Below are 104,101 nucleotides of genomic sequence, written 5' to 3'. Positions count from 1 at the left end.
ACCCTTCTTTTTTTCATGTTATTATACATTCTTTTTAAATAATGGAATTTATATTTTTGAAAAAAACATGTAGGGGGTGGATCAGCTTTAATGTTGCAGATTTAATGTTGCAGATAGATTGTCGCTTCCATCAATGGAAGTTGTCAACATAATTTCCAATCCCCTATATTTTGGGGGGTAAATATATATATATATATATATATATATATATATATATATATATATATATATATATATATATATATTTATATATACAGTTGAAGTCAGAAGTGTGCATACACTTAGGTGAGAGTCATTAAAACTCGTTTTTCAACCACTCCACAAATTTCGTGTTAGCAAACTGCAGTTTTGGCAAGTCGGTTAGGACATCTACTTTGTGCATGACACAAGTCATTTTTCCAACAATTGTTTACAGACAGATTATTTCACTTATAATTACTGTTTTGGAAAATTCCAGAAAATTATGTCTTTAGAAGCTTCTGATAGGTTAATTGACATAATTTGAGTCAATTGGAGATGTACCTGTGGATGTATTTCAAGGCCTACCTTCAAACTCAGTGCCTCTTTGCTTGACATCATGGGACAATCAAAAGAAATCAGCCAATACCTCAGAAAAAAAATTGTAGACCTCCGCAAGACTGGTTCATTCTTGGGAGCAATTTCCAAATGCCTGAAGATACCACGTTTATCTGTACAAACAATAGTACGCAAGTATAAACACCATGGGACCACGCAGCAGTCATACCAGTCAGGAAGGAGACGCATTCTGTCTCCTAGAGATCAACGTACTTTGGTGCGAAAAGTGCAAATCAATCCCAGAACAAAGCAAAGGACCTTGTGAAGATGCTATGGGAAACAGGTACAAAAGTATCTATATCCACAGTAAAACGAGCCATATATCAACATAACCTGAAAGGTGCTCAGCAAGGAAGAAGCCACTGCTCAAAAAACGCCATAAAAAAGACAGACTACTGTTTGCAACTGCACATGGGAACAAAGATTGTACTTTTTGGAGAAATGTCCTCTGGTCTGATGAAACAAAAATAGAACTGTTTGGAGTGGCTATCACAAAGCCCTGACCTCAATCCTATAGAAAATTTGTCGGCAGAACTGAAAAAGCGTGAGCGAGCTATGAGGCCTACAAACCTTACTCAGTTACACCAGCCCTGTCAGGAGGAATGGGCCAAAATTCACCCAACTTATTGTGGGAAGCTTGTGGAAGGCTACCCGAAACGTTTGACCCAAGTTAAACAATTTAAAGGCAATGATACCAAATACTAATTGAATGTATATAAACCTCTGATCCAATGGGAATGTGATGAAATAAATAAAAGCTGAAATAATTTATTCTCTCTGCTATTATTCTGACATTTCACATTCTTAAAATATCGTGGTGATCCCAACTGACCTAAGACACAGAATTTTTACTTGGATTAAATGTCAGGAATTGTGAAAAACTGAGTTTAAATGTATTTGGCTAAGGTGTATGTAAACTTCCGACTTCAACTGTACATACACATACCCACATATTTAAATATAAATATGCATACATATACACATACAAATAGATACGTACAAATACACATCCCCTACCGTTCAAAACTTTGGGGTCACTTGGAAATGTCCTTGTTTTTTAAAGAAAATAAAAAAAATTGTCCATTAAAATAGCCTCAAATTGATCAGAAATACAGTGTAGACATTGTTAATGTTGTAAATGACTATTGTAGCTGGAAACGGCAGATTTATTAATGGAATAGCTACATGGGCGTTCAGAGGCCCATTATCAGCAACCATCACTCCTGTGTTCCAATGGCACGTTGTGTAAACTAATCCAAGTTTATCATTTTAAAAGGCTAATTGATCTAATGACCCTTTTGCAATTATGTTAGCACAGCTGAAAATGGTTGTCCTGATTAAAGAGGCATTAAAACTCGCCTTTTTTAGACCAGTTGAGTATCTGGAGCATCAGCATTTGTGGGTTCAAATACAGGCTCAAAATGGCTAGAAACATAGAACTTTATTTTGAAACTCGTCAGTCTATTCTTGTTCTGAGAAATGAAGGCTATTCCATGCGAGAAATTGTCAAGAAACTGAAGATCTCGTACAACGCTGTGTACTACTCCCTTCACAGAACAGAGCAAACTGGCTCTAACCAGAATAGAAAGAGGAGTGGGAGGCCCCAGAGAACACCTGAGCAAGAGGACAAATACATTAGAGTGTCTAGTTTAAAAACAGACGCCTCACAAGTCCTCAACTGGCAGCTTCATGAAATAGTACCCGCAAAACACCAGTCTCAACATCAACAGTGAAGAGGCGACACCAGGATGCTGATGTTTAGAGGTTTAAACCTCACTCTTTTGTTTGGGTTACATCCCTGTGTATTTTATATATGTGTTTGTTTTGGGCTTTGTCTCCCTGACTTTTTTCATGACATGTTGTATTTTGGGTGGAGTAATAAAACCATATATTACGTATTCCTGCGCCTGTCTGTAACGATCTGGGTGTAGTGGGTGCGAAGTCAGGCGCAGGAAGCAGAGAGTTCAGGGGAGTGCTATTTAATGCACTAACGGCGAACATAAGCCATCCCACGAAACACAGGGCAGGGCGCACACAAACCAAATGCCCCAAACACGGGGACTTAAGTTAAACAGTCCAGCAAAACCCCACGAAATGGGAAACACGTAAAACTCATTCGTGCACACAAGTCACACAAAACAATCGGGCAGGCGGGACTTCTGGTAATTATAGCCCAACTAATCAGCCTAAACACAACACAGGTGAAACCAATCAACAGAAAGGGGGAAAAGGATAGGTGGCAGCTAGTAGGCCAGTGACGACGACCGCCGAGCGCCACCCGAACAGGAAGGGGAGCCACCTTCGGTAGGAGCCTACACCGGCCTCGAAGGCGACCCGGAGGGCGAGGCGCAGGACGATCCGGGTGGAGGCGATGGAAATCCCTCAACAGTGACAGGTCCAAGATGTCCCCCACCGGTACCCAGCACCTCTCCTCCAGGCCGTACCCCTCCCAGTCCACGAGGTACTACAGGCCCCTCACCCAGCGTATCGAGTCCAGAATGGCACGTATCGTGTATGCCGGGGACCCCTCGATGTCCAGAGGAGGCGGAGGGACCTCCGTTAACTTGGCTTTCGAAAACCTTAGAAAGACAGGGTAGGATAGATATAGGTCTGTAGCAGTTTGGGTCTAGAGTGTCACCCCCTTTGAAGAGGGGGATGACCGCGGCAGCTTTCCAATCTTTGGGAATCTCAGACGATACGAAAAAGAGGTTGAACAGGCTAGTAATAGGGGTTGCAACAATTTGGCAGATCATTTTAGAAAGAGAGGGTCCAGATTGTCTAGCCCGGCTGATTTGTAGGGATCCAGATTTTGCAGCTCTTTCAGAACATCAGCTATCTGAATTTGGGTAAAGAAGAAATGGTGGGGGCTTTGGAGGGTTTCTGTGGAGGGTGCCGGGCAGTTGACCGAGATAGGGGTAGCCAAGTGAAAAGCATGGCCAGCCGTAGAGAAATGCTTATTGAAATTCTCAAGTACAGTGGATTTATCGGTGGTGACAGTGTTTCCTAGCCTCAGAGCAGTGGGCAGCTGGGAGAAGGTGCTCTTATTCTCCATGGACTTTACAGTGTCCCAGAACTTTTTTGAGTTAGTACTACAGGATGCAAATTTCTGTTTGAAAAAGCTTGCCTTAGCTTTTCTAACTGCCTGTGTATATTTGTTCCTAACTTCCCTGAAAAGTTGCATATCACGGGGGCTATTCGATGCTAATGCAGAACGCCACAGGATGTTTTTGTGCTGGTCAAGGGCAGACAGGTCTGGAGTGAACCAAGGACTATATCTATCCCTAGTTCTACATTTTTTGAGAGGGGCATGCTTATTTAAGATGGTGAGGAAGGCACTTTTAAACTATAGCCAGGCATCATCTACTGACGGGATGAGGTCAATGTCATTCCACGATACCCAGGCCAGGTCGATTAGAAAGGCCTGCTCGCAGAAGGTCGTTCGATCACAGACCCATTACGGACGCAGGCAATGAGGCAGTGATCGCTGAGATCTTGATTGAAAACAGCAGAGGTGTATTTGGAGGGCAAATTAGTTAGGATGACATCTATGAGGGTGCCTGTGTTTACTGATTTGGGGTTGTGCCTGGTAGGTTCATTGACAATTTGTGTGAGATTGAGGGCATCAAGCTTAGTTTGTAGGATGGCCAGGGTGTTAAACATCTCCCAGTTTAGGTCATCTAGTAGCACAAACTCAGAAGATAGATGGGGGGCAATCATATGGTATCGAGGGCACAGCTGGGGGCAGAGGGAGGTCTATAGGAAGGGGCAACAGTGAGAGACTTGTTTCTGGAAAGGTGCATTTTTAGAAGTAGAAGCTCAAATTGTTTGGGTACAGACTTAGATAGTAATACAGAACTCTGCAGGCAGTTTGGCAGTTCTATCTTGGCGGAAAACGTTATGGTTAGTGATGGAGATTTCAGGGTTTTCTGTGGTTTCCTAAGCCAGGATTCAGACACGGCTAAGACATCTGGGTTGGCAGTGTGCTAAAGCAGTGAGTAAAACAAACTTAGGGAGTAGGCTTCGAATGTTAACATGCATGAAACCAAGCCTTTTACGTTTACAGAAGTCAACAAATGAGAGCACCTGGGGTTTGGGAGTGAAGCTAGGCACTGCTGGACCTGGATTAACCTCCACATCACCAGCGGAAAAGAGGAGAAGTAGGATAAGGGTATGGCTAAAGGCTATACGAACTTGCCGTCTAGCACGTTCGGAACAGAGAGTAAATGGAGCAGGTTTCTGGGCACGATAGCATAGATTCAAGGCATAGTGTACAGACAAAGGTAAGGTAGGATGTGAGTACATTGGAGGTAAACCTAGGCATTGAGTAATGATGAGAGAGATATAGTCTCTAGAGATGTTTAAACCAGGTGATGTCATCGCACATGTAGGAGGTGGAACAACATGGTTGGTTAAGGCATATTGAGCAGGGCTAGAGGCTCTACAGTCAAACAAAGACAAAGGTAAGGTAGGATGTGAGTACATTGGAGGTAAACCTAGGCATTGAGTAATGATGAGAGAGATATAGTCTCTAGAGATGTTTAAACCAGGTGATGTCATCGCACATGTAGGAGGTGGAACAACATGGTTGGTTAAGGCATATTGAGCAGGGCTAGAGGCTCTACAGCTCTACAGTGAAATAAGACAGTAATCACTAACCAGGACAGTAATGGATGAGGCATATTGATATTGCGTAGCCAAGTGAACATATGGGTCCAGTGAGTGGTTGGGCTGGGGACACGACGATTCAGACAGTTAGCCGGCCGGTGCTAACAAGCTAACAGCTAGTAGACCAGGGCAAGCTAGCAGTTAGCAGGCCGGGTTAGCAGGGGCTAGCAGTTACAGACAGGGCAGGCAAGCTAGCAGGCCGGGGCCGGCAAGCTAGCATTTAGTAGACCGGGGTAAACTAGCAGTTAGCTGGCCGGGTTAGCAAGCAAGCAGTTAGCAGGGGGTACCATTTTTTTTTTTTTTAACTAGGCAAGTCAGTTAAGAACAAATTCTTATTTTCAATGACGGCCTAGGAACAGCCTGTTCAGGGGCAGAACAACAGATTTGTACCTTAGACCAGTCAGATAGACCAGTCGTGGAATTAGTAGGGTTCCAAGTAGCTCTAGGTAGCTAGCAGGCCTAGCTGGTTAGCATAATGGGCCTTCAGCGGGCGTGGCACCTGAGGTTTCTGATTATGTCGGTATTCCAGTCGTAGGGGATCTGTGGGGTTCCATGCCAATACCGGCTGTAGAAGTGGTCCAGATATTGTAGCCCTGGAGTATGCTTCAGTGGTAGCACAGGAGCCCTGGCCGGGCTAGCTTCAAGCTAATTGGTGCTTGCTCTGGGATGGAAATGCTAGCCAGGAGTAGTCATCCGGGATTGCGGTTAACTAGTTGTGAAGATCCAGATGAAAATGTTCAGTTTGCGGTAGGAATCCGGGGATAATAATAATAGGTCCGTTATGCTCTGGTTAGAGTCACATTGTTCGAACTGGCGAGAGCTTTCCGAGCTGAAGGTTAGCTGATGACCGCTGGCAATGGTTTGCTGACTGATATCTGGTAGTTAGCTGGCTAGCTTCAGTTGAGGGATTCCAGAGCCAAAGTAAATATAAATACTTTTGGAAAAAAAGTAGATCCACGCTACATTGGGTGAGGCGGGTTGCAGGAGAGTATTTAGATGTTGAGGTTTAGCAAAATATTTTAAAAGATATGCGAAGAAAAATATGTAAAATTATATATACAAGGGACACGACAGGACAAAGACGTCTGACTGCTACGCCATCTTGGATAACAACAATGGTGCCTAGGAGCCTTACTCTGGGCGCACACCGAACAGGAAGAGACATAGAACCTAACGTCCCTAGCCAAGGTGGGCCACCAATACTTCCCCCTGAGACCCCGCACTGTCCTCGCCACACCAGGATGACCCGAAGAGGGTAGGGTGTGAGCCCACCGATTCAGTTGATCACGAACACCAAGCGGCACGTACTTGCGACCAGTCGGACACTGAGGAGGCGCAGGTTCCACCCGTAACGCCCACTCGTCCACCTCCCATACCACTGGTGCCACCAGCCTAGAGGCTGGAAGGATGGGATTAGGATCTGTGGGCCGATCCTCTGTGTCATGGAGACGAGACAGTGCGTCGGCCTTCGTGTTCAGGGAGCCTGGTCTATAAGACAGGGTGAACCTGAATCGGGTGAAAAACATGGCCCACCTTGCCTGACGCGGATTCAGTCTCCTAATTGCCCGGATATACTCCAGATTCTGGTGGTCGGTCCAGAGGAGAAAAGGGTGCCTAGACCCCTCAAGCCAGTGTCTCCACACCCTCAGGGCCTTTACCACAGCTGACAACACCTCCCCCACATCATAGTTACACTCCACCGGACTGAGTTTCCTCGAAAAGAAAGCGCAGGGGCGGAGTTTCGATGGCGTACCCGAGCGCTGTGATAGCACGGCACCCACCCCAGCCTCGGACGGGTCCACCTCCACTATGAATGCTAAAGAGGTGTCCGGGTGCGCCAACACGGGGGCATCTGTGAACAGCACCTTCAACCTATTGAAGGCTCTGTCAGCCTCGGCCAACCCCTCCCCCTTCAGCCTTCAGCAGTGAGGTAATGGGGGCCGCTACCCGCTACGTTTTATGGACACAGTTTATTTGAATATTTATGAAATGCATATTGTTATATTTGGTAGCACCTGTTTGTTTTTCCTTCACGTGGAACGGATGTGGGTGTGGCTAGGTCTACATAAGCGTGCTAATTTAAAAACCTCACAAAAGCTCTGACGAAGGCCGTGAGGCCAATAAGTAAAGCTTATTTAAGATCAGTGATACGATCAAGAGCAGTGTGCGGGTTCCTTCCTCTTTTTTCCTCATCTTATCCTCCTGTTGCCATGCACCTGCAAAAAAAGATAGCTCAGATGTGTGAGTGCCTTTTGAATTTTGAATTTGACTTTACAAACAACAAGAAGGCTTAATTGGAGTATTCTGTATACATCTGGCCCTTCCTTGGACACTATGCTAACTAACCTCCAAACGAGCTTCAATGCCATACAACACTCCTTCCGTGGCCTCCAACTGCTTTTAAATGCTAGTAAAACCAAATGCATGCTTTTCAAACGTTCGCTGCCCACACCCGCCCACCCGACTAGCATCACCACTCTGGACGGTTCCGACCTAGAATATGTGGACAACTATAAATACCTAGGTATCTGGTTAGACTGTAAACTCTCCTTCCAGACTCATATTAAACATCTCCAATCCAAAATTAAATCTAGAATCGGCTCTCTATTTCGCAACAAAGCCTCCTTCACTCACGTTGCAAATCTTACCCTAGTAAAACTGACTATCCTACCGATCCTCGACTTCGGTGATGTCATCTACAAAATAGCTTCCAGTACTCTACTCAGCAAACTGGATGCAGTCTATCACAGTGCCATCCATTTTGTTACCAAATCACCTTATACCACCCACTACTGCGACCCGTATGCTCTAGTCGGCTGGCCCTCGCTACATATTTGTCGCCAGACCCACTGGCTCCAGGTCCTCTATAAGTCTATGCTTGGTAAAGCTCCGCCTTATCTCAGTTCACTGGTCATGATAACAACACCCCACCCGTAGCACACGTTCCAGCAGGTACAGTGGGGCAAAAAAGTATTTAGTCAGCCACCAATTGTGCAAGTTCTCCCACTTAAAAATATGAGAGAGGCCTGTAATTTTCATCATAGGTACACTTCAATTATGACAGACAGAATGAGAAAAAAAATCCAGAAAATCACATTGTAGGATTATTTAATGAATTTCTTTGCAAATTATGGTGGAAAATAAGTATTTGGTCAATAACAAAAGTTTATCTCAATACTTTGTTATATAACCTTTGTTGGCAATGACAGAGGTTAAACATTTTCTGTAAGTTATCACAAGGTTTTCACACACTGTTGCTGGTATTTTGGCCCATTCCTGCATGCAGATATCCTATAGAGCAGTGATGTTTTGGGACTGTTGCTGGGCAACACGGACTTTCAACTCCCTCCAAAGATTTTCTATGGGGTTGAGATCTGGAGACTGGCTAGGCCACTCCGGGACCTTGAAATGCTTCTTACGAAGCCACTCCTTCGTTGCCCGGGTGGTGTGTTTGGGATCATTGTCATGCTGAAAGACCCAGCCACGTTTCATCTTCAATGCCCTTGCTGATGGAAGGAGGTTTTCACTCAAAATCTCACGATACATGGCCCCATTCATTCTTTCCTTTACACAGATCAGTCGTCCTGGTCCCTTTGCAGAAAAACAGCCCCAAAGCATGATGTTTCCACCCCCATGCTTCACAGTAGGTATGGTGTTCTTTGGATGCAACTCAGCATTCTTTGTCCTCCAAACACGACGAGTTGAGTTTTTACCAAAAAGTTATATTTTGGTTTCATCTGACCATATGACATTCTCCCAATCTTCTTCTGGATCATCCAAATGCTCTCTAGCAAACTTCAGACGGGCCTGGACTGGACTGGCTTAAGCAGGGGGACACGTCTGGCACTGCAGGATTTGAGTCCCTGGCGGCGTAGTGTGTTACTGATGGTAGGCTTTGTTACTTTGGTCCCAGCTCTCTGCAGGTCATTCACTAGGTCCCCCCGTGTGGTTCTGGGATTTTTGCTCACCGTTCTTGTGATCATTTTGACCCCACGAGGTGAGATCTTGCATGGAGCCCCAGATCGAGGGAGATTATCAGTGGTCTTGTATGTCTTCCATTTCCTAATAATTGCTCCCACAGTTGATTTCTTCAAACCAAGCTGCTTACCTATTGCAGATTCAGTCTTCCCAGCCTGGTGCAGGTCTACAATTTTGTTTCTGGTGTCCTTTGACAGCTCTTTGGTCTTGGCCATAGTGGAGTTTGGAGTGTGACTGTTTGAGGTTGTGGACAGGTGTCTTTTATACTGATAACAAGTTCAAACTTTAATACAGGTGCCATTAATACAGGTAACGAGTGGAGGACAGAGGAGCCTCTTAAAGAAGAAGTTACAGGTCTGTGAGAGCCAGAAATCTTGCTTGTTTGTAGGTGACCAAATACTTATTTTACACCATAATTTGCAAATGAATTCATTAAAAATCCTACAATGTGATTTTCTGGATTTTTTTTCTCAGTTTGTCTGTCATAGTTGAAGTGTACCTATGATGAAAATTACAGGCCTCTCTCATCTTTTTAAGTGGGAGAACTTGCACAATTGGTGGCTGACTAAATACTTTTTTGCCCCACTGTAATTCATCAACACTCTGGATAACATGAAAACGGCCTAACCAGCTCTGCCAGAGTTAAATGGTCAGAGTGGGGTGTTCTCTCATTATGTGTCTGGAAGTAGCTAGCCAATGTTAGCCAGTTAGCTTCGGTGCTTGACTGTCATTGTGAGGTCAGAGCTTTTGGAACAACCCTACTTATTGGCCAGCGGGTCCAGTGTGCACTCTGAACGCAGAACGCTCTGAATTTACAGACAATCTGACAGCACAGTTGCAGTCACCAACGCTCTGGATAACATATCAGCCTACCCAGCTTCGCTAGGGCGAGTAATGTTCAGTGAGCTGTTCTCTCTCTCTTAGATGTCTGGATGTAGCCGGCAAGTTAGTATAGAACACACGGATCAACCCTTGAAGAGATGGGTGCCCACGACGCTAGGCTCTCCAGACGGTGGTGCGGTCTGCCCAACGCATTACCAGGGGAAAACTACCCGCCCTCCAGGACACCTACAGTACCCAATGTCACAGGAAGGCCAAAAAGATCATCAAGGACATCAACCACCTGAGCCACTGCCTGTTCACCCCGCTATCATCCAGAAGGCGAGGTCATGTGTTTATATTGTTTTCTAAAATATTCTATGGTATCTCATTCACCTATAATGCTTACATATCTTGCATTACTCATCTCATATGCATATACTGTTGTATATACTATTTTACTGTATCTTAGTCCATTCCGCTCTGACATTGCTCGTCCATATGTATATAGTCTTAATTCACCTCACCTTCTGGGGTGGCAGTTAGCCTAGTGGTTTATGCGTTGGGCCAGTAACCGAAAGGTTGCTAGATTGAATCCCAGAGCTGACAAGGTAAAAAAATCTGTCGTTCTGCCCATGAACAAGTCAGTTAACCCACTGTTCCCCGGTAGGCCATCATTGTAAATAAGAATTTGTTCTTAACTGACTTGCCTAGTTAAATAAATAAATAAAATGTCCTATTTAGATTTGTGTGTATTGGGTATACGTTGTAATTTGTTAGATATTACTGCACTGTCGGAGCTAGAAGCACAGGCATTTCCCTACACCCACAATAATATCTGCTAATCAGGTGTATGTGACCAATACAATTTGATTTGATTAATACACAGTGGACGGAGCTAGCTAGCATAACTGAGGCGAATTGCCAAAATGCCCGTAGAAGTCCAAATAAACCCTTACAATACATGTTAACATGGTTTTACAGCTTAGAACAAGTTATTTTCCCAAAATATATCAAAATACAAGGGACAGCCTGGCGCACAATACATACCTCAAGAAATTGTCAATTAAACTAAAGGATGTAACCACAGAACTGCAGTACCACATTACGCCAGTAGATGTCACTTAACACACGAATAGCATGAAAAACAAATAATTATGGAGAAAGTCAGTCAACAGGGACATTTCTAACCCTGTTACACCCATCCACACTGAATTTCAGCAACAGTTTACAACCATAGGGTAAAGGGTACATCACTTGTTAACTCGTAGGTCTCCATAGACTGAATTGACAACATCTGACGTATCCATGATGAAGGATGAAGTGGAAAGATAGCTGGCCTAACTCTCCAACCAACTAGTGGTTGAAGGATGCCTTCCTACAACCCACACAACCTATTCATACTGTGTACTACTGACCCTGATCAATAAAATAAAGTGCAAAAGTAAAAAGAAAACTGGGATCTTTACTGAAAGATTGTAACTACAAACTGTTGCTTTGCCTAATCTTTGAACTGCTTGAACGTTAAGCTTAGTGTCACTGAGAATGTCTTGTCTAGATATACTGTGTATCAATCTGTTAACAGGTCTGACAATGCAACCAACATATGGGTCCTGACTTGTGTAACTGCACTACAATGCTCAGTATGAGTGTCAGAGATCCAGTGAACAGACAAGCCTTTGTAACTGTTCACTGGATCTCTTCGGAGTATCTTTTGAGTCTTGAGAAACCAGAGGTGCTGAAGCCCCACTGAGTTCTTCTCAATCATCTCTTCCACTTGGTAGCTGTGTTATCCATTCTCGAGTTCTTCCATCAGGCTCCGGATCAGGTAAGGAATTACAGTGCCTTGCGAAAGTATTCGGCCCCCTTGAACTTTGCGACCTTTTGCCACATTTCAGGCTTCAAACATAAAGATATAAAACTTTATTTTTTTGTGAAGAATCAACAACAAGTGGGACACAATCATGAAGTGGAACGACATTTATTGGATATTTCAAACTTTTTTAACAAATCAAAAACTGAAAAATTGGGCGTGCAAAATTATTCAGCCCCCTTAAGTTAATACTTTGTAGCGCCACCTTTTGCTGCGATTACAGCTGTAAGTCGCTTGGGGTATGTCTCTATCAGTTTTGCACATCGAGAGACTGACATTTTTTCCCATTCCTCCTTGCAAAACAGCTCGAGCTCAGTGAGGTTGGATGGAGAGCATTTGTGAACAGCAGTTTTCAGTTCTTTCCACAGATTCTCGATTGGATTCAGGTCTGGACTTTGACTTGGCCATTCTAACACCTGGATATGTTTATTTTTTAACCATTCCATTGTAGATTTTGCTTTATGTTTTGGATCATTGTCTTGTTGGAAGACAAATCTCCGTCCCAGTCTCAGGTCTTTTGCAGACTCCATCAGGTTTTCTTCCAGAATGGTCCTGTATTTGGCTCCATCCATCTTCCCATCAATTTTAACCATCTTCCCTGTCCCTGCTGAAGAAAAGCAGGCCCAAACCATGATGCTGCCACCACCATGTTTGACAGTGGGGATGGTGTGTTCAGGGTGATGAGCTGTGTTGCTTTTACGCCAAACATAACATTTTGCATTGTTGCCAAAAAGTTCAATTTTGGTTTCATCTGACCAGAGCACCTTCTTCCACATGTTTGGTGTGTCTCCCAGGTGGCTTGTGGCAAACTTTAAACACTTTTTATGGATATCTTTAAGAAATGGCTTTCTTCTTGCCACTCTTCCATAAAGGCCAGATTTGTGCAATATACGACTGATTGTTGTCCTATGGACAGAGTCTCCCACCTCAGCTGTAGATCTCTGCAGTTCATCCAGAGTGATCATGGGCCTCTTGGCTGCATCTCTGATCAGTCTTCTCCTTGTATGAGCTGAAAGTTTAGAGGGACGGCCAGGTCTTGGTAGATTTGCAGTGGTCTGATATTCCTTCCATTTCAATATTATCGCTTGCACAGTGCTCCTTGGGATGTTTAAAGCTTAGGAAATATTTTTGTATCCAAATCCGGCTTTAAACTTCTTCACAACAGTATCTCGGACCTGCCTGGTGTGTTCCTTGTTCTTCATGATGCTCTCTGCGCTTTTAACGGACCTCTGAGACTATCACAGTGCAGGTGCATTTATACGGAGACTTGATTACACACAGGTGGATTGTATTTATCATCATTAGTCATTTAGGTCAACATTGGATCATTCAGAGATCCTCACTGAACTTCTGGAGAGAGTTTGCTGCACTGAAAGTAAAGGGGCTGAATCATTTTGCACGCCCAATTTTTCAGTTTTTGATTTGTTAAAAAAGTTTGAAATATCCAATAAATGTCGTTCCACTTCAGGATTGTGTCCCACTTGTTGTTGATTCTTCACAAAAAAATACAGTTTTATATCTTTATGTTTGAAGCCTGAAATGTGGCAAAAGGTCGCAAAGTTCAAGGGGGCCGAATACTTTCGCAAGGCACTGTATCTCTCCCTCTTTCAGGAATGGAATTCACTCTCTCCTCCACAGGTAACTGGTCACAGCTGGGTCGATCAGGATTTTTCTGAAGAGCACATCTACTGGCAGATAAGGGGTCCTTCCGTACATTGGTTCTTCCTGTGAAAGTTGCATCATACTGCAGCACACCTTGCGTGTGTTGGTCTATGTAGCCTAATGTAGGCTACTCTACTTTCTGTAACGTCAACATTTGTTCATAACAATTTACTTGATAGCAAGATAAAATGTCGCTCTCAAAAAGTATCAAGAAGAAAGGTGGATAATGAAAATCGAAATTTCAGAGAAGAATGTACAGAGAGATATGCTTTCATCTCTCCATCTTTTCCCAATGCCAAGCCAGAGTGTCTTATTTGCAATGAAAATATTGCTGTTTGCAAATAATTCAATCTCAGACTAATTATGAATCTAGCATAGAACTTTTAGTGGCCTTCCTGCCCCATATACAGGCCTGACGCAGAAACATTGAATCGTTAACTGCAAGCTGCACACACAACTTTTTTTGCGGACATATTCTAACTTAAACGGGTTAAATCTGCAGTTACAAGGAGGGAAACAGTCACGGACAAGGTGGAGAAATTTGAGGCCTTTACTAGGAAGCTTGAGTTGTTCAATTTGGACTTGTCATCTGAAAGGCTACTGTACTTCAGCACACTGAAGAAAGAGGGACCAGGCATTGTCACAGAGGTGATGGAAGATTTCATCAAGCAGCTGAGGGACAACTTACCCACCAGATTTGAAGACTGCAGCATGCCCAAGGATATCATTGTGTTGTACATGATCCTCTCACAGTCCGCCCAGGTGGAGAATTCTCCTCCCATGCTAAGAAAACGATACCCTCGCTAGGTGAGGTTTTTAAAATGTAAATATAAACTTTATTTAACAAAATGCCTCCAGCTGCACATTACTACTGTAAATAAAAACACAGAATGTCTAAGGGGCTTTTATATAATTATAATGCAGGGTTAATAATAATAATACTTTTCCCCCTTCCACTTGTTAAAGTTTTTTCTATCAATTGTATATTTGAGTTTAACCACAATGTTTGTTGTATTATTTGTTGTATGAGGTCTTGAGTTAGAAATGGAACACTTTAGAGTACTTAAGCATCGAATACATTGCAAATTGGGGGATTTTCACACCTGGCTATGAACAGTCTATTGTCCTGCTAATAGGTAACATTGTTTGCATGGATGGGCAACACCTGCTACACTCCCCTACGAAAACCTGTTTTCAAAATGCCTCCAGCTGTCCATCACTTCTGTAAATAAAAACACAGCATCTTGTTTACATTCTTTATTGTAACCGCAATGTCACAAATCATTTGTATCTACCGTTCCAATTACTTTTAGAATTTGGGATTTACAAATGTGCGCTGTGAGAATATCTAATAATAATAATCATTTTGTAAATAAGGATGCATTATGAAAGGAAAATGACATGCGGAAGAGACAGTGGTAATGTTTCCTTTTAGAGTCTATAATACTGTACATGGCATCCAGGTCATTTTTGTTTCTCTCAGAATAACAACCTTAGTATAACAACAGTTTTAGTAAGTAATATGCTACAGTCCAGTTACAGCTTGTTCTGATCAAATAGAACAAATAAATAAAAATGTTTCCATTGTTTATTTAGTGGCACCACAAATGTTAATTCATATTTACAAAACAATTTACCTAACAAAACACATTACAAAATTGTTTTGTTTTTATTTAAATAGGCAAGTCAGTTAAGAAGAAATTCTTATTTACAATGACGGCCTACCCTGGCAAAACCCAGATGATGCTGGGCCAATTGTGCACCGCCATATAGGACTCCCGAATCACAGTCGGATGTGATACAGCCTGGATTCGAACCAGGGACTATAGTCTCTTACACTGAGATGCGTTACGTTAGACCGCCTCGCCACTAGGGAACCATTACCAATATACTGTATATTGTCCTGCTAACTGTTCTGCAGTTTCGACCCAATGATTCGTCTGACAAACAAAGACATTTGCGTCCTGCAGGCCCAGGCATGGATCAAAGCTGGAGAGTATTTGTATCTTTATTTTATTAAAGAAAGCATAAAGATGTTGATGAAGAAACCACATTTGCCTCGGGATCCATCCCAGTTGGTACTCTACGGAACCATGCATTTTTTCTCTGCAGCCTGTTGTTGTCCACTGATCTCCACGGATGGTTGTCGGCATGGTTGTATGCACTGCAAAAACACATTCACGTTTTTAGTACACAATTAGCAATTCTATTACACAGTATGCCTGCACATTGATAGGCTATATAAAACCTTTTTTAAAGAAAATGCACTGAAACCAAAATACCTTTAGTTTTGGTGATCCTCTCAGCTCCTGCTCATAATGGGTGGATGAATGGTTAACAATGTATTGAATGAATGTATTAATTAGTCATTTACCATTCTTGGATGGGAAATGTTGTTCGCAGAGCTCACAATCCCATTTTCAAGTCCTTGTTTAAAAAAATAACGATATTTTGGAGATTTAGTTTTCAAATAACCTAAAGTCAGCGGTTGTAATCTGAATAAAGGAAAAAAGTTGATTGTCCTGCCAATAGCCCATACTAGAAATGTTGTTTGCAGAATTCACAGCCTGCAATGCTTGTTTTCTCTCCCTGTTTTATCAAAATACTAAAATACTACTAATTGTATTTATTTATTTATATTTCACCTTTATTTAACCAGGTAGGCTAGTTGAGAACAAGTTTTAATTTACAACTGCGACCTGGCCAAGATCAAGCAAAGCAGTGTGACAAAAACAACAACACAGAGTTACACATGGAATAAACAAACATTCAGTCAATAATAAAATAGAGAAAGGCTATATACAGTGTGTGCAAATGAGGTAGGATAAGGGGGGTGAGGCAATAAATAGGTCATCGTGGCGAAATTATTACAGTATGGTAAATTAGACACGGGGGTGGTAGATGTGCAGAAGATGAGTGTGCAAGTAGTGGTACTGGGGTTCAAAGGAACAAAATAAATAAAATAAATAAAATATGGTGATTGGTAGTTGGATGGGCTATTTACAGATTGGCTATGTACAGGTGCAGTGATCTGCTCTGACAGCTGGTGCTTAAAACTAGTGAGGGAGATATGAGTCTCCAGCTTCAGTGATTTTTGCAGTTCGTTCCAGTCATTGGCAGCAGAGAACTGGAAGGAAAGGCGGACGAAGGAGGAATTGGCTTTGGGGGTGACCAGTGAAATATACCTTCTGGAGCGCGTGCTGCAGATGGGTGCTGCTATGGTGACCAGTGAGCTGAGATAAGTCGGGGCTTAACCTAGCAATGACTTATAGATGACCTGGAGCCAGTGGGTTTGGCGACGAGTATGAAGCGAGGGCCAGCCAATGAGAGCATACAAGTCACAGTGGTGGGTAGTATATGGGGCATTGGTGACAAAATGGATTGCACTGTGATAGACTGCATCCAATTTGCTGAGTAGAGTGTTGGAGGCTATTTTGTAAATGAAATCGCCGAAGTCAAGGATCGGTAGGATAGTCAGTTTTACAAGGGTATGTTTAGCAGCACGAGTGAAGGATGCTTTGTTACGAAATAGGATGCCGATTCTAGATTTAATTTTGGATTGAAGATGCTTAATGTGAGTCTGCAAGGAGAGTTTACAGTCTAACCAGACACCTAGGTATTTATAGTCGTCTACATATTCTAAGTCAGAACCGTCCAGAGTAGTGATGCTGGACGGCCGGGCAGGTGTGGGCAGCGATCGGTTGAAGAGCATGCATTTAGTTTTGCTTGCATTTAAGAGCAGTTGGAGGCCACGGAAGGAGAGTTGTATGGCATTGAAGCTCATCTGGATGTTAGTTAACACAGTGTCCAAAAAAGGGCCAGAAGTATACAGAATGGTGTCGTCTGCGTAGAGGTGGATCAGAGAATCACCAGCAGCAAGAGTGACATTATTGATGTATAAAGAGAAAAGAGTCGGCCCGAGGATTGAGACCTGTGGCACCCCCATAGAGACTGCCAGAGGTCCGGACAACAGGCCCTCCGATTTGACACACTGAACTCTGTCTGAGAAGTAGTTGGTGAACCAAGGGAGGCAGTCATTTGAGAAAACAAAGCTGTTGAGTCTGCCGACAAGAATGTGGTGATTGACAGAGTCGAAAGCCTTGGCCAGGTCGATGAATACAGCTGCACAGTATTGTCTAGTATCGATGGCGGTTATGATGTCGTTTAGTACCTTGACCGTGGCTGAGGTGCACCCATGATCAGCTCGGAAACCGGATTGCATAGCGGAGAAGGTACAGTGGGATATGAAATGGTCCGTGATCTGTTTGTTCATTTGGCTTTCGAAGACCTTAGAAAGGCAGGGTAGGATAGATGTAGGTCTGTAGCAGTTTGGGTCTAGAGTGTCTCTCCCTTTGAAGAGGGGGATGACCGTGGCAGATTTTCAATCTTTGGGGGATCTCAGACGATACGAAAGAGAGGTTGAACAAGCTAGTTATAGGGGTTGCAACAATTTCGGCTGATAATTTTAGGAAGAGAGGGTACAGAATGTCTAGCCCTGCTGATTTGTAGGGGTCCAGATTTTGCAGCTCTTTCAGAACATCAGCTATCTGGATTTGGGTGAAGGAGAAATGGGGAGGCTTGGGCAAGTTGCAGTGAGGGATGCAGGGCTGTTAACCGGGGTAGGGGTAGCCAGGTGGAAAGCAAGGCCAGCTGTAGAAAAATGCCTATTGAAATTCTCAATTATCGCAGATTTATTGGTGGTGACATTGTTTCCTAGACTTAATGCAGTGGGCAGCTGGGAGGAGGTGCTGTTATCCTCCATGGACTACAGTGTCCCAGAACATTTTGGAGTTAGTGCTACAGGATGCAAATTTCTGTTTGAAAAGCTAGCCTTAGCTTTCCTAACTGCCTGTGTATATTGGTTCTTAACTTCCCTGAAAGTTGCATATCGTGGGGGCTATTCGATGCTAATGCAGTACGCCACAGGATGTTTTTGTTCTGGTCAAGGGCAGTCAGGTCTGGAGTGAACCAAGGGCAATATCTGTCCCTGGTTCAACATTATTTGAATGGGGTATGTTTATTTAAGATGGTGAGGAAATAACTTTTAAAGAATAACCAGCCATCCTCTACTGACGGAATGAGGTCAATATCATTCCAGGATACCAAGGCCAGGTCGATTAGAAAGGCCTGCTTGCTGAAGTGTTTTAGGGAGCGTTTGACAGTGATGAGGGGTGGTCGCTTGACCTTGATCGCTGAGATCCTGGTTGAAGACAGCAGAGGTGTATTTGGAGGGCAGGTTGGTTAGGATGATATCTATGAGGGTGCCCGTTTTTACAGATTTGGGGTTGTTCCTGGTGGGTTCATTGATAATTTGTGTGAGATTGAGAGCATAAAACTTAGATTGTAGGATGGGGCCGGGGTGTTAAGCATGTCCCAGTTTAGATCACCTAACAGCACGAGCTCTGAAGATAGATGGGGGCAATGAATTCGCATATGGTGTCCAAGGCTCAGCTGGGGGCAGAGAGTGGTCTATAGAAAGCGGCAACGGTAAGAGACTTGTTTCTGGAGAGGTGGATTTTTAAAAGTAGAAGCTCAAATAGTTTGGGCACAGACCTGGATAGTTAGACAGAACTCTGCAGGCAATCCCTGCAGTAGATTGCAACTCCGCCCCCTTTGGCAGTTCTATCTTGTTGGAAAATTTCATAGTTAGGGATGGAAATTTCAGGGTTTTGGTGGTCTTCCTAAACCAGGATTCAGACACGGCTAGGACATCCGGGTTGGCAGAGTGTTCTAGGGCAGTGTTTCCTTACCTTTGATGAACTTCATCAGAATGCAGTCCTAGAAATCCCAGGTCCACAATAAATGCTTGATTTGTTCGAAAATGTCCGTTATTTATGTCCAATTCGCTACTTTGGTTAGTGCGTTTGGTAAACAATTCCAAAGTCACAAAGCGCGTCCACTATAACGTGACGAAATGTCCAAAAGTTCCGTAACAGTCAGTAGAAACATGTCAAACGATGTACTGAATCAATCTTTAGAATGTTGTTTACATATATCTTGAATAACGTTCCAACCAGAGAATTAGAATTACTTCAGATGAGCGGTGGAACGCAAGTCCTTCCCCCGTGAACGCGCCTGGTGAAAGCATGGTCCACTCATGGCTGTGGTGACTATTTCCTGTGTCAATCGACCCCCCTTCACATTAGTGCCATCAGACAAAGTTATGTTGACTGCTGACATCTAGTGGAAGGCATAGGAAGTGAAAACTCATCCATATCTGGCTGTAATTTCAATGAGACCTTGGTTGAAAATCTGCCACCTCCAGAAAAAATACAGGAAGTGGAATTTCTCAGGTTTTTGCCTGCTAAATGAGTTCTGTTATACTCACATACATAATTCAAACAATTTTAGAAACTTCAGAGTGTTTTCTATCCAATACTAATAATAATAATATGCAAATATTAGCAACTATGACTGAGGAGCAGGCTGTTTGATATGGGCAACTTTCATCCAAGCTACTCAATACTGCCCCTGCAGCCATAAAAAGTTAATGGCGACGAAGGAGATGGCGGCTGTGTTTTTTGGGGTTATTTGTAACTTAATTTGTACATAATGTTTCTGTCACAGTGTCTTATGTTCGAAAATAACTTATTGATATCAGGGCAGTGATTTACTCACCCCGTTCTGAAGGAATTCCTCTTCTTCAATGAGTCGGACGGGAAGTATTTACTCCAAACACCCGACAAGGCCCTCATCCCCGTCAACGTACAATTAATCAATATTAAAATAGACAAACTACGAGCACGTATATCCTACCAACGGGACATTCAAAACTGTAATATCTTATGTATATGAAATGTATACAATGTACAATGTATACGAAATGCTTCAGTCTGGTTTTAGACCCCATCATAGCACTGAGACGGCACTTGTGAAGGTGGTAAATGACATTTTAATGGCATCGGACCGAGGCTCTGCATCTGTCCTCGTGCTCCTAGACCTTAGTGCTGCTTTTGATACCATCGATCACCACATTCTTTTGGAGAGATTGGAAACCCAAATTGGTCTACACGGACAAGTTCTGGCCTGGTTTAGATCTTATCTGTCGGAAAGATATAAGTTTGTCTCTGTGAATGGTTTGTCCTCTGACAAATCAACTGTAAATTTCGGTGTTCCTCAAGGTTCCGTTTTAGGACCACTATTGTTTTCACTATATATTTTACCTCTTGGTGATGTTATTCGAAAACATAATGTTAACTTTCACTGCTATGCGGATGACACACAGCTGTACATCTCAATTAAACATGGTGAAGCCCCAAAATTGCCCTTGCTAGAAGAATGTGTTTCAGACATAAGGAAGTGGATGGCTGCAAACTTTCTACTTTTAAACTCGGACAAAACAGAGATGCTTGTTCTAGGTCCCAAGAAACAAAGAGATCTTCTGTTGAATCTGACAATTAATCTTAATGGTTGTACAGTCGTCTCAAATAAAACTGTGAAGGACCTCGGCGTTACTCTGGACCCTGATCTCTCTTTTGAAGAACATACAGTGCCTTGCGAAAGTATTCGGCCCCCTTGAACTTTGCGACCTTTTGCCACATTTCAGGCTTCAAACATAAAGATATAAAACTGTATTTTTTTGTGAAGAATCAACAACAAGTGGGACACAATCATGAAGTGGAACGACATTTATTGGATATTTCAAACTTTTTTAACAAATCAAAAACTGAAAAATTGGGCGTGCAAAATTATTCAGCCCCTTTACTTTCAGTGCAGCAAACTCTCTCCAGAAGTTCAGTGAGGATCTATGAATGATCCAATGTTGACCTAAATGACTAATGATGATAAATACAATCCACCTGTGTGTAATCAAGTCTCCGTATAAATGCACCTGCACTGTGATAGTCTCAGAGGTCCGTCAAAAGCGCAGAGAGCATCATGAAGAACAAGGAACACACCAGGCAGGTCCGAGATACTGTTGTGAAGAAGTTTAAAGTCGGATTTGGATACAAAAAGATTTCCCAAGCTTTAAACATCCCAAGGAGCACTGTGCAAGCGATAATATTGAAATGGAAGGAGTATCAGACCACTGCAAATCTACCAAGACCTGGCCGTCCCTCTAAACTTTCAGCTCATACAAGGAGAAGACTGATCAGAGATGCAGCCAAGAGGCCCATGATCACTCTGGATGAACTGCAGAGATCTACAGCTGAGGTGGGAGACTCTGTCCATAGGACAACAATCAGTCGTATATTGCACAAATCTGGCCTTTATGGAAGAGTGGCAAGAAGAAAGCCATTTCTTAAAGATATCCATAAAAAGTGTCGTTTAAAGTTTGCCACAAGCCACCTGGGAGACACACCAAACATGTGGAAGAAGGTGCTCTGGTCAGATGAAACCAAAATTGAACTTTTTGGCAACAATGCAAAACGTTATGTTTGGCGTAAAAGCAACACAGCTCATCACCCTGAACACACCATCCCCACTGTCAAACATGGTGGTGGCAGCATCATGGTTTGGGCCTGCTTTTCTTCAGCAGGGACAGGGAAGATGGTTCAAATTGATGGGAAGATAGATGGAGCCAAATACAGGACCATTCTGGAAGAAAACCTGATGGAGTCTGCAAAAGACCTGAGACTGGGACGGAGATTTGTCTTCCAACAAGACAATGATCCAAAACATAAAGCAAAATCTACAATGGAATGGTTCAAAAATAAACATATCCAGGTGTTAGAATGGCCAAGTCAAAGTCCAGACCTGAATCCAATCGAGAATCTGTGGAAAGAACTGAAAACTGCTGTTCACAAATGCTCTCCATCCAACCTCACTGAGCTCGAGCTGTTTTGCAAGGAGGAATGGGAAAAAAATTCAGTCTCTCGATGTGCAAAACTGATAGAGACATACCCCAAGCGACTTACAGCTGTAATCGAGGCAAAAGGTGGCGCTACAGAGTATTAACTTAAGGGGGCTGAATAATTTTGCACGCCCAATTTTTCAGTTTTTGATTTGTTAAAAAAGTTTGAAATATCCAATAAATGTCGTTCCACTTCATGATTGTGTCCCACTTGTTGTTGATTCTTCACAAAAAAAGACAGTTTTATATCTTTATGTATGAAGCCTGAAATGTGGCAAAAGGTCGCAAAGTTCAAGGGGGCCGAATACTTTCGCAAGGCACTGTATCAAGACCATTTCAAGGACAGCTTTTTTCCATCTACGTAACATTGCAAAAATCAGAAACTTTCTGTCCAAAAATGATGCAGAAAAATTAATCCATGCTTTTGTCACTTCTAGGTTAGACTACTGCAATGCTCTACTTTCCGGCTACCCGGATAAAGCACTAAATAAACTTCCGTTAGTGCTAAATACGGCTGCTAGAATCCTGACTAGAACCAAAAAATTTGATCATATTACTCCAGTGCTAGCCTCTCTACACTGGCTTCCTGTCAAAGCAAGGGCTGATTTCAAGGTTTTACTGCTAACCTACAAAGCATTACATGGGCTTGCTCCTACCTATCTCTCTGATTTGGTCCTGCCGTACATACCTACACGTACGCTACGGTCACAAGACGCAGGCCTCCTAACTGTCCCTAGAATTTTTAAGCAAACAGCTGGAGGCAGGGCTTTCTCCTATAGAGCTCCATTTTTATGGAACGGTCTGCCTACCCATGTCAGAGACGCAAACTCGGTCTCAACCTTTAAGTCTCTACTGAAGACTCATCTCTTCAGTGGGTCATATGATTGAGTGTAGTCTGGCCCAGGAGTGGGAGGCTCTGGAGCAACGAACCGCCCTTGCTGTCTTTGCCTGGCCGGTTCCCCTCTTTCCACTGGGATTCTCTGCCTCTAACCCTATTACAGGGGCTGAGTCACTGGCTTTACTGGGGCTCTCTCATGCCGTCCCTGGAGGGGGTGCGTCACCTGAGTGGGTTGAGTCACTGATGTGGTCATCCTGTCTGGGTTGGTGCCCCCCCCCCCCCCCCCCTTGGGTTGTGCCGTGGCGGAGGTCTTTGTGGGCTATACTCAGCCTTGTCTCAGGATGGTAAGTTGGTAGTTGAAGATATCCCTCTAGTGGTGTGGGGGCTGTGCTTTGGCAAAGTGGGTGGGGTTATATCCTTCCTGTTTGGCCCTGTCCAGGGGTGTCCTCGGAGTGGGCCACAGTGTCTCCTGACCCCTCCTGTCTCAGCCTCCAGTATTTATGCTGCAGTAGTTTATGTGTCGGGGGGCTAGGGTCAGTTTGTTATATCTGGAGTACTTCTCCTGTCCTATTTGGTGTCCTGTGTGAATCTAAGTGTGCGTTCTCTAATTCTCTCCTTCTCTCTTTCTCTCTCTCGGAGGACCTGAGCCCTAGGACCATGCCCCAGGACTACCTGACATGATGACTCCTTGCTGTCCCCAGTCCACCTGGCTGTGCTGCTGCTCCAGTTTCAACTGTTCTGCCTTATTATTATTCGACCATGCTGGTCATTTATGAACATTTGAACATCTTGGCCATGTTCTGTTATAATCTCCACCCGGCACAGCCAGAAGAGGACTGGCCATCCCACATATGCTCTCTCTAATTCTCTCTTTCTTTCTCTCTCTCGGAGGACCTGAGCCCTAGGACCATGCCCCAGGAATACCTGACATGATGACTCCTTGCTGTCCCCAGTCCACCTGACTGTGCTGCTGCTCCAGTTTCAACTATTCTGCCTTATTATTATTCGACCATGTTGGTCATTTATGAACATTTGAACATCTTGACCATGTTTTGTTATAATCTCCACCCGGCACAGCCAGAAGAGGACTGGCCACCCCACATAGCCTGGTTCCTCTCTAGGTTTCTTCCTAGGTTTTGGCCTTTCTAGGGAGTTTTTCCTAGCCACCGTGCTTCTACACCTGCATTGCTTGCTGTTTGGGGTTTTAGGCTGGGTTTCTGTACAGCACTTTGAGATATCAGCTGATGTATGAAGGGCTATATAAATAAATTTGATTTGATTTGATTTATGTTTCACCGAGTCATGGCTGAACAACAACATGATTAACATACAGTTGGCAGGTTTTATGCTTTTTCAGCAGGAGAGAACAGCGGCCTCTGGTAACACAAGGGGCGGCGGACTATGTATATTTGTAAACAATAGCTGGTGCACAAAATCTAAGGAAATCTCAGAGTTTTTGTTCGCCTGAGGTAGAGTATCTAAGTTGTAGACCACATTATTTAACAAGAGAGTTTACATCTATATTTTTCGTAGCTGTCTATATACCACCGGAGACCGATGCTGGCACTAAGACCGTACTCAATGAGCTGTATACAGCCATAAGCAAACAGGAAAACGCTCATCAAGACGCGGAGCTGCTAGTGGCGGGGACTTTAATGCAGGGAAACTCAAATCAGCTTGCCCTAATTTCTTTCAGCATGTTAAATGTGCAACAAGAGGGAAAAAAACTCTAGACCACCTTGACTCCACACACAGAGACAGATACAAAGCTCTCCCTCGCACTCTATTTGTCAAATCTGACCATAATTCTATCCTCCTGATTCCTGCTTACAAGCAAAAACTAAAGCAGGAAGCACCAGTGACTCGGTCAATAAGAAAGTGGTCAGATGAAGCAGATGCTAAACTACAGGACTATTTTGCTAGCACAGACTGGAATATGTTTAGGGATTCTTTCAATGGCATTGAGGAGTACACCGCATAAGTCACTGGCTTCATCAATAAGTGCATCGATGACATCGTCCCCACAGTGACCGTACGTACATACACCAACCAGAAGCCATGGATTACAGGCAACATCTGCACTGAGCTCAAGGGTAGAACTGCTGCTTTCAAGGAGCGGGACAATAACCCGGAAGCTTATCAAAAATCCCGCTATGCCCTCCGATGAACCATCAAACAGGCAAAAGCGTCAATACAAGACTAAGATTGAATTGTACTAAACTGGCTCCGACACTAGTCGGATGTGGCAGGGCTTGCAAACTATTACGGACTACAAAGGGAAGCACAGCCGAGCTGCCCGGTGACACGACCTACCAGACAAGCAAAATTGCTTCTATGCTCGCTTCGAGGCAAGTAACAATGAAACATGCATGACAGCACCAGCTGTTCCTGGCGACTGTGTGATCACTCTCTCTGTAGCCGATGTAAGACCTTTAAACAGGTCAACATTCACAAGGCCGCAGGGCCAGACGGATAACCAGGACGTGTACTACGAGCATGCGCTGACCAACTGGACAGTATCTTCACTGACATTATCAACCTGTCCCTGACTGAGTCTGTAATACCACCACAGTCCCTGTGCCCAATAGCACTAAGGTAACCTGCCTAAATGACTACCGACCCATAGCACTCACGTCTGTAGCTATGAAATGCTTTGAAAGGCTGGTCATGGCTCACCTCAACACCATTATCCCAGAAACCCTAGACCCAATCCAATTTGCATACTGCCCCAACAGATCCACAGATAATGCAATCTCTATTGCACTCAACACTTCCCTTTCCCACCTGGACAAAAGGAACACCTACAGTTGAAGTTTACATACACCTTAGCCAAATACATTTAAACTCAGTTTTTCACAATTCCTGACATTTCATTCTAGTAATAATTCCCTGTCTTAGGTCAGTTAGGATCACCACTTTATTTTATGAATATTAAATGTCAGAATAATAGTAAAGAAAATTATTTATTTTGAATTTATTTATTTAATCACATTCCCAGTGGGTCAGAGGTTTATAGACAACTCAATTAGCATTTGGTAGCATTACCATTAAATTGTTTAACTTGGGTCAAACATTTAGGGTAGCCTTCCACAAACTTCCCACAATAAGTTGGGTGGATTTTGGCCCATTCCTCCTGACAGAGCTGGTGTAACGGAGTCAGGTTTGTAGGCCTCCTTGCTCGCACACGCTTTTTCAATTCTGCCCAAAAATGTTATATGCGATTGAGGTCAGGGTTTTGTGATGGCCACTCCAATACCTTGACTTTGTTGTCCTTAAGCCATTTTGCAACAAATTTGGAAGTATGCTTGGGGTCATTGTTAATTTGGAAGACCCATTTGCAACCAAGCTTTAACATCCTGACTGATGTCTTGAGATGTTGCTTCAATATATCCACATAATTTTCCTCCCTCATGAAGCCATCTATTTTGTGAAGTGCAGCAAAGCACACCCACAAAATTATGCTGCCACCCCCGTGATTCACAGTTGGGATGGTTTTCTTTGCCTTGCAAGCCTCCCCCTTTTTCCTCCAAACATAACAATGGTCATTATGGCCAAACAGTTCTATTTTTGTTTCATCAGACCAGAGGACTTTGCTCCAAAAAGTATGTGCAGTTGCAAACCATAGTCTGGTTTCTTTATGGCGGTTTTTGAGCAGTGGCTTCTTCCTTGCTGAGCGGCCTTTCAGGTTATGTCGATATAGGACTCGTTTTACTGTGAATATAGATACTTTTTTACGTGTTTCCTCCAGCATCTTCACAGAAGCGTCTAAAGCCATGACATAATTTTCTGAAATTTTCAAAGCTATTTAAAAGACACAGTCAATTTAGTGTATGTAAACTTCCGACTTCAACTGTATATGTTCCTAATAAAAAAATTGCTTAGAAAACCAACTGTCAGACAATAGATACAACTACTGGAGAAAGACACAGACATACCTTTTACTTTTGTAGACTAAGGTACTGTCAGGGCTCTAAAGTGCGATCATTTTGTACCATACTGTACGTCCAAGTACTTGTTTAGTTAGTATACTGTATATTCAGTCCCCAGGTTTAATTGTTACCACATCTGCATATAGGTTAGACAGAGAAAGAGATTCATTCAAGTTGATTCAAACATGTATATTATTTTCCCAATAGATTGGAACAGCTCAGATTGGTTTCTGTTACATTAGATATGCACTGACTACATGAATTCTACAAAAATAAATGACATGTTTCCAATTTTAACTAAAGAAAAGATTGACAAATGTTCACAAAAAGATAACAATTTAAATGTTTCGGAGTGGGTACTGTTCCCCCTACTCATTACTAAAATACATAAAGGTAACAAATTATCTACTGAACAGTGAGCACGAACCAACATCGAATAAGGCTATAATAGCTAGCTACATTCCATGATTTTCACTGTGCAAAATACTTTATCCAGATGCTGGCAGAAGACGACTTCAATCAATAAGTACAGTTTACAGATGACATATAATAGAGCTTTTTGAGTATTTCAACTGCCCATTAGGGCCAGTTCGTTGAGTGCTGCACATTCTTTAAACACACTGACGTATTTAAGGCAAGCATTTACACCATGTATGTCTTTTGTTGTTACATATAGATCGATATACATGAAAAGGTTTGCAAAATTCCGGTAATTTGCCCAAAATTGCTAGGTTTTCTGGATTTCTCAGTTGGAGAATTCCCGGAATCAGGAGGGAATAAGCAGGAAATCCTGGGAATTTTGGGAAAGTTACTGGAATTTTGCAAATTGCAACCCTAAACAGGAAAAAACTGGTGCTGAAGATTACACAACAAAATGGAATGTCAGTCTACTGCAATAATGCTTAATGATACAGATTTTGGACAGTGGATATTAGCATTCTCAAAGATTTCTTGCCTTTCATGTTCTAACAATTAAAAGACAAAATATAGATTTGTTTTCCCTGAAAATAAAACTACCAGTATGTCAACATATTAATTTGAACAGAACTGTGTTGATTTTGAAAAGTAAAGGCATACTCAAAAGGGAAAAACCTTGAAATTCCCCCAGTTCTTGAGAGAGAGAAAGACAGGGTGATGCCCATAATGCGTTGTTGCCACAGAAAAGGGATTGTACTTGAACAGATGGTTATATGGAGGAGTGTTGACAAAATAAATATCTCCTGAGGTCTTGCTGCTCTGCTCTCAGCATTGCAAAATAATACACCCTGGACCATCAATGACATTCAGATATAATATACTTCCTGGTCTTTAAAATAAAATAGATTTTCAAAAGCCATACACTTATTGTAGAAAGTAAACCAGTTGTTTCAGTCTGTGTTTGAATACATCTCCTCTACTCCAGGAACCCTGAGTTGTGGACTTGTTTCTCTTCATTGTACATTCTAGCTCTGGCCCAGGGCATTGCGTGTGGCTTGCAGATGTAGAAGTCTCAGCATCAGCAAGCTGCATGTAACCAGAGCTACATACCTTCATTCGTGAGCAGCACAATGGCCCATTGTCAGATGAAGTACCTCAGTGCTGATCATTGGAGTCTATTTCAGTGGTTTCAGGTCTGACTTCACTGACCATGGCCGGGGCTGAGACTAGCTCTAGCTCAGTAACGTCTGTCACAATTAGCTGCTGGCCCCAGATTCTGACCCACCCTGGTTATTCGGAGACTGCGATTGGTTGCTGGCCTCCACTTGTGAGCCAGCCCGTTTTTTCGGAGACTGAGATTGGCCTGGGAGCAAGACCTCGACGGTGAAGCTGATGCGTTTGGACTGGAAGATACTGTAGGTGTTGTCGAACCGCAGCACATCTGAAGAAGAAAGAAAACAACATGGATGTCGCCTAAATCAAGTCCTACACCTTTACTCCGGCCCTTGTCCTCTTTGTGTGCTTGTATGCAAGGCCTGGTTCTTAATTGCCCAGTTTCTAGACCTGAGTGGAACCTGGGTCTAGCTTTATAACATGCACCCACCTTGCTAGTTATTTGCTGACCGTTCCTATGCTTGTTTGGTGACAATTTTCCCACGACCAAGCTTACATCCGCAATCGGTAGACAGTTGTCGGTTGCGTCTCTGTGCAGTGCCCAAGTAAGAATTCAATCTAATTGATATCTGATACCCCCCTCCAAATCAAAATCAAACATGGATTCCATGTTGTGTTCTCACTTTGCACGCACACGTCTGTGTTTCACACCTTTTTGTCTAGCTAATCAGCCTTGCAGACAGGAAGCAGACAAGAAGTAGAATAGAGTGTGTGCGCACAAACATTGGTTTTGATTTTGAGGTGGGGTGGTAGTATCTTACAATTTGAATAAATTATTTCCTGGACAACACTTGGTGATGCAAACAACGCATTCCATTATCAGAACGATCCACTGACCACGGATATACCCTCAGAAGTAGGAAAAGCGTCACCCAACAGGCAAAGACACGGGTCTGTAGAGTAGTCACACTGTGGGCTAGTGTTATACTGGTAGGCCGAGATCCAATCTCTGTCTAGTACCACTGGACTAGGTTCTTATGTGCCCCTACCCAAGTCTTCATGTGTCATTGTACCTCTGTTCTAGCCCACTGTAGGGCTTTTCACACTACTGAGACTAATCAAACCAAGCATTAAAGTTGCTGGAACCATGAAAAAAAGGCAATGTGAAAAGAAAATACCCAAGCCAGCACAGTTTGGTTTGGTTTGGGATGGCACGATAGTGTGAAAGGGGTATAAAGTATAGAAATTGCTTATGTGTACTCACAGACCCCAGGCTCGCTGCAGGTGAGAGAGCCGTCTTCGGGCACCAGGTGTGCGTTGTATCTCTGGCTGGGAACCACCTCCTGCATCTGCCCTGCATTCTGCCTCTCTCCTATCTTCCCCTTCATAAACACCCCAAAGCCGATGTCTGCCCCATCACTAGAAAACTGCCACCTGCATGGGGGGAGATATTACATTACATTATATAATTATATATCCCAACACACCCGCATAGAATTGTTCCGAGAGCCGATCCGTGACCCGCCAAATAACATTAATTTATTTCATCGTTTTTATGACTATTCATTGGCTATGACAAGTCATAGGCTATTATTCCCCTCCCTGCATGAATTAATGTATATGCATGTCTAATCAACAACTATGCCATGAAACCATGCCAGAATGACATGATACATTTTTTTACAATGAGATGTGGCACATTGACAACTAAAATTGCTCTGAAAAAGGGTCTTCTCATTAGCCTTCTTACCTGATGAAAGCCTATAGCCGACATAATAAAACAATACCTTTACATTCAATATTGTTTAGATAGTAAAACTGTTTAATTGAAAATCATATAAACAATTCCCAGAATTGAATATAGGATGCAAAACTACATTTAATTAGTAGGCTATAACCTAGGCATGCTCAAACTTTCACCAGCGCACCGGTTTAAACTTGATATAGCCAGCGTTATGGTCTAAATCAGAGGTTCTTAAACCTTTCAGCATGGGACCCAAATGAGAAATTCTGTGTTTTCCTGGGACCCAAGCTTAGCAAAATATGCAACTATACATAAATATTGGTATATTTCATTGCCCTTATGCCTAAAACAAATGCAATATAGACAAAAACAAATAACAATGAAATTAAATATCCATATACATATATATTAATGTTTAATTTTCCTCCTTTAAAAACACTCTTACATATCTGTCTAGGTTGGAACTGTTTGCTGTTAAAATACAATAAATAATTTTCATTCTGAACTGGAATAAACTGATTGATCACATCACACATATGAATAACAGAACACACACACAGGCTTTTTGATAGTGCAACTCTAAGTATCAGTACAGATGAACAATGATCAGGCCTACTGTACATCTTGCTGTAGAAATTATTGTTGAAAGAAAGTTTAGGTTGGAACTGTTGCTGTTAAAATACAATACATATTTTTATTTTGAACTGGAATAAACTGATTGATCACATCACACAGATGTAGACCAGAAAACACACACACACAGTCCTATTGAGAGCATGCCTATTCTGGGCTCCGTTCTTGACAGTGCAATACTGAGGTCATGCTCAACCTTGAAACTGTTTCTGTACTTGTTTTAAGTATGTCAGAGTTGAGAAACCTGACTCGCATAGGTATGTGGTGACAAACTGGACCAGAACATCTACTGCTTTCTCAGTCAGGCAGGAGACAGCTGTGTTTGCCTCAAAAAGCATCTTGCTTCATTCAGTTTATTCCAGTTAAGAATAAAAAAAATATGATTGTATTTTAACAGCAACAGTTGCAACAGAGACCAGTTTTCAACAATCATACACAATCATATACATTTATACAGTAAGATGTACAGTAAGATGTACAGTAGGCCTGATCATTTTTCATCTTCATTTGTACTGTTACTAGGGTTGCACTATCAGTAGCTAGCTTGCTTTGGCAAATGATAGCTATTAGCTGTGTACAAGGCCAGGGGATTGTTTGAAAGATAAACTCACATCTACTACTATGAAAGTTAGTTAGTGCTCCCTTATTTATACTTATCATCATCACCTGTTATAAAATGACAACAATGCCTTGCTAGCTGACTTATTTTTCCACTGTCGTAGCACTGTTTCCTGAAGCATGCTACCCTGTTCTGAAAGAACTCCCTTGGTTTACCATCATGCTGTGGATGTTTGGTCAGGACGTGTCGTTTCATTACTAAGCACTTCCCCGCACAAAACACATTGTGGGCGCTCTTCGTTATAAATTTCTATGAAAGAGAAACGCTCTCTGTATATGCGTTTCATGACAATTGAGCTCAGTCAGAACTTGCGGCTAGCATGAATCCATTTGATGACAGCGGTGAGTGATGGAGAGTGAGAATGACGAGTCAGTGGCAGACAGCGCATGAACGACAGCGCTGCATCGCCTGTGTCGCGGAGTAATCTTCAAGAAAACTGCAGAAAAAAAGATCAGGTAAACCGCGAAGCACACGGGCATCTCACTCTCACTCTAACGCAGCTGCCAAACTGAGCAGAGACCGCTGCTAAGCAGAGAGCGCACTTGGCCAAATCAATTCTAGTAATTAATGAAATAATTAGAAATTGACTCTGACACATCGCGATCCACCATTAACAGGTCCGCGACCCGACCCATAATTTAAGAAAGGCTGCAAATGAATGCCTGGGGTAGCTTAATAGTTAACTGATAATAAACTAAATTAGCCTATCGTAAACAAATACCTACGTTGGCCATTTTCACATGAGCTAAGCTAGCCAGGGAAAGTACACTTGGCAAAGTATTCTCGTGTGGGAGGACGAAACATACATTTCAGCACCACACAAATAATGGACAGTTCCCTGATCCACAGCGTGGTAGCTTATATGTCTGCCTCATCGCTCACAGAATGGAATTCGCAACACAATGCAACACAAGTCCTGGGTCTGTAAACCATTTTTTTTATTGATTTAAAATGTTTCGATCCGGATTATAATTGTTCTGAATCGCGAGCCGACCCGTGGGTTGAAAGAACGTTTTCATTTCACCCACCAACTGACATTTTTCCGGGTCAACCACAGGGAACCGTGGGTATCGGACTCGATGCAGGGCCACCCTGCACTGGAGTTAAGGAGGGTAATAAAGAGATTGAGAGAGAGAGGAAAATAAAGGTGGAGGGAGGTAAGGGAGGCCGAGATAGAACAGGACCAGTAGTGGGGTTACAGAGAGGTAAGACAGAGAAAGAGGGAGGGATAGAAAGAAAGAAATAGCGGTAGTATAATCGGTCCACTCACCTGAGCACACAGCCAGGGAAGAGGATCTCATATTCTAGCTGCTGTGAGGAGCCACGGCTGACTGTTAGACACTGTTCATAGTCCACCTTCACTGACTCACGAACATAGTAGGACGTAGGCACTGTCCCAGCATAGTGGATCTTGAATACACACATATATATAGACAGAGTAAGAGGATGGATGTTGTGGGGTTACAGTGGCTTGTGAAAGTATTCACCCCCCTTGGGGGGGGGGGGGGGGGGGGGGGGTGTATCATTTGATTTACACAGCACTTTGAAGATGCAATTTTTTATTTTTTATTATGAATCAAACAAGAAATAAGACAAATAAAACTGAAAACTTGAGTGTGCATAACTATTCACCACCCCAAAGTCAATACTTTGTAGAGCCACCTTTTGCAGCAATTACAGCTGTAATTCTCTTTGGGTATGTCTCTATAAGCTTGGCACAACTAGCCACAGGGATTTCTGCCCATTCTTCAAGGCAAAACTGCTCCAGCTCCTTCAATTTGGATGGGTTTCGCTGGTGTACAGCAATCTTTAAGTCATACCACAGATTCTCAATTGGATTGAGGTCTGGGCTTTGACTAGGCCATTCCGATACATTTAAATGTTTCCCCTTAAATCACTCAAGTGTTGGTTTAGCAGTATACTTAGGGTTATTGTCCTGCTGGAAGGTGAACCTCTGTCCCAGTCTCAAATTTCTGGAAGACTGAAACAGGTTTCCCTTAAGAATTTCCCTGTATTTAGCACCATTCATCATTCCTTCAATTCTGACTAGTAGTTACCTAGTCCCTGTTGATGAAAAACATCCCCACAGCATGATGCTGCCACCACCATGCTTCACTGTGAAATGGTGTTCTCGGGGTGATGAGAGGTGCATAGCGTTTTCCTTGATGGCCAAAAAAATCAATTTTTGTCTCAATCTGACCAGAGTACCTTGTTCCATATGTTTGGGGAGTCTCCCACGTGCCTTTTTAAGCAATGGATCTTTTTCTGGACACTCTTCCATAAAGCCCAGCTCTTAGTGGTGCTATGGACAGATCCTCCAATCTCCACTGTGGAGCTTTGCAGCTCCTTCAGGGTTATCTTTGGTCTCTTTGTTGCCTCTCTGACTAATGCCCTCCTTGCCTGGCCTGTGAGTTTTGGTGGGCGGCCCTCTATTGGCAGGTTTGTTGTGGTGCCATATTCTTTCCATTTTTTAATAATGGATTTAATGGTGCTCCATGGGATGTTCAAAGTTTCTGTATTTTTTATAACCCAACCCTGATCTATACTTCTCCACAACTTTGTCCCTGACCTGTTTGGAGAGCTCCTTGTTCTTCATGGTGCCGCTTGCTTGGTGGTGTTGCACACTCTGGGGCCTTTCAGAACAGGTATATATATATATATATATATATATATATATATATATATATATATATACACACATATATTAATACACACGTATACTGAGATCATGTGACACTTAAATCAAGTTCACCTATGTGCAATCTAACTAATTATGTGACTTCTGAAGGTAATTGGTTGCACCAGATCTTATTTAGGGGCTTCATAGCAAAGGGGGTGAATACATATGCACGCACCACTTTTCCATAAAACATTTTTCTTTTTTGAAACAAGTAATTTCATTTCACTTCACCAATTTTGACTGTTTTGTGCATGTCCGTTACATAAAATCCAAATAAAAATCTATTTAAATTACAGGTTGTATTTGGTGAATACTTTTGCAAGGTACTGTAGCTGATAAAAATGCTATGAAAGTCAGCAGGACCTTTTTTTAGGGAAGAACTTACGAGGAAATAAAAAAGAAAGCTTAACTTTCTACAACTATGAATCTGCTGCGGTTACATGTTTTATCATAGCCTTTTTGCTGAGAAACTTTCAGCTGAGAAATAAAAGTCCAGAGTATCAGCCTCAGAGTTTAATTTTGTAATTTATTTGCTATAATAACAAGACCAACAATTTTCTTTAGACCCCCTTACTGGCTAATGATCTCATCTTCCTAAACAGTCTGAGCCCTCAGCTCAAGAAAACCAAGGATTTGAGAAATACTGACACACCAAACACAGACGGAAGTTAAAAATGCTGCTTGCAGCAGTAATTGAGAATCACCGGGGGGCAATAAGGGGTGATGTATTCCATTTCTGAGTGAAGGGAGAGAGAGATGGGATGGTTCACCTCAACCATAAGCAGAGGGCAATTAGCATTGGTCCACAGTCAAATCACACAAGACCATTCATTACATGTCTAGCATAACACAGCAAGCCATGGGAAATGTTGAGCTGAGGACAGCTGCAGACACAAACAGGACCTTGATCCAAATGCATTTGTGGCACTGTCAGCGGTAAAGGTGTTAAAAATGATCTTTAAAACTTGACTGACTGTTGCATAATCTGCCTGTAGTGTACACACAGACCCAGTTTGATCTCCCTCTACAGCAAATAAGCTATAAATGTCGGATGAAACAGATCATTTTTTAATGTAATATCTACAGAGGCCCATTATCAGCAACCATCACTCCTGTGTTCCAATGTGTAGGCTAATCCAAGTTTATCGTTTTAAAAGGCTAATTGATCATTAGAAAACCCTTTTGCAATTATGTTAGCCCAGCTGAAAACTGTTGTGCTGATTAAAAAAGCAATAAAACTGGCATTCTTTAGACTAGTTGTGTATCTGGAGCATCAGTATTTGTAGAACTTTCTTCTGAAACTCGTCAGTCTATTCTGGTTCGGAGAAATTAAGGTTATTCCTCTAGCGCCTCTTCAACCTCAGGAGGCTGAAGAAATTTGGCTTGTCACCAAAACTCCTGACAAACTTTTACAGATACACAATCGAGAGCATCCTGTCGGGCCGTATCACAGCTTGTACGGAACTGCACCGCCCTCAACCGCAAGGCTCTCCAGAGGGTCTGCACAACGCATCACCGGGGGCAAACTACCTGCCCTCCATGACACCTACAGCACCCGATGTCACAGGAAGGCCATAAAGATCATCAAGGACACCAACCACCCGAGCCACTGCATGTTCACAACGCTACCATCCAGAAGGCGAGGTCAGTACAGGTGCATCAAAGCTGGGACCGAGAGACAGAAGCTGTTTTTCAATCCCAAGCCCATCAGACTGCTAAACAGCAATCACTAACTCAGAGAGGCTGCTACCTACATTGAGACCCAATCACTGGCCACTTTCATAAATGGATCACTAGTCACTTTAAACAATGGCACTTTAAATAATGCCACTAAACTCATATCACATGTATATACTGTATTTTATACCTTCTACTGCACCTTGCCTATGCCGCTCGGCCATCGCTCATCCATATACTTACAGTTGAAGTCGGAAGTTTATATACACCTTAGCCAAATACATTTAAACTCAGATTTTCCACAATTCCTGACATTAAATACTAGTAAAATGTCCTGTCAGTTAGGATCACCACTATATTTTAAGAATGTGACATGTCAGAATAATAGTAGAGATAATGATTTCTTTCAGCTTTTATTTCTTTCATCACATTCCCAGTGGGTCAGAACTTTACATACACTCAATTAGTATTTGGTAGCGTTGCTTTTAAATTGTTTAACTTGGGTCAAACGTAGCCTTTCACAAGCTTCCCACAATAAGTTGGGTGAATTTTGGCCCATTCCTCCTGACACAGCTGGTGTAATGGAGCCAGGTGTGTAGGCCTCCTTGCTCGCACACACTTTTTTCAGCTCTGCCCACACATTATATATAGGATTGAGGTCAGGGCTTTGTGATGGCTATTCCAATGCCTTGACTTTGTTGTCCTTAAGCTATTTTGCCACAACTTAGGAAGTATGCTTGTGGTCATTGTCCATTTGGAGACTCATTTGCGACCAAGCTTTAACTTCTACTGATGTCTTGAGATGTTGCTTCAATCTATCCATATAATTATCATTCCTCCTGATGCCATCTATTTTGTGAAGTGCACCAGTCCCTCCTGCAACAAAGCACCCCCACAACGATGCTGCCACCCCCGTGCTTCACAGTTGGGATGGTGTTCTTCGGCTTGCAAGCCTCCCCCTTTTTCTGCCAAACATAATGATGGTCATTATGGCCAAACAGTTTCATCAGACCAGAGGACATTTCTCCAAAAAGTACAATCTTTGTCCTTATGTGCAGTTGCAAACTGTAGTCTTTTTTTTAATGGCGTTTTGGAGCAGTGGCTTCTTCCTTGCTGAGCACCTTTCAGGTTATGTCGATATAGGACTCGTTTTACTGTGGATATAGATACTTTTGTGCCTGTTTCCTCCAGCATCTTGACAAGGTCCTTTGCTGTTGTTCTGGGATTGATTTGCACTTTTTGCACCAAAGTACATTCATCTCTAGAAGACAGAACGTGTCTCCTTCCTGAACGGTATGACGGCTGCGTGGTCCCATGGTGTTTATACTTGCGTACTACTGTTTGAAAATTGCTCCCAATGATGAACAAGACTTGTGGAGGTCTACAATTTTTTTCCTGAGGTCTTGGCTCATCTCTTTTGTTTTTTCCATGATGTCAAGCAAAGAGGCACTGGGTTTGAAGGTAGGCCTTGAAATACAATAACCTGTCTGTAAACAATTGTTGGAAAAATTACTTGTGTCATGCACAAAGTAGATATCCTAACCGAGTTTGTTAACAATACATTTGTGGAGTGGTTGAAAAATGAGTTTTAATGACTCAAACCTAAGTGTGTGTAAACTTCCGACTTCAACTGTATACAATGAGTGTACAAAACATAAGGAACACAGGAGTTTTGCCCGCAGAACAGCCTCAATTCATCAGGGCATGGACTCTACAAGGTGTCAAAAGCATTTCACAGGAATGCTGGCCAATGTTGACTCCAATGCTTCCCACAGTTGTGTCAAGTTGGCTGGGTGTCCTTTGGGTGGTGGACCACACACACAGGAAACTGTTGAGAGTGAAAAACCCAGCAGCATTGCAGTTCTTGACAAATCGACACTGGCACCTACTACCATACCCCATTCAAAGGCACCTACATCTTTTGTCTTGCCCATTCACCCTCTGAATAGTACACAATTCATAGCTCAATTGTCTCAAGGCTTGAAAATCCTTCTTTAACCCATCTCCTCCCTTTCATCTACACTGATTGAAGTGGATTTAACATGTGACATCAATAAGGGAGCATAACCTTCACCTGAATTCACCTGGTCAGTCTATGTCACAGAAAGAGCAGGTGTTCCTAATGTTTTGTGCACTCAGTGTATATTCAAAGTTTTGTCACAGACTGTATTTAACACCAAGGATTTTTTTTACAATGAAATTGGTCCCAACTCCCAACTGTTCACCGTGTACCCTAAATCAGGTAGTCACATTCTTTCATATGATGTGGGAGTGCCCTGCTGCAGTTAAATGCTTCTGGCAAAAAAGTTACACAATTGATTTTGAAGTGCATGAATGTAAATATTCAATGCTTTCCATCTACTATGTTACTTAACGATGATAGCTCCTTGAATCTCTTAATCAATCAGAGATGATTACCGTTGGCAGGTGACACTGCCACAAAAAAAGTTGTTGGCTCATAGATGGCAATCACCTCACTCTCTCCCAGTTCACCAGTGGATACAGTTACTATTAGAAGTTGTAACATTAGAAATATCAACAGGGAGAATGAATGGTGCTAGTCAGGGAACAATTGAGGCCTGGACAAATATACTTGAATCTGTAAATAATAACCTAAGCTAAAGCCCAACATATAGAAATAAACTATCTACAGTGCCTTGCGAAAGTATTCGGCCCCCTTGAACTTTGCGACCTTTTGCCACATTTCAGGCTTCAAACATAAAGATATAAAACTGTATTTTTTTGTGAAGAATCAACAACAAGTGGGACACAATCATGAAGTGGAACGACATTTATTGGATATTTCAAACTTTTTTAACAAATCAAAAACTGAAAAATTGGGCGCGCAAAATTATTCAGCCCCCTTAAGTTAATACTTTGTAGCGACACCTTTTGCTGCGATTACAGCTGTAAGTCGCTTGGGGTATGTCTCTATCAGTTTTGCACATCGAGAGACTGACATTTTTTCCCATTCCTCCTTGCAAAACAGCTCGAGCCCAGTGAGGTTGGATGGAGAGCATTTGTGAACAGCAGTTTTCAGTTCTTTCCACAGATTCTCGATTGGATTCAGGTCTGGACTTTGACTTCTAACACCTGGACATGTTTATTTTTGAACCATTCCATTGTAGATTTTGCTTTATGTTTTAGATCATTGTCTTGTTTGAAGACAAATCTCCGTCCCAGTCTCAGGTCTTTTGCAGACTCCATCAGGTTTTCTTCCAGAATGGTCCTGTATTTGGCTCCATCCATCTTCCCATCAATTTTAACCATCTTCCCTGTCCCTGCTGAAGAAAAGCAGGCCCAAACCATGATGTTGCCACCACCATGTTTGACAGTGGGGATGATGTGTTCAGCTGTGTTGCTTTTACGCCAAACATAACGTTTTGCATTGTTGCCAAAAAGTTCAATTTTGGTTTCATCTGACCAGAGCACCTTCTTCCACATGCTTGGTGTGTCTCCCAGGTGGCTTGTGGCAAACTTTAAACAACACTTTTTATGGATATCTTTAAGAAATGGCTTTCTTCTTGCCACTCTTCCATAAAGGACAGATTTGTGCAATATACGACTGATTGTTGTCCTATGGACAGAGTCTCCCACCTCAGCTGTAGATCTCTGCAGTTCATCCAGAGTGATCATGGGCCTCTTGGCTGCATCTCTGATCAGTCTTCTCCTTGTATGACCTGAAAGTTTAGAGGGACGGCCAGGTCTTGGTAGATGTGCAGTGGTCTGATACTCCTTCCATTTCAATATTATCGCTTGCACAGTGCTCCTTGGGATGTTTAAAGCTTGGGAAATCTTTTTGTATCCAAATCCGGCTTTAAACTTCTTCACAACAGTATCTCGGACCTGCCTGGTGTGTTCCTTGTTCTTCATGATGCTCTCTGCGCTTTTAACGAACCTCTGAGACTATCACAGTGCAGGTGCATTTATACGGAGACTTGATTACACACAGGTGGATTGTATTTATCATCATTAGTCATTTAGGTCAACATTGGATCATTCAGAGATCCTCACTGAACTTCTGGAGAGAGTTTGCTGCACTGAAAGTAAAGGGGCTGAATAATTTTGCACGCCCAATTTTTCAGTTTTTGATTTGTTAAAAAAGTTTGAAATATCCAATAAATGTCGTTCCACTTCATGATTGTGTCCCACTTGTTGTTGATTCTTCACAAAAAAATACAGTTTTATATCTTTATGTTTGAAGCCTGAAATGTGGCAAAAGGTCGCAAAGTTCAAGGGGGCCGAATACTTTCGCAAGGCACTGCATAAAGTCCAACAAATACACACATACAAATATACACACTACATGACCAAAAGTACGTGGACACCTGCTCGTCAATCATTATTATTATTATTCCATTATTCCAAAATCCTGGGCATTATTATGGAGTTGGTCCCCTCTTTGCTGCTATAACAGCCTCCACTCTTCTGGGAAGGCTTTCCACTAGATGTTGGAACATTGTGGCAGGGATTTGCTTCAATTCAGCCACAAGAGCATTAGTGATGTCGGGCACTGATGTTGGGCGATTAGGCCTGGCTCGCAATTCATCCCAAAGGTGTTCGATGGAGTTGAGGTCAGGGCTCTTTGTAGGCCAGGCAAGTTCTTCCACACCAATCTCGACAAACCATTTCTGTATGGACCTCACTTCGTGCACGGGGAGCATTGTCATGCTGAAAAGGGCCTTCCCCAAACTGATGACAAAAAGTTATAAGCACAGACTTGTCTAGAATGTCATTGTATGCTGTAGCGTAAACATTTCCCTTAACTGGAACAAAGGGGCCTAGCCCGAACCATGAAAAACAGCCCCAGACCATTATTCCTCATCCACCAAACTTTACAGCTGGCACTATGCATTCGGGCAGGTAGCGTTCTCCTGGCATCCGCCAAACCCAGATTGTTCGTGGGACTGCCAGATGGTGAAGTGTGATTCAGAACTCCAGAAAATGTGTCCACTGCTCCAGAGTCCAATGGGGACGAGCTATACACCACTCTAGCCGACGCTTGGCATTGCGCATGGTGAACTTAGGCTTATGTGCGGCTGATCGGCCATGGCTACCCATTTCACGAAGCTCCCGAAGAACAGTTATTGCGCTGACATTGCTTCCAGAGGAAGTTTGGAACTTGGTAGTGAGTGTTGCAACCGAGTTAATATTGTGAGTAATATTTCATAGAGTTAAAGAAACAATTGTAAAGTTTAAAAAAAAAGTTTGTTCATGGGCATGGTGGTTACGCAAATTCATGGGGGGAAAAGAGAGACCAGTCATATACTGGAGTAAATGGTTGGGCTCCCGAGAGGCACAGCGGTCTAAGACACTGCATCTCAGTGCAAGAGGTGTCATTACAGCCCTTGGTTCAAATCCAGGTTGTATCCCATAGGGTGGCGAATTGGCCTAGGGTCATCCGGGTTTGGCCGAGGTAAGCCGTCATTGTAAATAAGAATTTGTTCTTAACTGACTTGCCTAGTTACATTAAAAAAATTGTTAGACTTGGCAAGAGGAATGCCGTCGTGTCTAAGTGCAGTGCAGGCGAGAGAACACTGCTTTGATTACAATGGGCCAAAATTAGACCTGTCTTGATTTAGTGAATATTAATCTTAAAATAGTAGACATTAATGAGTGTGAAGCAAATAGTGAATATCCAATGGATATTGGTTATAGTATATACAGTAAAGATTGGGGTGGATTAAAACACAAGTGATTCAAATAGTGGAGGACAGTAGCCTCTCTGTAAACAGAAATTATCATGTTTTGTTTCGTCTGTAATTAAAACTGTGTTGCTGATTAAGATTTAGCATAGTGAAAACTAACGAAATTTAAATTTTCTCTTCCAGGATAAGGTAGGGTGTTCATATCTCTCCCTTTGAAATATTTCCGAGGCTTGGGAGAGCAGTTAGTGAAATTCTGCACTTCTATTAAGTATAAAGTTACCTGGATCCGGCCGTAAAAGGAGGTCACAATTAAGTAAGGTCTGGCCATTTGTTTGTTTTTGCCCAACGTTTTACCACGCACAACATATTATTTGGTTTTAGTTGGTATTTCACTAGTTAGAAAGGATGCACCTTAAAGGGCACACAAAGAACATTTTCTAGAGTGGTTCGTCCTTTAAAAGTTGCAGCGTACTGCGGCATAGGTTGCATGGTGCCGCAGAATTCTATGGCACGTTATTTAAATGCCAAACACTAGTATCATTAATGCTAGTTAGTGCAAGTTTGACCACCAGAGGGCATCTTTGAGAAGCATTTGATAGCCTTCAATAGCGGCTGTACTAGAGAATTTTAAACCTTGTTTTGTAAGAACATAGTATATGGGACTCATTTTATGAAATTTTGCTTAATTAATTTTATTAATATTATGGTGTTTCTATTCCAAGAAAAATGAAAAACCTTCTGGGTTTCTGTTAGGATGGAACGAAAAATATGGATGGAATGTGACGGTCTACAGTCAGTAGGCTACAGTACTGGGCTATGTAGCTAAAGAATCCCTGTGTCGTGCATTGAAGATTAAACGTGGCTGGGTCTTTCAGCATGACAATGATCCCAAACACACCGCCCGGGCAACGAAGGAGTGGCTTCGTAAGAAGCATTTCAAGGTCCTGGAGTGGCCTAGCCAGTCTCCAGATCTCAACCCCATAGAAAATCTTTGGAGGGAGTTGAAAGTCCGTGTTGCCCAGCAACAGCCCCAAAACATAACTGCTCTAGAGGAGATCTGCATGGAGGAATGGGCCAAAATACCAGCAACAGTGTGTGAAAACCTTGTGAAGACTTACAGAAAATGTTTGACCTCTGTCATTGCCAACAAAGGGTATATAACAAAGTATTGAGATAAACTTTTGTTTTTGACCAAATACTTAATTTTCCACCATAATTTGCAAATAAATAAATAAAAATCCTACAATGTGATTTTCTGGAATTTCTTTTCTCATTTTGTCTGTCATAGTTGAAGTGTACCTATGATTAAAATTACAGGCCTCTCATCTTTTTAAGTGGGAGAACTTGCACAATTGGTGGCTGACTAAATACTTTTTTGCCCCACTGTAAGTGGCCTAGCAGTAGTAATGAGTGTGTTATGGTTTAGATGGAATGATCTATGTGCAAACGTATTTGTGGCCGGAGGCAAAGTACAATGATGGCCTGTCTCAGAGACAGAATGTTCCCATAAGGGAGATAGGAGTCATATGATAGCGCTTATACCATAGATTGTGAACTATTGCCCTATAATACTGTCTTCTAGCTTTCATGATATTTACTTGAGTAGGAATGGGTCGCTTATTCTCAAATAGCTGTTTGTTTATGAGTCCAGGTAATTAACAATGGACTGAGGCAAAGTGCAATAATGTATACTATTGATAAGAAGACCGGGAGATGTGTGGAGGAGTACGAAAGGTTCTGGACTCGGGATGGGAGGATAACACCACCTGCCTAGACACAGAGATTCATTGTACATCCTAGACAAATGGGGGGGGGGGGGGGGGGGGGGCTTGTCTGGGGAAACAGAGGGCCAAAGTGAGGATGACATCGCGTGGGAACACCTCCTGTAAAACCTGCAGCCTGATGGGGGAAGTCTGGGTACAAGCATGAGGAGGTATTTTGAGCCTTAATTTTTGTGGACCCCAGCAGAACAGTATCCAAAGGTACAGTTTTTGCCATATATGATTATGCATAGCTTAACTCATTACTAACACTTGTCATATATTGTGTTTTCTTCTTAAGTCTTTTGCTTTCAATCTCTTAGGAACCGGAAGGAGGAAGAGAAAGTCAAAATCTCCAGCTGAAATGTCATTATCAGTTGTACAACAGGAGGGGTAATGGCAGACAGGGGGGAGTAAAAGTGTGCATAGTGTGAATATAGGTTTGAGGACAGGGCTTTATGCCATGAAAGCAGATGACATAGTCAGAGGCCATAAGTCTCTGAGGTGTAAACATCCAAATCAACTGAGAATATGAATCTTGTTTTCTTTTCTGTTTATTTCTAAGTCTTTTTTTTTTTTTTACCTTTATTTTACTAGGCAAGTCAGTTAAGAACAAATTCTTATTTTCAATGACGGCCTAGGAACAGCGGGTTAACTGCCTGTTCAGGGGCAGAACGACAGATTTGTACCTTGTCAGCTCGGGGATATGAACTTGCAACCTTTCGGTTACTAGTCCAACGCTATAACCACTAGGCTACCCTAATTGTTGAACAGTATGGAGATACTATTAAAAAAAGAGGGACTATTGGATTGTAGCTTGAAATATACTTATTCCTGTTACCATAATATAACTTATCGATTATTTGACATGTATAAGGAATGTATATGTTGGGGTCAATGAAGGGTGGATAAGAATTTGTTGTATGGAAATTTACTGAGTGAGACAAGGGGGAAGTGCAGAAAGTTCATTTTTTGTTCGTAAGGAGGGAGGCAAAGGGCAACAGTCTAGTTAGTCTCTGATAAGGCAGACCGGCTGTGGAACAAGGGACGAGGAGTGAGGAATTCGACTCGAGGTCAAGTCAACAGATGAAGTAAGAAGAAACCTTGGGGAGGGGGGCCCACCACAATGACTCTCCTACTACAGTCCTACCTCATATACATACACTTCCACACCCACGAAGGTTCTAGCATCAGGCAGGGCCATGACTACCCCAGTGAGAGGAACCAATAAGTTCCTGCCTAGCAACAGAGATGTATTGGCTGTCTAGATGTGTAAGGAGTTGACCCTGCCTAGTAGGAGGTTATATGTGCTTGTGTAATCATACCTTGTCTTTGCAGCTGTATGACCCAGTGGGTAAATAAACTTGGGTTTGAGCTTTTTCTAGTCGTCCGTTTGAGTTTTTCTCTGTTTGTTCAGAACCTAACAGATGGCATCTGACCAAATTACGCAATAATTTAGTTCTGGGTTAACCGAGATTACCAACTAAGTCCCTGATCTAAACACTCCATAGAACCCCATAGGATAGCTACTAATGATAAAAGCTGAAGTTCCTGTTCAATCCTGTGTTGAATGACTAAATTACTCAGTTGAGTAAAATGGAATCATGAAGTTAGGGAGAATTTCAGTCCGTGGAATCTTAGTCTTCCGGAAGATTTCAAAAGTTCATTTCCTGGGTCTCATTTGGGATGACAAAGACCTGTCCTTCTACTCCTCCTGCTCCTCTCCAGGTTAGGAAGACATCTCTACCTATGTATCTACAGAGACATCAGAGCAAGGGTCAGTTTCCTAGGTAAGAACATTTCAAATGCATCTAGGCTCAACTGTCATGGCATTTATTGGCAGGTAGATGACTACAGAGCCATTGAGAGGTTGTAGCTGGCTGGCAGCAAGGTCATTTGTGGCAAGGCAGAATTGAACTGAAGGGCAAAAATAAGCAGATCCATGATATATCCATGCGGCATTGTCTTCGAAAAATACCCAATCAGCAGACTAACTGTTGAAGCAGACTCTAAGGAAGCCATCTGGAACTCCTATAACATCTCAATGACGAGAAGGAATAAAAAAGACTTGAGACTCATTGTGAATTGTTTCATGGTGATATATAGCCCACAAACTCAATGTATCACACATACAAAGTCCAACAGTCTGACAGAGAATCCTCATCTAATTCCACTGGCCCCACTAGTAGCAGGATGTATCTTAGGAACGTTATTAGCCCTGCCTGCAGCATCTTGTGGTTGCAGGCAGCAAAGCAAAGCTGCTCTCATCTCACAGCATGGCTTCAATATTGCAGCATGTTGAGTCCTTCCTACTGCAAAAGCCCTTAGGCAGGTGTGGAGCAACTAGTAATAGGTGGCACTGCAAGCCCTAAATGTTGTCGCCATGTATAATTAAATTTTTATCCTAAATCTACTGAAGAGCAGCTATGACTACAGCATTGGACATCTCTCGTCTCATTTCGGGGGGGGAAGCAACCCACCTCCTGGTGGTGTGAGCTCACCTTGGTCCTACAGCGAGAGTCCCCGTCCGGGTCGGTGAGTTTCCCTCCGTACGCAGCAGGAAGCTGCTCTGGGTCTATGTAGTTCAGCAACACCTCCTGCCAGTTGGCTGCAGAACAGACAGGTAAAGAGAGAGAGACTGATATTGCCATTTTACGTTTGAGTTATTTAGCAGACGCTCTTATCCAGAGCGACTTACAGTGAGTGCATTCATTACCTTTACTGACCTGAAGGGTTAAGCTGGGTAGAGTTAGAGACGATGCAACCATATACTGTATGTATTCACAGCGTATGGAATGTTCCTACTGTAATAGAAATGCCATGCATAGAGCTGACATGATTCAGCATTCTGGACCAGTATATTTTTATGGGAACATTCAAATGGAAATACGGAAGTGTCTTACCACCCAGGACAATGATCTTGTTGCGGGTGATCTCACTAAGGAAGTGCTTGACGAGGTTGTAGGCCACGGGGAAGAGCTTGGGGGCTAAGGAGTGGGAAAAGAGAGAACAAGTGTGATACAATGCTGTCTAAATAAGGTTTGAGAAATGTGAGACACACAACATAAGTAAGTTTACTACTGTCACGCCCTGACCGTAGATTGCTTTCTATGTTTCTATTTTTAGTTTGGTCAGGGTGTGATATGGGTGGGTTTTCTATGTTTGTATTTCTATGTGTTTGGCCTGGTATGGTTCCCAATCAGAGGCAGCTGTCAATCGTTGTCTCTGATTGAGAACCATACTTAGGCAGCCTGGTTTCGCCCTTGAGTTGTGGGTAGTTTGTTTTCTGTTTTGTCTGTATCACCTGACAGAACTGTTTCGTTCTCGTTATTCTGTTTAGTGTTCAGTTTTGATTAAATTTACAACATGAACACTTACCACGCTGCGTTTTGGTCTACTCCTTCTTCCACCTACGACGATCGTTACAACTACTGGGATACTAAGGGGTAACATCTCCCTCTGGAATCCTTAATTGGTGAAATTGCCACCTCCGTTTGGGATATTACAACAACAAAGAATTTACTGCAAACAATGATGATGGTTCTTTTCCCTCGGACATCATTGCACGCGTAGTAAAACAGCAGAATATGTACTAAATTTTTTTATAAATACTGCCGGAAGTTCCTCTTCTCCGTTTCATCAACAAAACCAAAATAATAACAAAGGTGGTGGGGCAAACAGTGGCTCTGTTTCTGCAAATGCGGTTTCGATGTTTAAAGAGTTGTGTCCATTATTCATGGTTTCTTTAGGATCTATCTTTTTCAAATGTACAAAGAAACGATAGCATGGTTGGTCTTCTCCAGATCATTTCTCCACATCCAAATATAATAGATTGATATGACGAAAAAGTGGTGGTGAAACTTACCTTTAATGACAAATAGTCTCTTGAGGCCCTCAGGGTAGTTGTCCTCAAACATGGTCAGGATCTGTAAGGATACAACACTTTGATCAGACAGTATCATCTCAGATCACCCTCTCCCCCTATGGATTCAACAGAACTCTGTGTGTGTGTGTGTGTGTGTGTGTGTGTGTGTGTGTTGTCATGACGTTGGCCTCTTTGGGTATAGCAACCCCATCCCCCTCTCCCTGCCTCCCCCTTGCCTCCTCCAACTAGGCTGCTGTGGTCAGAGGTAGTAAATTGCTGAAAGGATCTCCTCATGGACACATAGTAGAGAGAGAGTAAACTTTCATGGAGGACAAAGGAAATCCTTTCACCTCACAGAACTTGAGGTACGAACAAATTTCATGTTCCAGGGAGAGTATATAAGATCGGTGAAGAATCTAGCTACGAATTGGTCCGTTTGTCACAACTTGGGAAAGCTCATGGGAGACTGTGTAGCCTCAGTACCGTAACGCTGTTTGTATAATAGCCTCAGATAAGAGGTTTACATCTAATTGTTGTATAAGATGAATGAGTGCGTATGATACTGTTTGTATAATTGTGTAATATGATTCTGGACTGTTTAATGAAGAAAAATACAATTCCCTTTTGATTTGAACTAAATCAGGGGACCGCCCCTGAGCCCAGTTAGGGTCAGACATCCTGGGACAGCCTTTTCTGCCTTTCCCAATAAAAACCCCACTCGGGTTTTCGATCAGCAGACCGAGCTTACCTCAATTACGAGATGGCTTAAGGTTGCAGACCATGTTTTTCTCCATTAGGAGGGGAACAAAGGTTGTAGACCATTGCTGAATCTTTTAACCATACCACGTGGTTAAACTCTTAAGACTATCGATACCAACAGAATAAGAAAAAGTCTTTGATATTGATTACTAGTCTGCAGCTAGGAATTCGGCATCATTGAACGCGAAGAACGACAACCACCGAAACATCCATTCTATAACGAATGTCACTCTGAACAATCACCTCTAACCACAACCGAGAGAGAGAGGGAGAGAGACAGACAATTCTACAAAAGAAATGAACTTTTCACCAGTGATCAAGACGACACAGAGCGTAAATATATATATTGATTGCAATTGTTCCCGACTGAGTGAGCGTTCATGTGCAAAGGATTAGCATTTCAATTGTTATAGTTATCACTTTGTAGTGACTTCTTAGTCGACCCCCACTTCCCCTTTTATCTAACAAGCCGCCATGCCGGTTTAGCCCACTAGGGCGCATATTCCTGCATTTCTGTGAATTATTTAGTTAGTAATAAATAAATGATTTAAGACAATTGATGTATGGATGACTCATAGTGAAGACTGGGTTCGTGCAGATAACCAACAATTTACGACATTTGGAATGAGATTAACGTGAGGTAAAGTAAATAATTCATTCATTCAAAAACTAATTGATCAGATAAAATATCTGAAAAGTTATTTTAGGAAATGATAACTTTGTAATCTGAACATTTTTCTTTGGTGCCCCGACTTCCTAATTAATTAGTTACGTGAATAATCAGTTGATCGCGTAGTAACTAATTACAGAGAATCTTTGATAAAAACTATCAGTCTTCAGTTCATGATAGTAAAGACACAACATTTAGTATACCTCTCCGTAAGTCTCGATGGCAGGCTTCCACAAATGTTTGAGACCCAGACCCTCACAGTCATAGATCATAGTGATGGCTTCCACATGCCTCCCGAGCTGGAGGAGAGAGTGAGACAGATGGAGATGGAGAGACAAAGAGAGAGGGCGGAAAAGAGAGAGAGTGATGAGAAGGAAGGCAGAAAACAGAGTGAGAAAGTGGAAGGGAGAGGAAAAGTGTTAATAAATGTACACTACATGACCAAAAGTACGTGGACAAAAAAAGATGTTGGCTCTTAGATGGCAATCACCTCACTCTCTCCCAATTCACCAGTGGATACAGTTACTATTAGAAGGTATAACATTGGAAACATCGACAGTGAATGGTGCTAGTCAAGGAACAACTGAGCCTAGACAAATATACTTGACTCTAAAGGATAACCTAAGCTAAAGCCCAACAGATACAAATAAACAATATATTAATCCCAACAAATACAAACATAAAACAAATATATATATACAGTTGAAGTCAGAAGTCAGATTATTTCACTTGTAATTCACTGTATCACAATTCCAGTGGGTCAGACGTTTACAAATACTAAGTTGACTGTGCCTTTAAACAGCTTGGAAAATTCCAGAAAAGGATGTCATGGCTTTAGAAGCTTCTGATAGGCTAATTGACATCATTTGAGTCAATTGGAGGTGTACCTGTGGATGTATTTCAAGACCTACCTTCAAACTCAGTGCCTCTTTGCTTTGACATCATGGGAAAAACAAAAGAGATGAGCCAAGAACTCCGAAAAAACATTGTGGACCTCCACAAGTCTGGATCATCCTTGGGAGCAATTTCCAAACGCCTGAAGGTACCATGTTCATCTGTACAAACAATAGCATGCAAGTATAAACACCGTGGGACCACGCAGCCATCATACCGCTAAGGAAGAAGACGCATTCTGTCTCCTAGAGATATATACTTTGGTGTGAATAGAGCAAATCAATCCCAGAACAACAACAAAGGGCCTTGGGAAGATGCTGGAGGAAACTGGTACAAAAGTATCTATATCGACATAACCTGAAAGGCCGCTCAGCAAGGAAGAAGCCACTGGTCCAAAACCACCATAAAAAAGCCAGACTACAGTTTGCAACTGCACATGGGGACAAAGATCGTACTTTTTGGAGAAATGTCCTCTGGTCTGATGAAACAAAAATAGAGCTGTTTGGCCATAATGACAATCGTTATATTTGGAAGAAAAAGGGGGAGGCTTGCAAGCCGAAGAGTACCATCCCAACCGAGAAGCACAGGGGTGGCAGCATCATGTTGTGGGGGTGCTTTGCTGCAGGAGGGACTGGTGCACTTCACAAAATAGATGGCATCATGAGGAAGTAAAATTATGTGGATATATTGAAGCAGCATCTCATCAGTCAGGAAGTTAGAGCTTGGTCGCAAATGGGTCTTCCAAATGGACAATGACCCCAAGCATACTTCCAAAGTTGTGGCAAAATGGCTTAAGGACAGCCCTGACCTCAATCCTATAGAAAGCAAGCAAGGAGGTCAACATACCTGTCTCAGTTACACCAGCTCTGTCAGGAGGAATGTTCCAAAATTCTCCCAACTTATTGTGGGAAGCTTGTGGAAGGCGACCCAAAACGTTTGACCTAAGTTAAACAATTTAAAGACAATGCTACCAAATACTAATTGAGTGTATGTAAACGTCTGACCCACTGGGAATGTGATGAAAGAAATAAAAGCTGAAATAAATCATTCTCTATACTATTATTCTGACATTCCAAATTCTTAAAATAAGGTGGTGATCCTAACTGACCTAAGACAGGGAATGTTTACTAAGATTAAATGTCAGGAATGGTGAAAAACTGAGTTGAAATGTAAAACCCTTTTGCTATTATGTTAGCACAGCTGAAAACTGTTGTAGTGATTAAAGAAGCAATAAAACTAGCCATCTTCAGACTAGTTCAGTATCTGGAGCATCAGCATTTGTGGGTTTGATTACAGGCTCAAAATGGCCAGAAACAAATAACTTTCTTCTACTTGTTCTGAGAAATGAAGGCTATTCCATGTGAGAAATTGCCAAGAAACTGAAGATCTTGTTCAACGCTATGTACTACTCCCTTCGGAACATTGCAAACTGGCTCTAATCAGAATAGAAAGAGGAATGGGAGGCCCCAGTGCACAACTGAGCAAGAGGACAAGTACATTAGAGTGTCTAGTTTGAGAAACAGACGCCTCACAAGTTATCAACTGGCAGCTTCATTAAATAGTACCCGCAAAACACCAGTCTCAACATCAACAGTGAAGAGGCGACTCCAGGGTGCTGGCCTTCTAGGCAGAGTTGCAAAGAAAAAGCCATATATCAAATGTTTTGTGCACGGGGAGCATTGTCATGCTGAAAAGGGCCTTCCCCAAACTGATGGCACAAAGATATAAGCACAGACTTGTCTAGAATGTCATTGTATGCTGTAGCGTAAAAAAATCCCTTAACTGGAACAAAGGGGCCTAGCCCGAACCATGACAAACAGCCCCAGACCATTATTACTCCTCCACCAAACTTTACAGTTGGCACTATGCATTCAGACAGGTACCGTTCTCCTGGCATCCGCCAAACCCAGATTTGTCCATCTGACTGCCAGATGGTGAAGCATTATTCATCACTCCAGAGAACGTGTTTCCACTGCTCCAGAGTCCAATGGCGGCGAGCTTTACACCACTCCAGCCGCTGCTTGGCATTGCGCATGGTGATCCTATGCTTGTGTGTGGCTGCTCAGCCATGAAAACCCATTTCATAAAGCTCCCTACAAACAGTTATTGTGCTGACGTTGCTTCCAGAGGCAGTTTGGAACTCGGTAGTGAGTGTTGCAAAAGAGGACAGACAATTTTTATGAGTTACGTGCTTCAGCACTCGGCGGCCCCGTTCTGTGAGCTTGTGTAGCCTACCACTTCACGGCCGAGCCGTTGTTGCTCCAAGACGTTTCCACTTCACAATAACAGCACTTACAGTTGACCGGGGCAGCTCTAGCAGGGAAGAAATTTGACAAACTCACGTGTTGTAAAGGAGCCATCCTATGACGGTGCCACGTTGAAAGTCACTGAGCTCTTCAGTAAGGCCACTGTACTGTCAATGTTTGTCTATGGAGATTGCATGACTGTGTGCTCGATTTTACACACCTGTAAGTAATGGGTGTGGCTGAAATAGCCTAATTGTCTATATATAGTGAATGTCAGATCTGTGACCATAGGTAGGGTATTCAACAAGGATGACAAAGATTCTACATGAACACTTCATTAGTGGTATAGAATCTCAGTAAGGTTGGTGCCAGGGGGTTTTCCTGGTCTTGTCAAACATACTGTATATTCATGTAAAACTCCTGACAACATTTATTTAAATGGGAATCCCCATTCTAATAATTATATTTATATGAATGAAACCTCCTCATACCCTCTCAGACTGCAGGTCACACTCCTTCTGCAGCATCTCACAGTCTCTGATCTTAGACTTGATGAAGTCCTGTTTAGAGGCAGACAGGAAGAGGCCCTTGGGGTCCACAGGGCCGATGACATCCCACCAGATGGGGCTTCCCTCCCGGTCGAACCCGCACATCCCACCAGACAGGTACTTCTCAATAACCTGGACACAAATGCAATGGAAACACACTATTAACACCATGGTAACAGACTAATAACATGGCACTATCAAATTTAAACTATTTCAGTATTTAGGCCTATTTGATATTTTAATAATAATAAATAAAATAATAAATAAAAGATTAAAACATTTATACTCTGCTAATAGGTCAATTGAATAAGTGTAATAACAGACTGTCATACCTCTGGAGGCTGCCATTCTGTGGTGATTGTGTCTGCTTTCATGTGTTTCCTGAAGTCAAGGTGCTGGAAATAAAGCATGACAGAACATGAATGGCTCCAATAGTTTTACATGTAATGGATTGAAATATCTCTCTCTCTCTCACGCACACAAACACTCTGTTTGTGTCAGGAGAACAGTGACTATAGTGAGTTAAGTGGATCAGTAGGTTTAGACTGCCAGTGTGACAATAACCTGCATAAATACCCCATCAGCATAAAGGGGATAATACACTACACACTTCAGGAAATGATAGAGCTGAGCGATTAACTGACCTTTCGTCATTTAAGGGGTTATTAAACAACTAATTGACCGTCATTGGTTCAATTACTTGAATTCCATTTAGTTATGTTTTTTTGCGAGTCCATTGCTCCATTTCTCTAGAGAAAAATGGATCCATTCACGAGAAAAATCAAGTCAAGGCAGATGTGGGACACTGGGCTGAAGGGACTTGTAGTTTTCATTAGTATGAGTCTGCAGAAATGTGGTAATGAACTACAATGACCACATTCCTTTGTGAAAGTTTTTTTCTGGTTCAGACAGATGGATCAGAGAGGAAGAGGCAAAGGGAGAAGCTTTATTCTTGACAAATTCTATCTAAAATAAGCACAATGCAATTCTATGGGCTTATTTTGGAACTAAGCTTGTTGCCTTCCTTCCTGCCTTTGGGACAACGACTCCCATTGTTAGCGTGGAGACATGAGCATCTCGTCATTATATACAGATCTCTGGACGGATAGACTTTTACGTCTGCTAAATTAGGTAAAATAAACAGACTGCATGAGGGTGGAATGTACACAACAAACAATGAGAGGGACGGAGAAAGTTCGCGAAAGTATGCCTTATCTACTTTGAAGAACTAGTCAAATTAAACAGGAGCAAAAAAAGAAATGTCCCTTTTTCAGGACCCTGTCTTTCAAAGATAATTCGTAAAAATCCAAATAACTTCACAGATATTAATTGTAAAGGGTTTAAACACTGTTTCCCATGCTTATTAAATGAACCATGAACAATTAATGAACATGCACCTGTGGAACGGTCGTTATGACACCAACAGCTTACAGAAGGTAGGCAATTAAGGTCACAGGACAGTAAAGAGGCCTTTCTACGGACTCTGAAAAACACCAAAAGAAAGATGCCCAGGGTCCCTGCTCATCTGCGTGAACATGCCTTAGGCATGATGCAAGGAGGCATGAGGACTGCAGATGTGGCCAGGGCAATAAATTGCAATGTCCGTACTGTGAGACGCCTAAGACAGCGCTACAGGGAGACAGGACGGACAGCTGATCGTCCTCGCAGTGGCAGACCACGTGTAACAACACCTGCACAGGATCGGTACATCTGAACATCACACCTGCGGGACAGGTACAGGATGGCAACAACAACTGCCCAAGTTACACCAGGAATGCACAATCCCTCCATCAGTGCTCAGACTGTCCGCAATAGGCTGAGAGAGGCTGGACTGAGGGCTTGTAGGCCTGCTGGTCCTCACCAGACATCACCGTCAACAACGTCCCCTATGGGCACAAACCCATCGTCGCTGGACCAGACAGGACTGGCAAAAAGTGCTCTTCACTGAAGAGTTGCGGTTTTGTCTCACCAGGGGTGATGGTCTGACTCGCGTTTAACGTCGAAGGAATGAGCTTTACACCGAGGCCGGTACTCTGGAGCGGGATCAATTTGGAGGTGGAGGGTCCGTCATGGTCTGGGGCGGTGTGTCACAGCATCATCGGACTAAGCTTGTTGTCATTGCAGGCAATCTCAACGCTGTGCGTCACAGGGAAGACATTCTCCTCCCTCATGTGGTACCCTCCCTGCAGGCTCATCCTGACATGACCCACCAGCATGACAATACCACCAGCCATACTGCTCGTTCTGTGCGTGATTTCCTGCAAGACAGGAATGTCTGTGTTCTGCCATGGCCAGCGAAGAGCCCGGATCTCAATCCCATTGAACACGTCTGGGACCTGTTGGATCGGAGGGGGAGGGCTAGTGCCATTCCCTGCAGGTGCCTTGGAGGAAGAGTGGGGGAACATCTCACAGCAAGAACTGGCAAATCTGGTGCAGTCCACAAGGAGGAGATGCACTGCAGTAATTAATGCAGCTGGTGGCCACACCAGATACTGACTGTTACTTTTTATTTTGACCCCCCTTTGTTCAGGGACACATTATTCCATTTATGTTAGTCACATGTATGTGGAACTTGTTCAGTTTTAGTCTCAGTTGTTGAATCTTGTTATGTTCATCCAAAATTGTACAGATGTTAAGTTTGCTGAAAATAAACACAGTTGACAGTAAGAGGACATTTCTTTTTTTTCTTAGTTTATTTTGTCAGACAGCTCTGCAGCTTACTTAGGCAGGTTAGCTAAATAGGATGACTAAAGACAGTACAGTATGGGGAGCACATAACGATAGAGGACCTGGCTAGATGGATGGTTGACTACAAGGCTACTACCTGAGCAGAGATAAGATTATTACTTTAAGGAATGAAAAATAATAAAGTCATCAAATAAAAATAAAGTAATATACACAACTGAAAAATTTCCAATATTTTGGCAATTGAATGCTCACTATTGTTGGCTTTGAAATTTACATTAAAAAGCTCTAAAATCATTGTAACATCATTATTTTCATCACACATTTTTTTTCATAATTGAAAGCCGTGATATTTTTTTAATAATCAAAACGAAACTGAACCAACCTCAAAAAGCAGTAATCACTCAGAACTAAGAAATGGGCCGGGGCTTCTGAACCCGGCATACAGCACTACTCTGGGCCTGTATTTTCAGAGTAAGAGTGCTGACATCAGTTCCTGACATCAGCCTTTTCGATTATTACAGTTGATAAAATAAACTTATACAGTGCCTTCAGAAAGTATTCATACCCCTTAACTTTTCCCAGATTTTGTTGTGTTACAGCCTGAAAATGTATTGAAAAAGAAATACAGAATAATCTAATTTACATACACTACCGGTCAAAAGTTTTAGAACACCTAATCATTCAAGAGTTTTTCTTTATTTTTACTATATTCTACATTGTAGAATAATAGAAAACATAAAAACTATAAAATAACACATATGGAATCATGTAGTAACCAAAACAGTGTTAAACAAATCAAAATATATTTTATATTTGAGATTCTTCAAATAGCCACCCTTTGCCTTGATGACAGCTTTGCACACTCTTGTCACTCTCTCAACCAGCTTCACCTGGAATGCTTTTCCAACAGTCTTGAAGGAGTTCCCACATATGCTGAGCACTTGTTGGCTGCTTTTCCTTCCCTCTGCGATCCGACTCATCCCAAACTATCTCAATTTGGTTGAGGTCAGGGGATTGTGGAGGCCAGATCATCTGATGCAGCATGGCGTATCACTGCAGAATGCGGTAGTAGTGATGCTGGTTAAGTGTGCCTTGAATTCTAAATAAATCACAGACAGTGTCACCAGAAAAGCACCCCCACACCATAACACCTCATCCATGCTTTACGGTGGGAAATACACATGCGGAGATAATCCGTTAACCCACACCACGTCTTACAAAGACACGGTGGTTGGAACCTGTCATCCAGGCAAAGGGGGGCTATTTGAAGAATCTCAAATATAAAATATATTTTGATTTGTTTAACACTTTTTTGGTTACTACATGATTCCATATGTGTTATTTCATAGTTTTGATGTCTCCACTATTATTCTACAATGTAGAAAATAGTAAAAATATAGAAAGTCCCTTAAATGAGTAGGTGTTCTAAAACTTAGTGTTAGTATTCACATCCTTGAGTCAGCACTTTTTGGCACCAATTATAGCTGTGACTCTTTCTGGGTAAGTCTCTAAGAGCTTTACACACCTGGATTGGGCAACATTTGCCGATTATTCTTGTCAAAATTCTTCAAGCACTCTCAAATTGGTTGTTGATCATTGCTAGACAACCATTTTAGGTTATTGTCCTGCTGAAAGGTGAATTCATCTCCCAGTGTCTGGTGGAAAGCAGACTGAACCAGTTTTTTTCTCTAGTATTTTGCCTGTGCTTAGCTCCATTATGCCTATTTTTTTATTCTGAAAAACTCCCTAAGTCCTTAACAATTACAAGCATACCCATAACATGATGCTGCCACCAATATGGAAAATATGGAGAGTGGTACTCAGTAATGTGTTGTATTGGATTTTCCCCAAACATAACACTTTGTATTCAGGAAAAAAAGGTTGACGACTCCTGCTTGTTTTACATTTGTATGCATGAGGCATGATAATGTCTGCTCTGTAACAATAAAAATGCAATATATTGAGTTCAAAAGCATGAACAATTTTTAAAATGCTATTCATATTATGCCTAAAACTGACTAAATGTAATTTATCATTTGTATGATCATCATTTGTATGGGGTATGTTGTGCCATTGGCTCAACTTGGCCAAATGGCACAATTTACCCCAAAGAAAGCATTATGACTAAATTTGCCCACACAGCTACAAGGATGCATTTTCATATTAGGTTTAGGACCTCATGCTATATTTAGGAGCCCAACTGAAGTATAAAACAGTCTTAAACCAATCTACTTGGTTTAGATATTAGCATCATGAAACATATAACACAACAAATGAATTGGACTTTGTGAAAATCCATTTTTTGGACCTAACTTGCTTACCACTTCTATGTGGTTTCTTCCTTCACAGATGCCATTAAATTATGACCTCCTCCTAATTTGGTCACGTGATTAATGTTGTGTTTCCTAGAAACAAGGGGTGGCTCAATTAGCCCTTTGGCATTAATTACCCCACTCTCCACTACAGTAGCATTCGTGGCTTGGCAAAGGTGTTTAATCAAATTAATGTGATGGATGTATTTCAGTTTTTTAAGCAACACTTTCATGTGACGCAATCCCCTCTTTGAAAGTGCCTGTATTGTATTGTGGTTAGGCTACATTCCTGATATTTCCCACATGCTTTTCCCCACAGTATTTCAGATTACTGGCTAGATAAGCCATTGGTCACACCAGGGGTACTCTAATGGCAGCAATGAAAATATACAACAGAACTAGTCATATATGTTTCAATAGCAACATAGGAAAGGAGAAGGGGAGTGTTAGCCTACCTTTCGAAGCATGGCTTCTGACTTATTGACATTGAAGTTCCTGGCTGTGAGGGGAGAGAAAAGGAGAGAGAGAAGAGAGAAGAAATGGAAAGAGAGAGAGAGAGAGAGAGAGAGAGAGAGGGTGTGAATAATATCCATGGCGCCATGGTTATAGATCAGAGCTGACAGTGATTTTGTGTTTGTGTGTATGCTGTTATTTAACATGTAAAGGACATTCTATTTGAGAAACACAGAGCATTTTGGTCCTCCACAACTAACATTATAAACATGAACATTAGATAACTAACCACAAGCAAACAAGCAGGAAATGACCCCAAGTCCCCTTTTCATTCATAAGAAGAGTCTTCAGTTTTACATCTGACCGGTGAGACACTGGCTGCGTCCCAAATTGGCACTCTTTTCAGTCAGCCATGTGACTGTGCAATTTTTATTTCATCTCCCTCTATAAATCTGGACATGACTAATTTCTTCCTCACTCCGGGTGTCAGTAAATGAGCAGGGTAGGGCTGGTGGTATCACCATAACAACAGACTGTAGCTAGCCTCCATTAGGGCTCTTTATGGAGATTAAGAGCAGCCAGTCGCCTGACTGAGAGGCTTTCTTCCACTGTGTGTCAACACCTTACATCAGACTTCCCATGTATAGTAGCAGCCACCCTACGGTACTGACCCAGAAGGGTGAGAGGACACCATAAGCAGCTTATCTAATACTCTAATAGCTAAGGTGATTAAGTGGCCAGCTGACAGCAGTGGTCAGTCAGTGGCTCTGTCCCAAAACCCCCCTCCTATTATAGACCAGATTTGCCCTAACGACCAAGGGGTAGCTTGCTACTCAATGTAATAAAGTAATGGCTTTTCAAATAAGTTACCTTACAAAGTTATGTTGGCTGACAATTTGTTAGTTACGCTGTCCTTAAAAAATTCACCCAAGGCTGAAAAACAGCTTAAGAACGATGGCTAAACTGGAACAGCAAATTGATGGAATCAAACAATCGCAGGGCCTGTTTTGACTGGAGTGATGCTTAGAATTCCATAAAAAAATGTAACCCTTTTTATTTTCCCACTACAGTCTGTTCATAGGACGAAACTGGAAAAAAACCAACTTGTGTAGAAAGTAAACATCCGTAACCTCAATGCTGTCAACTGTGCTAATGTCTGCGTAATGAAAAAGTAGGGAAAAAATAAAAACTTCTGACTATTTCTGGTCTAGCGTCGCTGCCCAGACTTACATAATTACATAGAGGAGATTTTGCTGATTAAAACGGTGCCCATGTAACAGTTTTGCTTGCGCCACTCTCCTCGCCCCTACCTGGGCTCGAATCAGGGACCCTCTGCACACATCAACAACAACCAGCCTCGAAGCATCATTACCCATCGCTCCACAAAAGCCACAGCCTTGCAGAGCAAGGGTTACAACAACTTCAAGGTCTCAGAGCGAGTGATGTCACCGATTGAAACGCTATTAGCGCGTATCCCGCTAACTAGCTAGCCATTTCACACCGGTTACACATAGGCTTCATTAATGTCATTCAGACTTGAATTTGATACAACAACTATGATAGCTGAGGTTCATAGATTGGAATAAATATTAGTTCAGAACCTAACGTTTTAGGGTCCATTCACAGATCAGCTACACACTGTAGCTAGCTACACATCCATAGGCATACAGTTATTTGTATCCTCCACTACACAATAAGCAAATAAATAGTTAGCTATGTTACTTCAGATGCATTGCAAGGCAAGCATACACAATTGTACATTCAATTTGCAGTAAATGCTTTAGCTAGGTAGATTCTTTACATCTACTGTTTCACAAGACGGGCAGCCTCTTTTGCTGGTTTTCTCAAGAGTCCCTAAAACATTAAACAACACAAATTTCAAATTCATTCTCCTAACACTGGCTAATGCTAGCTAGTCAGATAACTTGCAAAATAGCAATTTTTGTCAATTAACTTCATGACAAAAAAATATGCACAAACGTTTGTCTCTACATTAACTAACATATTCCTATCAATTGTACATTTTTTGCTTGACTCGTTATGATGTTACAACAACTTACATTTGGTTCCACCGTAATGTTGTCAGCCATCTTTGTTAAAGAACGCCACCAGGCACGGGTGGCTCGGGTCAAAATCCGTCATTGGAACCACTCGATATCATTGGTCATATAAAAACCTTGGGACCCAATTGCATAATGAGTGCTCTGACTCCCCCTTGTTGTGGTCTGGAGCAATGGTAGGGGTCAAAATCATCTTGTGAGGTTAAAGGCACTGAGCCTTTTTCTAAATGTTTTATAAGTTGGAGAACACATTGGGGGGGGGGGGGGGGGGTCTTAGACCATTCCTCCATACAGAATCCTTCTAGATGCTTGATATCTACACTTATGGACAGCCCTCTTCAATTCAAACCACAATTTCTTTATGGACTTTGGATGTGTGCTTGGGGTTATTGTCTTACTGGAAGATCCACTTGCGGCCAACTTTCAGTCTTCTGTCAGGGGCAACTAGGTTTTTGGATAAAATATCCTGGTACTGGGTAAAGTTCATGATGCTGTTGACCTTAACAAGGGTCCCAGGACCAGAGAAAGCTAAATATCCATATAGCATCAAAGATCCACCACCATATTTTACAATAGGTACAGGGTTATTTACGACACATGCATTCTCATTTTGATGCCAAACCCACCACGTGTGCATACGACAACTGCACTGCACTGCCCGGGCATGGCAACAGCACCACCCGCAACCGCAGGGCTCTCCAGAGGGTGGACAACTACAGGACAACTACAGCACCCGATGTCACAGGAAGGCCAAAAAGATCATCAAGGACATCAACCACCCGAGCTATAGCCTGTTCACCACGCTATCATCCAAAAACAGCCTCTGTCTCAAGGTCCTCAGGCTGTTAAATAGCCATCACTAGCCGGCTACCACATGGTTACTCAACCCTGCACCTTAGAGGCTGCTGCCCTATGTACATAGACATAGAATCACTGGTCACTTTAATAATGGAACACTAGCCACTTTAATAATGTTTATATACTGTTTTACTAATTTCACATGTACAGTGGGGCAAAAAAGTATTTAGTCAGCCACCAATTGTGCAAGTTCTCCCACTTAAAAAGATGAGAGGCCTGTAATTTTCATCATAAGTACACTTCAACAATGACAGACAAAATGAGAAAAAAAATCCAGAAAATCACATTGTAGGATTTTTAATGTATTTATTTGCAAATTATGGTGGAAAATAAGTATTTGGTCACCTACAAACAAGCAAGATTTCTGGCTCACATAGACCTGTAACTTCTTCTTTAAGAGGCTCCTCTGTCCTCCACTCGTTTCCTGTATTAAATGGCACCTGTTTGAACTTGTTATCAGTATAAAAGACACCTGTCCACAACCTCAAACAGTCACACTCCAAACTCCACTATGGCCAAGACCAAGATCTCACCCCGTGGAGTCAAAATGATCACAAGAAGCAAAAATCCCAGAACCACACGGGGGGACCTAGTGAATGACCTGCAGAGCTGGGACCAAAGTAACAAAGCCTAGCAACACACTACACCGCCAGGGACTCAAATCCTGCAGTGCCAGACGTGTCCCCCTGCTTAAGCCAGTACATGTCCAGGCCCGTCTGAAGTTTGCTAGAGAGCATTTGGATGATCCAGAAGAAGATTGGGAGAATGCCATATGGTCAGATGAAACCAAAATATAACTTTTTGGTAAAAACTCAACTCGTCATGTTTGGAGGACAAAGAATGCTGAGTTGCATCCAAAGAACATCATACCTACTGTGAAGCATGGGGGTGGAAACATCATGCTTTGGGGCTGTTTTTCTGCAAAGGGACCAGGATGACTGATCCGTGTAAAGGAAAGAATGAATGGGGCCATGTATTGTGAGATTTTGAGTGAAAACCTCCTTCCATCAGCAAGGGCATTGAAGATGAAACGTGGCTGGGTCTTTCAGCATGACAATGATCCCAAATACACTGCCCGGGCAACGAAGGAGTGGCTTCCTAAGAAGCATTTCAAGGTCCTGGAGTGGCCTAGCCAGTCTCCAGATCTCAACCCCATAGAAAATCTTTGGAGGGAGTTGAAAGTCCGTGTTGCCCAGCAACAGCCCCAAAACATCACTGCTCTAGAGGAGATCTTCATGGAGGAATGGGCCAAAATACCAGCAACAGTGTGTGAAAACCTTGTGAAGACTTACAGAAAACGTTTAACCTCTGTCATTGCCAACAAAGGGTATATAACAAAGTATTGAGATAAACTTTTGTTATTGACCAAATACTTATTTTCCACCATAATTTGCAAATAAATTCATAAAAAATCCTACAATGTGATTTTCTGGATTTTTTTTCTTCTCACTTTGTCTGTCATAGTTGAAGTGTACCTATGATGAAAATTACAAGCCTCTCTCATCTTTTTAAGTGGGAGAACTTGCACAATTGGTGGCTGACTAAGTACTTTTTTGCCCCACTGTATATACTGTATTCTAGTCAATGACACTCCGACATTGCTCATCCTAATATTTATATATTTCTTATTAATTATATTCCTTACTTTTAGATTTGATCTGTATCGTTGTGAATTGTTAGATACTACTGGAGCTAAGAACACAAGCGTTCCGCTACACCAGCAATGACATCTGCTAAATATGTATTTGTGACCAATACAATTTGATTTGAATAGAAAGAGTCCTATTTTCATGTCATCCAAAAATATGTAAATGCCTTGAGTTTGCTAAACGGCACTGGCCCTTGAATTGGAACCGGTGCTTTGGTCAGATGACATGAAAATAGAGCCTTCACTAGTCTTGGGCGCTTGTATATAATAACACCAAGCACACATATACACATATAAAAATCCACAAAGACATTGTTAATTGGCCAGAAAATCAAAATTTTGCAACGGCCATCTCAGTCTCCGGAATTGAAAACCTGTGGTTTAAATTGAAGAGGACAGTCCATATGCACAGGATTCTGTATGGAGAAATGGTCTAAGATCCCTCCCAATGTGTTCTCCAACTCATAAAACATTTTAGAAAAAGGCTCAGTGCCGTTATCCTCGCAAGATGAGGTATTGAAAGGTATTGAAAACAGGGATGTCAATGATTTTGACAAAAATAGTATTACTTGTTAAACAAAATATCTTCCTCTGAGCAATTGTATTAGTATAAAATAATATAATTTCACAAAAAAATGTAATATACAATTTAGCTCAGTATTTGGAATTATATATTTAATACAGTAATTTTTTGCTCATCTTTATCAATGGTGTCAATAACTTCGGAACCCACTGTACATGTGTCACAATAGTAATAATATTACTTGTATTCTTTTTTTAAACGAGCACCTTATGTACTGTATACGCACCAAAACCATGTTGGTTTGATAAGTCGCATTAAATCACTCATATCGATTAGGGGCGAAAATCAGGTTGTATGCGCTGCTAAAACTAACACAACTAAAAAACCACACAGAAATTGGAAATATTGTTACCATCACTGGTTAGAGGACAACTTACTAAAGACAGTCAGCTACATTTTTGAGTGGTGCATTTTGATTTGGGGGGTCGCCAAAATGAAACGCAACACTAATTTGTCAATTATTAATATTGATATTGCGTTGAAATCAATAGAACAAGATGGGTGGAGTCAGTTTGCACATCCTGTTCAAACTAACACTACTGAAAAAACACACAGAATCTGGGAATAAAATGTATATCACCGCTTAGAGGGCACCTTGTAGAAGACAGCCAGCTACATTTTGGATTGTTGCATTTTGTTTCAAGTGGGTTGCCAACGCGGAAAGTTCAACGCAACACTATTTTGTTATTCACTTATATCGATATCACATTGAAATCAATAGAGAGAGGGCAAACATTTGGGTTGTATGCGCTGTTTAAACTAACACTATTCAAAGGACACTGAATCTGAGAATATTGTTTTACATCAGTGGTTAGAAGATTGCTGAAGGAAGTGGTCAATATTTTGGAATCTCAGATGGAGATTCTGAGAGGCTGTTGAAATGGGGAAGGAACAAATCAGTTGCTTTGTTATTTAACATCACGACCCGACATAGGATATCAACACTGACTAGGGCTGGCTGTTAGTTGAGAGATGATTTGATTCTCAAATCTGTGTATTGGTGTGAGGCCAGCGACATTTATAGAGACCACCCCGATTTCTACGTGCCATTTGAGTTCAAAAATGACAGGAAGACTTCGAAGTCCTGCAACCCCCAGCATGTATGACAAAATCAACAGTACAAAACCAAATATATTGATCTGTTTTAAGCATTTCATCTTGTGTCATCGTGGTGACTATAAACTTTTCTACTAACATCACCAATCTGAGGTAAAAAGGATGTCCAAATCCTCCCAAACCGATATGGTCAAAACATGAGCTTGTGTAATGTAGTGACACATACTGTCCACATCAAGGAAAGTAGTGTAAAATAAACGTATTAAATATGGCCAAAATAATTCTATATTTTAATTTAGGACAATAGTAAATTTAGCAAACTCACAGATTTGTACAATAATCACATATATTTCCCACTAGTTTAACCATTTAAGAGTAAAAAAAAAAAGTGTTATGCACAATTTAACCGGGAGCTCAAGAAAGAGTTCCCATAGTGACTGTGCAGCAGCCCATTCATTCACCCTCTCTACACTGAGAGGATGGTTGCCAAATAGCATATTCCGAATTGTCCTTATACTAGGCCCTGATCTGGCTAAGCCATAGGGCTGTGGGCTACACTAGTTAAATTAGCAGACAAGATTTGCTTAGAATTCCGTGGCATTATTGTATAGTATTTTATTGTATGAAGAATACAATAAACATAGCTAAATAAAATAGAAAGGATATTTTCTCAAAGGATGTCCGAGGAAAGTCTGTGTTAACAAAGAAACCGGCCCTCCTATATGCTTAATTTAGTGTTATTTACACTACATTAGGTGTGATACAAATGTTAGGCTATATGTTTAGATTTTTATTACATTCTAAGGCTGCATGATGCGACTTTGAAAAAAGTTGCATGAAAAACATGAGTTCTGCTTCTTGTGCAGGCTGCACACACTTCATCAGTCTCGCATTCACAATTTGACAAGTACTTGATAATATTCTCACCCATTAGACTATTCTTAATTTAATCTGGTCTTCAAATATAGTCTATGGGTGAAATTCTTTTTGATTTAGAATGGCCCACAAAAAAAAAAAAACGTTATAACGTTATAGCCTGCACTTGAATAGTGAATGGAGGTTACGTGCAGTTACGTTTTTAATATGCAAGCATAGGCAGCACATCCATAAGGCTAGGGAAAGCTTTTCCTAAAATAAATTGAATTATATTTCTGAAATTATATAGCGTTATTAGCCTACTCCTGTCTATACAAAAATAAATAAAATAATTAAAAATAGGATACTAAAGCATGATTTGGCCACAGAGGATCATTAGCTCATTTAAAAAAAAAATGTTTTATTGTGGATGGTTTTAAATTGTATTGCCTACAGTCAGAAGGAAAAGCAGCGCTCGCAATTTGGGTAGATTATTGTTGAGTTGCAAATGTCTGTTATTGCTGTAAAGAAAATTCAATGAAAAGACTAATCTGTCTTTAAGTTATCAAAATTCTCAATTTAATTGAGCAAACAACAGTATAGCCTATCTTATTGGCACCAGCGGAGATCATCTGTAATATCCCCAGTGAGTGCGAACTGCGCAAATTCACTATTTATAATTGTTGGGTCAGTGCTACTAGTTTTTTTTACAATCATTTTGTCCACCAGTTTAGATGGACGTCATATTCTATTTGCATCTCCCCTTTTCGTAGGCCTATTATATGAGCATTGTTGTTTTTATTTATCTGTTTGTCAGTGTCAGCAGTCGGCTACCCTGTAATTTGTCGTATTAAAAATCAAATCAAATGCAATTTTATTTGTCACATACACATGGTTAGCAGATGTTAATGCGAGTGTAGCGAAATGCTTGTAGCGAGGGTAGCGAAATGCTTGTGATTCTGCTAATGTCTCCAGCCATATAAAGTATAGTAGAATTACATGAAATGTGTTTATAAAAGACCCATTTTTTTTCCATGCGAAGAAAGAAGAAACATATCGGAATTAGCCTAGGCCTTCTCTATGCTATCGTTGCTCAGCCATGCAGTGAACAGTCTTTTTTTGCGAACAGTGATTGAGTTATATTTATACCCAAAATTATGACTATTCAATCTACTCATCACATTACGAATAATAGGCAATCTTACATAAGTTTGCAAATGTGATGATGCATGGAATGCTTTCTTATAAAGGTGCATTTTTATGGCGAAAATGTGCCTTCCCAAACTTGAAACTCACCCGCCTTTGTATGCCATGTTGTAAAGTGGATTATTGTGCTTAATTTAAGAATTTAACAACATTAAGAATTGAGTAATAAATATAGCAGCACAAGAAAGCTCGGATCCTCTTTTAAATAGTGGCCAGTCAAAACTCTGTTTTCACATGCGATTGTGCATTGACACATCTTTCAATGTGCTCTCTAACCATGTTCCAGGGGCCCTAGGTCTATATGTTACATTTGGAGTTATTTGGACACTTTAGTTGTGATACAAACCTTATCAAAACATAGGCCTATGGGCTAGGTTACATGATGTGTGCGACTATGACTAGAAAAAGTTGCGCAAAAATATGTATGTGCTGTTTCTTGCCTTACTTCACATGCTGGGCATCATTCACAAGTGATAATACATAATTCACAAGTGATAATATTGTCACCCATCAGACTGTTCTTAATTTAATCTGGTCTTTACATATACTAATAATATACAGTGTATTTGGAAAGTATTCAGACCCCTTGACATTTTTCAATTGTTACGTTACAGCCCGATTCAAAAATTGTTAAAATTGTTTTTTTCCCCCTCATCAATCTACACACACTACCCCATAATGACAAAGCAAAAACAGGTTTTTAGAAATTTTGGCAAATGTATTAAAAATAAAAAAACAGAAATCCATTCAGCCACAAGATCATTAGTGAGGTCGGGCACTGATGTTTGGCGATTAGGCCTGGCTCGCAGTCAGCGTTCCTATTCATCCCAAAGGTGTTCGATGGGGTTGAGGTCAGGGCACTGTGCAGGCCAGTCAAGTTGTTCCACACCAATCTCGACAAACCATTTCTGTATGGACCTCGCTTTGCGCACAAAGGCATTATCATACTGAAACAGGAATGGGCCTTCCCCAAACTGTTGCCACAAAGTTGGAAGCACAGAATCATCTAGAATGTCATTGTATGCTGTAGTGTTAAGATTTCCCCTCGCTGGAACTAACAGGCCTAGCACTTACAGTTTTAGACAGGAGCCAATAATCAATATATATATATTATATTTGTACTTTTAGCCATTTTTCTCCCCAATTTCGTGTCTCATCGCTGCAACTCCCCTACGGACTTGGGAGAGGCGAAGATCGAGAGCCATGCGGACAAGGAAATCCCAGCTGGGGAAACCCTCCCTTAACCCGGACGATGCTGGGCCAATTGTACGCCGCCTCATGGGTCTCCCGGTCACGGCCAGCTGTGACACCGCCTGGGATCGAACCCGGGGTTGTAGTGACACCTCACTGCAATGCAGTGCCTTAGACCGCTGAACCACTCAGGAGGCCCTTATTGTTGCTATTTGAACATAATGTAGGCCTACCAACAAAACCAATTAAGCAAATCCCATAACATTTTACCATGGAAATAGGTTTTAATTTCTATGATATAGCCTACAGTAGACTATACTATATGAGGTGTTCAATGCAGGCCTACATTGCATTTAAAAAAATGTTTTTACATTATGATGGGCTTGACATTAATTAATGATTTACTTGTTCTGTAACTTGGTCTGTAACACCATGGGCCAAATAGGTGACTGTAAATTGTAGCAGGAACTCCCCATTGTTGACCTATACCTATCTATAACTGGGCTAATAACTCGCTAACTAGCAAAGAACAACAAATGCGTTCTGATCTGAAAAGCTCAGTCACTTGTGGGTGAAAGACCACTCATATGGGTGAAAGAACACTCTTGGGCTCCCTCTGCCAATAGAATTCTACTCCACTGCGCTATGGCCCTGCCTACAACAAAATCACAGACTCAATCTCATTTGTTTTGGTTTGTTGCATTGGCTGATATGTTGATTCGATCACAGAAAAAACATTGATCTATATAGTGCAAACAAATGGGGAGAACTCAGTGAAATTCAATCTCTTCTTCTGAACGGCAGTCCTGGAACATCCACATACTTTTGTATATATAGTCTAGCTAGTTCGTTAGCTAAGCTAGTCACGGTAGCTAGCTACTCTTCCAGTATGTGTTGACATCATTTCAAAGGATTTGTTTTTGGACTGAAGCTGTAAAGATCAGTAAGAAATTGCACTTTTGTAGCCAAATATCTTATTCATAAATATGTTTGGTTTATAAGCATTAAATGACCTGATATGACGGTGCATTGATCAGTTATACAGTTTAAAGCCGTTATTTTTGTGTTTTTGCCCAAAGTCGACCATTAAGACCAATACATTTCTATGCAGTGAGTGCAGCTCTGATTATTAGACTATATCTTTATGATATGCCAAGGATCAACACATAGTAACAAGCTCTTTCTAATTACAGATGGAATAGGAAGAGTTATAGATGAAAACCTGAAAGACACAGACCATCAGTGGAATGGCTAAGCGTATGCTGCCATAACTAATAATGCATGAGTCACTGTTTTACAGGTTTAATGCAATTAGCCCTAGATTAGTCCTAGATTATAAGGATTCAGTGAGCCTACGTGAGTCCAATCTATTCCAATGTAGAACAAGGCATTCTTTAGAACGCCTGCCTCTCACTCGCTGTGTTACTACAACCTGTCACTCCACTAATCAACGCTAGACCAAAGACCTCTCTCTTTCTCTCAGGCCCTGTAACTGAGATGCAACCAGTTGGTAACATCTCTATTTGCAAAACCATTGAGTTTTAACTGTTGAATTGTTCGGTTGAAGCTGAAATATCTGTTGCTGTGTAACAACGTATCCATCAAAGATGACAATCAACGTCTTCAGAAGCCTATCTAGCCGAGCTAGACTGGACTGGAGAGTCTGACCATACCCAGGCATGGTCTTAACGGCCTTGCAGCTCTCCTATCAGAACAGATCATTCCAGTTCCAAGCTCCCCGTGGTGAAGCAACAGGTGGTTAATTAGTCTGCCTTACCTCTGAGCCAGCGCAACAGGAAGTGGTCATGCTGAGCAGGAAGTAGTGGAAGAACATCCTGAATCCTCTCTCGAAACTGCCCAAGGATTAAAAACCGGGTGGCAGAGAGAGAGACAGGGAAAGGGGGGCAGCGAGAGCGAGAGAAAGAAAGAGAGCGAGAGGGCCAAAAGGGGTATAGGTGTATTAGTGATGATGTACATATGGGTTTAGTGGTAAACATGGAAGCAAGCATGTGAAATTAATTGTTATAAGCCACATGAAAGCTTCAGACTTCTGTGTGGAAGTTCATCTCTTATAACAAAGCACATTGGTCACACACAGTAAGTTCAATAAGAGTTTTTCCACTCACATCTCAAATAGTAATATATTTTAGGAAATTAAACTAAAATCATACACTAGAACCAAACCTTTCATGGGAGAAACATATACTAAATTCTATACAGTAAATTGCAATTACCTAAATAATTTATTATTAATAACATGATCGTTCATATAATAATAGGCCTAGGGTAGATTTTTTTTTACCCAGTTAGGTGGTTCATTATTTTAATCACCTATCAACTTTACTGACCCGTATTACAGAGAAACCTCAGAAGGAAAAGCTTGATAAAATTCATAAATAGGTTACAGCGTATTGTAGCCATGACATGTTTCTACATATCTTGTAACGAACATTGCAGACAAACAACACTGTCTGTATGCATGTGGTGGAAAAAGATAGGAAGGTTCAAAGTTCCAAAAGCATCAATGACTGTCGGATCGTCAGGTCAAACATAAATAAATGCGACACAGATACAGAAATGTACAGTACAGCAATTCACCTCCTCCAATGCCTCAGCCTGCTTCGGACTTAGGTCGCCAACCCTGCCACTCATCACGTCTGTTAAAGCAAAACAAGATACAATGGCAGTTTTTATTCCGTTAATGGCAGTTGAAGACCCGAAGAGGATGCCACGCACTTTTCTGCCCTCGTCGCTGGACTGATCCCACTGTGTGAAGCTGTTCTACGAGGGCAATGTTATCCTCTTCATCCCTGTCAATCAAGTCGTAAAAAGCAGTGACCGTATCAAAGACAGTAACCTATGGAGATAGGCTAAAACTGCTTCTTCAGTATAAATTCCAGAGCACACTTGTAGGCGACGTGATGGCGACGTTGGCTCACTAAACTCATGCGTAGAAACAGGCCATGGTCAACAACGGTCTCTCGTGCCGAACTACGCATGTGCAAGCCGTCAAATCAACGGCACTCCGTCGATATAACGTTGTTTTTGACGAAAATATAAACGCTTCAGTTTGTCACTTTCACGAGCTTGGAGTACTAACATGTCCAACTACTTAAGAAATCGGATCTAATCTAGGTTGTATCTTTAGATTTTGAGAAAATTAACATCTAAGGAAGAATATTTCATTTATATCGTTGCCTCCTCAAACCCCAAACCCCAGACTGGTCTGTTTCTCAACCGTTCCCGGAAGTCTTGCGAAGTTGCGTCTCTGGGTTTAGAAACTCTAAAAGCGTAAACACGAGAGGACACGCCCATTTAAAGGGCCAGTATCCCAACCTGATCCAGCACATTTCGCAGTGGGTTCATTCAAAAATAACAATAAAACATACCAACACAAGTTGTTTTTATGCAACACAATAAAACTTGGGTTTGTATCAAAAAAATAAACATTAACAGCTACACACCATGCAGTATCAGTCCACACCTTGCATTTGGGCATGGAAACAAGCACAATACACAACTTTTTTATTATTGTTATATATTCACTAAAACAAGCATTTTCTCAATTTCCCAGTAGATGGCAGATTTGCAAGCAAACGTCAACTCACATCTCAGCTTCCTGTTCTACAGGAAGTAGTGTTCTTGCTTACATTTTTGGGGTCCAAGCCAAAAAGTACAGTAACTTAGTTGGTTCTGTAAAATAATGGTTGACAGTTGATAAGATTATTTATTTTATAATATTTTTAATTTACGCGTTTCTTCGGCCATGTCTGCAAGCTGCTGCTATTTTATCGTGGTGTTTCTAGTCTCGGCTCCTTCGTTCTTGTCGTGTCTGCTAGTTACGGGCGCTCAGGTCGCCTTGGTCGAGGTTCTGCTGAGAGAACGTCCAGATGTCAGCACCGTTCTACAAGGCGAGGTACTCGAAGCGAACTGGGAAAGCAGCAGCGTACCCGAAAAACACAATCAACAACAAGAGCATGATCTCGAAGGGGACCTCATATTAGTGAGTGATGTTACAGCTAGCTAGGCTCTGCTATGTAAAACCACTGGATTTGTGTGTGCAACATGATATGGATATAAACATTAGTTACTGAGAAAATAACATATACATTGCATATATACAGTACTCTATATTGTCTAGCAATAGCTTAACATGTGTTATTTTCACCATTGCATGTTGAATCATCAAGCATGCAATGTCTGCATAGGATAAGTAAATAAACTGATATTACCCAGTAACAATCATATAACGACCCCAGTGTTTCCAATTGCCATTGTTCAGGTGCAGGATGAGGAGCCGCAGGTGAGCCGGGATAAAGGTGGGGGTGTCCAAGCCAAAGACCAGGAGCCCTGGATAGGTGTGGTGCCTGTCAAAGTGGAGGAGAGCAAAGCTTCCACTGCTGGGAACAGCCAGGAATCCTTTGCTGCTGCCGTTGTCAATAAAGTGAGTTCAGGGAGGAAACGAGACAAAAAAAGACCATGATTTTGGGGATTTTCACAAAATGTAATCCATAGAATGATTCTTTGAAGGAAGGATTGTTGACATATATTTGACATTTGTATCTAAAAGCATAATTGAAAAATAATTTATCAACGTTTCTGGCATTACCTAGGCTTCCTTTAAGACTCCATGATCTGTAGGTGCTACAAAGCAACATTTTATTTCATATTAAGCTTTACCGCTTGTTCTGTAATATGAGTAGTATTTTGATTTAAATACCATTTTTGTACGTTCATTTATGAATAAAATGTAAACATGAATATTGAGAATATAACATTTTGAGTTGGTAACTTAAAAAATATTATACATTGTTGAACATAATATGCTCAGTGTTTCCCAACCAGTGGTACTATGACCCCTGGGTGTACTTGGCCTATCTCTAGGGGGTACTTGAGAAGACTTATGAGACCATAGGCCTACTGGTAAATTGCTTAAAAATCATTATTTAACCTGTCTCCTCCCCTTCATCTATACTGATTTAAGTGGATTTAGCGAGTGACATCAATAAGGGATCATACAGTAGCTTTCACCTGGTCAGTCTGTCATGGAAAGAGCAGGTGTTCTTAAATGTTTTGTATACTTGGTGTGCATCCACATTCCTTCCTCCAAAGGATGATTTTATGGATTCAATTTAGTGATAATCCCCAAAATCTTTTTTTGTCCTGGTTTTGTGAGGAATCACTCACATGGGCATAGGAAGAACAGTCAGTCTACTGTTTTGTTGAATAATTTGTATATTTGGTGAAATAAGTATTGTGACACACAACAAACTATACCGTGATCAGTGAGAGATGAATAACTGTCAATGTTGTATCTGTTATTCAGCACCACAGAGTTTCACCTATGGTTGCAAAGGGAGGGTATATTAAAGGAAATTTACCAGGGAACTACCAGATTTTTTGAAATCCAGGATTTATCATTGTAATCTATCACATGACATTTAATGGGCCTTTTGGGTACTTTGTACAGGTGTCTGGAATTATCTCTGGCCCTCTGTGTGGCCTTATCACATGTTAATATGAAATTATTAAACAAAGATGATTTTCAAATTTAAAAAATAGAATGGCAATACTGTAAAATGTTAACCTAAATATAAATCTTTAACTTAGTGAATAGTGTTTAGTAGGAGGGTTTCAGCATGAAATATGATTTTTTACACACTTTTAACACATGCAAATATATCAGTGTGGGTAAAGTAAGTCTGAAGTAAGTATAACCACTATCTCTCTTTGTTAGATGAAACGAGCCTTGGTCCTGGGGGCTTCTGCACTCATCATCCTAGCCCTCAATCAGAACACTATCAGAGAGGTAAAAGTCATTTTCTTACACACTGGCTGTGTTAGTGCTGGGCTGGAGCAAAAGCCTGCACACCCTGTAGCTCTCCTGGACCAGGGTTGGTAACTACCACTATAGAGCATAACACCAATGTTGCTCTATAATTGTCAGCTGTTAGAGTAACCACTCCTCTACTACTGCTTTACAGTATAACCCCCATAGAGATAGAACAATGATATATGGTCTATGATGACTACTATTCTCTCCTGTATTCTCTTTCTAGATGGATCTGTCCCAAGTCCTCTCTAAGCCAGTCATTGTCATCCAGACATCAGAAAATGTTACCAAGCTTATCGGAGCACTCCTCAGGTACCAAAGTGATGGAAAACTAAACAATACTAGTCTACACAAGGATCCCTCTCTGTGTATATATTTCACTAGGAAAGTCAGTTAAGAACAAATTCTTATTTACAATGACGGCCTACACCGGCCAAACCTGGACGACGATGGGCCAATTGAGCGCCGCCCTATGGGACTCCCAATCACGGCCAGTTGTTATTCAGCCTGGAATCGAACCAGGATGTCTGTAGTGACGCCTCTAGCACTGAGATACGGTGCCTTAGACCGCTGCGCCACTCGGGAGTATAGCTTTGATTGTATGAATATACTATAGCATGCTGACTAATATAGAGACACTGAGTGAGTTAACTCTATGGTTTATTTCATAGGGGCCTTCATGCTACTGTGAAAATCACATACAAGACTATTCTACAGGACAACTTGGTAAGATCATATTTTTTGCCATAAACTTTATCACCTTAGAGAACAGCAAAATAGTCAGCGGACATTTCCAGTTTTCTATGCATTGTATCACTCTACTGTCCAGCTCATGTTATTACTTTGGATGTGTGTAAAACCTCCTCTCCGGTGGTATTGTAGGGGGCCACCCTGACATTGTGGTCCACGTGCGGTCTCTCCAGAGGCGGTCTGTATGGAGAGTGGCAGGGGGTCATCTGCACCGGAGAGACCAACTCGCAGGTCCAGGTGTGAACACCATGGCATACATTCAGATGAATAGGGACAACAAAATAAAAATAAATGACATTGCAACCAAAGATAATCTGAATTTAAGCTACAACTCCTCACAGGCTAGATCTAACAAATCACTGATCCGTGCAACTCATTGCTTTTTCCTATATCTCTGTTGTGTGACAAACGTAAACAAATGATTTAGAAGTAGGTTAACATTCGTGCTCGGTCCTGTTATGTGTTGTGCTCCAGAAGTACCTGCATCAGCTGTGGAACACGGTCCTACTGGTGGCTCTGATCCTCTGTACAGGGGTCATAGTTCAGGCTCGATGGCAGTACCAGGACAACCAACTCAATGACGACCTGGAGGTAGAGTTTAACCATTTTCCTCTTTTAATCATTGAGCAATTAGCAGTCACACTAATCTAGAACAAATGTAAGTAAACAGACACTGAACGACAGTATTTCAATGAGATGCTTTAAAATTAATAATGTAGAAACATCCACCATAATATTCATGACTTAATCATTCCTACAGTTACCAAAACAGGACATCCTGAAGAGACTGTCTTCCCTGAAGACCAGGATGTACCGGCAGCCCAAACCGTGGTGTGACCCAGCGCAGCTAGAGACAGACAACTGTGCTGTCTGTCTGGAACAGTTCAACAACAACCAGGTCAGACTGACTGACTCCTGAGGGTTATAATACAAAGCAGGATCAAAGAGTTAACCAGCTAACTTGTCTAAATATTCTTAAATAGCATTGTTGTTTTTTACTGCTAAGCTTGACTTGTCGAGTCAATTTGACCATGCCCAACAAAAAACTCATATATAAGATTATCTTAACACTAGAACCGATGGGCCTCGAGGGACCCCCCCTTTCAAGTTAATGAGCAGTCATTTTGACTGCAACATTCTAACAGTGTAATTAATACATTTCATATATGCTATCGCAAAAATAATAATTTGGTTGTGTTTATGAAGGTCTTAGGTAACATTAGATTACCATTTTATTAAAATGTAAAATAATACAGTAGCATTTTCATTATTTTGTTACTGTAGGCTAAATGTAAAAACAAAAAAACACATTCAAGTGTAATATCAATTTTATTCGTGGAGTGCCTTAGTTACAACTATGAAACGGAAAGCTTGTGTTGGAATGCGGTAACAGCTTATTTTTTATTGCGTCAAAATAAAATAAATACCCCAACGTCCAAGACTCACGGTCAGCAAGACGCACGGTCAGTATCCTAAACATCATTATAAGAGCAGTGTTCTTGATAAAAAGCGAACGTCGGCACAAAAGCAATAATTGCATTATAATTAATGTGTCGATATGACAGCAGTCAAAAATAGTCAATTGTCAGCTGGTGAGTATGTTGCCTATGCTGTTTTTTTGCTTGAGATGTAGGGCCTGCTCTTTGTGATGACATTTTGTGCTGATAATCGTCCCATAGCATTGTCACCGGCTTGTTTTATTCAAGCGGTGCTGTCCCTTCCTCTCTCACCATTTTAATTTGTTGGTGGCGCGGGCACCTGCTCAGTGCGCACCGGTCTAGCTTTTTTGCACTTAGGCCTTGGAGGTTTAGGCTGAGGCTCAGAATCAGGAAGAATAATCATCAGAGATGTCATTTCGGTGTCGATTTCATTCAGATTTTGTAGTAACGCTAACGCAGCATGTGCATCTATTCATCTTGGTCTTCTTGCCATTGTAAAATGTGCACGCCCTCACTGTGTACTCCAAATAGGCCAGAGTAGACTGATAAGACTGTTTGGATTCGATGGACAGATGTATGTATCATTTTGACATTTTTGTTTGTGATATTAAGATTCTAACAGCGACAGTGTGTTTTAAAGACTTATTTAGGAAAAGTCAAAGACGAAGGGTGGCATATTTAAAAAATATATATTAGCAGTCCAAATTACTGCTTTAGTGATTCCAGCATTAATGAACCAGACAATCAACAGTTATTTCAGGCTTTTTTTTAAATTTTTTAGTTAGCTGCCGTTAACTCGTTGATCCTGCTTTGTAGTATACTCCTCTGGAACTACTCAGAAACACACACAAACATGTAATATGTTACATAGAAAGTAAGATGTATAACACATAGAAATTCTGTAAATTCTACTTTTAGACACAAGAGTGTTAGTAGTATGCTAACTCACCTGGTGGTGTGTGACTGTGTGTTGCAGTGTCTTCGCGTGCTGCCCTGCCTCCATGAGTTCCACAGGGACTGTGTGGATCCGTGGTTGCTCCTGCAGCACACCTGTCCTCTGTGTAAACGCAGCATACTCAGTAAGTTATAGACCTGCCCCCTGTGTAAACACAGCATACAGTGCCTTGCGAAAGTATTCGGCCCCCTTGAACTTTGCGACCTTTTGCCACATTTCAGGCTTCAAACATAAAGATATAAAACTATTTTTTTGTGAAGAATCAACAACAAGTGGGACACAATCATGAAGTGGAACGACATTTATTGGATATTTCAAACTTTTTTAACCAATCAAAAACTGAAAAATTGGGCGTGCAAAATTATTCATCCCCTTTACTTTCAGTGCAGCAAACTCTCTCCAGAAGTTCAGTGAGGATCTCTGAATGATCCAATGTTGACCTAAATGACTAATGATGATAAATACAATCCACCTGTGTGTAATCAAGTCTCCGTATAAATGCACCTGCACTGTGATAATCTCAGAGGTCCGTTAAAAGCGCAGAGAGCATCATGAAGAACAAGGAACACACCAGGCAGGTCCGATATACTGTTGTGAAGAAGTTTAAAGCCGGATTTGGATACAAAAAGATTTCCCAAGCTTTAAACATCCCAAGGAGCACTGTGCAAGCGATAATATTGAAATGGAAGGAGTATCAGACCACTGCAAATCTACCAAGACCTGGCCGTCTCTCTAAACTTTCAGCTCATACACGGAGAAGACTGATCAGAGATGCAGCCAAGAGGCCCATGATCACTCTGGATGAACTGCAGAGATCTACAGCTGAGGTGGGAGACTCTGTCCATAGGACAACAATCAGTCGTATATTGCACAAATCTGGCCTTTATGGAAGAGTGGCAAGAAGAAAGCCATTTCTTAAAGATATCCATAAAAAGTGCCGTTTAAAGTTTGCCACAAGCCACCTGGGAGACACACCAAACATGTGGAAGAAGGTGCTCTGGTCAGATGAAACCAAAATTGAACTTTTTGGCAACAATGCAAAACGTTATGTTTGGCGTAAAAGCAACACAGCTCATCACCCTGAACACACCATACCCACTGTCAAACATGGTGGTGGCAGCATCATGGTTTGGGCCTGCTTGTCTTCAGCAGGGACAGGGAAGATGGTTAAAATTGATGGGAAGATGGATGGAGCCAAATACAGGACCATTCTGGAAGAAAACCTGATGGAGTCTGCAAAAGACCTGAGACTGGGACGGAGATTTGTCTTCCAACAAGACAATGATCCAAAACATAAAGCAAAATCTACAATGGAATGGTTCAATAATAAACATATCCAGGTGTTAGAATGGCCAAGTCAAAGTCCAGACCTGAATCCAATCGAGAATCTGTGGAAAGAACTGAAAACTGCTGTTCACAAATGCTCTCCATCCAACCTCACTGAGCTCGAGCTGTTTTGCAAGGAGGAATGGGAAAAAATTTCAGTCTCTCGATGTGCAAAACTGATAGACATACCCCAAGTGACTTACAGCTGTAATCGCAGCAAAAGGTGGCTCTACAAAGTATTAACTTAAGGGGGCTGAATAATTTTGCACGCCCAATTTTTCAGTTTTTGATTTGTTAAAAAAGTTTGAAATATCCAATAAATGTCGTTCCACTTCATGATTGTGTCCCACTTGTTGTTGATTCTTCACAAAAAAATACAGTTTTATATCTTTATGTTTGAAGCCTGAAATGTGGCAAAAGGTCGCAAAGTTCAAGGGGGCCGAATACTTTCGCAAGGCACTGTACTTAGTCAGATCTCTACTTGCCTGTACACTTAAGTGCAACTTTATTTGCCAAATGGAATTAACACATTTGAAATCTAATGTAGCGTTGGTGATTGTATTTGGTACCCGGGTTAATCAGCTATTCCCTTTGTCATCTTTCCCTTCCATCCACAGGTAACCTCTGTAGAGACAGCTAATGGTAGCCTTGGCCCAACTCCTCACCCCACTGACCAGGGCCCAGTTTTTAAAAACTTTTAATCCGTATCAGAATTTCAATTCTGTAATCCCCATTTTTGCTATCCAGGTTCAGATCAATCTGGCTGTTTTTGAGCCAGTTTTCAGAAAAAAATCAGGATCATTCTGATCCAGATTCCACAATATCAAGATCACAGAATTAGGATTTTCAGTGTTTTGAACAGGCCTAAATCTTGCCATCTACTGGACAAATTGTGGTACCACTACCACACTGTCATAGGGTAACAGAGATGAGTGAACTACATGAATGGGGGATCAAGATAATCCCAGTTTTTGGCATCAAAACTATCCTAATCAGTATCTTTTAGAGTTTTGGCATGATTCAAAAAAATGACATGATTAAAGGTCAGATTGGATTACCAAATCCTTATCCGGAGGATCATAATCACATTTTTCAGTTACATTTTTGTAATAATTTTGAATCCTGTCCGATTCCGGAATCTGATCAGATAACTTCTGAAAAGCTGGGCCCAGAACATTGGGATCAAGTTGTCTTGTAGTCTGTCGTGACTAGTTTTCAGTAGCAGTTCCAGACCTCACCTCTTCCTCCTGCACTGGATTGTGGTCAGGGGAGCTTCTCCCAGCAGCTGGCCTTCTTATTGGACAATGTTGACCTCTGACCTTTTGTGGACAGCCAATCCTGAAGCAGCTTCACTTATGTGGTACTGTAAAACAAATGTTACCGTACCGGTGTTGAAACAAACAGTACTTTCTTCCTGGGATAACATACTGTACAATGACTTTACTCTATTCTCTCCCACCCACCTCTCTCTCGCTGTATGTGTGATAGAGTACTGGTGCCTCATGGTGAAAGTGTCTATACATGTGGAGAATTATAGAAGGGCATTCTAATGTTCTGTGAATCTGGTGGAATTCCATGTATGTTCTTTACAGGGAAATGAATTAAGTCCAAGGCATTTTAATGTGAAAAAATAAGATATAGCTAGGTATATTTGCATGGATGTTAAATGCAATATGGTACAAAGCATGGATAACAGTGTGTTGCTAACTGGCATCAAAACGCATCTGGTCATGTGGGGCCCATATTCCACCATATCACAGGATCAGTATAATCTCAAAAGTTAATTTAAATTTGTGTAGATGGACTAATTTCATCCAGACTATTATTGTGTACTCTGAGTCCAATTTCAAAGTTTGTGTTAATTCTGAATTAATATGAATAAGGGCAGGGATTAATTATGTAAGGGTAACAATTAAATTGTTACCCCTACATTTGTTAAACTCTGTAGAGAGACTGCTCTGTGAGGTAAATACCAGATAACCAGAGTAGCTGTACAGAGACAGACACAGCATGTTACAAACACAGCCGCACTTAGTGTACTACTTGACAATACTTATGTTATATTAATCCTTTGTAGTCCTTAAATTATTTTATTATAAACCAGTGACCTTGTAGAACTGAAACAGACTTGACCTTGGCTAACCAATGAGTATAGTATGGAAAGGTCAAATGGAGTCACTTGTATCACACTTCAACCACTTTCACTCAACCACATCCCACAGGCAGTCATTGTAAATAATAATTTTTCTTAACCGACTTGCCTAATTAAATAAAAGGTTAAATAAATTAAATGTTAAAAAATCTAGCAACACCTTATAGGGAAATGTGAATACTCTAAATGCTTCCTACCATCAGCTAATCACTAGAGAAATATAGCTGCAGTTTCCATCTTTCACCATCCTATGGTATTATGTTGCCACTAGAACACTTTAAAGTCAACGCTCAGTTCCCACAGAAATACTCCATTGGAAAAGCTCTAACCACAGTATTAAATGTATTTATTATTTTGTTTGTTTTTAAAGAGAACTTCAAAAAGCAAATTGTATTTTTTTTTTTGTACAAAAATGCTCTTATAGATCTTTCTATAGGATTCTCTTGTTATAAAGTAGTTGTGCATGTCGAGTCAGAAGCCTCTAGAAGCTGTTCGATGTCTGTCTGAGGGACATTTGGCCTCTTATGCTGCACTTCCAAACACACACACGACTGTTGTTATAGCAGCTCACTTTTTGGGTTGAGGCTGAACCATGGTGGGTGGGGGGATTGGCTGGGTGAGGAGATATTAACTACCACAGACACTCTCACTTCGTTCAGACATTGCACACACACGCTGCCACCCCTGGTCCTGGCCTGCCTGTCATTTTGATGTCTAGTCCTGTATTTAACTGACATTCATTGTTCTTCTAGATCCAGCAGACAGTGGTTTCAGTCTGACAGTCAGGCCGGTCGCGCTGGTTCTCTCGTCCTATTGGAGTCTCCTCGCTCTCATTTTACTCATATGTTCCTTGTTCATTTGATGACCATGTAAAAGCTAATGATTCCATCACTCCAAATCTTAATAAATGGATTTGTTACATGGCAAAAATAAATCTCTTGTCATTCAGTCAGCACTTTGGTTTAACTGAATCAATCTACAATATTGGACTAAACAACTGAAAATTAAACCATTCAAATGTGTCTCTAAACATTCCACCAACAGGCCACTTGGCAACCAAAGTTCTGTTATGAAACTAATCATTGGTGTCCCTTTGCGATAGAAAATGGAAAACTAGAATGTCTTTGCTAAAAGAGAACAGAAAAAGGCCTATAAAAATGGCCTGGTCGGTGAATCCCGGTAGAAAGAATCTGACTGATGAAGAGGACTCTGGGATGGGGACATCAATCAGGGCTCATGACCTTTGAGCCCAGATTATCTTTCTCTCTCCTTCCTTTCCACGTCGTCCTGTCTTGTACGCACCGTCCGCTAGGTCAGTTGGTTGGTCTCCATGGCAACACCTATCAGGAGGGGATCATTCCCTTGTTCCTCTTGCGGTCGGACATAGCCCTGCGGTTGTGGTTGGCTCCCCTGCTCTTGTGGGCCTCCTTCTTGCGTCGGTCCAGAAGGGTCTCTGTTGACTGGCCCTGGCCTTTAGGTTTACCCACCACGTCTCTCTCTCTGGCAGGCTCCGGACGGTACCTAGGAGGAGGAGAGAGGGGTTCAAATGGGAAATGCACACATTTCTCACAAGCTAACCTCAATTTAGGATGTCTTACATTGTAAGACATGTAGCAGAACTTGAGGACAATATAAGACATGGATTTAAGTTAGTGTGTGTGTCTCCGTACCCCTTCCTGTGTTGCATGGTAGCTCTCCTGGCCTCTGCCCTCTCTCTCAGCAGAGCTGGGTCCTGAACAAACTGGTCTCTCTTCACAGCGTCTTCCTGAGAACACAAACCATGTAAAGGGTTAATGATACAACACATACTGATCCATCTAAACAGCTTAACCTAGACATAAGAATAACACTACAGCATAGCCACTGGTTCAGCTATGTCAAACCTAATATAAATCTGGAAATCAAGACATGGTACATAGACAGCCTTAGGTAGCTAGTCATCTTGTGGGCAAGATTTTAAACAGTGCCATACAATCAATAGATAACACTTACCATGCCCATAATGTTGATCATAATAAGGTAAGCAACCGTATAGTTAGAATAATAAAGAACAGGAATCAAGGGTGGTATTTGAAGAAAGTGGCAGGTATTGCTATTAACTTACGTCACAGAGAAGTCCATAGCGGTTCGTGTGAACCAGCATTGTTCTATACAAGTTGTCATGACTTGCCAGTCCTGAAATGGAGATCGGGGTGCCCTCTCCTGGGGCTGTTGGCCAGTTTTATGATGGTCGTAAATACCTTCCCTTGCCAAGCAGTATGGAGGGAAAGACATTACGAATTTTGGCAGGAGAAGGTCCTTTGTTCTACTACCTCCCCCAAATTGGAGAATTAAACAATATTTCAATTTTTGAGAATGTGGAAATGGTCAGTGGAGACCAAAACAAATTCAACATGAGGGTTCTTTTTAACGTTGTGACATCATGAAAGATGGTAGAACCACATAACGGTACCTCTGTCTACACTTATCAATTATGAGGTGTGCATCTGAATGTTGTATAAAATGAATGATTAAGTGTCAGAATACTTTTGAAAAGATAGAAAAGGGATTTTAGTCTTCTAAATGAGAAAATAGTTTTATAAAAAATATTTTTTTATGTACGTTGCCTAGGGATGAGAACACCGACAACCTCTGAAGCATTCTAACAAGATCAACTGAGAACTACTGTACAGGGTACTTCAAAGTATCCATTCTTACCACCAGCACGACCAGGAGCTCTACCTAAGGACATGGTGATCTCTGGTGGCCAAACCAGAGTCATACACCCAACATCTCCGTGACCAAAGGATTTGGACGTTCAAGGACAGCTCAATCGTAAATATATAAATTGCATTCTCTTTTCTTCCCCAAATGAACGGCTATCAGAGTGCTTAAGATTTTGTATTTTCGTGAGCGAAGCTTCTCAATGTCCAATAGAGTAACTCCTTTGTCCCCCCCCTCTGAATTCCCCACCGTGTTACAACCAAACTGTCCTGTTTTGATAGTCTTCTAGAGACTATTTACTGTATAATGTTAGTGTGTATTCTGTAATTGTTTAATTAGTTAGTAAATAAATAATTGAGCCAATTTGTGTATCGCTGATTCATCAATAAAGTAGGGTTCGTGCAGACTACAAGAAATTACGACGTTCAGAATGACTGAGGTAATAATATATTAATACGTGACTAATCGATAAGCTTTGAAAATATCTGGAAATAGTTAAACCTTTTCCCGTGGTGCCCCAACTTCTTAATTAATGTTACATGATTAGTTTAATCAAGTAATAATAATTACACAGAATTGATATGATATAACAGTCATCACATTAATGAAAAGTCCACGTCACGACAGTGGTCACCAACCTTTGCAGTCAAAAAGCAAAACGAGCTCTACCGCTCAGATTTTTTGAATTTTTCCCAGTCTGATCTTTTTACTATAATCATGTATTATTATTATTTATTTATTTTTAAATTGAGTTCCCAGCGCTGAAGTCAGAAGTCTGAGATTTCAGAGTTTACAGTTGTTTTAGTTTTGGCATTAGTCTCAGAAAGCAGCAGAGGGTCTGCCTTTCACAGTCCCTGCTCTCTCCTTCCTTTCTTCCGGTAAGATTGACTAGAGAGATGGACAGTCTTCCACCTGATGGCGAAACTTGAAACCGCATCTGCCTCATGCACAAATTCATGTTTTTTCTATGACCAGAGAAAGTGAAATACTCCTCAATATTAAAAAAAGACATGACGAGCTGCTAATAAATAATAAAAACACAGGGCTAATCGATACACTCGGCTACTCATTCATTGCAGCTGCAGCGCAAGTAGGGATAAGCGTGTTTTATGTTTTGTAATAGTGTTAAATAAAAACAGTGTTGACAGTGCTGAATAAAAACCTAAGACATGAACCAACTCAAAAAAAATAGCAGCTCTTTGATGTGTTCTTTGACAGTCTCTCTGGGCATTGTTTTAAAAGTTTGCTGGGGTCGTGGAAGCTCTATGCTTCCAGATCTCCCAGTCCACCGGGTAGGTGGAGTTCGTCTTTTCAGACAAATTAAATGGTTCAAAATAGGAACGCTTTTCCAACCCGGCTTCTGAATCAAGTTCACCTACTACCAACACCACAACACAAATAAAAAATGAAAGAGCGCAAGCCTTTATCGTAGGCTTTTCTACAAAAATGTTTGGTGCTCGCCTAGGAATGCTTTGAAGATCGACCGGTCGGTGACCACTGTTCTATGCAGTACAATTCATTTCTATACAACCTACCTTCTCGTCCTCTTCCTCCTCTATGTTCTCCTCCTGCATCTGTGGTCTGCCTCCCTGCCGTAGGACCTGAGGGATGGTGAACGGCCTGTGGAAGGGAGAGAGAGGATGTGTCACAATCAATAAATAAAGCGTATTCATAAAGCCCTTTTTTACATAAATGTGGTACAAGAGTTGTCAAAGTGTTTTCATTAACCAGAGCTCGATCTCAAAGGCAAGCAGTAGCACCTTGGCAAGAGGGAAGAAACCTTGAGACTGAGCGACCAAACTCAGATGGGAGGCTCTAGTCTAAATCAGCATAATGACTAGCTAAAATCTTAATTAGTCAACAGGTGTGTATGTTACCTGCGGTTGAGCAGGTTGGAGTCTCCGTCCAGATCATTGGCTCCTACTTGGTTGATGTCATATGTGTCATCATACTCATCATCATAATCGTTCAGATTGTCGATGGCTCCTGATTCACTGGGAATCACGATGACCTCATCCACCACAGTCTCATAGGTCAGGTAGCGTTCCTTCTGCTCTGCTATGTGCTGCTTGTCATTAAGCAGGTCCCGCACACTTTCTCCTTTCCTGAAGGGAAACAACACAGACAGATATACAGAGATTATAGATCAAAGATACAGAGGTCAGGCTTTATTGTACAGTTCACTATTGACCTGGTATTTATCTAAAAATGACTTGGGATTTTTTACATTTTGGGTGTGGTTTGGCGTGACAAGACAGGACAGGAAATGGTCTGTGACCGAGTCATCATCTTGGCCACAATTAAATAGTCGATAGTGTCTCACCTCCGGCCCTTCCAGACGCGAGTCATGTCCACCTGGTCTCTGTTGAAGACATCAAACTCATCATCGTCAAACACGTTGGACCTGGTGCTGAGTACAGGAGGAAGCTCCTCCTTTACCGGCCTGCAGAGAGAGGCGAAAATCACCATTAATACCTTTCTCAGACTACCCAACCGGTGCTGGCTCTGTCATTTTCCGTTTACATTGTTATTTCCAGCACAGTTCCCACAACTATGGTGGATGCGTAACCAGGCCAGCACGACTCAGCTTGTGTATCTTTGTCTACACACAGACCAACACACACACCCCTCTCCCTACCTGGGCATGGCTCTATCCAGTTTGTCCAGGTCAGGGTGTAGTCTGTCCTCTAGGATGTAGTTAATGACCAATTCAGAGCTATAGTTGTACTGGTGGAGACAGGCCAGTAGAAATCCCTCTCCCAGGTCTGGTAGCAGGTCTCTGATGTGGGTTAACAGAGACTCCAGCTCCCCCGCACTGATCATACACGCAGCACCCTGGATAACATAACACATACACACACTATTACAACAGCATCTATACCGGACTGAGGCTACTGTGTATCGTCTCATATAGGATAGGTAAGCTCTCAAAATGATTTGGTTATATTTGTGTATTATTTTGCCTGCTAAAATTACAAATCTGGAGGTCATACTTGCAAACATAAACAACCATTTAAATGTAAACAGTTGCGTATCAGCCAATTAAAATAGTTGATTTACTTGCACGTGACAGAACACTAAATTGTAGCTGGTCCCATCAGATAACATCGCACACATTAGCCCTAAACTAGCCCCACCAGGTGGCAGTGATTATATCCTGGAACGTTCTGCATCAGCCAATTAAAATCGTTGATGTAGTTGGACGAGTTCCAAAAACTTGCTCACGGAAGCGTCCTTAACATACCCACAACAGCATGTCCTGATCATCAAAGCAACTATATTTGACTGACTGGTGAAATTGCGCTCTGTGTAAAGTGCCTGGTCCACATAATCGTTGCAGAGTCCTCACATTTGAAATGTAGATTTACATGTATTGTTTTTAGTGTGTTGAAAAGGGACGTAGCCAACAGCTTGAAAATTAAGATTGCATTTATTATTAAGGATCTCTCTCTTCAGCCTTGCACACAAACACTAATAATCATATAGCATAGGCTTTATCACATGGAGGTGTACACCTAAATGTAGGCCTAAAACGTCTGCTTTGTCACATATGCATTACTTGACTCGAGGAGGATGAGCATTAAAGTGTACAATAGGATTATACACTCGCTGGCCAGTTTATTAGGTACACCACCCAGTTTAAGAAAATGTATCACTCCTACAGGCAGTGAGTCATGTGGCCGTGGCTTGCAATATAAAGCAGGCAGACAGGCAGGCATTGAGGCTTTCAGTTACTGTTAGATTTAACGTTAGAATGAGCAAAACGAGTGACCTCAACGACTTTGAAAGAGGTATGATCGTTGGTGCCAGGCACACCGGATCCAGTATCTCAGAAATGACTGCCCTCCTGGGCTTTTCACGCACGACAGCGTCTAGGGTTTCTGAGTGGTGCAACAAACAGCTCGTTGATGAAAGAGGTCGAAAGAGAATGGCAAGAACTGTGCAAGCTAACAGGCGGGCAAATAACGGCGCAGTACAACAGTGGTGTGTAGAACAGCATCTCGGAACGCATAACTCGTCGAGCCTTGTCACAGATGGGCTACTGTAGCAGGCGACCACACCGGTTTCCACTCCTATCAGCTAAAACCAAGAAGAAGTGGCTTCAGGGGCACGCAATCACCAACACTGGACAATTGAGAAGTGTAAAAACGTTGCCTGGTCCAGCGAATCCCAGTTCCTGTTGCGTTATGCTGACGGCAGAGTCAGGGTTTGGCGTAAGCAGCATGAGTCCCACCCTGCCTCGTGTCAACGGCACAGGCTGGTGGCAGTGGTGTACCACCATCCAATCTGCAGCAACTGCGTGATGCCATTGTGTCACCATAGACCAACATCCCTGTGGAATGTTTCTGACTTGTAGAATCCATGCCCCAAATAATTAAGGATGCTCTGAAGGCAAAGGGGGTTCCGACCCAATACTCTATGGGGGTACCTAATAAACTGTGTAGGTTGCACTCTCATTATCATCCTACAGATGGCGGTATTGTTTTATTATTTTTTTATTATCCCCGAGTCCAGAGGACTCGAATCAACAGAGGACACTTGGCAGAACTCTATGATTAACATTTCCTGTATGCTACTATAGGAACTCCAATCAACATAGCTATAGTTTACATTAGTTAACATCAGATAGTGTCCTCCTTATGCGACAACCTACTAATGCATATGGGACTTTGAATGGTATACCTCAATTCATGAACAACTGGCCAGTGAGCCACCCATAGAGCGATTACACCCTCTCCTGGTGAGGAGACAGTGTGGGCAACCCTGGTCCTGGAATGGTGCAGGAACTTCATGCATTTGATTTAACCCATCTGAAAGACCAGATGTGTTGATTTTAGGCAATCACTGATCAATTAGCTCAAGTTGGTCTTGAGTGGTGCCTAGTTGGAACAAAATCCTGCAGTACCTGCAGCACTCCAGAAACAGGGTTGCCTACCCGTGGTGCAGGTTATCATTAGTCGGTTAAATTATTATGTAGGCTTCACTTACGTAGGCCTGCAACGTTTTATAGGCTATTCATGATTATATTAACCTGTTAGATCTCTAGGGGCGCTATTTAATTTTTGGATAAAAAACGTTCCCGTTTTAAGCGCGATATTTTGTCACGAAAAGATGCTCGACTATGCATATTCTTGACAGTTTTGGAAAGAAAACACTCTGAAGTTTCAGAATCTGCAAAGATTTTGTCTGTAAGTGCCCCAGAACTCATTCTACAGGCGAAACCAAGATGATGCATCAACCAGGAATTAGCAGAATTTCTGAAGCTCTGTTTTCCATTGTCTCCTTATATGGCTGTGATTGCGCAACGAATGAGCCTACACTTTCTGTCGTTCGCCCAAGGTCTTAGCAGCATTGTGACGTATTTGTAGGCATATCATTGGAAGATTGACCATAAGAGACTACATTTTCCAAGTGTCCGCCTGGTGTCCTGCGTGGAATTCGGTGCGCAATTGCCAGCTGCTTTTACTTTACCATTTGATTCAGGGGAGAAACCATGTGTCCAAGAACGATGTATCAATGAAGAGATATGTGAAAAACACCTTGATGATTGATTCTAAACAACGTTTGCCATGTTTTCAGTCGATATTATGGAGTTAATTTGGAAAAAAGTTCGCGTTTTGAGGACTGAATTTTCTGGGTTTTTTTGGTAGCCAAATGTGATGTATAAAACGGAGCTATTTCTAATACACAAAGAATCTTTTTGGAAAAACTGAGCATCTGCTATCTAACTGAGAGTATCCTCATTGAAAACATCAGAAGTTCTTCAAAGGTAAATTATTTTATTTGAAGGCTTTTATGTTTTTGTTGAAATGTTGCGTGCTGGATGCTAACGCTAAATGCTAACGCTAAATGCTAACGCTAAATGCTAACGCTAAATGCTAACGCTAAATGCTAACGCTAAATGCTAACGCTAGCTAGCTACTTTTACACAAATGATTGTTTTCCTATGGTTGAGAAGCATATTTTGAAAATCTGAGATGACAGTGTTGTTTACAAAAGGCTAAGCTTGAGAGATGGCATATTTATTTCATTTCATTTGCGATTTTCATGAATAGTTAACGTTGTGTTATGCTAATGAGCTTGCTGATAGATTTACACAATCCTGGATACAGGGGTTTTTTCATAGCTAAACGTGACGCAGAAAACGGAGCGATTTGTCCTAAACAAATAATCTTTCAGGAAAAACTGAACATTTGCTATCTGAGAGTCTCCTCATTGAAAACATCTGAAGTTCTTCAAAGGTAAATGATTTTATTTGAATGCTTTTCTGTTTTTTTGTGTAAATGTTGCCAGCTGAATGCTAATGCTAAATGCTACGTTAGCCATCAGTACTGTTACACAAATGCTTGTTTTGCAATGGTTGAGAAGCATATTTTGAAAATCTGAGATGACAGTGTTGTTAACAAAAGGCTAAGCTTGAGAGCTAGCATATTTATTTCATTTCATTTGCGATTTTCATGAATAGTTAACGTTGCGTTATGGTAATGAGCTTGAGTCTGTATTCACGATCCCGGATCCGGGATGGGGAGATCAGAAAGGTTAATCCACTTCAATACATGCGCTTTGAATCCTATTTTTTCCTCAACAAGAAAGCTTAATGCGAGGGGGTCTCGAACCCATAGTTAAAGTGCACTATCGATTTCGAGAGAACCGCTTAGAAGCGATGGTGATAATGGTAGCCTACATGACTGCTATTTGACAAATGCATATGGCTCTTATTTTTTTTTGTTTTACGCTGTATGAGTGGCGCAGCGGTCTAAGGCTCTGCATCTTAGTGCTGGGGCGTCACTACAGACCCTGGTTCGATTCCAGGCTGTATCACAACCGGCTGTGATTGGGAGTCCCATCGGGCGTCGCGCAATTGGCCCAGGGTTTGGCCGGGGTAGGCAGTCATTGTAAATAAGAATTTGTTCTTAACTGACTTGCCTAATTAAATAAAGTTTAAATAAATACAGAAAATAAATCAACGTACCTCAATTATCTTTTTTTCCATAAAAGCACAAAAACTTCAGATTTTCTCATATGCTAGGAGCCTAGTCAAGGATGCATCAATGCAATATTGGCACACAACATTTTGTTACAGACCAACGTAACAAAAGTAAACCTTTAATTTGTAGGTTTAAAATATACCCCGTGGTCAGGGTCGACCTATTTTAAGAAATGCCATTGGTTGGCGCATATAAAGTCTAAGATCTTTGATAGGCTGATGAAGAATATGTTCCAAGATATAATCACTGCCACCTGGTGAGGTTAGCATAAAGCTAATATATGCCATGTTATCTGATGGGACCAGCTACAATTTAGCGTTCCGTCACGTGCAAGTAAATCGACTATTTGAATTGGCCGATACGCATTACGAGTCGGAGAGAAACGGTTTAAATTGAAATGGTCACTTATGTTCGCAAGTATGGTCCCATTATTTTGGCGGTTTAACTAACAAACTACAACACAGCTCACCCCACCCCATTTGCCCAAACTGGTATCTCCTATTCAGAACTCACGTTGTCTCCTTTATGGGGTGTATCCCGCATGGCCTCTGCTCCTCTGGGGGTCTCCCCTCCTTCCCCTGGCTCTCTGATCCCCATCTCTCCCCCCCAGGCCCCTGCCCCAACCTCTACTCCCTGGCCAGTCAGCCCGGCAGAGGAGTGTGTCTGCTGGGGTCTGTCCTGGGTTCTCCTCCGGCCGATGCTGTCCCAGGCATCCTCCACCCCCTGGAGCAGATATGATGTCCTAGTCTCATCTCTGACAGGGAGGGAGGGTTAAGGAAAGACAACAGGCAGTGCTGGAGGAAAGGGTGGTGGAGGTATGTTAATATCACTGCTCTAGGTTGGATGGATGGATACGTTTCTTCCAATGAGGGGGATGTGTATGTTTCTAAGACTGAGTGGCTGACTGGTGGACTCATTGAGGAACATGCGTCTGAGTGTGTGAGACCATGTGGAGGAAGGATACAGGAGAGGAAAGGCCTGCTGAAGAAGACTGATATCATCAGCTATGGGGAACTGCTCATCGTAGTCTAATAGGAACCTGAGACAGACAGCAACAAGGATGGCATAAACAAATATCCTTTATCTCCTCAATGGACAACCTCCAATCAGTTACACAGCATTCCTAACAGCAGTTATCATACAAAAACTCTAGTATTAATTAGGTCAGGGATGCACTGGTCAAAAATATTGATTGAAGACATTTATGGCCCTTCAAAAAGGAAATTCTTCCCATATCAGGATTCAAACAAGTATGCACTGTACCTCTTCTCTGGTAGGAAAGTAGTGAAATGCTGCAGGAGTTCCTCCACAAATGTCTGAATGTTCTCCGAGCTAAAAACAAATGAACAAGAATGTTCAAAGGCTGCAGGAAGGCTATGAGCAAATATGATCACCATACTAAAAGACAATCTGAATTTTAGGGATCCCCATGCCAGCATGAAGGTTTGGTAGGTGGATAAAGAAAGGATGAAAAAGAGAATAGAAAGAGATAAAGGCATTTTATTCTGACCCCTCTAGTATGGGCTGTAGGCAGGTGTGTAGTAGCAGCAGGTGTGCCATCTCCACCATCCTCCTCCGGGCGTGACACACCCTCCTCCACAGGTCCTCCTGGAGACTGGCAGGGGGCACGGGAGGGGGTCAGTCACTCACACAAGTGCGTACACACACACGGATACAAAAAAAAAAGAAATGGCGCGGTCCATACATGCACAGTACATACACACACAGAACATCCAGTTGAAGTCAGAAGTTTACATACGCCTTAGCCAAATACATTTAAACTCAGATTTTCACAATTCCTGACATTTAATCCTTGTAAAAAAATCCCTGTGTTAGGCCAGTTAGGCTCACCACTTTATTTTAAGAATGTGAAATGTCAGAATAATAGTAGAGAGAATGATTTATTTCAGCATCACATTCCCAGTGGGTCAGAAGTTTACATACACTCAATGAGTATTTGGTAGCATTGGCTTTAAATTGTTTAACTTGGGTCAAACGTTTTGGGTAGCTTTCCACAAGCTTCCCACAATAAGTTGGGTGAATTTTGGCACATTCCTCCTGAGAGAGCTAGTGTAACTGAGTCAGGTTTGTAGGCCTACTTGCTTGCACACGCTTTTTCAGTTCTGTCCACAAATGTTCTATGGGATTGAGGTCAGGGCTTTGTGATGGCCACTCTAATACCTTGACTTTGTTGTCCTTAAGCCATTTTACCACAACTTTGGAAGTATGCTTGGGGTCATTGTCCATTTGGAAGACCCATTTGCGACCACGCTTTAACTTCCTGACTGATGTCGCGTCAATATATCCACATTATTTTGCTTCCTCATGATGCCATCTATTTTGTGAAGTGCACCAGTCCCTCCTGCAGAAAAGCACCCCCGCAACATGATGCTACCACTCCCGTGCTTCACGGTTGGGATGGTGTTCTTCGGCTTGCAAGCCTCCCAATTTTCCTCCAAACATAACAATGGTCATTATGGCTCAACAGTTCTACTTTTGTATCATCAGACCAGAGGACATTTCTCCAAAAAAGTACAATCTTTGTCCCCATGTGCAGTTGCTTCTTCCTTGATGAACAGTATGACGGCTACGTGGTCCCATGTTGTTTATACTTGCGTACTATTGTTTGTACAGATGAACGTGGTACCTTCAGGCGTTTGGAAATTGCTTCCAAGGATGAACCAAACTTGTGTAGGTCTACCATTATCTTTCTGTGGTCTTGGCTGATATCTTTTGATTTTGCCATGATGTCAAGGAAAGAGGCACTGAGTTTGAAGGTAGGCCTTGAAATACATCCACAGGTACACCTCCAGTTCACTCAAATGACGTCAATTAGCCATCAGAAGCTTCTAAAGCCATGACATAATTTTCTGGAATTTTCCAAGCCATTTAAAGGCACAGTCAACTTAGTGTATGTAAACTTCTGACCCACTGGAATTGTGATACAGTTAAATAATCTGTCTATAAACAATTGTTGGAAAAATGACTTGTGTCATGCACAAAGTAGATGTCCTAACCGACTTGCCAAAACTATAGGTTGCTAACAAGAAATTTGTGGAGTGGTTGAAAAACGAGTTTTAATGACTCCAACCTAAGTGTATGTAAACCTCCAACTTCAACTGTAGACAGTTCATGCACAGTACCCCCACACACATACATGATTAATCAGGTTGTACACTATTAAATGGTATATACAGCCATGTGTGCATTGTCTTTATAAGCCAGAATGTTTAATAAAATTACATTTAAACTTGATCTACCGGTTGTCGGTGCATTTTGTCCTTCTGCTGCTTGAAAACTGAGACAAAATATCCACAGAATAGTGTTATTCAGACAACTTTCAGTACATTCAGACTTTCAAAAAGTTTGGTAAACAACACTTTCCTGTGGATACTCCATCTCCACCTCCTACCGCCAAAAGAACCAACCGGGAAAGTAACCTCAAATATAATTTTATTTGTAGAGACTAAGTCTTTTTTTTACAGCAACTTCTTTCAGATTGATATCCATGAGGTAAGCATGGTAACAGTCTGATGTTCAGGCAAAAGCACACGTCTATGAACAGAGACACACCTGTCGTCGTCAAAGTTTCTTTTCCTCACAGCCTTCTCTATGTCAGGCACAGCCACCTCGTAGAATGAGGCTAGTCTAAGAAGAATAAGAAGGTAAAAGTTAGAGCAAAAAAGTGATCAATTCTGACAAATGCAATATTGAAATAAACAAATGTTCCACCACCGTGGAAACAGAGTAGTTGAATAGTGGTGGTGGGAAACGAGCTAAATACGGATTGTTCTTGGCTGTATAGGTTTATCAAATAAAATAATTGAAACTGTTGAGGAAACTGAGTGGAAGGTGTGTGTGCGAGCACGCACGCTACCTGTTGAGGAAGCTGTGACAGTGAAAGGTGGAGCAGGCAGCAGGGAAGATGTCCAGGAAGGCCTGGATGGTGGTACAGGTGTCACACAGATACAGCACCAAATCCACTAGGTCCTGGAAGAGGAGGCACAACCAGTCAGAACCAGTCACTCCTGTACTAGGAGAATGTCAACTCATTGAGGAGATGGAAGAGGTTTCACAACCAGTCACAACAATCAGTTAAAACAAACCCGTGACTCATTGAAGAGATTTTAAACTTCAGCTGGCATGTTTTAGAAACACCAATATCTGACACGCAGTGGACTTTACTTTATAACTGTGGTCTATCTAGTCGGTCATGGTGTAAAATGCATCAGCAGTATGTTTATCATAACCTGTTGACTCATGGTCATGGCGGTGGGTCGGCCGGATGAGCTGAGCTTCAGAGGCTCGATGGCAGTGGCTCCTTCACACTGGAGACCACACTTAGCAAGGATAGTGTCTAACACCTTTGGGAGAGACAAAGGGCAAGTCTGAAATAGCACCCTATTATCTACAAAGTGCACTCCTTAAAAGTTGCAGGCTGAGACGTCTTAAAATGCCGTGACACTAAATTTGAATTGAGGTAAAATTTCAGCGTCACCTAGATTATATTCAAAGAGCACAAAATGGGAGAAAGCCTTTTGAAATGGAGTGTATTGAATGATTATGCTTCTTACCTGTAGGACTGAGAGAACAGCCTCATCCAGGTCTCCATAGTAACACGGCTGCTGGGTGAAGATGTTTTCTGGAAGATAAACAAGACATTGATGTCATTAATTGAGAAAAATCTGTTCTAGATCCATTTGAGCAGGTAAAGTGCTCCACCTGAGAAAGGGCCCATTGCTGAGCTCACCTATCATCTTATGGAGCAGCTGGGCGTTTCCTTTCCCAAACAGAACACACAGGTCCAGGATCTTGGGAATGTCGAACAGGAAGTTGTTGTAAATGATCTCTCCGAACACAGTCGGAGTTATAAAGCTCTCCTGAGAGAGAAGAGAAAACAGGAGATAACAGTTATGTTCAGTCAGACAATTCTCCTCTCAATACAAGAGTCGGACGGAGAAGAATTAATGTTCCAAAAATTCTTTGCCTCTAACAGAGGTTAAATATAACTTGTCTCTAACGCCGTCTAAACATGACCTTTAAATGTGAGCCAAGTTATCTGGACGTGCATAAGACAGTTTCTCCATTCAACAACACTACATCATTGCCTTATCAGAAACAGACAGACCCCCAGAATACCTAGAAAGCAGCGGTACCTTGGACTCCTTGTGCGTGGCCATTCTGAGGAAGGTCATAAAGACGGCTCGGTGGATGCAGCGCTGCATGTCAGCAACGGCCGGGGAGGAGGGCAAGGAGGAGGGGTCTAACCCCCGAGGGGAGTGGCGTAGGTAGGAATCCAAACACTTCTGCAATGACTCATCAAATACCACCTGGGGGGGGGACACACACAATGGGTTTAGGTTCTTCTTGGCTAGGTCAAAACCTCCCGTCTCCACATCATTTGGTGTATGACAGCCACAGTGACTGACCTGGCACCAGAACTTGTCATGTCGCAGGGCCAGCAGCCAGTCCAGGTCCTCAGTGATGAACTTGCCATGCTCCAGGTACTCCTCCACCTGAGCAGGGGAGCTGTCCTCGGGAGGGGGCTTATAAGTCACAAAACACCGCTCCTCCTTCCTGTCTGGATGCTGCCATGGCAACACAAGGACAGTGGGCGATGGTTTTGAGACATCATCAGACATAGGCAAACACACTGATATATAGCTTAACTTCTACAGTTGAGGGAAACATATACTAGAGTGGGGTTATGATGAGAAAACAACTAGGACAGTAAAATAGGTCTGATGAACTGGCACATAACCAAAGGGAATTTACAGACTTCGATGATAGCTTACAGTAGCGAACTCTAACTAATGCAGATAACATACCACAACGCAGTTCGTTTGTGATGTGACAACCACAGCTATGGACATAATGTACACGAGGAAGCAGTGTCAGATGGTTTTTAATGTTGGCTGTCTTACCAGGGCTGGCAGGGTGCGCTCCTTTCCCAGAGGCCCAGCAGCCTCTGTCACCTGTTGCTCATCAAGAGGTATCATTGCACACGCCATCGTTTCTCTTCACTCTTTCAAGTTGATTCTTCTAATAGAGAACTTACTGTATGCAATGGATAGAACACACATCCAACTAGTTAGCTAACCTACCTGCTAGTTAAATTAGACGACTCCCAGTTTAGGTAACAACTGGGTTAAATCAAAATCGATTAAGCTAACTAAGCTAGGTACAACCGTTAAGTATGAGTCATTGATGTTACCTAAACTAGGCAACACCGGTGTGTAGTTTGCCGATGACAGAATGTGCATTAATAATTTAGGAAGTGGCTACAACAAATCAACGTGGCACTGGCAAAGAAAGACGTAACTAGCCAGCTAATTGCAGACAGTTAGCTAGCATGAGCTTCTCAGCTTGCCAATCAGACAGCTGAGCCACACAAGTGCTGGCAAGGAAGCTTAACCACAACGCGTTAGTTAAACTAATCGAATTATGTTAGCTATTTTATCATCATATGTAATTGTCAATAACGATAAACTCACCTCTTGTTTTATATAATGTTTGGCTCTTTCAAGCCATTACGAACCTAGCCACTGTTCTGTTTCGCGAATGAGGCGAGCCGGAAGTGCCCAAGCACCTTTACATTGCACATTGCGCACGCGCAGCTCAATGTCCGTTTGGGTGACGCAAATGATGGACACCCTGGGAGGGATAGCAGAGAGGAAGAATCTTTGTGCTTGATAGCTAAGTTAGCCATTTATGAGGCCTTCATGGATTCTTCAGAAATATTTCTTATGCGAACGTCATGCATAATAAAGGAGGAAAATTATGAACGATGAGTTGTGCAACATTTGTCAAAGCATCCACCCAGCACAGCCAGAAGGGGACTGGCCACCCCTCAGAGACTGGTTCTTCTCTAGGTTTCTTCCTAGGTTCCTCCCTTTCTAGGGAGTCTTTCCTAGCCACCGTACTTCTACACCTGCATTGCTTTCTGTTTGGGGTTTTAGACTGGGTTTCTGTACAGCACTTTGAGATACCAGCTGATGTAAAGAAGGGCTATATAAATACATTTGATTTGATTTGTTGGGTCATTGTCCTGTTGAAAAACAAATGATCGCCCCATTAAGCGCAAACCAGATGGGATGGCGTATCGCAGCAGAATGCTGTCGTAGGCATGCTGGTTAAGTGTGCCTGGAATTCTAAATAAATAATTGACAGTGTCACCAGCAAAGCACCCCACACCATCGCACCTCCTCCACACGTGGAGATCATCCGTTCACCTACTCTGCATCATACAAAGAGACGGCGGTTGGAACCAAAAAATCTAAAATTTGGACTCATCAGATCAAAGCACAAATTCCCACCTGTCTAATGTACATTGCTCGTGTTTCTTGGCCCAAGCAAGTCTCTTCTTATTGCTCGTGTCTTATAGTAGTGGTTTCTTTGCAACATTTCGACAATGAAGGCCTGATTCAAGTGGTCTCCTCTGAACAGTTGATGTTGAGATGTGTCTGTTACTTAAACTCTGTGAAGCATTTATTTGGGCTTCAATTTCTGAGGCTGGTAACTCCAATTAATTTATCCTCTGCATCAGAGGTAACTCTGGGTCTTCCCTTCCTGTGGAGGTCCTCATGAGAGCCAGTTTCATCATAGCGCTTGATGGTTTTTGCGACTGCACTTGAAGAAACTTTCAAAGTTCTTGAATTATTCCGAATTGTCTTATTTGAGCTGTTCTTGCCATAATATGGACTTGGTCTTTTACCCAATAAGGCTTTCTTCTGTATATCGGAAAGATATCAGTTTGTCTCTGTGAATGGTTTGTCCTCTGACAAATCAACTGTAAATTTCGGTGTTCCTCAAGGTTCCGTTTTAGGACCACTATTGTTTTCACTATATATTTTACCTCTTGGGGATGTTATTCGAAAACATAATGTTAACTTTCACTGCTATGCGGATGACACACAGCTGTACATTTCAAGGAAACATGGTGAAGCCCCAAAATTGCCCTTGCTAGAAGAATGTGTTTCAGACATAAGGAAGTGGATGGCTGCAAACTTTCTACTTTTAAACTCGGACAAAACAGAGATGCTTGTTCTAGGTCCCAAGAAACAAAGAGATCTTCTGTTGAATCTGACAATTAATCTTAATGGTTGTACAGTCGTCTCAAATAAAACTGTGAAGGACCTCGGCGTTACTCTGGACCCTGATCTCTCTTTTGAAGAACATATCAAGACCATTTCAAGGACAGCTTTTTTCCATCTACGTAACATTGCAAAAATTAGAAACTTTCTGTCCAAAAATGATGCAGAAAAATTAATCCATGCTTTTGTCACTTCTAGGTTAGACTACTGCAATGCTCTACTTTCCGGCTACCCGGATAAAGCACTAAATAAACTTCAGTTAGTGCTAAATACGGCTGCTAGAATCCTGACTAGAACCAAAAAATGTGATCATATTACTCCAGTGCTAGCCTCTCTACACTGGCTTCCTGTCAAAGCAAGGGCTGATTTCAAGGTTTTACTGCTAACCTACAAAGCATTACATGGGCTTGCTCCTACCTATCTCTCTGATTTTGTCCTGCCGTACATACCTACACGTACGCTACGGTCACAAGACGCAGGCCTCCTAATTGTCCCTAGAATTTCTAAGCAAACAGCTGGAGGCAGGGCTTTCTCCTATAGAGCTCCATTTTTATGGAACGGTCTGCCTACCCATGTCAGAGACGCAAACTCGGTCTCAACCTTTAAGTCTCTACTGAAGACTCATCTCTTCAGTGGGTCATATGATTGAGTGTAGTCTGGCCCAGGAGTGGGAGGGTGAACGGAAAGGCTCTGGAGCAACGAACCGCCCTTGCTGTCTCTGCCTGGCCGGTTCCCCTCTTTCCACTGGGATTCTCTGCCTCTAACCCTATTACAGGGGCTGAGTCACTGGCTTACTGGGGCTCTCTCATGCCGTCCCTGGAGGGGGTGCGTCACCTGAGTGGGTTGATTCACTGATGTGGTCATCCTGTCTGGGTTGCCCCCCCCCCCCCCCCCCCCCCTTGGGTTGTGCCGTGGCGGAGGTCTTTGTGGGCTATACTCAGCCTTGTCTCAGGATGGTAAGTTGGTGGTTGAAGATATCCCTCTAGTGGTGTGGGGGCTGTGCTTTGGCAAAGTGGGTGGGGTTATATCCTTCCTGTTTGGCCCTGTCCGGGGGTGTCCTCAGATGGGGCCACAGTGTCTCCTGACCCCTCCTCTCTCAGCCTCCAGTATTTATGCTGCAGTAGTTTATGTGTCGGGGGGCTAGGGTCAGTTTGTTATATCTGGAGTACTTCTCCTGTCCTATTCGGTGTCCTGTGTGAATCTAAGTGTGCGTTCTCTAATTCTCTCCTTCTCTCTTTCTCTCTCTCGGAGGACCTGAGCCCTAGGACCATGCCCCAGGACTACCTGACATGATGACTCCTTGCAGTCCCCAGTCCACCTGGCCGTGCTGCTGCTCCAGTTTCAACTGTTCTGCCTTATTATTATTCGACCATGCTGGTCATTTATGAACATTTGAACATCTTGGCCATGTTCTGTTATAATCTCCACCCGGCACAGCCAGAAGAGGACTGGCCATCCCACATATGCTCTCTCTAATTCTCTCTTTCTTTCTCTCTCTCGGAGGACCTGAGCCCTAGGACCATGCCCCAGGAATACCTGACATGATGACTCCTTGCTGTCCCCAGTCCACCTGACTGTGCTGCTGCTCCAGTTTCAACTGTTCTGCCTTATTATTATTTGACCATGCTGGCCATTTATGAACATTTGAACATCTTGACCATGTTCTGTTATAATCTCCACCCGGCACAGCCAGAAGAGGACTGGCCACCCCACATAGCCTGGTTCCTCTCTAGGTTTCTTCCTAGGTTTTGGCCTTTCTAGGGAGTTTTTTCCTAGCCACCGTGCTTCTACACCTGCATTGCTTGCTGTTTGGGGTTTTAGGCTGGGTTTCTGTACAGCACTTTGAGATATCAGCTGATGTACGAAGGGCTATATGAATACATTTGATTTGATTTGATTTGATTATATCACCCCTACCTTGTCACAACACAACAGTTTGCCTCAAACGCATTAAGGTAGGAAATTCCACAAATTAACTTTTAACATGGCACACCTGTTAATTTAAATGCATTCCGCATTCATGAAGCTGGTTGAGAGAATGCCAAGAGTGTGCAAAGCTGTCAAGGGAAAGGTTGCTTTTTGTTTAACACTTTTCTGGTTACTACATAATTCCATATGTTATTTCATAGTTTTAATGTCTTCACTATTATTCTACAAAATAGTAAGAAAATAGTAGAAAATAGTAAAAATAAAGAAAAACCCTTGAATGCGTAGGTGTGTCCAAACTTTGAAATGGTACTGTGTGATACATATTATACATATATATAAACTCTGCAAAAAAAGAAACAGCCCTATTTCAGGACCCTGTACATCAAAGATAATTCCTAAAAATCCAAATAACTTCACAGAGCTTCATTATAAAGGGTTTAAACACAGTTTCCCATGCTTGTTCAATGAACCATGAACAATTAATGAATATGCACCTGTGGAACGGTCATTAAGACATTAACAGCTTACAGACGGTAGGAAATTAAGGTCACAGTTATGAAAACTTAGGACACTAAAGAGGCCTTTCTACTGACTCTGAAAAACACCAACAGAAAGATGCCCAGGGTCCCTGCTCATCTGCGTGAACTTGCATGCTGCAAGGAGGCATGAGGACTGCAGATGTGGCCAGGGCAATAAATTGCAATGCCCATATTGTGAGATGCCTAAGACAGTGCTACAGGGAGACAGGACGGACCTGTACTCTGGAGCGGGATCGATTTGGTGGTGGTCTGTCATGGTCTGGGACGTTGTGTCACAGCATTATCGGACTGACCTTGTTGTCATTGCAGGCAATCTCAACGCTGTGCGTTACAGGGGAGACATCCTCCTCCCGCATGTGGTACCCTTCCTGCAGGCTCATTCCGACATGACCCTCCAGCATGACAATGCCACCAGCTCGTTCTGTGCGGGATTTCCTGCAAGACAGGAATGGTAGTGTTCTGCCATGGCCAGAGAAGAGCCAGGATTTCAATCCCATTGAGCATGTCTGAGATCTGTTGGATCGGAGGGGAGGGCTAGGGCCATTCCCCCCAGAAATGTCCGGGAACTTGCAGGTCCCTTGGTGGAAGAGTGGGGTAACATCTCACAGCAAGAACTGGCAAATCTGGTGCAGTCCATGAGGAGGAGATGCACTGCAGTACTTATTGCAGCTGGTGGCCACACCAGATACTGACTGTTACTTTTGATTTTGATTTTGACCCCAACCCCCCTTTGTTCAGTGACACATTATTCCATTTCTGTTATTCACATGTCTGTGGAACTTGTTCAGTTTATGTCTCAGTTGTTGAATCTTGTTATGTTCATCCAAATATTTACATATGTTAAGTTTTCTGACAATAAACGCAGTTGACAGTGAGAGGACTTCTTTTTTTGCTGAATTTGTTTATATATAACCTTATATCCTCTAATTTTTGTGGACTTCAAACTGTATGTAGACTCACCTAGCTCATGGAGGATCTCCTCACAAAGTATATGTCACGTTCTGACCATCGTTCGTGTGTGTTTTCCTTGTTTTAGTGTTGGTCAGGACGTGAGCTGGGTGGGCATTCTATGTTGTGTGTCTGGTTTGTCTATTTCTATATTTGGCCTGATATGGTTCTCAATCAGAGGCAGGTGTTAGTCATTGTCTCTGATTGGGAACCATATTTAGGTAGCCTGTTTGGTGTTGGGTTTTGTGGGTGATTGTCCTTGTTCCTGTCTCTGTGTTACTTTGCACCAGTATTAGGCTGTTTCGGTTTTCGTGTTACGTTTATTGTTTTTGTATTTGATTCGTGTTTACTTTGTTTCATTAAACATGGATCGCAATAGCCACGCCGCATTTTGGTCCGACTCTACTTCACCACAAGAGAATCGTTACAGAATCACCCACCACAACAGGACCAAGCGGCGTGGTAACGGAAAGAGGAATGGACATGGGAGGATGTTTTGGACAGCAAGAATATGGAGTATACTACTTGGGAGGAGATAGACAGGTGGGCGGTCGACCCAGGGAGAGTGCCGGAGCCCACCTGGGATTCGATGGAGCAGTGCGCGGAAGGTTATCGGAGAATGGAGTTGGCGAAGCAAGCACGGCGGCGCGGACGGAAGCCCGAAAGTCAGCCCCAAAAATGTCTTGGGGGGGGGGGGGGGGGCTCACAGGGAGTATGGCTACGCCAGGTAGGAGACCTGGGCAAACTTCCTGTGCTTACCGGGGGGCTAGAGAGACCGGGCAGGCACCGTGTTATGCTGTGGTGCGCATGGTGTCTCCAGTGCGGGTGCATAGCCCGGTGCGGTACATTCCAGCTCCGCGTATCGGCCGGGCTAGAGTGAGCATCGAGCCAAGTGCCATGAAGCCGGCTCTACGCATCTGGTCTCCAGTGCGTCTCCGTGGGCCGGCTTACATGGCACCAGCCTTGCGCTTGGTGTCTCCGGTTCGCCTGCATAGCCCAGTGCAGGCTATTCCACCTCGCCGCACTGGCAGGGCGACCGAGAGCATTCAACCAGGTAAGGTTGGGCAGGCTCGGTGCTCAAGAGCTCCAGTGCGCCTGCACGGTCCGGTCTATCCAAAAAATGCAGCGCATAAGTGGTATAGTATAGCCCTCCGGTGGCAGCTCCCCGCACCAGGCTTCCTGTGCGTGTTCTCGGCCCAGTACCACCAGTGCCAGCACCACGCATCAGGCCTACAGTGTGACTCGCCTGTCCAGCGCTGTCAGAGCTTTCCTCCTCTCCAGCGCTGCCGGAGTCTCCCGCCTATCTAGCACTGCTAGAGCCTTCCGCCTCTACAGCGCTGCCGGAGTCTCCCGCCTGTTCAGCGCAGTTGGAGCCTTCCTCCTCTCCAGCGCTGCCGGAGTCTCCCACCTGTTTAGCGCTGCCAGAGCCTTCCGTCTCTACAGCGCTGCCGGAGTCTCCAGTCTGCAAGGAGCTGCCAGTCTGCAGGATGCCGCCAGAGCTGCCAGTCTGCAAGGAGCCGCCAGAGCTGCCAGTCTGCAAGGAGCCGCCAGAGCTGCCAGTCTGCAAGGAGCCGCCAGAGCTGCCAGTCTGCAAGGAGCCGCCAGAGCTGCCAGTCTGCAAGGAGCCGCCAGAGCTGCCAGTCTGCAAGGAGCCGCCAGAGCTGCCAGTCTGCAAGGAGCCGCCAGAGCTGCCAGTCTGCAAGGAGCCGCCAGAGCTGCCAGTCTGCAAGGAGCCGCCAGAGCTGCCAGTCTGTATGGAGCCGCCAGAGCTGCCAGTCTGTATGGAGTCGCCAGGGCCGCCAGTCAGCATGGAGCCGCCAGGGCCGCCAGTCAGCATGGAGCAGCCAGGGCCGCCAGTCAGCATGGAGCAGCCAGGGCCGCCAGTCAGCATGGAGCAGCCAGGGCTGCCAGTCAGCATGGAGCAGCCAGAGCCGCCAGTCAGCATGGAGCAGCCAGAGTCGCCAGTCAGCATGGAGCAGCCAGTCAGCATGGAGCAGCCAGAGCAGCCAGTCAGCATGGAGCAGTTTTCGTGTTACGTTTATTGTTTTTGTATTTGATTCGTGTTTACTTTGTTTCATTAAACATGGATCGCAATAGCCACGCCGCATTTTGGTCCGACTCTACTTCACCACAAGAGAATCGTTACAGTATAGCCACAAAGGTGCTGATGCCCTGGAACGTTGAGGCAGTGAATGATGCTCCGATGGCTAGCCCGTCAATGAAGTTATGGAGACCGTCACTCAGCATGATCATCCAGGCCAGCGTGCCAATGTCAAAATACTCCGTACCCTTTAGCCAATAGCAGCATCCTTTGCTGTTCCCTCCACCCAGGCTCTGAGAATCCTGTTGGAGAGGAGTAATGGAGGGAGGAAGTGGAAGGGTGAGAGAGTGTGAGAAAGTGTGTGTATGACAAAAACTGTATCCCTTCTAGACAAAACCTGATCAGCCTACTCAGTAACACCCACAGAACACAACTCTGTAAAGTTTACACAAATGTTAGCGTCTTACTATTAGCTCAAATTGCAGGACTTTGACTGTGGGAAGTCATCCTATTATTTGCTACATGTATTATGTTATTTTATTTAACCTTTATTTATCTAGGCAAGTCAGTTAAGAACAAATTCTTATGTACAATGATGGCCGATATGAGGTTTTTTTGATCGAATAGAAGTTTCGTAATGCTTAAATTGTTACGAGTGTACTGTTACACGTGACATCCCGGCATCTTTGAGAACTCCAATATACAGTGCCTTGCGAAAGTATTCGGCCCCCTTGAACTTTGCGACCTTTTGCCACATTTCAGGCTTCAAACATAAAGATATAAAACTGTATTTTTTTGTGAAGAATCAACAACAAGTGGGACACAATCATGAAGTGGAACAACATTTATTGGATATTTCAAACTTTTTTAACAAATCAAAAACTGAAAAATTGGGCGTGTAAAATTATTCAGCCCCTTTACTTTCAGTGCACCAAACTCTCTCCAGAAGTTCAGTGAGGATCTCTGAATGATCCAATGTTGACCTAAATGACTAATGATGATGAATACAATCCACCTGTGTGTAATCAAGTCTCCGTATAAATGCACCTGCACTGTGATAGTCTCAGAAGCCGTTAAAAGCGCAGAG

The 104,101-nt window shown here is 42.2% G+C and overlaps 3 protein-coding genes across 9 annotated transcripts; 1 reads left to right on the top strand and 2 right to left on the bottom strand.

Annotated features, from left to right (window-relative positions):
• Positions 1–27,302: 27,302 nt before the first annotated feature.
• LOC110526048 (SEC14-like protein 2) lies at positions 27,303–70,575 on the bottom strand. 4 transcript variants are annotated; one of them, XM_021606646.2, is made up of 13 exons: positions 70,054–70,575; positions 69,916–69,974; positions 69,095–69,170; positions 57,863–57,906; positions 52,740–52,802; positions 52,351–52,539; positions 48,923–49,018; positions 47,291–47,351; positions 46,329–46,412; positions 45,927–46,033; positions 32,931–33,070; positions 29,929–30,098; positions 27,303–28,992 (listed from the first exon to the last, which is right to left on the bottom strand). In XM_021606646.2, exons 2-13 carry the CDS (start codon positions 69,967–69,969, stop codon positions 28,808–28,810), a joined length of 1,269 nt encoding a protein of 422 aa, XP_021462321.1. In that variant the 5' UTR covers positions 69,970–69,974; positions 70,054–70,575; the 3' UTR covers positions 27,303–28,807. The 4 variants fall into 4 exon arrangements, with proteins under 4 accessions (XP_021462321.1, XP_021462320.1, XP_036836150.1 ...); XM_021606645.2 differs by having other exon boundaries at positions 69,916–70,575; XM_036980255.1 differs by lacking the exon at positions 69,095–69,170.
• Positions 70,576–70,926: 351 nt separating this feature from the next.
• rnf215 (ring finger protein 215) lies at positions 70,927–80,696 on the top strand. 4 transcript variants are annotated; one of them, XM_021606643.2, is made up of 10 exons: positions 70,927–71,320; positions 71,600–71,761; positions 73,055–73,126; positions 73,377–73,462; positions 73,822–73,876; positions 74,033–74,137; positions 74,378–74,491; positions 74,661–74,798; positions 76,316–76,418; positions 78,238–80,696. In XM_021606643.2, the coding sequence occupies exons 1-10, from the start codon at positions 71,084–71,086 to the stop codon at positions 78,258–78,260; spliced, it is 1,095 nt and encodes a 364-aa protein (XP_021462318.2). In that variant the 5' UTR covers positions 70,927–71,083; the 3' UTR covers positions 78,261–80,696. The 4 variants fall into 4 exon arrangements, with proteins under 4 accessions (XP_021462318.2, XP_036836148.1, XP_021462317.2 ...); XM_036980253.1 differs by having other exon boundaries at positions 70,928–71,320; positions 74,375–74,483; positions 74,656–74,798; XM_021606642.2 differs by having other exon boundaries at positions 70,928–71,320; positions 74,375–74,491.
• ascc2 (activating signal cointegrator 1 complex subunit 2) lies at positions 80,102–96,103 on the bottom strand. The gene is made up of 19 exons (XM_036980252.1): positions 95,959–96,103; positions 95,389–95,521; positions 94,894–95,052; positions 94,621–94,794; positions 94,215–94,344; positions 94,039–94,106; positions 93,715–93,828; positions 93,342–93,454; positions 93,038–93,112; positions 90,975–91,079; positions 90,728–90,796; positions 90,429–90,503; positions 89,978–90,218; positions 85,114–85,310; positions 84,799–84,918; positions 84,353–84,580; positions 84,011–84,095; positions 81,443–81,537; positions 80,102–81,293 (listed from the first exon to the last, which is right to left on the bottom strand). Exons 2-19 carry the CDS (start codon positions 95,473–95,475, stop codon positions 81,116–81,118), a joined length of 2,313 nt encoding a protein of 770 aa, XP_036836147.1. The 5' UTR covers positions 95,476–95,521; positions 95,959–96,103; the 3' UTR covers positions 80,102–81,115.
• Between the last annotated feature and the right edge of the window lie 7,998 nt (positions 96,104–104,101).

The sequence above is a fragment of the Oncorhynchus mykiss genome, chromosome 6 (genome assembly GCF_013265735.2).
Source record: "Oncorhynchus mykiss isolate Arlee chromosome 6, USDA_OmykA_1.1, whole genome shotgun sequence".
NCBI classification, from domain to species: domain Eukaryota; kingdom Metazoa; phylum Chordata; class Actinopteri; order Salmoniformes; family Salmonidae; genus Oncorhynchus; species Oncorhynchus mykiss.
This window is presented reverse-complemented; position numbering and strand designations above follow the sequence as displayed.

Coding starts and splice junctions, on each gene's coding strand:
- LOC110526048 (XM_021606645.2), bottom strand. CDS start 69,969: ATGAGTGGCAGGGTTGGCGACCTAAGTCCGAAGCAGGCTGAGGCATTG. Junction 46,413..47,290: donor GAGACTATTTGTCATTAAAG/GTAAGTTTCACC, acceptor CCCACTCCTTAG/CCCCCAAGCTCTTCCCCGTG. Junction 30,099..32,930: donor TTCCCTGGCTGTGTGCTCAG/GTGAGTGGACCG, acceptor CCCCCCATGCAG/GTGGCAGTTTTCTAGTGATG.
- rnf215 (XM_021606642.2), top strand. CDS start 71,084: ATGTCTGCAAGCTGCTGCTATTTTATCGTGGTGTTTCTAGTCTCGGCT. Junction 73,127..73,376: donor ATCAGAACACTATCAGAGAG/GTAAAAGTCATT, acceptor TTCTCTTTCTAG/ATGGATCTGTCCCAAGTCCT. Junction 76,419..78,237: donor GTGTAAACGCAGCATACTCA/GTAAGTTATAGA, acceptor TTCCATCCACAG/GTAACCTCTGTAGAGACAGC.
- ascc2 (XM_036980252.1), bottom strand. CDS start 95,475: ATGGCGTGTGCAATGATACCTCTTGATGAGCAACAGGTGACAGAGGCT. Junction 94,795..94,893: donor ATGACAAGTTCTGGTGCCAG/GTCAGTCACTGT, acceptor TCCCCCCCCCAG/GTGGTATTTGATGAGTCATT. Junction 93,455..93,714: donor CCATGACCATGAGTCAACAG/GTTATGATAAAC, acceptor CTCCTCTTCCAG/GACCTAGTGGATTTGGTGCT.